The sequence below is a fragment of the Scomber japonicus genome, chromosome 12 (assembly GCF_027409825.1).
Source record: "Scomber japonicus isolate fScoJap1 chromosome 12, fScoJap1.pri, whole genome shotgun sequence".
NCBI lineage: Eukaryota > Metazoa > Chordata > Actinopteri > Scombriformes > Scombridae > Scomber > Scomber japonicus.
In genome coordinates, this window is record NC_070589.1 from 13629809 (window position 1) to 13772619 (window position 142811).

Consider the following 142811-nt stretch of genomic DNA (forward strand, 5'->3'; position numbering starts at 1 on the left):
TCTCACTAGTTCAGATGTTTTGAAATAAAAGTTGGTTATCAAGATGATATTGTAGAGTCCTGTGTTTATTGTGCTGTTGTAAAGTGATTGGGTTTTATTCTCACCATAATGACAACATAACAGAAGGCTGGCAGTCAGTTTACACTGAACAAATCCTGGCAATTCATCTTTTTTCTAAGTGATGAAGGTATAGCAGTAATGCTTACATAAATTAGTTTGCACATATGTTAACACACTGAATAGGAAAATGCACTTGAAAAAATTAAGACAATGGTATTCAGTGACCCTAAATATTCTAGATTTCAGATTTTATCAAGTGACTGCTACATGACATCAGAGGCTGTAGCAGTAAATGTTGAGGATGCCTGCAAAATTGAATCTTGAATAATGTAGTTTAGTTTCCCTAAACTACATTACAACTACTACTACAAAATAAACTGCTTTAATTTTGCTGCACTGTTGAAAGTAAACATTTACTTTAGGTGGCCAAATGTCAGAGAACCAGTTCAAATAAAGGTTGTGGTCAAGAAACACAGGAGCATCGCTGTGGTTGCACATTAGATTAGTTTAATAATCCCTGTTGATTAAACTTCAAATGTGGTTCAGTAGTTATTCATTAGAAGTGCCATATACAGCTGCAGTGGTGAAACATTTGTCACACAATAACAAAATGTCCAACATTACATTGCAAAGAACTTTATCTGCTGTACCTAAGCTTTACAAATAAAATCTGCCACACAAAAGGCTCCCTACCTGAAACACATCCCAAGTGTTATCTTCATCCAGAGGAAAAGTCATCAGAAAGGAAGGACATTTTAATTAATAGTGCAGTCTTTAAATCCTAATATAAAAGAAATAAAAATAAAATGGACCTCATCTTCAGTCTCACTGAAAGCAGTCAAACTGTATTTCTATATGTAAATATTTTTAAGAGCAGGTTCAAGTTATGTATTTCCCATCATGTCCAGCAGAGGGCAGCATCACTCAGCTGATGTTAGGATCTCTGCATGTAAAAACTCATTTTATGGTCTTGTGTGTAAGCAGTAGTGATGAGTTATTTCAAGACCAGCTGCTCATCCTAAAATAACTCACCACTTAAGAGCCATTTTACAAAATAATTGTATTCATTTATAACCAAATCTGTGTAGAGGAAAATGTTCTGTTTTTAATTTTAGCGTGCAAATATGGACATTGGTCTGTTTACATCAGACATACTTAATATTATGTATTGTCATTTTTAACCAACAATTTGCAAAGCCAAATACACACTCTCTCACATCTCTCATATTTGTGGACAATAAAGATCCCTTTAATGAAAGTCATAATTGCCTCTGTGGATGAATTTCTTCATATTGTTTTGATTTTGTTTGAAGCTGTGGTGATGCTAAAGAAACAAGGCCCAATTCCAAGCACCAACATGTCAGCTATTATTTCAAGGCTTTTATTATAACCATACCATATCTGAGAACTTCTGTTTCTCTGTATTTCAAAGTATGCCTAAAATATAAAATGGCTCTGGTACAGAGTTTGTAAAAACACCCCACAGGGAAAAAATAGAAATCATAATAAAATGCTTTCTACACATTTGGACATTTAAACATTTCAGGTTGCTTGGTAGGAAGGTGGTTGTTTTTCCACATGAAGGTATTTGGCTGGTTTCCAGCTTGAGGTTCATAGAGGAGCCCTGTTTAAACAGGAAAGCAGGTCAGTTTGAATTATGTGTTATGTGTGTATGTGCACAAGCTCTTTGACTTCTTTGATTTGAATGGCCTTACATTTTCCATCTTACGTTGACCCACTTTGCACAAAGCTGTGAATTGACCTGCTAATATAAAGGAGAGAATTTATTCTGGTTGTAAAATGCTTCAGACAGACACAGCAATTCTATGGCATTCTTTAGAATTAGTACTAACAGTGCTGGGATAGCAGTGGGAAGCATTTTGCAGTTGTAAATAAGTTGATCAATTATAACTTTGGAAAATATTATCATTGGTGTCATAATCTTACAAATCATCAGCCAAAGTTAAAATGGACATTTAGGTTTGATTTTCAGTTGCTAAGCACTACTTGCTTTGGCTTGCAGACAGCAACACCAATGTCACACCCCATGATACATACAACTGTTAATTCCTTCTTCTCCCACTGGTATGAAAAAGGATCAGACTATGTAAATCCTCTATTACACGTAAAGCTATCACACAGACATGCAGTAATAGAAGAACACACAGGAGCAGTAAAAGACTGAATTGGCAACTGTTGTGCTTTAATCTGCAGGTGTATCACTGTTGGTTAATAACTGTGCACATGAACCAGGAAGGCAACAACAAGTAACATGAAACCCAGTGGGAAACTGACACCAACGTACAAATTAATTCTTGGCAGCTATTAAAGTTAAAGTAAGACACGCAAGACCAACAATGGCATGCCGGCACTTGACACCCGAAATCAGAGGATCAGAGAAAACAAGACAGTAAGGCAGTAAGGCAAAAGTGTGACAGAGGCTTGGTTAATTTTTAAAACTTAAAATCTGGTTAGGGATATTTTTAGCTCCAAAACCCAGTCAGAAAGTGAAATTAGATCTCATGCTATCATTCATCTACAGTATGCCCGAGTGCATCTCCGGTGCCCCATGAGAGCATAAACAAGTGCACATGTTACCCAGCAGTTTGTGTTTGTCACACTACACCCAGAGCAAAGGTCAGAAAATAGATATACAGATCTCATAAACCTAGATCTGATTGTTCATTAAGAAAGCAAAAAAAAAAAAAAGTTCACAAAAAAACCCCGCACCAGCATTATTATCTGACTGTATTTGGATTTAAAAGTTTTAAATTTTAAATTGAAAAGTAAGAGGGAACAATAGGAAAAGTATAAGCATGGAGAGGGTGATTAAAAAAGCCTCACAGTCAACAACATCTCTACTCGAAAACAACTCGGTGTCACCTAACCCTCCTGTCATCACGATTCCACACTTCTCCATCTCGCTGCCTCACCCACCCATTCAAACCTGTGGCATGTGTTTACCATATCTCCATCTCCCCCTCTTCTCCCCCGCTCCTCCACCTCCCTCTGCCACTCTGAAGCAGAAAAATACTGGGTCAGAAACACATTTACTCCAAGGCCACTCCTTGTTTGTCTGCCTGCCACCAAGGTCTGACCCAGCTGGGAGAAAACACCAGCAGTGGACATGTTTGTCTGCCTGCTTGCCTGTCTGTCTGCCTGCCTGCCTGCCTGTCTGTCTGCCTGCCTGCCTGCCTGCCTGTCTGCCTGCCTGCCTGCCTGTCTGCCTGCCTGCCTGCCTGCCTGACTGACTGCCTGACTGCCTGCCTCTTTATATGTCTGTCTGTCTGTCTACCTGCCTGCCTGCCTGCCTGCCTACCTGTCTGTCTGTCTGCCTCTTTATATGTCTGTCTGTCTGTCTACCTGTCTGTCTGCCTCTTTATATGTCTGTCTGTCTGTCTACCTGCCTGCCTGCCTGGCTGCCTGCCTGCCTGCCTGTCTGCCAGCCTGACTCTTTATCTGTCTGTCTGTCTGTCTGTCTGTCTGTCTGCCTGCCTGCCTGCCTGCCTTTAGGCAGGATCTGCAACATTATACCAGACGTGCAAAACACCAATGGGAACAAGGACATTGTGCTGCTATTATAACACTGTTGATAGAGAATGCTGTTTACTGCTTTCCAAAATTAGACCTAATCTACACGTGACACATCATCTGTTTCAATTTGTTTTGTCCCTGTCAGTTTAATCATAGCATACTAACTGGACAACACTTAGACTTTAGACTAGAATTTGGGCTGAAAGACTCTTTTTTTCTCAATTGCAAGTTCAACTGATTCATTATGAAGTGTAACTTAAAACAATGATTTTCTTTAGCTTAGTAATGAAAATCTTTTTAAAGTAGTAAAACAGTGAGCCCCAAATTTGTGTTGTATGTATTTGTCACTGCATTCAAGTCACAGGGCTAAGCATTTAACTTTCAAACAATATACCTAATGATGTTTGAAAAATGCAGACAGTCTTTGAACAGTGCTTGCTGCTCAAGTATCTCCAGAGTACTCAAAGACTCTTCAAATCATCTGGGGGAAAAAACAATTCTATCTTTTAAATCTGCTTCTCAAATTGTGACCGGGATTTCAATTTCCCCTCCAGACATGTTTTTTAAGATATATATTAAATATTCAAATATATTTTAATAATATTCTGTGCCTAGCATGGTTTTCCTTTAAAAGAAGTTCAAATAGCTTGTTAAAATCCTGGAAAATGGCAACTACTCCTTCTACTCCAGAATCTATAAGTATGGAAATATCTTTCATTTCAAAAGCTGAACTCTTTAACACAAGATGTCTCCCACATCAATGTAAAGTCGGTTCTCAGTTTTTGTGCACTGGAGGCTTCAAGTTTCCACATCATACTTGTGTAAGTTGCGTACTGGAGCACGACTGGTTCAAAACTAGCTGTGATGTCACAAATGATGCTCACAGCTGCATGTGTTAAAACTGAGATTTAAGGTGAGCACAGAGACCCTTTCCTCCTTCAACAGGTGAATGTAAAGACAGCCTTCTAGTGTCAAACTTTGCACATTAAAAGAGACACAAGCTGCATTTATAATACAGCAATCCCCTTACAACACCGAAAACTTCCATCACACGTCGAAGTCAAAGTCTTAATGTATGATGTACATACGTATAAACAGCAAAACATACTCATAATGCATGCAATATGCTATCTTTTACTGTTATATTATGGTGTATTATTGTATTGGACTGCCAATGCTAATGTTTAATGTTTTATATAATGTTAGGTAGTGTAATGTGTAACAATGCTTTATATCTTGCATGTGAAGTAGTAATCAGTAACTATAACTGTTAAATAAATGCAAGTTAAAAAAAAGCAGTGAATTAAGTAAAAGTACCCCAAAACTGTTCTTAGGTACGTTACTTAAGTAAACATACTGAGTTAGGACTACTTTCGGGCACAGAATGAGAGCTCTGACAAATGTTAGAATTTACCTTTGACCAAGCTGACTTTTTCTGTGATAAATGACTGGAGATTATCTTGTTATGCGGGTATAAGCAGGCTCGTTGGGACTGGAAGAACTTGGCGGGAGGCTAAGGGCTTTGTTTCTCCCATGCTGGGGAACAGGATGTACAGCAAGGAGGTCATGAAACCTCAAGAGGCCTCTGATTTACACACTCTGAACCCGACTACGACCTGGGTCACGGACCTCAAATTTACACATGGGGCCCTCAGGACACAGAGGGGATGCCAAGAAGACAATCACTCCAGAGGTAACTAGAAGACATCCCTGCCCCTTTCTTTCTGCTGAGGTCTCTGCCTCTCTTTCTCACAGTCTCTTTGCCACAGCCTTTTTTTACACCCTCTCTGTCCCCCCTCCAGTCCTTCTGATTGTTGAACTTTAGTACACCCTGCCTCGTTACAGATTATCCTAGTTTCTTACTATTAATTGCAGAAGGTACGGCTGGTTTAATTAGGCTCCAGGAGGACAAGCCAAGTTTTCACAGTTCAAATGAGGAGAGCTTTAGAAATGAAAAAAAAAGGTTGAAATGAAAGATTAGGAACTTGGCGCTCTCTCTCCCTTGCTCTCTCAAAACACGCTAATTATGTTTACCTGTTCGAGAAAAGCACAGGGCTTTAATTCACTACTGTCCAGGAATTAACAGTACATCAGGATGCTCAAATAACACACAGCATCTTGAAAGAGGAACACATAGCTTTGGATATAAGCATATAAAGAGACCTTTGTATATCTGTGTGAGAGAGAGAGAGAGAGAGAGAGCAACGTACTGCGGTAGGAAAAAAATTAATAAAAGACGAAAGAGAGAAAAAGAAGAGAACTTGAAGGGTGACAAACGAATAACCAAACACAGCTTGGACAGTCTTGGTTCACTTTATGTAAGCAAAAGTGCAAAAGGGGGGACTTCATAGAGCGAAGGTCACAAAAACAAGCCAGACATTTATTTTTTGAAGGCTCCATCCCCTGCAATGCATACCACTTATAAAATATCTTTCCCCACAATTCCCTTCACAACAATGTTATAGCACAAACAGCAGGTGCACAGACAGATAGAAAAAGTGACAGGATGAAACATAGGGTCAGGTGCTTGGTTGTTGATAATAAAGCCTGTTGTGCAGGGATGGCCACACGGAGGCTGAGTTAAGAAAGAGCTGTTTTTAAGCTCTGTAGCACACTGCTTTTTGTAAACACTGTGAAAACAAAGCTTTGTGGACTCTGTCCCCTGACCTGACATGAGTAGTGGCACAGTATACTGGCTACACAGTCAGGTATTGTTCCAGAGGTTGAGATGTTTGTGGCACTGAGGGCAAACTGATACGATGAGGCATGTTTACACGAGTGCTATCAATCTTACCTTCTGACTCTCACCATGAATGTATTGCTTCAACACTTTATCAACATGTCTATCTCTGCTGCTTATTTTCTGATAATAATCATGCACCAATAGGTCAGTTTGTAGTAGAGACAGTGAGTCACTTATTAACTGTAAATTCCAGTGTAGTGTTTGCAGAACATTAATTATATGCTCAACCGGCCCCTCATGACTGCTCGTGGAATATTACATTGCTGCCACTCTCCTTGTTATTTAATGTTATTTAATCATATATTAGTCAACTTACTTCAACAGGTCCAAACCTGCATGAGGAAATGATTATGTGGGTGAAAGGTTCTGTTGTTCCAGGCTGTTTTCTTTCTCTAGTGATTTTTCAGGTTTGTTCTCTTTGCTGAAGAAAAGGTACAGGTTGTGTCAGTTTGAATACAAGCTCAAAATAAGATATAGCAGTCAGTACCATGCCAAGATCTTGAAGAATTCACCACAGAGTTGAATGTCAGCAGCATTGCATTCTGGTTTGTATTATGTCCTGGGAGAATCTGGCACACCTTAAGTGTGGAAAAGCAGCAGTAAATCCCTGAGCTGTTGACATTTCTAATGAGAGATCAGGACACCCAGCTGGGTCAATATTTCACAGGAACAAACTTTAGTGGAATTTGACAAGTTAAAATCCAGGATGAGGGAATATATTTGCCAAAATTTTACCATGAAAGTTTACTCTAACCTTATTTCTACAATGTGAAAGTTTGCTTTGACCTGTCATTGATGCTTTTGTTTAAATATGGTTGGGAAGACAAACCAGGGAAATGTGCCATTAACCCATCTGTTTTACATTTTTAATCTTGGCATAAACAGCATCCATCACATTATGTAATCAGCACAGGCATATTGTAACATTTGCTGATTTGTGTTGGTTACTTTTGACTGTTTGATATAGTGAAAACTTTTGTGCCATAATCTGTTGCTGACAGCTGTATTGTCTTTTAAGCAAAGTGTGTCTTTTGATATCGTAAACTGTGGTTTCAAATGTTTTAAGATCAGAATCAAATATTGGATAAATCACTGCTGGAATACTTATAAACATGAGTCAAAAATAAAACTCTCCATTTTTAAACAAATATCATCAGGGTCCAGAAGGCTCCAGAGTGAAATAACATAACACAAAATACACTTTTTGTTAGACTTCAATTGATGCACATGTTAAAGTAATAACTGCAATTACAGGGCCACTTCTGGTATTTACATCCTGAGACTGCTGAGTCCCACAAAATAAGTCCTGCCAGACTCCCTGTAAACAACTTGTATAACTGGTACTCAGAAATTCAGAAAAATACAAAGCTGAAACCACTCAATAACAATTAGGATTCAGGATTTGAGATTAACATGGATCAGGGCAGTCATTAGAGATTATTGGGGTTTTAATGAAGTGAATCAACAGATGGTCAGAGGTCATGGACTTACTGTAACATGATCATTCTTGAAGTGTGTGTAGGTGGATTTTAGATTAAATGTTGAATGTGTTTTATTCAAATGTTAAAGGTTGAATGAAACAATCTTGTTTCTACTCGTTTCTACAAGTCTTGTTTGTACATGTTCTTGCCTCATGCAACAGTCTATACCACAGCAACCAAACAAATGGCATCAACATTCACTGAAAGTAACATAAAGGAACAGTGATAGGAATAAAGAAAATGGAAAAAGAAAACACTTATTTGTCTATTCTTTTCTTTTTTCACTGAGTTAGATGAGAGGGTCAATTCCACTGTCATGTCTGTGCAGTAAATATGAAGCTACTGCCACCAGCCAATTAGTTTAGTTTAACATAAAGGCTGGAAACTCAGGAATCTCGTCTAGCTTTGTCCAAGGTAAATCAGCCTACCAGCACTTCTAAAGAATGCAAATAAACACACAAATAATCAACATTTGTTTCTCAAAATGTCAAACTATTCTATTATATAGCAAAATAAACCAAAGAAATAAGAGGTATGACTTAGAACTGCATCCGTACAAAAGCTTTGATGTCACACTACATGACTTCCTTAATGTTGGTGATTTCCAAACAAATGTTCTGTATATTGTTCTTAACTACAGAAATAAGTAAGTCATTTCTGTAGGAGTATCAGCACTAAAGAGTTCACAGCTGCTGTGGTACACTTATAGGTCAGGACTCCTACTGTTCTGGAAGAACACTCTGTAACTCAAGCTTTCTTTCTTTTTTATTCTCTAAACCACCAGCTGCTCCGCACTTGACAGTAAGAGGTTGCCTGCCAGTTACCACATCTTTCTCAAAACAGGCCTCATTCACATTTAGATCCTTCTTCAGTTCAAGAGTCTCCTCCAACCTCCTGCTTCCACCTCCACTCCTATTGATTAAAATTAGTGAGGCAATGAATTGGTGTCATTGTGATCAGTAACCCACACCCAGCGACCTCAAGTGCTCTTTACTCTGTAGTAAGCACAGTATGCATGCTGGAATGTCTCAAAGGAGGCCAATTAGTTCATGGGAATCAATGCTTGATAACTAGGGCAAAAACCAAAGGCCTGGTTTCTGGGATGAACAGGAAACAAAGATGTGTCCTGTGAGACTCTAGGGAGACTAAATAGCTTGTGCTGATCACGTCTAAGGATTTGGATCCAAGAAAAGTAAAATATATGTTCTGGAAAGCTCGTTTAGCACCCACAGCTGCCCCATTTCAACAGAATCCCCTGACAATGTAAATATGCATTTAAGTTATTTATAGCCACTGCATGTGTACATTTTAGTATGGGATTTAAAAAAAACTGACCTTGGTAACATGTTTTCTTTTGTATTTTGAGCAAGGCAGTATATCACTGGAGGATTCCTCATTATATACACAAGCACGTTATTACAGTTTTTTCTCAGTCGCTTTGGTACATTTCTCAGATCATCAATGTGTCACTTGTGCACATCAAAAAATCAGTTTCTCATTTCTTTAAACAAGTTGCAAATGCTTTGGTACATCCATGCAAATGATTATGTACAATTCTCTGTTCTTTCCTACATTATCAAATGCTTATGTCATGTTGATCAAAATGTATTATAATGGGTCTCTGTTGAATAGTCTCACCCCCCACAACATTTAGGCATTAGTTCATTGCATAAGTCTTTACATGCAAAATGCTTGAAGAAGTTGTCATAATATGTCAAGCATATTTCTATACATTTCCATCAGACCTTTTTTCTAAATCTGTCCTGAATTGGTAAATTGCCTCAATCATGGGCTTACAATGGCTGAGGCTGGTCAAAGGGTGCATCCAAATGTTGGACACAACTGTGTCCTCAATCATTCAGACTTTTCGTCGACAGAACAGGTATGTAATCTAACAATAGGCACTGTACTGTATACTTTCTGTAATGCAGAATACAATATTACAGTATTCCATTGGCATTTTACAATATACAGTAAGTATACTTTATATAGTGACATTATAACTAATAATAATAATATAAGACATATTACTCAATTTTGAGTTTTGCATTACTATATTTTTTCCACATAGGACTGCAAGAAAACTTCACAGGGGTGGCAGAGGGCCCCTTTTCACACCTGAACAGGAAGAGGCTATTTGCACCATGGTTGTAGAAAACAATGCCATAAGACTAAGGGAGATAAAGAGTGCCATTATAGAAGACAACAACGTCTTTGAAAAAACAAACAGTCAGCATCTCAACCATTGACAAGGTGCTGAAAAGACACCAAATATGAAGCAGTTGTATAATGTTCCATTTGAGTGAAGGAGCTGCGCTGCCAGTATGTACAGGTAAAACATGTGTGAGCATACAGTCACTGGACCTCACAGTAAACAGTACAAAATCGTATAGTGATGTACAGTACAGTAAGTGTGACCCTTTACACATTTGCTATGGCTGTAGAAAAGAAGATGCAATATGTGCTGTATACATTTGATGTAACTGTATCTTGTCCTAAATGAAAATGCATGTAATTCATAAAACTAATTTTGTGTCTTCTGGATATAGTGTGTAATGGAACTGGTGAGCACCACTGCACAACTTCATCTACATGGATGAGGCTGGCTTCAACCTTACGAAACACAGAAGGCGTGGTTGAAATATCATCGGCCAGACGGCCACAGAGCTAGATGTGCCAGGCCAACGGCGTGGGAGAATAACTATAGGTGCTGCTATCTCTCAGAATGGTGTGCTAACGCATATTCCCATTATTGGGCCATACAATACAGAGGGTCTTGTCACCTTTTTAGACACTCTCTAAAGGGAGCTCATCCCTGAACCAGAGAGGGGTCAGATTGGAGATGACTTGCCAAAGTACGGGGACAATGTCAGTTTCCTCTCACCCTACTCCCCATTCCTTAACCCCATTGAGGATTTTTTTCTCAGCATGGAGATGGAAAGTATATGATCGCCAGCCACATACACAGATGACCCTTCTGGCTGCCATGGATGCAGCGTGTGATGACGTCACAGCAGATGCCTGCAGAGGTTGGTTAAGACACTCTTAAATATTCTTTCCACACTGCATTGCAAGAGAAGATATTCGTTGTGATGTGGATGAGAATTTGTGGGCCAACATACAGGAACGCCAGGAGGTGTAGGAAGACTGTAGTGCCATTATAGAAGACAACAACGTCTTTGAAAACATCCAAACAGTCAGCATCTCAACCATTGACAGGGTGCTGAAAAGACACCAAATATGAAGCAGTTGTATAATGTTCCATTTGAGTGAAGGAGCTGCGCTGCCAGTATGTACAGGTAAAACATGTATGAGCATACAGTCACTGGACCTCACAGTAAACAGTACAACATCGTATAGTGCATGTACAGTTTTCCTTAAAGAGATTGTCCTATGTTCACATTTCTACTTCTGTTTTTTTCTTTGTGCTATGCAGTGCTGTCTTTTCCTTTCTGTATCGCAATGACATGGTCTGCCAACAAATTACAGTACAAACAGTAAATGTGTATCTTCCAGTCTCTTGCAATCAATCTCCCACATACACTAAGGTGTAACTTACAATTTACAATAATTGTCTTCCAAACTTCAGCCATAGTTTAAATCAGAACATCCCTCCAGTTATATTGACAACATGACTAAGCAATTTGACTGTCTTATCTGTACACAATGACACAAGGACTTGTCATTCTGATGGTACTGACATGTTCATTGACACAGATATTTACTTTTGAGAGATGAACTAAGGATTTTGAACAAGAGACTGGCTTTTGCCAGTAATCCATAGTGTTTTGCTATTTGTACGAATTATTTTGAGAAATGCACTTACTGTTTTGCAAATGTCGAGGATGATTCGAGAGATGTACCATAGCGGCCGAGAAAAACTGTAATATTAAGTCACACAGTCCAATTCTTTAGTATACATATACAAAACATGAACAGTAACAGTTTCGCATTTTGGGATCTACCCTTATTTACTATACACATATTAGTATTGTAATAATCTCAAATAAGATATATGTGTATATTAAATATGAAGCCACAGGTGGTTAGGTGATGGTTAGGTTTTTTAGCTAACTATAAAAGACAGGAAACAGGGGAAAACAGCTAGCCTGGCTCTGTCCAAAGGTAAAAATCCACCTACTAGCACTGATTAGATATTTTTGCAAGACTTTACCCCAGAATACTCTCTTTAGTTGCTCTTTCAAACTTTTTTTACTTTTCACTAGAGCAATAAAATAAATATTCCAATGAGAAATGGCTCTGGACTGGCCACTTACCGACCCTATAACCCCGAATGTCTGTCCATCACTGACCGACTAACCGACCAACTGACTCACTGAATGATGAAGTTACACCATTGGTTGCATGGCTGAGTGTTGAACTTCCCAAATTAGTTGATCTTCAAAAAGAATGCAAACTGTTTCCATTACGTCCTCGAGGAGCGTTTAAAGTGGAGCCCTGAACACAGCCTACTCTCAGCTGTACTCAGACTAACGTGGCAACCAACCCCTTTTTTGGAATATACATGCATGGTGTGATATATCTAGTCGTTTCTTTCTTTTTTGATCTATAAAAGGGCCGGAATATTGTCAGGAAGACAAACTAGGGCCAGACTCCGCCAGATGTAATGCTCAGTGCAGTCAGATAGGTGAAGCTGCACCACAAAACAGTCAGGAAACACTGCCAATGACTTTCAGATTAACTGTCGAACACTGGCAAGATACTGCAGTGGCATAAGTCCATCAAAATTGCTGTAGATGGAATTTGCCCATCCATGCCAATAGATTTTATTAAAAACACACTGGGCAGAGAAGGAGATAGCAGGGGAAGACTGGTTCTATGGTTTTCTAAAGAGACTCTCACTCTCAATCAGTACTACAGTATGGAGGTCACCGGCCTTGTTGGCTCTGAAGGGGGGTGTATAATCTCCAGATTTACCCATTGTATCATTTAGCGTTTTCCACAGTTTAATGTTTAAATTTTCATATTCTGATAATACATGCTTTTATTAATTAAAAGTAAAAGAGTAAAGTACTCAGTTTGCCCAACAGTAATTCAACAGTTTGCTAACCAGCTAGCATGGTTAGTAGTCTAGAAAGTTGATTGTAGGAAAACAAAAAGATAGATAGATAGATAGATAGATAGATAGATAGATAGATAGATAGATAGATAGATAGATAGATAGATAGATAGATAGATAGATACTTTATTCAACCCAAAGGAAATTAAGGACTCTACAAACTCACAAATCAACAATCACAAAACAGCTGTAATAAAAGGGTTCATACACGGAAATTGTGGAGTTGATAAAAGAAGCTAGTCAGTATTTGCCTGGACACAGACAATATAACTCAGACAAAATGGTGGATGTCAGGTAAGCTGCAGCTGCTGTGTAGGTGTGCCAGCAGGAGCTGCTACAAGCAAACGAATGTTCAACTGAGACCAACTGGAAACTGCTGCCAGTGATCGATCTTTACATCTAATTCCTGGCAAGGAACGTAGTCCCCAAAATGACTATTCCTTTCAGTAAGTCTATTTTCTGCCATCAGCTTCAACAGTGTCTCGCACAAAAAAACAGACTGTGAGGCAAGTCGGTGTTTTACATGGTGTCACATTGTGTAATTCTGGATTTCCCAGCTGGAAGTGAAGTAAGATCAAGGCAAGAAGGCAAAATGCAGTCTGTGACCTAGTTGAATGTCAGTGTGCTACTTCTTTAATTTAATTACTGCTGAGTCTGAGGATCAAGTCTAATATTGTTTGCAATCTTATGAGGTATATTTGTTTACTCTGTGGAAAAAGGGGCAGGGCCTTACCTGAAAATATTGTTAATCACTGTAGATTTCCAGAACTATAAGGAACTGAAAGCATACACTGCTGCTCAAGTCAACCGCAGTCTATATGTATTTACATTTTCCAAATTAGGATATGTGTACACTCTGTACTTTTCTGCTTCCTGCCAGCTGGGAGGCTCATTTAGCCCATGAGCAATGAGGGAACTGGGGGGAAAGCATGCAGCATCTGTGTAAGTGTACATGTAAGCCTATATGGGTTGTTCATGGGAGCTTGATCCTTATGACCAATCTGAGAAGTAAAAGTATCTCATGGCAAACAAATAACAAGCCAGTCAAGAAGAAGCAATAACACAATCTCATTCATTTGTATCATATGGCACATGCCTGTGCATGTGTGAGCTGAACAGGAGATGTTAGGAATGTAAAAGGAGATGACTGTGTGTGTGTGTGTGTGTGTGTGTGTGTGTGTGTGTGTGTGTGTGTGTGTGTGTGTGTGTGTGTGTGTGTTCATCTAAGCATGCAAGAAAGACACATGCATGAATCAAGTGTGTATATGTTTTGAATAAAGTGTATGCAGTCAGCTGCACAACCAGGGCACTGCAGCATATGGATAGTAATTATGCATTCATCTTACATAACTTTTTAAGTTTTTTACTTTGGAGAGCAAAAACTGCAATGTTTCTACAGCTCATGCAACCTTGAAGGGATGTTCAAAAGGGTAATCACAAGCAGATATGGGTGTAACTGCCTGTAAAAAAATTAAGCCTTTTTAGAGAAATAGCAAATCGACAGAGACATTTCTGCAGATTGCAAAATGGGGACCCTTTCAATTCAAGGACAACATGTCAGATTGCTTACAGGAAATCTGTCATATCCTCTTAGCTTGTTCTCCCTGCCCAGGCCTGCAGAGCTGTTCACACTGAACCAAACCAGAGGTGAAACAAATCATACCTCATCTCCCAGGATTGCTGGAGGCTAAAACATTTATTTATGTATTTTTTTATTTAAAAAAAACCCAACCCTGCAGGTCTTCGTTTGCTTCAGTCGTATGTCTCATTCAGTTTGCCGTTCTAGGGGTAATAGAACATTCACCATAGGGGCCCAGCTGGATAAATGAGCAGGGGTCAAAGCTGGACAAATATGAATGCTATGCTCCTGCTTTGCACCACTGGGAGGCAGTAGTGTGCATTATCAGGCTGTGTGCTGTTCTCACAGAATGAGTATAGGCTTTTCATAAAAGACATTTCAGATGTCATGAGTGTACATTTTGAAGTAAATGATGGCTTAAGTCCATTAATTGCTTTTCTTTCAGGGTTCACATTATATTTGTAATGCTAAACATCTCTGTACATTCTTAGATCTGTTAAGACATGTATATTCTGAGATAGGACAAAAGTGAAATAGTCTTATACAGACATGGTTAACCTGCAGGTGTTTTCATCTAATCTACCTGTTAATTAGATCTCCACCCTGCACTGTGTGGGTGTGTACAGACTGCCCTTGATGAACAACTCCCTCACTCTCCTGTTAGTTTTGTTTATCATTCTAATTGGTGCATGGGGTTTGTTGACCTCATGTGATTCCCAGCATTGCTAGTCAAATGTCAACCTCTGCAGAGGTCTAATCAGACACAAAAAAAAAAAAACACAAGTGAGTGTTCATTTAAAATGTGAAATACATTCTGCAATGAGGCCGTCACTTTCTGAGTTAATCAGTTAATCAATTACATGTTATAACAGGAAAAGCACAGGTGTAACTAATATCGCTAGTTACAGCTGCATTTGATTGAGGTACCATTTCCACAGAGCTGGTATTGTCATTGCTGACTCACTGACATTACGGACTGGGACACTCATTCCCAGTCATTAATGTTGTCAGTTACACCTGTGACTTTAAAAATTACACTAACATGCTGTTAACACCTGCCCACACACCCAACACACAAAAAACACCCATAAATTATAATTATGACACACCTACCAAGCAGCACCCTTTCTGGGAAGACACACTTCTCTGCTGCTCTTAATTACCACTCCAATCCATCCTGAGTGACTTTTCTGCTCAACCAAATGACAGTCATGAATTCCTTTCACTAATATTGAAACCTCAGTGGCTATGTAATCACATAACTCATGATATCAGAAATGAGGAACATATGGACAGATTGCATTCATTTGGGAAGCCAGTTGAGGTAACACATCCCATGGCATGGTTTCCAGTGTGTGTGTGTGTGAAATTGACTGTGTTATCTGACGATGGCAGGTGGGCAGGTTGTAATTATTAAATCTATCTTTTATATGCATGTGCTGAGAGACCTTATAGGTCTTATATAAAAAGAATGCAGTGAACATGTATGATGAAAAATCATGTTTCTGTTCCTCCTTGTTTGTCCCTGCCTTTAGTTGTCAGTTTTCCTCTTCCAAATTGGTCAAAATCCCTGTTCAACATTATCCACTATATTCAAAAAACATTGCATTGTGGATTCCTGGCAAACAGAAGTGGAAAAAAATCATGTAAAATATTCCCAAATGGAAAAGATCACAGATCACCCTCTATCCATGGGAACCAGAGGTTTACTGTCTAATAGGCTCCAGCACCTGCTTTTTTCTCTTTCCTCCCTCTTTCCATCCTCTTGTACATGACTTCGTCTGGGGGCTGCACTGGGATTTACAGATGTGTTTGGAATCTGGGTAAAAGGTCAGCATGCCGGCTAAAATGGGAGCGGCCATCTTGGGAAATTAAATAAGCAGCTGTGGTGAGGTGTAGATCCAGCGGTGATCAGTAACATGCAACCGCCCGGCAGGATGCAGAAGACATGAATTCCAACAACCCTTGTACGTTATCACAGACATTGTATAAATAATAAGTATGTTTATTTCATCCACTTGTTTAGTCTGTCCTAAAGTAAATATTATACTGTCTGCAGATGGACTAGTACATAAGACCTTCTTGGTTGAGCTGATCTCATTCATCTCCTCACCAAGATGGAATCCAGAGGCGGAAAGTAACTAATTATATTTAGTCAATACTTAATTAAATAGAATGCTGAGATCCTTTTTTTTTTTTTAACAAGGATTTCCATTTAATGCGTCTTTACACTTTTACTACACTACATTTTGGGAAAGTAATAATGTACTTCAATGTATCTATTGCAATTATCATTTTTGGACCTACTTCACTATTCTGCACAATGAGTACCAAACTTTTACTTTTAATGACATTTTGTGATAATACCTCTGTAGTTTTACTTGTTATGGAGTATGTTTTCACTGTTATATTGCTACTTTTTTTCTTAAATAAAAGATCAGAATACCTCTTCCACCACTGGCACAAAGGTGAAACACATGGCAATATCACGTTGGATTATTATGCAAGTCTGTAAGAGTTATGACAGAAACAACCATGACTCATCCTATCATTACAATGTAGTGACCTTATCAAGAAAAACTGGAATTCTCACAGACAGTTTGTATCATGTACACTTCAACCTGCAGTACAATTATCTGCAGAAAAATGACTCTGTATGCCGGAGATGATGCAGACATCACCAAAAATGAAGGCGTGCAATTCCTCTTTCACACCTTTACTGTGAACCACACTCACATCCCTGCTAAGTTCTTCAATGTCCCACAAGAATGCAACAAGGCATGTACATTCTTTGCATGTAAGATCATGACGATTGTGTACCAGACATTTATCAAGTTCAACTTCTGTAATTGTTGGCTGATGCAGGTCTCTGTTTGGCGTCATCCATTCAATGATAATCCTGCAGTAGCTGAAAGGATATGAATTATTATCACTGGTGATACAGTAGCCTGCCAGTTAAAAAATAAATAGCAAATCTGTCTGCTTCAACCTCAATGCTTCCTTTAGGAGGAAAAGAAGAAAACCCTATTTTTAACTGGAACAGAGCAGTCATTGGTCTTCCCAGTGGAAAGCCCTTCCTGCCAAGGCTTTAATGAATATAATGCATGTTTGTTACATTCCAGACGCACAAGCGAGGGCCCTGTAATTCCTTTGCACTGAGTTTCCCCTCTCAGCACTGTCATCAGTCTCCCAGTTACCTTTCACCTACTTAGTCTGGGCTGCAGACAGGAGAGGGTTAAACCAGCTCCTTCTTTGTGGTCTGGCCACGCATCACGTATGGCCCGCGAGCTCCCTGACGGAGGTTGTTAAAAACCCCTTCAGCCGGTAATGTGGGCATTCTCTGTGTTGTGAACTTTCCCCTAATTCTCACAGTCGGCCAGCCTCCCAGTAGCAGGTCTTTGCCGAGGATCACCTCAGGCCAAACTGCATGCATTTTCCTGACATGCTCGACGGTGTCACCGACTTCATTCATTCCTCACAATTTCACAGGAAAAATGATTAAGATATCCTGCTTGCACAATTGCTATTTCTTGCTGCTTTGAGGCATTTTTTGTAATTCTGAGCCAATATCTGTATGAGTTAATTTCATACATTCATTCTCACTTTATTTTTGTGTGTTTTTTAGTAGTCGTTGATCACCTAGTATTCTGTTTCCATGATCATAAAATTTAAATTACTGCTTTTATCATACCCCTGAAACTAAAACTCATGCTCTAAATAATCTAAGAAAGGTATATTTATTTATTTATAGAAAATACACTTATAGCAAGATCGACAGTGCTGAATTTACTCATAGAGGACTCACTGCAATGACTGTGAATTAATGACATGAAGAAGAGGCTCACATTTTCTCCTCAGATGGTGTGTTCAGTCCACTCTGTAAAAGTCTGGGCTTCATCTTTCATGGGCATCCGTGTGGGTGGTCCACTTATGACCCATAATGGCATTTGATGCTTTCTCTTTCCTAATACAGCTGATTATATTTGCTTTTACGCTTCGGTTGAAATCAGACCGATTACCACTAAATGATGTTAGCTAATATTTTAAAATCCCTCTTCAACAGCGGCTGCACAGTACAGGTTGTTTTCTTAACATCTTATTGTGATATTGAATGACCTCCTCAAACACATTTCCACATTCTGTTTCATGAGCTCTAAACGGGCTTCTGATATCATTATTAACTTATCTCAGGATGTTTCTCTGCTGTTGAAGGGATTAGCTCATCTATTCAGAATGATGATATGGATCATAAGTATCGTTTAACATTAAATTCCAATTTGCACTTGTAAAAGTTTGACATTTCCAGTATTTCAATGCAGGGCATATCAAATGTTTAGCTCCATCCTGTAGATAATGTAGTCCCTGTCTCCCACTGTGCAGAGATGAAAGCCCATCTTTTTGTTATATCATTTCCCTCCTCCGCCTCTGACATGAATAGTTAACAGAGAAAGAGGTGGAGGAGGGACAGAAACCTGAGAGTAACTGCACCCCTCCCTCTACTCGGCTGGCCAATGGCAGGCAGCTTTCAGCTCAGAGTTGAGGGCTGTTAAACTATATAACACTTGTGCTGTAGGCTGTTCTGCCAGGAGCCTGAGCTCTTAAATCCAACTCAAGAAGACAGGACAGGACGTTTCTGCAACAAGACAACACACCATTTAAAGCAAGATTTCAACAGTTAAGCAAGTCTGCAGCAATGAAGACTACACTGGCAACTCTGACTCTGTGCCTGGTGGCGCTAATGGCTACAGGTTTCCCATTCGAGAGGAAAGGGGGATCAACCTCTGGCGGTGCTACCAAGGAAAAGCGTGTACAGTATGCAGCATGGGATGATGTAAATGTCATTGCCCATGGCCTGCTGCAACTGGGCCAAGGGCTGAAGGAGCATGTGGACAAAACCAAAGTCCAGATGAGGGACATTTCCACCAAGCTGAAGGTGTTCAATCGCACAGTGACCGAGCTGGGGAAGGAAAGCCAGAGGCTGCGAGTGGAGGGGGAGACCCTGAAGGCTCGAGCCCAGGGACTGGAGGACAGAGAGGGGCAGGTGCTGAATGTCACAGCCGAGCTGAGAGAGAAGGCAGACGAGATGCAGCAGGAGAGAAAGGTGATGGGTGACAGGATGAGTCGGCTGGAGGAGAAGGTGGACAGCATGCTGCAGGGAGACGCGGCACTGCCTGACTTGAATACTGGCAACAGTGCCGCCAAGAACAACAGTGATGCTCGCAGTGTCCAGGTAAGAATGAGAAGAGTGTCTATATTTGGGTTTTGCTGATAATTTGTTTGGGATGGTAGAAGCAAGTTAGGATAAGAGGAGTGATACTGGAGAGTGAATTAGCTGGAGAGGATAATGGAAGTCATTCATTGTCCAAAGGGGTTTTCCACTGTATGCAAAACATAAAATCTACACTTGTTTAATCAAAATACAATTAAATACAACCAATCCAAATTTCAAAATGTTGTTGCATGGCAGCATACAGTTTAAAGGACTCTTTGTTAGTGAATGTACAGTATATATGGACAGTTGGGTTTTATGATCAGGTTTTTCTGTGAGCTCAAAAGCACTAAATCAAGAAGCAGTGGGTGGTGGATGTGAGTGGGGGGGGGGTTGGTTAACAAGCATCCATGGCTCAGAGGAAGAGCGTGCAATACGTGCAGAGAAACACTACAGGCCGAAAGACAAAGGGGGCTGAATGTATCAGCTGCAGGAATGTGTGGGTCTTTTTTTACAGCTGTCAAACTTTACAACCTGGAAAGTGTTGGGCCATATGACATAGTTGAAGGAGGCTTACAAGAGCACTTATTTTTTTCTTTTTCCCTCCCTTTTCGTTGCTGTCCATTTACAAAGCATTATGTGAACCTGAAAGGCTTTATAGTGGGATGGAAAATCCCGCGCTAAGGGGGAGTTATGTAACCATTCCACAGCCGGCTGGAAATGAGAACTGTTAGTCATTGAGGGGTGGAAATGTGTCTGGGTCTATTGTTCCCGACTTTTTAATGAAAACCAGCAGGTGGCCTGTTTGTTGTGTTCATTCTGATGCTTCTTAAGCGCTGTCCTCTTAAGTGAGCATACTTTCCGCACAGGCACGGCGTGGAATAAAACTGATAAACGCTAAATGTGTGGTACCCTTGTGTTGTGTCTTCTCTCAGCTGATGCTGGAAGCTCAGAACAAACGCATTGATGATCTGATGGAGCGGATGAGGCTGCAGCAGGAGAAGCTCGACAAGCAGAATGTGCGCATCAGAACCCTGCAGAGTCAGGTGAGGAAGCACTGCAATTACGCAGTTTTGTAATCACACACTTTGCATTTTCTCGTGGTAGTAATTGTACGTTTAGTTTCTTTTTTAAAAAGCAATCTCATCTTTTATTCGAAACATTTTCCAGATCCAGCAGTCAAAACAGAGAGCATCCCCGCGGAGCAGCACCGTTGACAGCTCCGTGCAGAGTGGCGTCGCAGAGCAGCGCGACTCACCAGTTGGTAAGTAGCCTAAAGCTAGAAAGCGTCCAAAATCCCCTTTGACAGCGTCTTAAGCCGACTGGACACATTCAGACGCCAAGTTTGGCGGGCCATCTGTTTAGCAAGGTCATTAAGAAGCTTAAATCACCAGCAATTAAAATCAAGGAATCTAATCAATTTAGGACACGCTTCTCTGCTCAGTGTGACTCCAGAAACATCAACTGGTGGACTTCAGACTAATGTCATGCATCTTAATGACATTATTCTAACTGATTACATTAGCACTATTACATGAGTAAAGTTATTATGTTTATTTATATATGTTTATTTTTAAAATACATAAATTAGACCTCGTGCTTTCAAGCCCATAAACTATGAAATATATCATTCAGTGTTATTTCATTCAGCACAGGAGACTCATCCATTGGGACAAATACAAGAGAAAAGGGGAAATTAACATTGTCAGTTGAGTTACTGCCCCTCATACTGTGGCTTACAGTAATTGTAACTGTCAGTAAATGATGCCCTTAGTCTGCAATCATGCCAGGCAGCTGCTGTTCCCATCTGAACTGAATCATGACTGGACCAGCAGCTATAATGCCTGCTTTCATCTAGGCTGGATACAGACCCACACTTTCAGCTTTCTTAGCCGACTACATTTTAGTCTGACTTTAGTAGCGTTCAGGGTTAGGGTTATCAATATACATATTAACCAAACATAGGCTGTTTTTAGAAAATGTATAAGCAAGTTAGATAGTTAAATATGAAATCTGGGATAAATTGTAACAAATTGGAGCTCCCATCTTATTTCTGATGGCCATAGATGAGAAGTAGGTGAAAGGTGAACATGGCTGAGGCAATAGTTGAGTTCAGTCAGCCAGTACAAATCACAATAACACTTCACAGCTCTGACATCAGCAGGATTTAAGGAACAAGGGAAAAAAATGAAACAAGTTTCTCTGGCAAGGTTTCAACTGGGAGAAAGTTCGCTGGTTTCTGAGAGCGTTCAGTCAGGGTCACACAACAGGATTACTCACACAGATCATTTCTGAGGCGGTGGTGGTGGTGGTGATGGAGGGGGAACCTAGAAAGGAGAGGGGAGGCTTTGTACAAATCCAGCAAGCAATGTTGCTCAGATTACTGTCCTTGTGCCAAAAAAAAAAAAAAAAAAAACGAAGGGAAAATGAGGAGGAAAAAAGGAAGAGGCTGTCTAAATTTATCTGTGAACTTTGTACAGATATCCTCCACTGTTTTGAAGACGTTCGTCTCCTCCCTTGTTTTTTGTAAGACGTCCCACCTTTGGTGTACAACAAACATTTGTACATCCCTCAAGAATGAGCAACCTTTCCCCTAGATCTGTCAAGGAGTCAGACATCCTCCTCCTCCTCCTCCTCCTCAGTCATCCTCTCCTCTCCTCCCCCATCACTTCACACAAACACCCCACCTCCATCTCCTTCTTCTCTCCCATTGTAATGAATAAGAAGTGTGCCAAAGTTCAGGAGAACCCCTGAACCTGAGACAGCCACAAATGGCCACCAAGAGTTCATGCCTCTAGAGTAAAGGTCATTTCACACTAATGAGGTTTTGTGGTTCTGTGGTTACCTGGCATGCGTCCAGTCAAACAATGAGAAGGACAATAGCCCCAAAAACGCAAATATTTGTAATTTTTTATCATTTTTTGTTGTGTTAAAGATGCTAAATTGTCTCACGTGATGATGTCATCCTTTAAAAAAAAAGAAAAGAAGGGGTTTTATTAGTCTCGTGCCTCTTGAAGCACATGACAGCTCCATTTGTCTCCTGCTTTGTGTTGCTGCCTTCTCCAATGTCCCTTTACAGCAGCAACAGCCCCTAACCCCCTCACCACCCTTTGATCATGCACCATGCATGCACCAGCCATGCACGCCTACGTCACTAACTGGCTGCTTTGCACGTGAGGGAGGTGTGACAAGCCATAGTGGTGGTGGGGGGGTGGGGTGGGGTTAGGGACTTGGAAGAGGCAAGGGGGAGAAAGGGGGTTGAGGATTGTAAGGGTAGTAGTGTGTAAGTCAATACCCTGGAAGGCCAGGCGGCAGTAAAGAGGCAAGTCTGCTTGGGAACTGGGAGAAGGGTTATATTTATAACTGGGAAGGAAGCTCTCCCTTGTTAGGGCTAGGTTACACATGTATATCTCCAGACTTACTGATAAGCACACTTATAAAGATAGTCTTATTTGCAAACACTGTGCTCTCACTGCGCGGAGAAAGCTGCCACTGAGAGGTTCCCTAACTGCGAGCGACCTACTAAAACTAGATAGAGTAGAGAAAAGTTCAGAATCAAAAATGCATCTTTAAAATAAATAAATTGGCTCAAAACAAGAAAAAAATATTTTAAAAAGAGACAAAACAAGGGTTAAACTTCTAACTGTGATTCCTACAAAACAGGTACACTTGGAATACCCCAGCAAGCTTTCACTCATTTTAAGAAAAAAAACAGTGTAAAGTTCGCGGGTGGGGGTTGGGGGGGGGGGGGGGGGGGGGCGGGGGGTTAAAGATAAAAAGAAAAACACATCAGTTAAATGTGTCATGTATAAATAGCATGGCCAGCAGTGCGGTGGGAAAGTGATAGTGCTGTTTGGACTGTGGGGCCTTGCAGTGATACGGAGCAGTTTGTCTCAATATTGTTGTGTTTTTTTTTTTTGTTCTTCTAGAAATTGCATCAGACTGTCATGAGCTGTTCCTGAGAGGAGAGACCACCAGCGGGGTCTATACCATCCAGCCAATAAATGCAGAGCCATTTAAAGTCTTCTGTGAGATGACAGCAGGTACGCAGAGTAAATATTTTTCTCTAGCCAACAATTGCTAACTACTCAGACAATGACTTACCAACGTCTCTAAACTGTACAAGAAGCTGTTGTTTTTGCTTTTTCTGATCAACTCTTTTTCTCTCTTGCTGTCCAGATGGTGGATGGACAGTGATCCAAAAGCGTCAGGACGGCTCAGTAGACTTTGACCAGCTGTGGCAGGCCTACGAGAAAGGCTTTGGCAACCTGAATGGTAAGTGCTCTTTTGACTTTAATGTCAATCTCGCTAACTCGAGCGCTGTACCAGACAGGTGTTAGCATGTCAGATTAGTGATTAGTTCACACAGCTTTACTGTGTTTATAACTACTCCATCAGTGAGTAAGAGCTGGCCTCCAAAAGCATCTTATCACTGATAAGCTTGAAATGGATTTACCTGCTTTGATTGATTTCAGTGATTAAAATTCAGTTTGAGGATAAGTGGATATTTTTCTCACAGTTTCTTTTCCTCTTCTTATCTTCTCCAGGAGAGTTCTGGTTGGGTCTAGAAAAGATCCATTCTATCGCCAAAGCTGGAGACTACAACCTCAAAATCAAGCTCTCGGACTGGGGTGATGACTTAACATCTGTCCGCCTCCCCTTCAAACTGGGTGGACAGGAAACCAAGTATTCACTTCAGATTCAGGAGGCTGGCACTTTCAGCACTCTGGAGAGTTCCCTGGGGACTGATGCCACCTCTGGCTTACCTTTCTCCACCCGCGACCAGGATAATGACCAGAAGAATGACACCAACTGCGCCAAGCACCTCTCTGGTAAGTGGCTCTAGTGTCAGTTCTCCAGAGACAGACTTGTTATAAAGCTCAAGCATGGACTGTTAAAAAATCAGCATCTAACCTGGTATTAACTTGTGTCCTTGCAGGTGGCTGGTGGTTTAGTAACTGTGGTCGCTCCAACCTAAATGGAAGATACTTCCAGAGCCCTCCTCCCAAGCAGCGGCACCAGAGGAAGCAGGGTATCTTCTGGAAGACCTGGAGGGGCCGCTACTACCCCTTGAAGTCCAGCGTGATGATGATTGCTCCTGCTGCAGTTGAGAACAAGTCATAAAGAATAAAGACCGACAGAATGAAACAGTTAAGACAAAGAGAGGGAGAGAAAAAAGTAGATGTTGGACTATTCTTTCTTTTCTTGGTGCTTGGTTGATGAGGTAGTGGTTTCCATTTCCCTGGTTTTCTCCCTGTGAAGAAGACTTCATCCCACAGCCAAAGCCTAAAGGCTCAAAAAATAGAAGCACAAAGAACTCACATCAAATGAGTTCCATGTTTCCACTGCTCTGTTCTCTGAGAGACGAGCAGTTTCCTTCCCTGCACGTAGAGCCACAGATGGAAGAAGAGACAAAAAATAAAACGTGCAGTGGAAATTTCTTTACATGCTGTACCATTAAAGTAATTTCCTTCTGTTGGCGTGAAGCAGGGGGCCCACGGCCAGGACAACCTCACAGAGCAAGTCCTGGCCCGTCCGCTGTGCTGTAAGCCACAAAGAATTCACAGCAAGTCAAGACTCATCACCAGACATGTGGTGTCATCTGTGTATGTGAGCTATTGTTGAGTTTGAATGTGGTTTTGTAGCAAGTAAACAGCACAGTCAGCGCAAAAACTGCTCATTTGGTAAAAGATGCATGTAGGAGTAAAGCTTAGGCCAATTAAGCGAGCCTTTTAAAATCAATGGTGCGGACCAAATGGTGACTTAATTAAAACAAAGAGTCATTTTCCACATGAACATGATGAGATTAGTGTTCAAAAGCATTATGTAAATTTATAAATCACTGTAAACTAGGATTACGATGCACAAACTGTGTTGAGACTGAAAGCAGTTCTTTCTCAGAACTTTGTCGGGCACTGAAAACCATTCCAGCCTTTGTACAATATATTTCCTGCCTGAAATTTAAAACATATACTTCACTGATTTTAATTTTTATGTGGAGATTTGAATGATTTTAAGTCATATTGACTTATTTTAAGATGAGAGACATCAGGTTGTATATAGTGTATGAAGGAATGTCATGTGTCTTTACAGAAACATAACTGTTACCCATTTGTTGTGGCGTTATCTTTGTCCTTGTGACTTGAGAGTTTTTTATTGTAGATGTTCCCTTTTCTTATTTAAATGCTGTAAAGAATCAATATATATATATATATTTCTGGTGCTGTCTGTTTGTAATTTATATTGTGTATGTTGTGTTTTACCAGATGTCCAGTGAAATTGTTTTTTAAGAGAAAATAACCATGTTTTGGCCATAAGGAGCCAATAAAATTGATTTAAACTAATATGTCCTACTGTCTGTATATCATTGCCATTTAAAAAGTGCACGTTTGACACAAATACAGCTTAACATACACTAACATACATAATCAACTGAAAATAAGATGAATTCACAAACATTAAAAAAAAATCACGTAATATTATGAAATATATGACCACAACCGAAGTCAAGATAAGTGGATATGAAAGCTGATTTTAGTATATATTTTATTATCAAATGCAAGTTAATTCACTTGAATGGAATATTTCCTTCTTTCATTCCTTTGTTTTTGATTAGTGGAAGAAAAATATTAATTTAGTTCAATTTATGGTTTAACTGAGAGGACATTTCTAATCGTTAATTGCACATATATTGTTCTTTTTCATGTCAAACAATTAAGGTTTCTCTTTGATTTCATTTATTCCGTCCTTTCAAAATTCAGTGACTAATAGAAGAATTTTTAGATTTGTAAAATAAACCACTGATTTGAAGTGAGCACCACACTAATCTAACCTGCATGGATGATTTTTTTGTAAACCAACTATAGGTCCAAACACATGAACAGAGTTTAAACAATTTCATTAGGCCACAAACTGTACACGTGGCAGAACTCTTGTATCTTAACCTTTAAGACTTTAGCAGCTTAGTCGTATTACCTGGAAGCAAACTTCAGTAACTTCTAGGTGTCACCTTTAATTTTTCAGAGCACCTCTTTCCCCATGTCCTTGTTGGGCTTACTGTTAATGTGATTCAACTGGTTCAGGATCAACCTCTGTTACAGCCCATCTGAAGACAGTGTAGTCTGAAATGACCTCTACCATCAGACACTACAGATGGAGAGTTGATTAAAGACTGAGGGACAGCTCTAGATACATGTTTGGTTCTTGTTAAAATTGCTTGGTGGAGCAGTCACAGTATTCAGTAGTTCCATATAAAATCTTTTCTTATGAATGAAAATATATATCTTACATTTCCTAATTTTATAAATTAAGAATGCATATTAACCTACTTGTCAAGAAATGAAATTCTTGTTTGTATTGAACATGTAGCAGGGGGTTGAAGTCAGTTAGTTTAGCTTAGCAAAGACTAGACAGGAGGAAATGGCTAATTTAGGTTTATTAAAAGAAAACACACACACTAAGCTCAATAATTTACACTTAATTTATCACTTCTGTAAAGTCCACACCAAAACCCAAGGGAAAAAATATTAAGTTGTGTTTTTTTCCAGTTGCGGAATATTGCCAGAATATTTTGTTGCTCTGCCAAAACTACACGTAACACATAAATGGTTATTTGTTACAATTGTTTTACCTTCAGACAGAGCTAGGCTAGCCGTTTCCTCTTGCTTTCAATGTTATGCTAAGGTAAACTAACTGGCATCTGGCTGTGGGCTCATATTTGCCTTACAGACATGACACATGAATGGTATCAAGCTCCTTATCCTTAACTGTCAGCCAGAGAGCAAATAGGTCTAAGATTTATAATGCCAGTTTCTAACAGTAACCTGCTTGCTGACGGTTCATACTGAGAGGTTGAGCAGCATGCCCCTGAGCTGAGGTGGTGACAACAAATAAGGGCAGCAGATTCCCTCATATCTATCTCTGACATCAAGGTTGGGTATCAACCACCTATGACGAGTACCCTATTATTAAAATAGTTTCTATGTCAACTGTGCTATTCACAAAGGAGGAAGGAGGTGGAATCTCATCTGCTACTTGTTGTTGTAGCAGAGGCAGAGGTTTTGGTCAGGTGCAGCTCTCATGTGGATAGCAGGAGACTTGAGGCTGAGGGTATAATTAAAGGGTCAGAGTGGAATTTCAATACAGGTAAAATTCACTTGAGATAAGTGCTCTGGAGAGTAACACAGCCTGGTTGCACTAAACACATGCTGCAACACAGAGTAGATAAGCTCGACCACGTTGAATGAATAACTCCAGGGGAAGACGGCATGTGATTGATTCATACATTTATTCATTATCATGTACAAATTGTATTCCGGTGGTACAAAGCTGTTGTAAGACTCCAGTGCTCACCCTCCTGTTGTCTTTATTGCAGTAAAAAAAGGAAATACCAGCATGATCAAGAGTCAAGAGGTACTTTGGCAAATATAAATTATGTGTTAAGAAGGCAAGCAGACATTTCAAGCAATGTAATGTAAGGGGAGAAAAAACGGCGCAAAAATGAGCAGCTTGTGTCAGCACTCATTAAAAAAAAAATGAATAAAAATCCATAAAAATATTTTATTTTAAACAACACACACTTAAAACAAGAGTCTTCCTTTCTTCATCATTACACAAACTGCAAGGTACAGTCTCACAGTATGTCTGGATATTGCATTTCTGTGTGAGTGTGTGACAGTGTTCATGTATGAAATAATCTTTATTTTACATATGTAGTATATATGAGCTCATGTCTGCAAATATGTGTATAGGTTCCATTTCATATCCATGAACTGTAACCCCCGTTCCTACCACTGACTCAAGTGAATAAAACAGGCGGGGCTGGGGTGGGTTGGGGTTGGGTTGGGGGGGGGTGAACAATACGATAACGTTTGGCAAAAAAAAACAAAAAACCATCATGGTTGCAGAGATGAGGACATGGGTGAGCGATGAGTCAATGTGACACAGCCTGCAAATATTTCTCCATATGTCCTTGTCTTTGTTCAGCTTTCAGGGTGAGACACCAAATCTCTGTGCTCAGTAAACCATACCCCAGACTGTACACGGGGGGTGGGGGGGTGGGGAGGGCGGGCATGGAGGAGACAGAGTAAGCACGCAAATAATAGAACAAGAGACAGAGAGTGAAAGAGGGAAGTATAATAGAGAAGAGAGAGAAGACTAGCTCATAAGAGAGAGTGGCTTTGTGGCTGATAGTCTCTCGATGATAGGGCGAACAGTCAGAGACGCAGTTGGGAAGGTCAGGGTGAGTATAGACGAGGGGTGAGCTGGAGGGGTAAAGGAGGACTGAGGGGAAACTAGACGTCACTTCTCCCATTTCGTCTCATTTCAGAGGTATTGTTGTAGAAAGTGCAGCAGCATTATCTCGTAGTGCTCTCCAGACTCAGGGCAGCGAATACTGTGTCGCTCGTTGGGATAGACCTAGAGGATTAAAAACACAGCAACCAATTAGCAGACATGACTTATTTACACATCTCGGCTATATGTTTTTTATCCAGTACAATGACTTCCTGATTCAAATTACACTTGAAAACACTAAAACTGCACATTTACTGTGGGTTTTTGTACATTTTTGGAAAACAGACTCATACATCAGACGTTATTAGTCATTTACACTGAGAAGTTATGCAAATAATGTTAACATAACAAGGTGAGATTTCACTATAACATCAGAAAGACATGTTAGTGGGATGAAGAAGACTTGAGAGACTAACCTGAAGCTGGTAGGGCTTCCCAGCACGGATTATCTGTGACACTAGGAAATTTGTGTGGAAAAAGTGCACATTCTCATCTAGAAATCCATGGAGAATCAGCAAACGGTTGGGCCTGGAATGACAAGAATTACATGGTTTCAGTATGATACATTACGATAAGACAGGCTTCAATACACTCGTGAGACATAAAGTTTCATTCTTGAAATAACACATGTTGAACAGTGAAACACTCCCCTTTCCTTCATGATTTAAACAGGAGTATTCACTGACACAAAGAAATGTACAGTAAACTGAAACACTGCAGCTACAGAGCGTCAGCGTGTCTAGTTTCACTTCAGCATCCAAGGGCAGTGCTCTAACATGCCATTTGCCAAGCCCTCAGGCTGTCCTCGGTCCCTAAGACACTGAGGCTTGATTTAGCCTGCCACTTCAAATCTAGCGTGTTGATTTGGCAAGGCAATATTTTAGTCTTTCAGGATGGTCACAATGTCAAATTAGGCAATCATAGTGCCATAGATTCTTGTCGTGTCAGGAGACTGGGAACACTACAAGTATGACACCATTCAATCACTGTTCACGACCTTGGTTGAGTTCATTGGTCATCAGGGAGAAGGGTCAAGACATTTTCAATCATGGCTACAGAGGCACTTTATGTGATGTTGCTAGTCTTCTGTTCCGAGAAGAAAAATAACCTGATTGTGGACTCATTCCTGGGTGTCAAGAGGATCTGAGATACTCAATGTGTTAACAAGTCAAGAACATTGCATAAATGTAGTTTGCTGTATATAAACAGAAGATCTAATGGAGGGGGAAATTATTGGGGTTTGGGGATTGTATACTCTGGTAAAAGATAAGAAGATATGTTTTAATTTTTCAGCTAATAATTCAGCTTGGCCTGACAGCTGCTGGAGATCAGCTTTGACTTTCTGCGTCATCCCAGCATAAGATTAGTAGCCCAAAGGCACAGAGGCATGCTTACATACTTGTAAAGCATTGCCTCCTATTGAAGAGATTTGTGGTTTTAAATCAGGTGCAATAATACAGGTACTATTAGCCAGTCATAGAGGTGCATGTACTGTATCCTTCCTTTCTCTCCTCTCATCCCCAACCGGTCGAGGCAGATGGCCGCCCACTCTGAGTCTGGTTCTGAGGGTTCTTCCTGTTAAAAGGGAGTTTTTTCTTGCCACTGTTGCTCATGTGGGAATGTTGGGTCTCTTTAAAGTTAAAACCTGAAGAGTTTAGAACCTGCTCTATGTGTAAAGTGCCTTGAGATAACTTTGTTGTGATTTGCGCTATACAAATAAAGATTGATTAATTGATTGATTGATGGTACTGACTCGCTGGGCAGCTTGTCCACATGCAGCGCCACAGAGCCTTCCTCATAGCCCTGCTGGTTGTTCTCAGGCACATCCATGTAACGCTCTGTGTAGCCTGTGTCATAGGCCATCCACACAGTCACTGGAGCACCTGCAATAGCCAACTGACAGAGGCACAATGTGGTCAGATGAAGAAGAAAGTAAAAGAAAGACCAGTGTAAGAGTAACTCAACAAATATGGTACAGAAGGGAGGTAGTTGTTCAAGCTGACTGTGCTGCTGAAAAATGTTCAAATGTTTTAATAACTCTACAGTATATTCTGATGTTATGGCTTAGGTGGGGGAAAAAAGTATTGGTAAAAAATTTAAATTTGAAATCCATCTAAAAGGGGGATTTATTTGCAAATACCTTTACTGAATAAAGACTGTTGGCACTACAGGATTGTCCAACACAGACCCCATGTGGATGTATGTGGTAACTACATCATAAGCTCAGCTTTGAGTCGGGGTACTTTTAGAATTAAGCAATTAATGCTGTTTAAAGTGATACTAGATACAAACTGTAGTATGCTTTCCTGTTTCTGGTTAAAGATGAGAATGTTAACTGAAAGTGATTGTACAGTTTTAGGATAAAAAAGGGGGTGAAGGACAAAAAGGCCTCCTAACCTTGAAGACGTTGGGCCGCTGGATGAGGCCCATAAGAGAGAGGAAGCCGCCGTAGGACCAGCCGTGGATGGCGACACGGCTCAGGTCCACAAAGTTAAACTTCTCTGCTACATATTGAAGTCCCTCAACCTGGTCTTCAATCTCCACCTGACCCTGAGGACACAAAGGCACATGAGAGTTGTTATTCAAACTGCAATCATTGTCCTTTAACCCTCTTATGTTTCTTCACTAACTCTTACTTTACCATTTTGTTTTTAAGTGCTCCTTCAAATTCAAGGCCCCTCTGACAGGAACCCCTCCCATCGATGACGACCACAGCATAGCCCAGAGAGGCCAGTGTGTTCAGACGGAGGTACTTCATCCCCTTGAAGGAGTTGTTAACCAGCTGCACCTGAAAACACAAACATGCACAAAGAGTCGTTGTAAATTCCAAACCCAAGATTTTGTAATTTAGAAAGCAACACATTTAGTGAACATAAAATGATGGCAGCCACAATGTGATTTCCTTTGTCGAGATACCAAAAGACTACATCAGACCCAACAAAGACGTGACAGTGCCACTAACCTGTGGGCCTCCATACACAAAGAGAACTGTCGGGTGTTTCCTGCCTGGCTGCAGGTTGTGTGGTTTGTACACCATCCCATAAAGCTGGAAGCCTGACTTCCCCGGAAAGTCAAAAATCTCAGGTGGATTGTAATCTCCCGGGCAACCTGGGAGACACATTAACACATGGTCATTAATTTAGCAACGGGTAAAACTGTCAGGGTAACAAGGTCAGTGCAGAGCATATGCTAAAACTCTGAAATGATTCATATGCAAAGTCTTTGGAAAAACCAAACACTGAAGCACAAAAGATATGTTGGAAGTGCAGCATGAATTTAGTGTATGAAAAACATCTTTAAAATACATTGGTGTTACACATAAATACTACACATCCAAATAAGTCTTGCGAAAGGGAACCAGGGAATACTGCTCTTTCACTCGTGGTTGAGTCAATGAATCATAATCGACAATAAACTCTGACACAAAGTGCTCAGGATGACATAGACGGGCGAGCACCACATTATCTGATTGCGGTCAGGATTGTCTGGAGGACGCGATTGTAGATCGACTGACTGTCCAACTGTCCTTGATCTAATCAAAGCCAAACCTCAACTTTCTCCTACAGACTCAGCTCTATTGATTGTTCCAAAAATAAATCCACAGATGGGTTGGGCAACCTTCACACTTGGCTAGACTCCTCTCTAAATAATACACTAACTAAATACTCACAGAATTCAATTAAGTAAATACAAACTCAGCATAGTGGAACGTGTGCATGGTTTGGTTTGTTTGGTTCATGAGATGCGTAACGTAAGCCTTGCCAGTAACCCAGTGAAGATTTTTTTTTCATTTGGCACGACGCGGAGGCATTACATTATTATACGTAGGATCTATGGAGGGTGGAGGCTTTTGCTCCATGCCAAGCTTTCCAACAGGACGAGCACCAGCAGCTACTGACCTGAGAGAGCCTCACCATCTCCAGATGCAGGTTGATTAAAGCAAAGCAGCCAAACTACACAATAACACAAAAGGTAGGATACCCAAAATATCTCTACAAAGTAAATATCTATATACTTTTATTATTAGCACGGCGGTTGATCTGTTATGAATAAATCATCCCATTTTATGTTGACGTGTGATCTTGATCTCCTAAGATTATTATTATTATTGTTATTATTATTATTATTATTAATCCATGTGCCACAGGCGGATTTGCGAAGCATCAATGAAACAGTTTCCTTCTGTGTTTTTCTCTTTTATCCTGCAATGTGCTTATTGAAATGGGATATATAATGTAGCCTGTGATAAGTTACACCTTTTATTTTAGAGTTGGCTTGTTGTATTTTAGCATTGTGAGACAAATTGGTCAGTTTGATCAGGAGACGGCTGAGAGCAGCGGCTGTAAATAAATTAATGTGCATATTAAAAAAATAACTGATGCAGAAAAACAGAGCAGCATGGGACATTTCTAGTAACTTCATCAAACTAATGAATGTATTATGGAGCATGCATGCACAATATTCTTCTTGTGACAGCTCTTTATATTATTATGATCTTTTCCTTCGTCAGTTAGGGCCGGTCAGGTGGGAATCCCTGCTGATGACGTGTTTCTCCAGGGGGAATCCCAGACCCCCGCCTGTGTTCACACTGTCAGTGTGTGTAAAATAATGTTAATTCATCTGAGGCACTAATTTAAAAGTTTCCTTGATACATGACTATTGTTAAACTACTATGGATTATTTTATTAATCTGTATTGGGCTCTTGCCTTGATGACGTCTTCCAGTCGAAAAATATGAGAAATGAAGTGTAAAAACCCCCCAGAAAAGAAGGACATAAACCGAACCAAACCGAAAACGAACTATTAGGGTTAATAATCTCATTTACCTGGTGATTCCATCATGCTGGCCCAAAACTCAGGCACCATGTGTAATGTGTCATCTTCTGAACCGGTCAGTTTGTAGACATGAACACAGGGAGGTGTACTCACATTACTGTAGTGGCTGACAAAAAAGTCAAAGTTCTGCATGGAGAGAGACAGAGACAGAGAGGGAGACCAAAACATCAAGGAAAAGTCCAGAGAGGAGCACCACACCCTACACAGCTCTACGTCAGTGAGCTAAACATGAGCTATTGTCAATGTTTTGTTTCTACTCCTGCCAGATAAGATCACATAATGCTAATTTATGACCTCAAAATAAATGGGTGTCGGGTTTGACATTTCCACGCTGGATGAATGCATATTGCGCATGCTGTATGGACAGAGCATGCTCACTAGACTTCTGCTGGTCTGCTGTATAACTTCCACTTAGCTCTCTGCTATCTAGAATGACATACATACAATTACATAATCATGCAGCTCTTCTAGACTTTCCAAATGTTATCGGACTGAATGGACCATAGTCATTTCATCATCATTATCGTTATCCCCCATTTTACAGGTGCAGCGGTATTGATGGAGTAGGCTGCAGTAGAACCTATAACATAAGCGAGTGTTGACAGTGTTTTTGTAATTCCTGTAACTGTCAGAACAGGGAGACAAAAGTCCCACAGTTCAGCTTCAGTCTGAATAATTTTAGGAAATGCTTTAAAAACACCTGCAGGAAACGACAGCTGGGCAGTTAAAGAGGATTTCCACCCACAGACAGTCACAGACAAAGAGATTTCCTCGAGCATGTCTTTGCTGCTGTTAGTTGTTAAAGCTAAAACTGTCTCGATCAGCATATATTTGAAAAAATGAGTGTGGTCTGGCTTGGCGGTTTCACATACTCTCACACCCATGGGTGGGGCCTGGGGAATGTGGCCGTTAACATTCTACCATTTCAATAAATTTCATGACATAGCAAACTCCCAAACCTCAAAATTGGCCTTTTCAGGATTGAATTTAAACAACAAATGACTGCTGATTTTTAAATAGTTGATGTCAGTTTTAACCACAGTACAGTTATCTATTTAGACATCTCTTTAACTTACAGCTCAAAAAAACACGAACTACTCAACAAAGCAATATCTGTATGTTGAACATGGATAGATATGTATATATAAAGTATGTATTTGTGGATAAGTATGACTTTTTTCAAGTTTTACCTGACTAACAGAGCAGCTATGAGAGAAGCCAGGCTTAGTTAGTCTGACCACATCTCCAGGTGAGTCATAGCTGACCACATACAGGTGATGCTCCAGAGGAGTGTCTCTGGTTCCCTGGAAGTACACCATCTTGGCTACCTCATTCACCCAGATCTAGCGAGAGAGAGAAAGAGAAAGAGGTCAAACTATTTCAGCAAACAGCAATAACTTCCCAGAATAAAACGGCAACTTGCAATGGATGCAGTTATTGATTTGTTGATGCCTTTCTCCTCCAGCAGGATTTTTTGTAATGCTAAGCACTCCTGTTTCAGCAGCTCAGTGATGGACTCTATGGAATAGTGCTGTTCAGTCCATCAGATGCAGGTGTAAAAACCCTCTAATTAAATGTAGGTTTCCATTTCAAAGTCAATGTGCTAAAGTGCAGTCAAAATAACAAAAGATATGGAACTGTCTAAATACTAAGACTGCACTATAGTTACCTGTGTGTCATTTATAGGTATAATTGAGTATATGCAACACTGACGGACTGTGTCTAACCTTGGAACCATGTCTTGCCAGCACTTCCCATTCTCCACTGGTCAATGTAACCTCCTCCTTGATTGCACATTTGAAGTCTCCTGAAAAAAGCAGATAACAGAATCAACAAGCTCCTTGATATATCGAAAACTGTGACGTAAACCCTGACAGATAAAATAACATTTGCTTTTAAAAAGACACGCAGAGACATCTACTCTTTATCACTTACCCTCTAGGTGCTCGTACTCCTCTGTCCAAACGAAGCTGGCCGGTTGTAACAGGGAAGTGATTTTATACAGATGGCTGAAACCGGTTTTCGACTCATTTACCCAAATGAAACTAAACTCATCCTCTGTCGTTTGAATAAAGGGATAGAATATGTCATGAACCTGTTGAAAGAGAAGAGCGGTTAGATCAGTGACAGTACAGATGAACTACTTGTTAACCTTCTCAAGCTAAAACTAGGACTGTACCAGCTTTATAATGCCATATCTGATAATGATGTTTGAGTGCTTTACAAAACTAAATTTTATTAAATAAATATAATAATAAAAAAAAATTCATTCACAACATAACAGAAAATAGCTTTGAGACAAACCAACAGCTAACCAAGAGGCTAATCTTCATGTGCCATGTGAAGTGACCTACATTAATCCAGACGTCGGTGGTCTCCTCATAGATTATGTATGGCTGCGTGTGTTTGGGCACGGCCTTTAGACTGGCCTGCCTCTGAGCTGGGTCATCTGTGACAGGGATGAAGAGGGCTGGAGGTAGCAGGACCAGCTGTAGTTTCCTCTGACTTCGGTCCAGCAGCACTGCCCAGCCACTAGAGGGACACAGAGAAGACAAAACTTTACAAGACTGCTTGAAAATGAAAACATCTAATCTATTAGAAACAAAAGCTAAAAAATCTAATCTTGCCCAGCAACATAACATTCCCTAAAAACGCTACAGAGAACATTATGTATGTCCATGTGTTCCCCCCCCAAAAAAAACCCACACAATATCACAAAGTCCCAATAGCAGACTTTTCTTATTGTGAGGATGATGACATCGTCTTACAATTTGCCGTCACTCGTCCATCCTACTCTGGCGATGTATTCCGTCCCTGGAAACAAGGAGGTGAAGGGGGCGGCCAGTTCTTTATCGTGTGTGCTCACAATCTGTAGATATGTATAAAAAACCACACACACACAATTAGAAAACACCTTATGATGACAGTGGAGATGAAATAAAGACAAGCCAAGAGTGAAAAAAGACTCACTCTTCCTTGATGGTCTGTCTTGATCTCTGCAAGTTTAAGTGTAGCTTGTGGATTTTTGCTACCTGTACATAAAAACAAGAAATAAAATGTGAAGTTATATCAACAGCAAATAAAACAATTCACTGTTCCAAACCTGTGTGTGTGTGTGTGTGTGTGCTGTGTATAGGGCTGCACTAACCTGTACGAGGATATCTGTACGCGTCTGCTTTCCGCTCCTCCAGTGCTGGAGATGGAACATGAATAATCTCTACTTCTGTCTCATCCACCTCTTCATACAGCAGGTACACTGTTTTACCTCCATCAGGGTCTGACAGGGGGAGAAAAATAATGAATCTACAGAGTTTACACAGAAAACAGTGAATGTACATTCAAAAAGAAGTAATCTTACTGATAGAGAGATACAATTATAATGTTAAAAAAAAATCTGCATGTTTAAAGATGAAGTTTCTGACCTTCCACTGCTGTGGGACTCCACCAGTAACCAGTAAAACGGTCAAACTCCTCCTGGATGACGAATGTTGCTACACCTGCAGACTTGGGGTCCTCCTTAACATTATCCACACCTGGGAAAACAGTGAGAAAAGGGCTTATTTTCATGTACTGGTAATACGTATAATGGTTAAAAAAATCTAAATGATCATGTAATTGTCCCATTGGGAGGCCCTTTATCAACTATTCAAATAATTAAAGTCAGACCTTTGTGACAGTAAGTGAGTCTCCGTTCCTCGCCAGTCTTAATGTTGGCTATCCACAAGTCATTATTGTTGATAAAGGCGAAGAAGTCAGGGTCTCCTGGGCAGATCTTGGGGTCCATGCGGGTCCCTGAGCACTGGGTCTTGATCTCCACTGGCTTTACAGGAGCAGACTGCTAAAACCAACAGATGCAATATTAGCCAAAGGCAAAGAAAAACAAGCAAACATCTGGATGCAAAGATAAATGGATCTTTTCAGAAAGTTTCACAGACATGAAGATGAAGATACACAGAGCACAGTGAAGTGCACCTTGCTCTATAATGAGGTTTTCTATAAAAGGTCAACAAATATAAGTAACAGTATTTTCTATAAGGCTAAATGTACAATGCACCTTGTATAATGCTTCAAAAGTGCAACAATGTTTTTTTCTAATAATCACCACCAAAACCAAAGAGACAAGCCCGACAATAACCAACAGAAAAAAGTGATATGGTCCTAGGATCATCTTTCTCTCTATTATATCTCTTGCAATGCATAGTGAGCACGGTGCCAGATCTGTAGTAGGACTGTAATAAAATACATTTGATTGAGATTAATTATAAACAACAGCACTAAAATGATTATGAACACAAAAAAAGTAAATCTATTTTGTAATGAGACTGCAACAAACAGATAATCGCTGGAACTCTACAGAGCAGACGCTTGTTGACATACTTCCTCTTTTTTATATTGCTGTCAAGTACGTCATCAGTCCCAGCACAGGCCACACAGTTGTATTGTGGATTTCTGACTGTACAAATGTTTAACCTTTCTCTGAATAACATCTGTCCAGAGTATCTAAGAAGTCCAAATTGAAGAAAAAACAAAAAACAAACAAAAAAATAGCAGTACACTCACGATGAAGCCATTGTTGCCTCCGTCCTGGCAATAAAAGAGACTATTGCTGGCCTGGAAGAGGAACAGGCCTGTCTGAGCATGGTAGTCATAAGAGGTGATCCCAAACGCTCCGAGACGTTTACGCTCTCTCAGCAACTCCTCCTCTCGAGAGTAGGCCCCCTGGTGTGGAGTAGCCTTAAAGAAACAACAGATGTACACAGTAGTATCAATTGAAAATGATACCTATGCAAATATTTATTGGTGTACTTATATCAACTGTATCATTACTGAGACATATATGACGTGACATACGAAACTGACAGCCAACCAGATTAAAAAAACAAAACATATAATGGTAGTTCAGTTGAGGCATTCCTCTCATAGTTTCTAACGTGGTTGCTCAATCTTAAGGTCAAGTTTCGGAGCATATCTCAGGTCCGTGATGCCACTACTACAGGGATTGCTTATCTCAAAATGAAACGTGCTTCAAAGTGAAACTCAATAAAAAGCTGCAATCTATGAAGAATTCTTAAAGGGGATTTCTCAAAAACATCTATTTGTGACACACATTTCACTGTGCCGTTTGGCACTGGTGCTGCACGAGCTGGAAGGAGGGGAATTCACCTGGAAGTGATCCAGCATCTGTTTCCATGACAACACTAAAAGGGCCTCTTTCCGGATCTTCTTGGGGATTTCGGAGTAGAGTAACGAGTTCTCTCTGCTTCCATAAGGCATTCCTGATACGCATGCAGAGGAGAAACGAAGGCAACTTCAATAACAGCAGACACATAAACAGGAGAATTTTCACACAGTGATTTGTTTAAATGTCATGAGGTGATCATATTCTGCTGCCTCGAGCAAGAAAACATGGCTGAGGGTCAAGTGAAAAGAGCACAAGGGAGTAGTGTATAGCTAATACAAATCACAAGCCACTGTGCAACATCACAAACTAATAACTGGCTTACCAAGGTAGTATAACCGATGGGAGTGGGGACCATTCTCATCCTTCTTCTGCACAAACTGGAAGTCATGGGGAGCCTTGTTGGCGATCATGCCCGAGTACTTCCTGCTACAATGGATGATGTCACGGAGACCCTCCCAAGAGTGTTTCTCCACAAAGTACTGAGATGGTACATCCTCCATCTCCACTACCTCTGTGCTGTCTGAAAGGCCGTCCACAGCCGTCATGCTCACTGTCACACAGCTGGATGTTGCAAAACAAACAAAAAGACATGACAGGCATGACTTCAGCTTCACTTCCCTTAATTGCATCAATTAAAACATGTAGATCCGTGTTCCTGAGTAGTGATAAGAGAAATAGCATGGACCCCACATGTCATACTGTACCTTTTCCAGATACCTTCTTTATTGTCACAAAGTTTGACCTTCTTGACTCTATGCATTCACTGGTCAACACGCCTCACTCTGATTCTGCAACCTATGGACAAAGTACAGTACCAAGATCATTCAAATTTCCTACACAGAGTTAACAAATAGAACTACACATATTGATAATAAACATGATAGGGTGACAGCAACTGCTCACAATAACAGCAAAGTATTGACAGTCTTGGGGATAGTGTAGTTTGAAAAAAAAAAAAAAATGTTACTTAAGAATCATCAGACCACAACAAAAATGATCAAAATGTGCCTCAAGCAGAAGTGGAAAATGATAAATCAACTATGAAGATTTTATACTAACTCAGAAATATGACGCCATTGATCTTAAAAATGGACTGGTGACAAGTCATGGTTTATAATTTCTGCTGGCAGCACAGATATGCCTCTGACTCTGTTGCAGGTGAAGTACAGGGTTTAAAGCAATACCACACATTCTTTACTTTATAATCTGTACTGGGTGGAGGGATTAGTATGACGCAAATAGCAGTGGGAAAAACAGTATATTATCAACAACTTAAGTGCCTTTTTCTTACGTTATTGTAAGGGAGATGTGCCAGGCTGGTCTGATACTGTGGTGGGCCACCTTAAATCTGTGTATAAGAAACACTGAACTCAGAAAACAAACACACACCAACTAGTACCTTCAGTTAAACCGCAGGCCACAAGTGCCATTAAGAGTGAAAGCAACAATCACCAGTATCATATGTTTAGCTGTCAGCTAGAGATGTGTATGAGGAGTGGACTAATGGGAGTGTATCTATGAATGGAGATTAGATGAAATGTATATGTGATCAGTTATCTGCCTGTACAAGAGGAAGTACATCTATATTTTAAAAAAAACAACAACCCACAACTGAACATTAAATTTGAACCAAACAGGGCCTTTGTTTTATTGTATAAAATGTGTTACAATAGAAAGGAATTACACTGCACCCCGCAGACATGGAAAGGCCCAATTTGGCTCAGCCGGTTACTTGATAGCCGTCAGCAGGCTAACTTTAAGGGTGGGGAACAAGCTGGGTGAAATAGTAAAACAACCGTAAGTTAATGTTAATGTTTAGGTTAAGGTTAGCTAGCCTACAACACATCTTTGTTCTCCGGTTTGGACTCATCCACAGAGAGAGGATCACCGGTAAATTCATTACACTGTTAACACGGAAAACGGCACAACGGTTGGCTACATTTGGCACTACATGACGAAGCTCAAAGTCCTTAGAAAATGGCAGCTATTAAAACAGTATTGATGTTATGAAAGGAGACATAGCCGGGCTAAATTGTGAAATCACAGCTCTCTTCTGTCATTTTCCATCTGAAGAAGCTAACCTGCTAAGCTAGCGCTAGCTGCCGGAGCTCAAAGCTAGCGGTTTGGGTTTTGTTTAAAAAAAATAAAAATAAAAAACATCCCTACGAAACAAACTGGAATTAAAGGAAACACTTACCAATCTGGCCACTGTTTCTTTAACCAAGTTCTGGACTGTATTAGCTTGGTGTCAATAAACAGATTTTGCAGTCACTAAAGGTTGAATCCATGGCCCAGACTGGCCACACACACATACACAATTTAGCTTGCTTTCACACCGGAAAGAAGAGGAACCTTTGCCCCGGTGAGTGCTCACACACGGTGCTCTTTCAGGGCCGCACCGCCACTCGGAGGAAGAGGTGTCAGCGCAGCGCGGTGTTTGCTCGTCTTCTAGAAACTGGCGCCTGTACTTTAATGATCCGCCTGCTGTCTTCTGGTAGACGTGTTTGAGCTCAGACAATGTCAGCAGAACAGCTCAACTCACACCAGCAGTTTGATTTAATGAGCTCTACAGCCACGACAAATAGAAGCTGCTTTAATATGTACCACACCTGGGTTTCCAAATGTTTTTGTAAAATTGACTTTGATTTTAATCTAAATAGATCACCATCACATCATTTACATGTTGCATGCAACTATCCAGTTCTTCCAGTATTAAATCACCACTTATGTTTCCAACAGAGTAGGAAACATTGTTCATCTTGAAGCTGCCCACAGTTTACCAATGTCAAACACCAAGCTTGTATGAAAACACCCAGTACACAAACATTTTCATTTTGAGGCATCAAGAAAGCAAAGCAGACGTTTTGTGGAGCACCCAGTTCTTTTTATTTATACAAAGAATACAGCCATTCTACTTCAGAGGGATGAAACGGGAAGAGTGTGTGGCTCCGATACCGGGGCGACCGTGCTTGACTGGCTTGTAGGTGATGGAGAACTCGCCCAAATAGTGACCACACATCTCAGGCTGCGGAGAGGACAAACAGCTTTATGTTAGTGACAAGATAAATGCTTTGTACATGGTGGAGGAAGCAGATAACCAAATAAGTATAATTGGGTAAATTTGCAGAATACTGGGTCATACCAGGCGCATGATACAATAATTAAATATCAGTAATGTTACATTTTTTACCAAAAACTATTTTTTTTAAACAGCTGTATCAACTCAAATACCACAAGAATTGCCATGTCTGTAGCTGTGCATCAATGATACATCTAATTTTTCACTTTTCAATGCAAATCTTACCATTCACCTGTGGTTGTGTATATACACAGAAAATTATTCTTAGTTTAACATACATTACTTAGGTCTTTCCAGTGTAATCATCCATTTAAAATCCAAAAGGGTGGTTAGACAAATTTTCCCCATACTATGTCTCTGAAGCTCTGACATTAGTGGGAAATGATGTCTCCTGTTACCGGTCAGCTATAGGAAATGATTACAATGGCTTCACAACTGAATGTGACTGCAAACATTGTAGCTTTGACTGTCCTCTGCCTGGAAACAAGCTTTGGATACACAAACTACTGTTACCCTGACCTGACCTTTGTATAAGGTTTTTTTTTTTTTTTTTTAAACACACCTCATTAACATTTTCAATCTCCCCTTCATCATTTTTGGAACCCAAGCGACATCCATCACTCAGTGATGGATGTGGTTGTCTCAACAAGCTGAACATTTCAGAGTTTACATACATGTTTATCCTCCCTTCTCACCTTGATTTCAACCTGGTTGAAAGTCTTGCCGTTGTACACTCCAACCATGGACCCGACCATTTCAGGCAGGATAACCATGTCCCTCAGATGGGTCTTCACCACCTCTGGTTTCTCCATGGGGGGAGCTTCTTTCTTTGCCTTGCGCAGGCGTTTCAGGAGAGACTGCTGCTTGCGGCGCAGACCACGGTTCAGCCTCCTCCTCTGGCGGGCACAGTACAGCTGCATCAGCTGCTCACTAAGAGAAAGACAAGGACAGTCAGGTCAGTAAAGCCCATAGCATCTTTAAAATCTGAATTTAATTTTTGAGTATTGTGAACCATCAGCAAACCATAGTGACAGCTAGGAATGCAATTTTAATATTTTCGTAAGAATCAATTGGCTGATTAACCATTGTAGAAAATGTCAGAAAATTGTGAAAAATGAGGATCACCGTTTCCCAGGTGCAACCTCTAATTTCTCACAGCCCACAACCCAAACACAATCAACTTACAGTCATCAAAGGCTACATTCACACCGCAGATAAGTGACCTGAATCCGATTTGTTCGCTCAAATGTGACCCATATCTGATTTGTTTCTGACAATGTGAACAGCACAAGTCACACTGAATCTGACATTTCCAAATCCGATTCAGGCCACTTTCAAATGTGGTACCGAATCAGATACATAGATTTTTTTAATGCGACCGCAATCTGAACAGTCAGAACTTTGACATTATTCTGGAGCAACACGCACCTAATGCTCTGCATCAAGACATCATTAAAGTATTAATTTTCTTTCTCCTCTTCCTCCTTTTTAACATCACCCGCTCACAAATTTGTCGGCTGTCGCCACACTGTTTTTAACATTAGACCATAAATGAGACTACCAGTAACTTCACCGGTTGTTGCCATGTTCGCTTCCGTAAACATTGTTCTGTGCGTGATGTCATTAATGATCAACTGAGCACGCGGGTCACTTCAGGAGTGTGTTCACATTGCAGTCCGCAGACAGGCCACATTTAAAAAGTGTAATATGAACACACAAACAAGACAAACACAATAAATCGGAATGAACATTAAGGCCTGCGGTGTAAACGTAGCCTAAGACCAAAGAACTAAAAAAAGATTTTGTCCATAAAAATTACTCAAAAACATACATCAAAATAATTGATCAATTTTCTGGCACTTGAAACTGTTGTATTTCTAGTATTAGTTATTGACTATCATTTAAATGCTCTGTAAGCGACTTTTAAACATTGAGCTACACTGAAATATAAAAATTTTAAAATAGTGACACATGACTAACAAGATGCAATCACACTACCATCATCTCCAGACAGCTCTGGACTTCATTAAATCAGTCATACTATCAGATTATGCTCTCATGAGTTCCAGCAACAACATTTAGTCAGGGTACCACTGATCTGTCGCATGCTCGTTGGCTTAATAAAGTTACCCTAGTCACTCATGTTCAGGTAATGTCACTGCTGTTAGGATGACAAACGAGAGACCTGAGCTGGATGACCCTCACATGATGCTGATTGGGCACAATACTATTGTTAAAATGTGTTGTTATTGAAGCTATTTGGAACAACTATACACATTAAATATGTGACATGGTCAGACAAAAGCATAAATCAGCAGTGTACAGGTGTTCTGACTCCATGCAAGACAAAGGTTGTTTAATTTTCCAATTTCAGTAGAACTGAACTGTTTGACAGTTTAGCCCAATGAGCCAATTGTATGCTTACATTATTCTGAGTGAGGAGCAAAATATTGTTTTCTCTCAGTGTACTAACATACCATACTTTAACCCAGGAACCGACTGAACTGTGATTTTTATGCACCATTAGGCACACCCCTAAGACTTACTTAAAAATGACTGACAAGAGTTAAATTCTAGATAGACCTACTGGACTTGACATCAAAGACAAAGGCATACACAAATGTTTCCCAGGTATAGGTAAAGTGAATTTGACTCTGAACCATGGTGAAACTCAGATTTTCATTTAGTTAGCCCCAGCTGACCACCAGCAGGGTTTTACTTACTAGGACATGTCCAGAAGCTGGTCCAGGTCCACACCCCTGTAGGTGAACTTCCTGAAGGTACGCTTCTTCTTGATCTCAGTATCCGCCTGAAACACAGACATCATCACTGATTAGCATTTAGCTTCCAGTTAGCTTTCACATCACAGCACTCATGTTTATAACTCAAATTAATCTAAAATTTCCGTCTAACATCTATAGGGCAGTTGGTTTATAAATAAAGAGGACACGTTTTATTCAAGTTTGAACGCCGAGCTGGTGTTAGCTTAGCACAGTCGACTATCGCTCCGGCTACTCCAGAGCTAATAAATATGACTTTTCTGACATTCTTCTCTAAGATTTACAACAATTAAGTTGGTGGACGTGTGTAACAGTCGGATCATGTCGTCAGGTATCATAAAACATTTCTGCAGACTTCAGATGCATGTAGATTATGTTTTCAAACGCTTCACCATAAGTTAGGCACCTACCATCTTGCCTGATGATCCGGTTGGAAAAGAACGGGCAGAAGTCTCGTTGGGCCTGATATCGCGCGATTTCAGTCAAACATCCGGTTGTAGTCTTCCGGCGGTAGTTCCCCCTGTGAACAGCAGGTGGCGCAGTCTGTGTTCAGTGTTTTCTTTTATACAGTCTATGGTACAGTGTCAAGTTTCCTTCCAACGTGTCCCTTTTTTATTATCGTTTCTAACTGCACATTAAACTATAGCACGGTTAGTTCTGCACCTCAAAAGGAGGAAAAAAGATCAGTTATAGAGAAAAAACAGTATATGGATCATGATCAGAGCTGGAAAACACCAGCACATTTGAAATATTTTATTGTACTTTTAACACATTTATCACCATTTACCAATAAAACTAGTAAAACTGTGCAAATTACATTCAGACTCAAAAGAGAACCAAGGGGATAGGATGCTTTATAGACATAGATACATAAATACATAAGATACCTCATTGTTGTATTATCGACTGTGGTTTATTCTTGGTGTATAGAGGTCAGGGGTGAAAAGTCCCACATTTTTTTTTAACATTTTTGGGGCCAATCATGATAAGGACCTTTGTTATTTTTTTTAGATTTTTATTTCTTATTTTTTAATTCTACATTTATTGATTGATTGATTGATTGTATTAATTTATTTATTATTGTTGCCACATCCATGTAGCTTTGGAGAGACATGGTTATGATTTGAAGAGACTTGGACTTTCATCTATGATTAGGTTTTTCCATTGTGGCTACTATTACTTAACTTAAGGGTTTAAATATTTTACTTTTTGCTTTTGGATCTCCTGCATCAGCCACCCTGAGGTGCCCTTGAGCTATCAACCAGACTGAATGTCTTTTCAGCCTGTTGCTGGTGAGAACTGGCCTTTCTTTTTAAACACAACTATGAAGAAGTTTGGTCAAAGAGTTTGTTGGCTAATGTGAATATAAAGGAACTTAAAAGAGCCTGCCACAAAAACAGTATTTTCTCACTTCCTCTGTTCAAATCTAATCTTCCAAATAGTTTTGGTTGTATTTACCAAAGTTTCGATATAACTATCTGCCTCTGGACACAATGCAAAGGTGAAAGGCAAGACGGACTTTTTACTTTTTATCTGTATCTTCTTTATCATCTTTACCGTACAAATGAAGGTCTAAAATCTGATTGTGGAGATTATTTAAATCGGTTTTATTTGATTTGCTGACTTATACTAATTCATCCATGTGGACCCAGCACAGTTGTATGTATGGCATGATCATTTGTTTAATTTCACGTTTTTTTCTTTTGTGTTGCTGTAGATTTTTAAAATTTAAACCTTCAGCACTCTGAGTAGCAAAAATGAAATTCCATTCACCCCGTTTTCAACAGAATAAACAAAACCAAAACAATCTGTATGACTGGATGAAATGGAGGGTAGGGTTATTGTTAAGGACTTATTGTAGAGTGATATAGTAATAGTGCAACTTGTGCACTGCACTCTGCACTAACAGCTTCTGTTTCATAACCCTTCCTGTGGTGTTTATCTCTGATCATCTGGTTTGTCATCTCAGTCATTACTTTTATGCCCTGAAGCTTCCTTCCAGCTACTCAGTCAACACCCAAACAATGCTACATTATTACAGATAATACATTATTTAAACAAACAATACCAGATAAGGAATACACAACTTTATTACACGAACACATAATTCTCAATTCATTTATATTTTCCACTGTCACAAAGATTATTCCAGAGGAAAAATTTATAGTTCAATACGAAATGTTACACAGAGTCAATGTAGAAAAAAACCAGGCCCTATTCAAATCACAAATATGCATAAATAAAAATCTTAAAAGATCAAATATAATCGTAAGACTGGTTTGCATATCAACCAATATTGAGGAATGATTCACTTAAACATTATTCACTGACAAAAAGAATCCAGTATTCTTGCTTGGAATGTTCAAAACTTCACTTGAGTATTTTTTTAATCCACTTCCCCCACTGTCTTTACTCCAAAGAAAACAAGTTTATCTCCAGTTGGACTGGTTATGAAAACAAAGGAAATATTTCTTCCATTAAAAAGAACACACACAAAAAAAAGGAATGGTGAGAGACAGAATATAAAAGCTAAATCTGGTTTGTTCTCGCAAATCCGTTTTGTTCCCTCATCTGTCTGAACAACCAAAACTGTTAACTATATGTCAATGATCAATACTGAAGAAGTAAAAAAAACTCTAACAGATGTACATTCTCATTCACAGGACTTAAAACGGAGATTGTTTCCACAGATGATTCAGGTAATAAAAGATACACACATGGAATTTTTTTTTCTTCCTCAAAATAACATGTGTTTTCTAAAAAACTCCCTAAAGTTTCACTTTTACTTTAATGTTGCCCTTACCTAGGGATCTCCCTTAATGCGATATGAGTCAGCAAAAACCACTGAAAAAAAATAGTGGGGATTTGGCACATTAAAAAAATCCCTGGGATATTAAAAGGACAAAAAGAGCTTTAAATATTTAAACATTTAAAATAAAAAAAATCATCACAGAAATACAGTTCATGATATGTGTAACAATGGTTTCGCACAAATAGGGGTAAGAAAACATTTTCATACAATACTACAAGGATGTGACCCAAAAAAAAAGGCGGAACATCCTATTGGATATAAAAAATAAACTGCCCGCCTTGAGGTTGTCTTGCCCTCCTTTACACAATCTCCCTCTCCCATCCTCAGCTCCCTTCTTCCCCTTAGTAATCTGTCCCATCTTCTTGGTACACCTGTTCCTCTTCCTGGTAACCTTGGTAACCCTCGTCTTGGTAATCTGGGAGGTAGTCGCGGACGCCGCCTGCTCCGTTTTGCTCATCTGGAACCTCTCCAGCTTTAGGACAGTACTTAGCGTCGTAGATCTGCCGACCCAGGCCGAAGTTCTGGCCGCTCTGGTTTGCTCCCTGGCTGTATCCCATCTGCAGGGACATGGTGGTGTTGTCGCACTTGTCCGTGCCCAGCTTCTGATCGTAAATGGCACGCCTTGTTCCCGGGGCAGTCATCCCAGCCTGTGGTGAGACGCAGACAGAGGAATAAGATGGCTAGAAACACATTCGGTTTTACTTTTTTCTTAAGTGCGATCATGTTGCAAACAGATCCAGTGTCAGTTTTTCCTTCCAAGGTTTTACAGCTGTCTACAAGACTAAACATGACAGCACTGAAAGGACAGAGAACAACTGATGCTCAACGCCCTGGGGCTGATTTCCACAGCAGGCCTATTATACTGAAATCATAACAAGTTAAACATATGTTGCAGTACCTGGCTTGCTCCCTTGTTGGTTCCCATTTGCAGACTAATGGTTGTGTTGTCCATGGGTGGCTGGATTTGAACTTTGGGGTCATATAAGTGCCTCCTGGTGCCATAAGCATTCATACCTGCCTGACTAGCACACTTGTTGGTACCCATCTAAACAGAAAAAGCAAAAAAAAAAAAAAAAATCAGTCTGCCATTAATTATCATTGAAGACCAAACATTTGCTTTAAAATGATTTACAACCAGAAGTTACATGTTCCTAATTATGCAAGTTAAATATTCATAAAATCTTAATAATAAGTACACAATCAACATTTCAGTGAGCGGTTTGTCATAACTACACCACATTCAACTGAAGCAATAAGACAGTAAGTTATACTGTTTCCCTCTATTTCAGTAGCACTCATATCCATTTTACATCTTCCTTGCCAACGGCAACAATAACAAAAACAGAGAGGCTTAAGAAGGAGAACAATGAACAGCTCTTATGCAGAAGTATGCTATGATTGACATGGGATCATGACAAACTCGGATTTCGCAATAGCTTCGCCACATGTTGTATAGCGTGCTCAGCTTTCTTAGTATGTGAGGAGAATCACTTCTGTCAGATCCAGCCACACACACACACATCACATTTATAAGCTGTGTGGGTTTCTGTGGGGTTCTGTTTTACAGTCGTATCAAATACTTCATTTCAGTGAAGATATGATGACCTGGGATTTTTTTTCCTTTCCTGTCACGGTGGATGGATTACATTGTCTACCACAACTGTGAGTATCACTGTCAGACACTTGCCAAAATAAACTTGATGTGTAAATAAAGGGTGTTTTCTTATTTTGTAAATGCAACTAACCGAGAAGTGGTTAGAGTCACACCGGCCGGCGAGATTAAAATCTGCCAGGTGAGGAGATTTTAGACAGAAGTGTACACAGTGTTCAGTTTTTGTTTGAGTAAAGTTATGAGACAGTGGCAGTTGGGGGAAGGCAAGAAAGGAGAGGAGAGATACATTTTAAATTGTGCTGTACCTGTAGGCCAATGACACACTGTCCAGCCTTCATCTTCTCCTCATCAAACATCCTCTCCTGCTTGTCTGCGTACTTAACCCCGATGTCCACCCGGGACTGGCAGCCTTTGGTCTTAGCCTGAAGAGAACAAAGTGTAGAAGGGTCGTCATGGTAGAGATCCAAAAATCCAAATCATTCATAACAGTAGCTGCAGTTCATTAAGCACATGTAGCCTGAGGAAACGCACATCAGGTATTGATGTAAAAACTTTATGGGGATATAATTAGCTTGTGACAGTTTGAGACTCACCATGCTAGCGAGCGCGAGCAGTGTTGTCTGGACCTGCGTCATGTTGCCGTTCTCGAACAGGTCATTGGCTTCAAAGATATCATGAGGCTTCAGGCCATATGTTGTGGTGCATTTGATAAAGTTGGTCAGGTTCTCCAGCTAAAAAAAAAAAAAAAAAAAACCACACCAATTCAAACTATTTAGACGTGAACAATACTGTTTGTGCAGGATGTGAAATGAAGGAGGTGAGATCATTCCTCTGTTTGCATAGCATCTTAAATCGTCTCATTAAGAAAACACAATCATTGATCTGTAAAAACATGTCTGCGCCCTTCAGTCAATCATTGTGTTTACTGGGTCTGGTTACACCTCAGTGAAGAAACCAGTTTAAGAAAATGCTCTAAGCAATGGCTGCAAAAGCACAACAAAAAAGGGGCTTACAACACTTCCAAAATGCAAGTATAACCATGACTTAGCATGGAAAATGTTGAAAGCACAAACATGACAGCACAAGAAAGTGTTTGGTAACAATAACACATCTTTATCTGTGTGCACCATCATCACTGGTGTCAATGAACCGATGCCACAAAACATTTAATCCCACAACAGTGATGTCACCACCGTGCAATAACCATGATTTCACCGCACCCTCCATTTAGCTGAAAAGCAAACTCACCTGATGCCAGTTCAGAGCTGACTTGTTGATCTTCTTCACGGAGCCCGGCTGAAGCTTGTTGATAAGTCTGAGAGAGAGAGAGAGAGAGAGAGAGAGAGAGAGAGAGAGAGAGAGAGAGAGAGAGAGAGAGAGAGAGAGAGAGAGAGAGAGAGAGAGAGAGAGAGAGAGAGAGAGAGAGAGAGAGAGAGAGAGAGAGAGAGAGAGAGAAAAGGAAAATATTTCAAATTTCCAAACATATTAAAAACAGATGATCAAGGCCCACACGCCACAGCAGCAATTTTTTTTTTGTAATCTCTACTTACTCGCACAGGATGACTCCATTCTTCAGGCCTTTCTGGAAGTCAGGGCCAATGGAGGCACCGGTGATGTCTTCGATCCAGACCCTCAGCTCCTCTTCCTTTTGAGGGTCATACTTCTGTGCGATCTGTAACAGGCAGAGTGATCAAAGTTCACTAGGGAGCTTTTTTTGTAAATTGCATTAAGTTATTTGCAGTCTTTTTGCACCACTTTGACCCCAACCAACCACCCACATAAGCCACTAAAGAATCTTTAAGAGTAGAAGGAAACTATACAGACCACCTATAACCGAGCCGCGTGTATAATGACAGAACTGTGGATAATTATATGTCACGAAACCAGTCCGTCCTCAAAAGTTTATTATGACTGCATGCAATCATGTTTCACGGTCAGCCCTGTTTTTCACTTTGCTTCAACATAGATTGCTCTGTCTACACAAGGTTTCTTGGTCTTTTTTAACCCTCATAAACAAGAAGGTGACATTGGCATAACTACACACACACACAAACACACACACGGATATCCTGTTTTGTTAACTGTTAAATTCTCCCCTGTAGTGCAGGAAGGAACTTGCTGTATAGGGGAGGGTGTGTTTAAAGGGGCTTAACGTGACACAAAGATTGACTTTCTGGTCAGGGTGTCAATGCGGAGGTGCTACTTAGATTTAAAAGCTTTTCTCTATTGATGACTGAAGTGTGAGGAACTCTGAAAGAGGCCATTCAGAACGGGCATTATAACCACGTCTACAGCTCAGTCACTTGAGGGACTGACGAGAAAGCAGAAATGAAAGGACACACAATTTCTTAAAAACAGAAACAGGTATATGTTTCTTCTTGAAGGTGTTGAATGAGCTTTGTGCAAAGTCACAGCTGAGGGCAATGAGAAACTGAATCTACTACATGCATAAAGGTTGGCTGCACTTGGGCTCACAGCTGGTGTTGAGGAATGTCTGTCTTCTAATTACATTTCCTTTATTCAGTTATCCCCATATTAAAAAACAACACTGGTCTATTTTAATTGCCCACAAAGAGTCCTACAAATCTAAATTTAAAGAGACAAGTTAAACACAAGGAATTTACCCCACAGTGCTGCTGGCATAAAAGAGCTGAATGAAGCAACAAGGGTGTGCAACTGTGCGTGTTGATCTAATGAATGAATACAGAGTGGCAAAAATATAACATATTCCAGCCGGCTTATGAAGCAAAAGAAAGGTGGTGGTTTGGACAGTAGGGGGGATTTGAGGGTGGTGGTGGTGTTGGTGGTAGTGGGGTATAAATCCTAAAATGCCTCACATTTCACGGTGGAGGCTACTACGTCACTGATAGCAGGAAATACCACTCACTCAAGTCAGCATCTCTCCAGCCCTCCCTCCAAGGCCATCCCTGCCAACAGACAGAGGAAATCTACGTGTTTTCTTTACGACCGGCACATGTTGTTCTGCCGAGATTTGGGGAGGGGACACCCCTTTCTCTCCCATACAAGGGCACGGCCAAGGAATGCAGATCAAAAATAAATTAATCAGCTGAAGGTGAGGGAGGTGAAGAAACGGTGGGTGGTGGGTGGGTGTGTGTGTGTGTGTGCCTGTGTGTGTGAAGGCAGAAGAAGCAAAAACCAAAAGATCTCTGCAACTTAAACTACTATTTTTTTTTACTTTTTTTTTTTAAGTGTGCGAGAAAATGGAAGAGGGTTAAAGAAGTGGGCATCTTTTTGACATATATAAGTCTTACTAATAATACATGAACAGTGAGTTATTACACAGCTTTTACTTTAAAAAAAAAGAAAAAGAAAAGGGGGAGCGTTCCCAAGGTCATGCAGTTCAGTGTGATGCACAATAACGGTTAAGATAAAGTCATTTCCAGCATGAACACTGGTATTATAAAAAGAGATCCGGATGTGCAGATGTGTGTGCAGGCAGGTCCATATTAACATGGTGCTTTCCTCTTCAAGGCCGCAACTCACTAAAAGTTACACATTATAGTAGATAAGACACTCTGGAGCGTCGGCTTGATTTGTATAACTTCAGTCAAACACATTGATTTATTTCTACAGAATAAACAATGGAAAACTTTCCTCCCTGCATTGATCCGGCATGATTTGAGCGAATAAAAACTTTTTAACCACCGCGACACCTTGCCGCAAGGGGGTGGGGGGGTTTCTATTCCGCGAAAGCAATAGCCTACAAAAAAAAAAAAAAATCTGGGACGGACAATAACGAGGATGGACGGCATCCAAGCCTGGGACTAATAGGAGAATTGCATTATCTGCTAATGCGGGTCACAACGCCGGGCAATAAGCTGGCCAGAGGATGGAAAACAGCTGGAAACGGGGATCACAGTTTTGCCACAACGACATACTTCTCTGCCAGGAGGGACAACGCCCATGGCCTTTTTTTTTTCTTTTTCTTTTTTTCTAAAGTGTGTCTCCTGCGTGAGGAAAATATATATATATATACTTTGTGCTTGTCAAAATGTAAAACTTGAAGATGAATACTTTGCAATGTTGTTATACTTCAAATAAAGTTTCGTGAAAATTGACAATGTATTTATCTTTTAATAAGAAAAAACGTATTAACTCTATTTTCTATTAACTTCAGACTAACTTGTGAAACTGAGCACGCGCCTCAAAATGGAGGCCAGGTGACTCCTGTACAAAAAAAAGCAAAATGACTGGATGATGTTTGATACAACTTTATGTGATTAATAGGCTAAAGTTAAATAAGCGTAGGCTACGTACCTTGTTTTTCACCTCCGCAGACAGTCCGTAGGCAGGACCTTTGTTAAAGCAGGCCATTGTCAGAGAGTTGAGATGTTTCTGTGTGGAGTGGATAAAAAGATAGATACCTAACTTGAGAATAAAAACTGCGCTAAATTATCTTGGACTTTCTCTTCCAATGAAACCTCGGAGTGAACTAAATACTTCCTTTCTGTTTTACGGCCGCCAATTAGAGCGCTCCCACGGTTTCGGTCAAAGAGTGCGGCCTGAAGATTCAAGATAATGCACCGCTGTGGTTCACCTGTGTATGTGTGGGTGGTCTGTTCCATTCAAATCAAGTCTTATTAAATGGGGGTCCGTGGTCTAATTTGTGTCAGTTATGTTATGTTATGTTATGTTATGTTATGTTATGTTATGTTATGTTATGTTATGTTACATTTGGTTATGTCACTCTGTTAGTACCTAGTAACTTTTTTTGGGCCCTTATCTGACGTGGGACCCACAAGTCGTGTGTCATTTTAAAAAACAAAGTTAGGGGGAGGGTCAAAATTCTCACAGGATCAAAAAACATCAGTGATGTCATATGTAGTGTTGTTATTGAATTTTTATGTATTTATTGTGACTGTGGGAGTTTTATCAGCCTGGGGGAGTTAACATAGGCTACTACAATTAACACTTACACTGACATATGATATGTATTTAGAATAAAGCGATTATAAGCCTATATAATATTTCAGGCCAACAGAATAATAAATCAATGAAAGACTTCATTCAGCATTTCCCTCCTGAGATTTTTTTTTTCTTCATGTTGGGAAATACAATTCATTCAGCAGGTAACTGAATAAATAACATATAACAAATCATTCCAAAAAATGTAGTGTAACACATAGGGCATTGTTTGAAAGACGCATACTGGACACATTATACAGAATGTACAGTCTCAATGTACAGTGGCTGGTATTAGGGACAAATGTGATCAATTTGCTGGTTTTCTCCCGGCACATCAAGGCTGGGAAATAGGGCAGTTTATCGTAACAAGATGACACTAACAAACACACAATAACATGAGTTGGGACACCACCAAGATAGTGGGTGTGAACCGTGATTTCCTCAGTTTGAGTCTGGTCAATGACCTTTGTTGTATCTTGTTCCCTATTGCTCTTTCTTCTCATATCCTATCATCTCTCTACAGTTGTATTTAGGACAAAAACTTTGGAGCAGGTGTGTTGCCTTATAGAAAGCCTCTTTTTGGCTTCTGATTAAAACTGGGGGACTACCACCTTCAGTAGCTATCTTCATAAATCTGACACACAGCACAGTACACTGGTTACTATGATTTTAATGTGAACATGCATTTTTACAGCATGTAGGCTACATGAGCTGCTTCTTGAAGCTGCCAATTGATCTATTTGTCATCACAAATTAGCTTAGTTTAGTTGATAATATAGGTTTGTTGCACGTGTTTTGAATTAAATGGACCTTTCCAGGCTCTTAATGTAGCCCCATTCATAGAGATTTGTGAAACAGCTTTCACTTCTTTAAAACATCTGGCAGATGCTGGGTGAGCTATTAGCTTAAAATATACACAAATGTAATACTGGAAGGCATAGGACATGTCATAAAGACTAGACTATATTATTGACTATATGCCTGCACTCAGAACAACAGACTTCATATGAAAACCCAATCATTCATTCCCACTGTACAATTCTGAGAGTTGCAGCGACTGCGGAAGTGCGCAGACGGGAGTCCTCTTGATATCCTGTGTACTCTTTGGCCATACGCTTCGTTAATCGATCCTAGGCTCCACCTTTCCCCTTCTCTTCCTTAGATCGCAATTGATATCAAAAACTCCTTATATGGAAGGAAACTTCCCAAATTCCTGAATGGTGGGAGTGATCCACAGGTCCCACCCTGCATACCAGACGAGCAGCGGAGCAGACAAATTGTCGCACTTTCTTGAGTCACTGTGAAGAGGGGGTGGGGGGAAGTTTGGAGAATCTAAACTAAGCACAACGAGCTACTGAGCTGACGTAATGTCGCAACTATGGACTTTAGATAACAAATAGCGTACTACTTCTTCTCCCATGCCAGCAGTAGTAAAGCTTATCAGTGATGTCTGAAGATTACAACTGAAAAGTTTACCCAGTTCAGCGCCGGCCGGCTCCCTTCTTTACATAATAAAGACATACTAGTTTATAAAATCAATGCACAGGAGTATTTTCTTACTTTTCTTTGTGTCTTTAAATCTCACACTGGAACAGCAAGTCCAACTCTAACTCTTATGTTGCTATCCTGGAATTAAAAAGCAATCATGTCCAAATAGAAAGCCATCATTATACTTAAATATGGGCTCCAAATGCCAGGTGGTACAACTTTTTAACAGTAGAAATGTTTCAACATTAGTGTTAAAATGTAAAGAGATTAGTTGCAACAGTCTCACCATCAACGTCTGGCTGTAAAAACCTGAATAATAATAATAATATGATTCAATGAACTTTATTGATTTTTCATCCAGACATCAACATCTGGAGAAATAACCATAAATCATTTGATAGCTGTAGCCTAGTTTTTTGGGGCCCTTAAAGTAATGTGTATATTTTCTAAAAAAGGAGAACTTCTCGCTGACACACACCCAACTGTTTTTCCAGACCAGCCCTAATCTTATTATGGACCACAGTGTTACCAGTCAGGATGGGAGCTATTGGCTATTGACACTAAGGGCAGTGAAATGGTCATAATGGACATTTGTTTCGCCTAGTCTGGTTCCACAGTGTATTTAATGAATACTTAAACACCTGAATACCTGATTTGTATTGCTGGGTGCCAAAGTCATGAGTATGTTGGAGGTTCTGTTTTAGTGGTGTGAAGTGCCTGAAGAGGTACTTTCATGAACTGAACCAAGAAAGCAGCTTCAGAAAGCTTTTTTTTTTGGTGGTTTTATCTATGTGCAAGCAAGTATGTGTGTATGTGTGTGTGTGTGTGTGCCACTTTTTAAAATCAATCATTAAATCAATCCATCAACAGATTTCAATTATCTGCACAACGTCAGGCTGACATCATTTTTGGCACAGCTGGAACTCTGAACAGTCAGGAGAGGAATAATGCCTGAAGTCCAGGTGTCTCTTCTTTCTCAGTCTCTGACATTGTGTCTGGTCCTAAATACAGCTGTACTTCTGAGTGTACATGTAGCAGGTAATTGCGTCATACAGGTGTGTGTTGGACTGATTCAGAGTCTGGGAGTCAACTATCGTCAGGGAAGAACAGTTACTCATCCTGGTATCTGTAATGAGGTGACATGAGCTCCACTGAGTCACAGCAGGGGTGACGTAGTTGGGATCAAACCTTTAGGGGCCTGTGTACAATCTCTGGCCATATTTTACTATCACAAATCAGTGTCCACAGATGGAGAATGATCTAGGACTTGAGTAGGAGTGTTTTATTATAACAAAATATGGGGCCTAATATTATTATATGGAATTAGAAAAAGGACAAGCCTGATCAGACAATTTCCATTGAACTGCAATTACTCTCAACATCCGAAGCTTACGTAACACACTTTATGCAGACAAAGGAGGCATATGGACAATGTGCACCCCCATATGGATGAACTGGGTAAGTACAACAAATGGCAACATAATGCAACTTAGTACAGTGAAGCTTAAAATATAAGAAGCCAAAGTGTACAAAGCTCAGACTGACCCTTCTGAGGACGTTCACAATTGTTAAACACATCAATTCCCAGAACACTAAAAGATGCACAAGTCTGAGCTGAAGAATTAGATCATTTTATTTTTCAAACAATTGAGAGATGTTAAACACTGAACAAATAAAGATGCCCCCAGTCAAAACTCCAGAAAACAGATTCTTATCAACCAGTTGTAGCACTTTCCTTTATTGCCAGCTGTTGTTGTTGTTGTTGTTGTGCAGTTTCTCATTGTCTGCAGCATCACCCTCACTAAATCAGTGTGTACAAAAAAAGTAACAGAAATGGTGCATATACCAGCGTCATACTGATAGTTAGGGATTTGGAGTTCTCGCATGTAAAGCCAGCTCCAAGGATAGGCGTGTTTTTAATGCGGAAGCAAATCCAGATTTACCGTTTTTTTTTACCAAGGCACATTGGTAGGGATGAATGACCAAAAGAATGAATGAGTAGAGAGGCTGAGCAGAAGCCAATCTTAAAACAGGTCATGTGAGAAAAACGTGGTAGTGACCGGTGAGTATAAAGGGAAATCAAAATCAAGAATTTGTTTGTAATGTGGAAAATGGCAAGAATCGGATGCACACAGCTTTCTCTCTCTCTCTCTCTCTCTCTTTTTTTTTTGTTGTACTTAAAAATGGAAGCAACCAAAATGCTGCTAAATATTTTCACAACTATCAAAATGCAGCTGCAAGAGAACATGAATTTTGTCTGAAACTGAACAAACTATATATGGGCACATAATTGCAACTTTGTGGGAACATCAGTCACTATTATCACACTTTAATCAAGTCAAGGATGAAATGACCAACAAGTTGTCAACTTACAAACAAGTGCAAAGAGGTCTCAATCCTGTACATTCACTAAGGCGGTTTTAACTTGTAGAAAAATCTTGAAGGAATTCCAAAAAGGCAAAAAAGATTTAAAGGAATGGAGACAAAGTGAATTCCAGCATTTAAACATTTCCTTGTTTTTGTCTCAATGTAATTATTGATCAGCACCACCTAAATTGACATTCTTTGATATTTTAGGCTTGGAGAGAGAACTTGTGGGTGGCGGGATGTTCTCAAATTTCCAATCAGCACACCACTGTGTTTGAAACCAAAATTCCAGGATAAATTTCTTCTTGAGTTGAGATGGCATGGACATGTGAGCTGTGTGATGAGACGGAGAGAGCGAAAGGGTGTGAAGGGTGGAGTATGGAATGTTAATGACCGAATGGACTGGTCAATCTTAAAGAAAGACCACGCAATAACATTTGTATGCCCCCCCTTTTACACTATAGATCTGGCTGACAACATAGTGATGCAGAAAAGAGAAAAAATAAAAGGAGATCTATACGTTTTTGAACATCTGGTTTGGATGAACGTCCCATAAATGAACTGGTCAAAATAAATAGATGTATACATGATAAGAAATTTATAATTTACTCTTTATATCTCACATAAAGCTTCTTGTAACTGCCAAATATGCTCCAGTATTTCACACTCTGGACATGTTCAGCTCTACCTGTGCTAGATGAACTCTATCAACACCTTTCTGGGTACCAACAAGGCAGCCTGGACAGGACAGCTAAACCCCAGCCTTCCCTCAAATTTAATCCTAGATTGTAATTCCTCATTAGAAACTAAAAGGTAAAAAAATACGGACAGTATTATCAGTGAGCCTGAAATAGTGGTACAATTCAGAACATTGAAAATTCACATCGAAACATTGTTTCTGGTTGCCATGGATAATTCTGTCCTTTCTTTTTTGTCTTCTGTGTTAGTAGCAGCACTCTGCAACTAGGGCCTCGTCATTCCTGTGGCTTTCAGTTTGAAAAATAAAACAGAAACAGCCCTTGGTATCACAAACTCAACTATTCTTTTAATCTTTACTCTTTTTATACCAAAATCTCAATAGATTATCACAGAAAGAGGAAGAGGCATGGGGGGCAGAGGGGGAGTTTAGCAGGCCTGGCTTTTGCCAAACTCACAGTGGACAAACAAAATCACAAAGTATGTTGTCTCTGTGGGAGACGAACACAGGAGTGGAAAAGGACATCAGCCTTCCCAAACCTGTCAGTCTAGGCAAACATATGGCAGGATGTTCAATTTGCTTTCATCCCCATGAGGGTCCAATGATATGCACTCTGTCCAATCAAACCAGGTGCCGTTGGTGTCATAACAACCGTTCACCCCCGGCCAGTGCTGTGTGTGTATCCTGTCCAGGTCCTCATCCGTCACCTCCCGACTCATGCCCGGTAACTCCCCTACTAAGTTGTCCGTCTGCAGAACATGCATCTTCCTCGACTCCTTGGTTTCCTGTTCTTCCCTTTTCAGATACTGGGACATGAAAAAGTGTGCACTAGGGGCCTGGACCCCTGAGGAGGTGAGCACATTGCTCTGAAGGTTCAAGTAGGACTGGATGATTTCATTTCTGGACAGCTCCTTCCAGTTTGTCTGGTGAAAAGGGTTAGGGCTGGGACCTGGAGCTGTGGCAGTGGGCTGTTGTATAGTGCTTTCAGTTCTCTGCTTAGACTCAGCAGGGTCAGGAGTGGGGGCTTCCTCTGTTTGAGAAGGTTCTTTATGTACCAGGGGTTTTATCTGACCTGTGACAGGGTCAAATGTCAGCCTGCGTTCTTTTAACCGTACTGGTTTAGTCGTGTCCTCTATTTTCTGGCCATCTAAGTTGACAGCGTAGTCTCTAGACCTGTACTTCCTTCTTTTATGCTCTGAGTTGGGGATTGTTGCCCCGTCTGCATCATCCGACACAACCTGTCCCTCAGGTGTCGGCCTAAGTAGTTCTGAGTTGTGTTGGGGGTGAGAGGGCGAGGGGGAAACTGATGGGGATTCCAGTGTTGCAGATATGTCTTGTGGTGGGCAATGAGAAGAGACCTCTGACGAACTGGCCCAGTGCATTGAAGACCTATGAGAAGAGTGTGGCAGCTTGTCAGCGTACGATGCTTGAGCTGGGGAGGACACAGACTGGGACAAAGGCAAGGGAGAATCTCTAGGGGATGGGCTTGGGATAGATGTTCCTTTAGGTGTGAATGCCGCAGAGCGCTTGGTCACGGTGTCTTGCTTCGTGCTCCTTGGACTGGTAGTGAGGCCGCGGGGACTTTTGGCTTGATAATAACCCCCTCCTGCTGCTCCTCCTCCATCATCCATTCTAGCTTGCTGCATCACTGCAACCTTGATTAAAGAGGAAGTGCTAGGTAGTTTGGCCACTCCAGGGGAGCTGGGGCGAGGCTTGACAGCGTTTACTGGAATTCTGTTGATTTTATCATTGTCAAGGTGCTCTATGCGAGATCTGTCAGGGGACGGGACGACCTCCTGGTCAGGCAGGGTATCAGGGCTTCCTGCAATCCCATTGGTGGGTGGTGGTGAAACAGAGTTATCATATGAAGACAGCTTAGAGATTTTTTCTGGTAAGTGCACTCCACTGTCTCTGTTCTCTGCTCGGCGCTTGCGACTGCCTGATTTCTCAGCTTTTGGTGAGTATGTGTTGTGGACATCATTTCTGGCTTTAAGTTCAGGGACCCCCTTCCCTGACACAGAGATGTCAGGTGGGGAGGCTTCAGTTCTGCAGGGATGAGAACTGCCATTTGTAGACCCAGGGACACTTGGAGCCACAGCAGGCCCAGGCTCAATCAGCTTTCGCCAGTTTCGTAAGAGTTTCTTAGCACGCTTGGCAAGGTCTTCATCCTTGGTCTTCTTTCGTACATCATTGATCAGTTTTCCTAGTCGAGTCTCCTAATAAATAATGTGTGTGAGAGTTAGAGCAAAATCAGGCAACCCCATTTTTACATGAAAAAGTAGTTCACATAATCAATTGTCTTACCTCAAGTGCTTCTTTGGTGATAGGATACTTTTCAAGACCAGAAATAACCTCTAATACGACCACCATATTGCATATCTGCAGGGGGGACAAACAAACAATTTGCATTGTTTCAACCTGCTCTTTATAAGCAAAAAATGACTTTTGACCACAATTCACAGAGTTTGACAGTAGGAGACAGTTTAATAAGAATTTGAATCACAATATAGACACAGTAAGGAAAATAGTGGAAGTGAGTAATGGCCACACGACTACTAAGTGTCATAATTGAATGTGATTGATTAAAAAAAACACAAAATAATTGAATCGTGTCTGCAACGTGTAGAGTATGGGGGGCAAGTTAGCTTACGACAAGCTAGGAAACATTAGCTTGCCTCTCTGCTACACAGCGGCGTTGAAAAGTAAAGATGGCAAAGTGTCAGCTCAAAAATCCTTCATCATTGCATGTGTTAGGACAAACGTGTGACATTTGAGCAAAAAATTGGCTTAAACATTGACTAATTTTTATTTAAAACACGTTTATTATCATGTCGACAAAGTCCTCTGTCGTTTAAGTGTCGCCAGACTTACCTATGGTAGCTGGTTTGGCTGTCGCTAGCATTTAACTAACTTGAGTAGGAAGGGTCTGACTATTTCCTAAAACGTAGCTTCAGCTATCCAAGCTACGAGTTAGCTAACTACCTCCCACACTTCGTTAACAGGGGTTGTTAACGTGGAACGCTCAACGTCGAAACCCTGGCGCCTTTGCAGAACATAAAGATGATATTATAGTTCAATAAGTATTCACAGGAAGCGTGTTTGTTGTGTTTCTTGCATCAAGTTACCGTTAAATACGATGTAACGGCTAGGCTAACAGCTAGCATGCTACATAAACCAGCTAACGCAAGACTGCTGTCTAACCAAGCTAAAGCTGCTGCTAAGTTAGCTTTGTGAACTGTCACCTCCACAGATTCAGCGTCTTTCCTGTCATTCGCAGACATTCGCCAGCTACAACGGTGCCGACCCAAAACGTGAAGCATTTTTTTAGCACGATAAATCTGTAGCTGTCGGTATATGGAGCCTGGTTGAGTTTACCAGAGGGCAGGTAAACAAGCTAAAGCTAACCAGCTAGCCTCACTCACATTGCTCTGACTGTCCACGGCCCGCAGCAGCTGGTCCCTCATCTGCTGCGGGGTTGCCGGGGCCGTTGTCATCGCCTGTTCGGTGCGATCCGGAGGATGGAGGGAGGAATCCTCCAAAATGAAAACCGGGTGACAATGGTGTCTCAGAAGCCGCTGTGGTGATTCCTCAGGCGTCCGTACAGCATATTTCTGTGTGTCTCCTGTAAGGTAGACGGCTCAGTTTACCTCACATGGAGCATGAAGTGTGTGAATGTGCGCTGTGGTGGCCGTTAGCTGCTGCCTGCTCGGCGCTGTGGTATCTCACTACCAGCTGCTGGATCTCTCCACGGCCTCCTGCTGCATGATGGGATACGATGTAGTTTGACGTCCGCACGTAAAAGCAAGTAAACATCCCTCTGCCGGTGTTCGGTTTAATAACGAATGACCGTGTTAACTGGTGACAAGTTAATTAATGACGTTATGAACTGTACAAAACAATTTCGTAGGTAACGGTAACGGTAGGTTACAAAATCCCAAGGTAGGTTACAGGTTTGTTCAACACAATATAAGAAACGTTCAGCGGATAATTATTGAGCGCAATTTAATTTACTTAAATTGTCAGATAATAAACACAGATAAGTAGGCTTGTCTTCATTTAACTTACTTAAATTGTCAGATAATAAACACAGATAAGTAAGCACATTTTAATTAAGACTGATTAAACTAAAATTGGAGGCTGTTTTTTAACGGCTTCATCACCATGACAACCACGATGCATTCGACTGAGAGTCATAGTTAACGCGGCCATTCTTTAAACACCGTCCACCTGCACTCCTGGGCATGGCCGGATCCAGCACACGGGCAATCTCGGCTAAATGCCCAGGGGCCCTGAGCATAAAGGGTCCCTCAATAATGGGAGGCCGAGGCTCCACAGAAATATGGCAAACGGCTTGACCCATTCTTTTGATGTAAATAGTAATCATTGCTGTCAGAAACCTAATATGTTCTAAACAAAATATGGAGTTGAAAGTTCTATTTTGTTAATTTGATAAATGGGCAAGTAATGGTTGGTTTGCAAGCCACAATACATTATGGTTAGTTTGTATCAACGAGTTTGTGGGGAAAATGATCAACTAGCAGAATGAGCATGACTTTCAGTGCCCAGGGGCCCCAGCCTTGCTCCTGGGAGTTCAGTTATTGTAAAATAAAGGATAAATGTTAACCCTCTTTGTTCCCTCTGCCACCACACACTTGAAACATCATCTTTTTGTGGGGCAGGAGCTGTACAGTAGTTTGACTTTATTGGTATGGCCATAACCTTGTTTTGAAATAGAAAATTTAGATGTTCAACATGGATGCATCAAACTAAACATTGAAAAGATTTTGTTTGTTTCTTGCTGATTAAATGTCTGTCGAGAAAATGTATGTTGTTAATCTTATTTCCTTATTAGCAAAATTCTATGCGCATGCCAACAAATTTACCAAACAGGAAGCTTACTGTATCTTCATGTCCTACTTAAAATCTTATCTGGACGCACTAGGAAAGGAAATTTAATGTTTGTTTTCTATTTATTTATTTATTTATTATTATTTAATCTTTTAACCTTTTCCCTGTTACTTTGTTTAGTTCAAATCAGAAGTGAAGCCATGTCATTTATGTTATTGTTATTTCATTATGATGCCTAATTGTTCTTTGTTATTGTCATACTATAATGTCACACATGTTGTAAGTGATGCTTTCTATAAATAAAGTGATAGGGATATAATAGGGGTCACTTTTACAGAATCTTAAACTATCTTAATTATGTAACCTAGAGTAGATCAGTGTTGTGTAACTGAATCTGAAACATCATATGAAATTACCCTAAAATTAATATATGATGATAATTTGAAGAATATTTCATGGAGTACTGCCACTAACAATTAACTAACAAAATACCAAAACCCTTCCAGAGGGCAAGGTGAACTTCAAATTATTTGTTTTATCTGACAAAAATCCTCAAATTTGATAAACTGCAGTTATGGAACCCCTTAATCTGACAAAATGACAAATTATTACTTATGTTGTCAATTTTTGCCTTTTGCAACATTTTGTTATTGGACCAAACAACTCAGGGCATTTCTGCTTGATAATGACTCCAATAATTAGTATATAAACTAAATTCATGTTCTGTCATTAATTTAATGATTTATAAATACTGTCAAAATAAAACATTAAGCCACATGACAAACTTACATGAAACAAGACTTTTTCATGTTAGATATACCAGTCTTCATTTGAACTCTTCATAGAGGAAAGAATCACATCCAAATATGCTGAAAATCTTATCCATTTTTAAAATTAAATTAATTGCTATTATATCACTCCCTAAACACATATACCCACAGAAAGATGTATTACATTTACTACATGAACCATGGTGATTTAAAAGGCTAATATTCAAAAACATTTTTAATCATGTGCTTATAACAATTTGTAAGTAATCATGTATGAGCATTGATGGCTTTACTGTGTATTACAGGATTTTACCAGCAGATGGAGTCCTAAAAAGAATACAACCCAAACAGCAGAGCCTGTCCATAGTGCAAGAGGTCAAGCATGAAGCAACATGCAGGATGCTGCATCAGTGAACCAAACTGGTTGTATGACACACTTCAGCCATTTGAGGGCATCAGTGATGGTGAAGCCCGGAGCAGCTGAACCAGAAGGAGCTTTCTCAGGCTGGATTGGGTCTTTGTGGATGTATAGCAAAACAGGGAGGTATATTTTAGGATATTTCTCTTGCAATTGGATACAATGAGTTAAGTTCATGGGTGAACACTCATACTTTATCCAGTTTAGTCTTTAGAAACGGTGCAAATGTTGTCCATCTGGTTTTGTTTAAGGATTATTTTTCTGTTTTGCTTTTCCTGTGTATCTACTCCTCCTCTCTTAAATATTTTCTCAACCACTTTTGCATGCCATAAGGTTTGTCTCCAAGTTAACATGTTGTGCTGTCAAGAGCCTTTAATAACACTTGGAGTCTCAAACCCTAACCCTAATAATCATGACCTTTACATAGTTTAGAAAACACTAAATCTTTCCACCTCGTCTTGTCAATAACTTCAGTCATGTTGCACAAATGTAATACAGGTTTCAGCTCAGCATTTTGTGATATATTTCCATTCCGGTTTTTAAGAGTTGTGACTTGTGATGTAACAGCAGATTGTCTGTTTAATCAGTGGTAGTGGCAACAGGTTTGCATCATTAGCTGCACTCAGTAGTGAATTACTGGGCTTGGTCAAATTGAGGTTGGAAGGATAAAACCGTTCTGTATTCAATGACATTCTGTATAATTTGGTGTACTCATTGCTCTATGTGGGTATGTGTAATAAGAGGAAATAGTGATTGTCAGCAGTAACAGAAATTGTAAGTCAGTGTTATGTGTTGAAAGTGCTGTATCAGTTTAGCTCACCCCGTGGTAACCTGAGATGGTATGTTCCAGTTAGGTGTGGCCGAGAAGGTAAAAGGACAGTCGCTGGTTTATTGAGGGGACTAGGGAAGAGAGTAGGTGGCAGCGTGTTGTGAGGCTCCACATTTTTTCTTTTGCTATGGTTTAAATTATTTTTGTTGAATTTCTCGAGGGTTCATTTTTGCCTCTGCTTCATTAAAAAATAGTTAGTAAACCTCACTGTTTTGTGCTTGTACTGTAGCCTGCTTTATTACATAATCTCTTTAAAGGTTTCCAGTGTCCAAATACCATCCTCTGTCTTTAATTTGAGGTGGTGGCACTACACTATCCCATGTGCAAAATATCCACTGTCAGCTCTTTAAAAGTTAGTGTGGACATAGTGGCAGAGGGAAGGGCAAATGCTGGATGTGATGCTGCTTTAATGCCAGTGATGGGGGCAGAGACAGTACAACTAATGCTCCAGTTCATTGTTTTCTAGTGTTGTTTGTAGTCTACTTAATGACAAAAAATAAGATTACAATATCTCAGCGTATTCATATATATTTATTTTCATTTCATTTACAAATAATAATGCAAAGATACAAAGACAGAAGCCTTCACACAAGAAAAATACATCAGGTACAGTTCCAACAGAAGCGTATCTTATCTTTAGTATAGCACACATTTACAGCCAACTTGGGTTCTTTTGGTCCGATTTGACAGTTAAAATAGAAAATACACAAATTGAAGAACAAAGTCTGAACCAGTCATTTTTAAAGGGTTAGCTCAAAAAAGTACCAACTTGCCAAGCTGTGCTGCAGAATGCTAGATTTTGCATATTCTATGAGCATATGTTTCCTGTTGCTGCGAGTGCACATGAGTAGCACAGTGCACCCCTTCACGGCAGTAAAATGCATGTGCAGTGTTTGGAGTAGTATCACTGTACTCAAAAACAAAATACATTATATAACAATTTAGCTGCCATTGTATGAGGCTTTAACCAGCAGGGATGTCCTCAAAATGCACACAAAGGATTCATAGATGTGGGTAGCCCACTGAGTGACCATACATGACTATCACTCCTCCTGATTCAGTTTGTTTTTATATGTTGTGTCACAAAGTCAGTCTACACACACACATATGTATATATATATATATAGCCTGACTTTACAGTATTTGTTTTTGCTATGTCTTACATTATTTCTTACTGTATGTCTATATTATTTCTCAGACAAGATGTGTATAGTAATATTCACTACAAAATAGTGTTTGACAGCAGGTTTATAAAACATAGGCAGAACTGAGTAATTTAAAGCAAAAATATAACATGTCAAGGTATTTTCTGAGATATTGTGAAATTCACTATCATGCAAAAAAACAAACAAAAGCAAAAAAAAAAAAAAAAAGTCCCAGGGACGGAGCAGGAAATATCAGTCACATCTCTTTGCTGCAAGAATTTCAGCAATTATGGTCACTGTAAACAATTCATTGAGAAGTTCAAATATTAATAATAATAATTTGTATCCCAATAAAATAAAATGTAATAAAAAAAGAGAAAAAAGGAGAGGATATATTTAGGAGGACAGGTTGAAATGTCTCAGTATTGTTGCATGTATTTTGAGCTTTGGCTTTTTGGTACACCTGTTGACTTTAGTTTCATTTAAACATTGAAAGAAGAAGAGGGATATTTACTGTAAAACTATATCCATAAAATCTCTATAGTGCCTATTCTCTTCTGAGGGCATGTAGCTACTAATAGCAAGTACAGGAAGGGGAATTTCTAGAGAATACAAATTTAAATTAAAAGTGCTTTCAGGGCCTTGAAATGCAGACAGATGAAGTACAAAGGAAATCTAATTAATTCATACAACTTTAAAACCTCATTAAAGAGACTATATTATTTTATGGTCGTAATATTGACATTATCATAGCGCTGAAATTGCATTACTGTTTCACTGTTAAATTTGATTATTAAAAGGACCGAATCATTTAGCTAATCTACACTGCGAGTGGTTCATATGTTGTTTTGTCGATCAAGTATTGGAAACATTTTGTGGAGAGAAAAACACACATCATTGCTCTGTTGTAAACTCTTGTCTCTGTAAACACTGGTGTAATACCAATGAATACCTGAACATTGATGCATAACAGGCGAAAAAAAAAAAGTTGGGGGAAATACCAAAAACCAGAAAATGGACCTACAAAAGATGTCAGGCTCACGACAAAGTCTGAGGTCCAGCAGAGAATTTAGAGCCACAATGACATATTGCAGCACAGTATTTCTCAGTGCATTTTTCTCACTTTGACATCATATTACATAAAGCACGAAAAACACGGTTCCTACCATACAGCAATATACAAAGCTAGTCTATAGATTCACCATGACATAATACAAGCTCTGTGGGTGTTGCACAAAAAAATAAGCACATACTGTATATTGCAGTGTAAAACATAGTACCAAACAAACAGCTTCCTACATGTGCATAAAAAGGCTGATTACCATATTTCTGATACTTTTTAGGCTTCACTTACTGTAGCAGTTACATAGCCTACACATGACGTAGAATTAAAAAAGAGACAGTTTTTTTACCAAACAAGAAAAAACGACACACTTAAACGAACAAAGCTCACCCTGCCCTTCAAAAGCAAATAAAACCCCCCAAAAAAGGGCAAACAAGGTCAAGAGATTCATGCAATCACAAAAGTACTAAAATAGAAAAAAAACAAACCAAAAACACTGCATCATAATTCCAAAACATAATGCATCCATAACATTAAAGTGTTGGGGGAAAGGGAGGGGGGGGGGGGGGCATCTTCAAGCTCAACTGACTGGATCACATTTGTCAGAACATTTTTGATTTAAATTGTGTGAGAGTAATGGTGAAATATGCTGGCACAGGGGGACCTTGACATACATTAACAAAACAAACATACTGTCGCAGCTACAGACAAGTGTTTTTCATAGTGTGGAATATTGATGGAAAATGACTTTACAGTGTCTTAGAAAATAGACTATTCTCCTTTTATGGGTGTTTTAATAATTATTGTTCCTGCACTGAATTACAATAAGAATGCCATAAAATATGCCCTGCAAATTTCAAATGTTGTAATCTAAGAAATTGCACTATTTTAAACTATTTTAATCATACATTTTAGTTAGGTTTTAGTTTAGGTTAATTAGTGATTGATTAAAACATTTTTTAAATTTAATTTATTGACTCAAACCTGCTATCGCTAGCAGAAAGAGCTGCGACAGAGGGGGCTAACAAAATATTCACTGATTAAGTAAAAATGTGGCTCTTTTAAATAGACTTTTAAATCGATGTATGACTTTTCAAAAATAGCTATAATTTAATTTTTCTTCCCTCCATATTTGTTTCTTTTTTTGTTTTGTTTTTTGTTGTTTTGTTTTTTTTACAAGAAGGCATGTATGATCAAAGACAGGGCAAACAGGTCCAGTGCACATAACAGTCACAGGGGATTTGGTATATAAATTCTCATAAATAAGTGTTTTAAATAAATGCATAAAGTGCATATGGGATATCGATACTGGACTTTGCATGGGGATTCTTCTTTTTAAAGAGCAAACGCAAGAAGCCACAATAAAGAAAGACCAAAAACACATGAAACAAATAGATAAAGGGCACAGACAACATGAGCATGATGAAGAAACAGTGTCACTGTAGTGCCAACAAAACAGACAAAGTCATCTGTACAATTTAAATCAATACGACAATAACAGTCTCCTTTCTGGGGAGAAAAAGTAACGGGTGATAAGATATTTGGTCCTACAGTACAGTACATAAAAGGCTAGATATGAGACAGGCAATGAGAATGACAAGATGGCAACAACACGACTGTACAGATGTGACCTAAATACATTCTCATTGCATCAACAATGCTGTTCTAGTATAGAGGCAGTTCAATTGTCTGGAAAAATATATATATATATTTCAACTACACTGAGGTCACATCTTTGGGAGTAATCCAGGAAAGATTCAGTTTCTACTCTATGACACGCTCACTGAGCCGTTTTTTGTCTACACCTTAATAGTTTTGAAATAAAAATGTTTAAAAAGTATCAAAAGAAATATAACATGGCACCATCGCTGTGCATTCTATAAGAATCGTGCACATTGGCTTTCTCTATAGAAGGGTTCATTTTATGTGTTTTATTTTACAGTTTTAAATCAATCACTGTAGTTTTGCATAGATTCCGTTACGCAAAATCTAATCACATTCTGTACATGTAAAATAGAAAACAAAACAAACCTGTAAACATCTATTTCATAACAAATAACTCATTTATCCATTTTGATTTGACTGATAAATGAATATGAAAAATGACACGGTAGTGACAATAGATAAACGACGGATGGATAAAGATCAGCACGCCTTACAAGTACGACTAGAGTAATGCAACTGTGAATGATGGAGGCCAAACCACCTGTAAAAACAGTAAACTCGACCATTAAAAGGTTGTTTTTTTTTCTCATTTACATAATAGTCATCTTTGCATGAAAACCAAAATGTCAAGCTATTAAGGCAAAACAAGTATGCACAGTGATTTGTGATTTCATGCATAACTGATGACCGCTATTTACTATGGTGAAATCAAAACTTCAGCGTTTTCTAAAAATAACTTAGGTGACAAAATGACTCATTGTCACTCAAGACTTGTGAGCAAATTTGGGATAAAATAAAACCAGGCGTGACTTTGGCTTCTACAACAAATCAAACAGGGATTGGCGCTTGAAATCCAAACCAAATGTGGGACTGAGAAAGACCAGTTTGGCACAGAGGGAGGTTAAAACTTCACAGACCAAACCAGGTGTTTCCTCTGAGTCATTAAGCTACGCTACGGTGACAGGTGTGTGGTGTACTGTAGTTAGTTTAGGGTTTGCTCTGCAGATATTATTTTGTCAATCATTGATAGAGAATAAAAGCCCAGGCTCCTTCTGCCCACATGATATTTTTGTCAAGTTTCCACAAATCAATATTCATAAAAACTAGGCATATAATATATAATAAATCAAAAATGGATGTGTCATTAGCAAAAAGAAGTGGATTACAGGATTCATACCGTAACTCAATGTCATAAGTCATAAACCATCCTCAGGTTCTGAAGAGAAGGGAGGCTGGCAACAGTCAACGCATTTTCCTGCAGTGATGTTTCTTTAAAAAGCTCTCTTGTGGGGTTTGATTGTGTCGGTTGGTGTCGAACTGACGCTCTGTCCGGATGGGGTCTCGACCGACGCACTGCACAAATCTGCATCCCGCCCAAAGCAGCAGCGTTCGCACACCTGTGCATGAGCATGTAGAGGCGTTAGAGTCGGTCAAGGCGAAACGCGTCCTCTGTGGCGGGGTCAGTAAGGACCATGTCCGGGTCATTGAGCATGTGCAGGCCGTCAAGCGTCAGCGGGTCGATTTTCAGATCGTCCAGCGGGAACTGGGAGTCGACATCAAAGCTGACGTCTGTCGACAGTGAGCCAGTCAGGTCCTTGGGCAGGCTGGGGGGAGACTCTCCACTCACTGAACAGAAGCAAGACAGAAAAACATTAGTAAGCATTATTAAACAGGTATTCGGTTATTAGAAGTTTTAAGGAGAGGGACGGCTTTGTTTCTAGCCCAAATTAGAGAACAAATCAAGGACAGGAAGATAAAAAGAACATTGAGGAGTCTGGCTTATGATTGGATACCTTAGGAAGCCTGACATCCTAACATCTTAATTATACATTTCAGTAGGAGGCAGTTTACAACAGACAACTCATTTTCAGACAGAATGGAAAACTCAGCAAGGGTGTAAAATCCTGTTGAATACTATTTCAATGGCTTTATCCAGGGATGGGCAAAGGCACTGGTTATCATTGTTAGTGTTTTTTGTTTGTTTGTTACTGCCACTCATACATTTGGCAGTCCCTAAATACATACAATTTGATTGGGTGGACTCCCCATCAAGATTTACCTCTACCAAAATGATTTTTACACTGTATCCAATACGCTTAAGTGTGAATGGCAGATTAAAAACAATGCAAGGCGATTGAAAGCCAGTTTACTGTGTATACCATTACAATCTAACCCATTATAACAGTCCTGCAGTCCTGAGTCATATCTTTTTAAAGCTTACCATGCTTACATTTTGTTTTCACAGTGTCACAAAAACTATATCAAAACATGCAAATAGCAAGCTTCATTCTAGTCTGGGCTTTGAGATACTTCACAAAAGTATTGTATCATGTAGGTTTACAACACAAGCAGCAGCGTGCCGAGGTTCTTCAGATTAAAAAGCCACTTGCTGTGTGAGACTTAAGTGAGGCACCTGTGAGAATGATGTTGGGGATGTTGCCATGGCTACTGTAGCCCAGCTGCTGCGAGTCCTGAAGGTTGCAGTGGCCACCAGTCAAACCCATCATAAGTGCCTGGGAGTAGTTGAGGGTAGACGTCTGGTTGTACAGGCTGTCGGAGCTGATGGGGGTTTCAATCATGTTGAACTGCTCCAACTGCCAGTCACAACAGAGAGAAACATCACAACATTTTCTGCTGCTGCTTTATTTACGCAACATATGACTGCACCAAAATAAAAAAAGCAGAACTAAATATGGACATTTAGATTTTTGTCAAACACAGACGGCGCTTGTACCTGTTGAGAGAGAGCACTGGCCTGAATGGATGGGAGCTGCTGGTCGTAGAAGTCTGCAAACACGCTACCCAGAATGGAGTTATGCTGTAACAAACAACAAGCCAAATCAATTCATTGAGTATCAGATAAAGACTCCTTGTGCGACTATGTATGCTCTTTATCCAGGCTGCAGAAGATAAACATTTAACATAAATATGTGGAATATGAAAAGGAGACAGTAAAAGCAACAAGTGGACAGCTGATTCAAATCAACTCACAACATCTGCAAATTTAAGCCTTTGGAGTTTGCTAATTCAGAGCCAACTTGCCTATATCAAACCTTTGTGTTCTGTATCTTTATGATACCATATTTGGGCATTTATTACAGAAAAGAGGAAGGCTGCTGTGAACTAGGCAACTCAAACAACAAGGTACACAAGGTAGTGGTAGGGTAAGTTGTGGTGGTATATATCTATACACATTCATATTTTTTTAAATATAAGTCCATCCTTGGTTTGCTCCCGTCTTACCTTTGTGTATATCTCACTTAAAACTGGTAATTACGGACTGTGCTCAGATGACACCCCTGATGCACTGAATTTGGGAAATGGGCCAGTATGTTTTCCGCCCCTGCAGTCTGGAACCACTTGTACTGAAGGATTTAGAGTCAAATTCAACTGGGATTTATATTTTTTTCTAGGGCCCAACTGATATGGAGGTTTTTTGGGCTGATACCAATACTGGGGAGTAAAAAAATCTGATATCAACATATACTGTATATAGGCCGATAATCTTCTGGATACATAATATTATATGCAAACACACTTTTCTTTTCAAATGTGGTTATCAAACACTTGTGACAATAATATGTAATGCAGTTTAAGGATAAACCTGTTAAACAAAGGCATGTGTGCAATAAGTTACCAACAATGACTAATAAATAATGAAACTACCTCATTTACATGTGTAGGAAGCATTCCATCATAATCTCAAAATACTGTTGGACAGAAACGCACCAAATGTCAAAAAATCACTCAGCCAAAGATAACGATGGGGACGCTTACTTTCAAAAGACTCTGAATGAGCTTCCTCTACTGCCTTCTGGCCTTGGTGTTTTAATTAACACCAACCAAATGGAATAAAATTCACATGAAATAAAGGGAATCATTGAAAATATAATCCCCTTTGAGACTTTATTCTCCCTCCACTGAGTCATCCAGTGCAAGCTCTTGAAGATTCCCATTTGAACGTCCTCATTAAACCAGCAACAGAAATTCTCCTGTTTCATCGTGGCCTCTTAATGTATAAGTAATTGGATCATATTCTCAGCCCGTGCTCCTCCTAGTTCGAAACCAAATTATCTGTGTGCGCTGCAGATGTCCCCACAGGGCAGAGCAGGATAATAGAACACAGCCTGTCAGTTGTGGTTTAGCCCAGGGATAACCTCAGGACTATGAGTGAGCCGCTTCAGCACAGGAGAGAAGTGAGACAGAGGAAGCAAAGAGCAAACATGTTCAAATGCACACACGTCGCTGTCACCTTTCAAATGTATCTTTCTCAACATCTCAAAACACACAAAGTCATGACGACTAAGTAAAAGCAGAGCACAAAATTAGCACCAACCACAAGCCAAATTCTGGTAAAATATGCAAGTGGCCGGTAGATTTGCTTCACTCACCAGCCAAAAAAACAAATGGTAACCTCTCGAGTGGCTGATAAAATTATTTATACCCGGAGTAGAAGCAAATACTTATTTAAAATGATTCTCTGGTTACGTAAAGGTTTTCTGAAAACATATTAGCAATGATTTACAATACAACCTATTCACAAGAGTTTTGACACACATTAACAACCCTGATCCATGTTTACCTTGGGTGTGTTTAGTTTATCTTAAAAGCACCACCCTGCAAGCAAGGCTCAGTATACTGAAGATCCAACCCTGAGAATGCTCCTCAAAAATACTTTGTGAGGGGGATTAAGATCTCCTGTAAGGTTCCCTCAAATCCCTGTGTTTGTGCAAAACCACAATGAACACATCTGATCTGATGAACATAGAAAAAACTCCAGTATAGACTCTGCAATATAGCAAGACTGGGGAGGAAAACAGGAGATGCAACGCAAATAGCACAAAAGCAGTAGAGAAGGAAGGTCAAGGACACAGCTACATCACAACACATAAATGACACTGAGTGTGTAAAGAGACTGGTGGTCAGATCTGGGCAAAACAGGAACTACACAGGCTTCACAATGTATCAGTGTTTCATGTCATATCATGCATTACTTTCATATTGAAAACTGTGACACTTTTCTTGTGTGAACTAACACATTAATTACTTGACAAAGCTAGATGTCCTGGAATACTTATTTAAAATGTTTAGTCTGGCTTCCCATTATCATGCCAGGGCATGACAAGCACACTTGTAATCACATTAATTAAGGTCATTAATGTCATGTGTCTAAGCAGGTACGATAGTGATTTTCGTGCTATTACATGTGCAAATGTCAGCTGTGAAAAAGGTCAAATGTGTTGCATATTGATTTTTTTTTTTTTTAAAGTCTTCTTGTTACTATGAGTTTTGTTTCTTTTCTCTCTCACATAAATACAGAAAAAGAGCATGGAACAAACTAAATAAAAAACTACAAGTCTGTTTTGATGTGATTCCTATTGTTGTGACATACTTTACAATTTACTGTGGAACTGATGTGCAGACTCCAAAACAAATTTCCCCATGAGGACAAATAAATCTTGATCTTGATCTTTTTTGCCCAGATCTGCTGATGTCGACACAAGAAAGCAGCTGTAGGGCGCAGCCACAGAGTCCTACTCGGCAACGATCACCACAGAACTACGATGCAAGGGACGGTGACGTTTATACAGAGCGAGCCAGCGACTCGTTGGTTCACACGCCCTTACTTGAGGCGAGCCGCCAGGTGAGAAGCCTTGATTGGAGACAGGGGAGGTTGGAGACTGATTGGCAGAGGATCCGACCCTACTGCGGTACTGTTGGAGGGGGGCCTGATACAAGAGGATATGAGTTATTCACATTGGACGAGGTTTGTCGTTGGCGTCTGTGTGAATGTGAATATGGAGTTTTGTTCCATCTGTAATGCTTGTCTTAATGTGAGCTGCTGTGTGTTGTGTAGAGGGTTATGAGAATCATAAACAGCAGGCTGAGGAGTTACTGCAATACTGACGGATCTCTCCACAGTCTGTTGTGGTCACAACCCTGCATAACTGAGTGAGGATAGTAATGAATGCCAAGGATAATAGAATGAAGGGAAGTAAAGACCATGTACTACAGTATATGCCACATCAATATTTAAAATCTACAGCAGATTAATTAGAAGAAATAAACTGAACATCTCTTCTGTTCTCTCTTCTTTTTTCACGCTTCTCATCCCACAAAAAATTAAAAACCACTGCATTATTTCCATTATCAAATAAACTGACCATTATTTCCCCCCAATTATCTATTAATTGTTTATTCTATAAAATGTCAGATAATGGTGAACAAATGTCCTACAGCCCAAGGTGATGTCTTCAAATGTTATTTTGTCCAACCAACAGTCAAAAACCCAAAGATTTTCACTGTACAGTTATATAAAACAGAGAAAAGTAGGAATTTGTATTTGAGAAGATGAAACTTTCTGTTTAAAAAAATAACCAAAATAATTAACTGATTCTCCAAATAGCTACCGATAAATCTTTGTGGATCCACTAATCAACTAACCATGGAATTGTTGCGGCTCTAAAACAAAGAATATTTGCACAAATCAACAAAAATAAAGACAAGATTCTCATGAAATTAAAGTCTGATCACCAAATCAATTTGACTTGCCATAAAGCAATGCACTCCCATAACTGTGGAGAGAAAAATATGAGAGCTACTATGATATCAAATAATAGATAAACTATCAAGTCATTCAGATTTAGAGGTGTAGGTGTAGATAAGCTATCAAAATATTGGTAGCATGAGATAGAGAAGTGATAACGCAGTTCAAGGTTTCTTGATACTGACAAGTATGATGAGAATTGTTGTGTTAGTCCAGTTTGAACGCTCCGGAAACAGAAAGAAAATTGCTATAACAGTATCACAGCTAAAATGCACATCTTAGAAATAGAGGCAAATACATCCAAAATCCTCTCTGAAAACAAAACAGCACATAATATAAACTAGATATGAGTCTCTTATTCATGGTTAAATTAACAGAACATTGGGACTAAGCTGCAACCCTGCTGTGTTTCCTCACAATGTTTCCTTTGACCCCACACTGCAAAGTCTGTCACTGAGATGAAGTGAATGTAGGCCACTTCATTTCTGCACTAATCCAAACACATTCCCACTGCAACAGAAGCAAAGCGGCGAGAGCCAAGATCTGAAGGACTTACAGTGCCTTGCAGATGTATTTCCATTCCTTGATGTGTTGCACATTTTGCTGTGCTTCTACTTCTTACAATCATTTCAATCTTTTTGTGTAAGTTCTGTGCAAAGCATGCCTAATAAAAAAACTCAATTCCAGGACTGTAAACAGAAATGTTTACATATAAATTTTAACAAATGGACAAGTACAGTTTTCTTTTCTTTTTGATGTAAATGACAACTATTCATAGAACCAATGCAATCTAGAGCAACCTATCAAGTACTGACAAAATGCATCACTAAGATCAACACACTAATAGCATTTGAAAACTTAATTTCAGGAGGAACAGGGAACCGGCTGTCGCTGTGTTGCTGTCATAATATGACACTGTGTGATATGTGTCCTCCACTCACTGTGTTCATGTCGATGGTCATGTTGGTTTGTGAGGAGGTCTGGTTGTCTGACGTGGAGCAGGAGTTCACAGAGGACGGCAGCTGGACCAGGCCTGTCTGCTGCAAATTCAAGAGAGATGAACAAATATTCAGTCATAAAAAGTTACAGCCATCATGAAGCCATCACAAAGCAGTTTATAGATAGAACTGGTGATAATGGCTTATCACAGATAGGCTATATTAGGATCTGCCTGTGTTTCATTTGCAGGGTATAAATGGCTACAGGCTACATTTTTATGTCTATCTCATTTTTAAATTCAAGTTTTAAACTAGTTGTGTTTATTTATGTATGGTCATTATAACACTAATTTAATTCTCAGTGGTTTTATAATCATGTACATGCTGTATATTTGTAACAACTCATTAATAAACAGATTTAAAGCATCCCTCTGAGAAGAGACATTTGCTTAATACTGTATGTTTACATCAAAACAAATATCATTATTAATTTTTAACTGTCAAATATCAAGAAAACATAACTTCAGTCAGAATAGCACATCATAGAGCCCTTATATTTCACTCATGACCAAGTCCACAAATCATGGTCACATTATTCATTCATGAACTGCTACAACTGAGAAAATCTCCATCAAAGGGTTTTACTTGAGGATGTGAAGTGTTGATCCAAGGACAGAAAGGAGTGTCGACGGTGCAGGGGCATGTCGATCAAATTAGGTGCTACCTTATCATTAACAAAATCCCTAATTACACAAATGTTTAAGGATTTTTCAGGCCTGTGGGAACACTTTGTACAATATAAGTAAGAGAGACTGTAAAACAGAGTAGCGTCTGTTCAGAATTAACTGCAATTCAGCAATACACCTCTCAACAAGCAGCTGGGGTGACAGATAACATGACAGAGGTCTGTGCGCTGCTGGTAATTTGAGACTTATTTTCAGCACAACAAAATGTGTCCCTTTTGTTAATTATGGACAAATCAAATTAGGAAAATTATTCCAACGGAAAACATGGTCATACCAATGTGTCCTATTGTGATCTCAGATATGAATTTATTCGCAATCTGCCTAGACGTGGATGCTGCCATTCAATGCATGTCATGTATCACAAGAACTGGATGACAGAACAGAAACTGCCATTAAAGAAGGTAATCTGAAATCTGAGTTTGTTTTTCATTTTTGCTATTTTGCAACAAATTACGTTTATATTGAATAGTCAACAAAAATATATGAAGAAATTGTTTGTCCTAATTAGTTTAATTAATAATAGGCAATTGATTCTCAAAAGTCTTAGTGTAACAGGTTATATTATGGTGGTTACAAAACTGGAGTTGAGATTTTGGCAGAACTGTAGGTTGAGATTACTGTATTTTAGATGGTGGAGTTGATAATGATACATCTTAGAAATAAGCACTGCTTACAAGAGCTGACATTTGAGTAAGTAAAATCCTTCAGGCATGAACTTGTTTGCAAACAAGCACATTTGTTGAGAGATTCAGATTTGATTTGATTTGACATGGAATTACGAGAGTTGAACCTATGCATCAGAAGACCAATAACTGCATTCTTCCAATGTGATTTTCTCATAAATAAAGCACATATTAGACTTAATGATGAACTCTTGCATTCATGAATTAGCTGAATTTGTATTCATTGCGATTACAAGATTGCACAAATTTAAAAAAAATGTAAAAACAGGCATTGATGTCAGTTTACAAAGACTGAAAAACGATCTTGAAAATTAAGCAAACAAATCTGTAAAGGACATATCAGCCAACTTCATCTGCAAAGGTTACCAATCTTGTTAATACATTCAGTGAAGTTTGGTGGTTTATGTATTCATGTGTTTAATGTGTAAAGTGACACCTGTGATTCAGATTTCAAAAACCACAACTTACACTGTGGATAAATCCTGATATTTCTCTCTCCTAAGATAAAAATCTATCTCAGCTGGGTATGCTTTGGGTTTTTGAAGGTAAAGTTGCTGGGGAGAAACTCACCTGCTGGCTCTGGTGGGTCTGGGACGACGGCTGCTGGTTGAAGAAGGCATACTGGGACAGCTGCTGCTCGAGGTTCATGGCATTGATGGCCGCCTGGCAGAGAGCAGAGCAACAGATAAAAATGCATCACATTCATTATTTGTGGGCTATTCAGTTGAATGATTCATGCATACAATTTGTAAATCAATCTCTCGTATTTTGTACCTACATAATGAGAACAAAATTGTATCTTTTGTATTTTAGACACCACACACAGAGCCTCATAACTGTAATATAAAAAAGTCAATGTGAACCACTGGGAATTGAAATCAACAATCAATTAAGATTTACATCATTGATTTTCTAGGGAAAGGGGTCAGGGCAGAGAATTTGGTGTACCTGAGATAGAGTGAGAGGTGGAGATGACGGGGAGAGCTGCAGGTTCTGGTGCTGGTCTCCTGCGTTCAGGATGAGAGGAACCATGTTGTCCTGCCCAGACTGTATCTCCATGGTTACTGTGGGCTCAGAGCTGTTCACTCCTACCCAGCACACAAAGAATGGCATAAGGAAGGAGTTTTTTTTAAAAGCACACATATTCTGAAATCAGCACCAAAATTTGGTAAATGTTGAGATGAAAAGTCATTGACGTACTGCAAATTTTTTTTACACATTAAATGTGAACAGATGACTGTTTGCGGTGTTTACCTTGTGCGTTCGCCAGTGTGCTGTTGGAGGAGGTGAACGAGGCGGCTGCAGTATCATCTGAGTCCAGAGGGGTGGGCAGCGGAGGAGGGAACTGGATGTTGGTCAGGTCAGGCAGTGAACCGCCAGTGTTGTGGGCAGCTGGTTTTAGTGAAGTGGTCAACTGCTGGTCCGGAGATGGGAATATGCTGCAGGAAACAGACGGGTGTAGTGAACTTGTCAGCGATGACAAGATTAACACACTGTAAAATGTCAATAATGAGATGAAGGAACAGACACATAAACACTGAATAGCTTATGTAGATTACTGGGTAAGTCTTAAAAATGATTTCCAATACAATCAACTCAGAAATATTTGCCTAGTGGGACTTTTCCTACTGCTTCTGGCTACACACTCCATTACTTTGGAAGTTGGGCGAGTAAATGAAAATTATGTTGAATTACAGTCAGATGGCTTCAATTTAAAGCTATGTTTTATTCATACTTGTTCAGATGTGTAAATATGCACTCATTTGAAGCAGATTGTGACACAATAATTACTTCCAATGATGTCCGACATTGTAACAGTGCAGCTAGAGCTAAAACATTCTCATCGACATTATGTTAATCAGACTTTAGAAAATGTAACCTCAGACTAGCTCTGAAGAAAAAAAAAACTGTAAAATGCTCACTGGATTCCTGGAACTTTGCAGGGCTTGGACCTTGAAATGTTCTGAAAGGGGAAAATTTAATTTATAGCAAGAGTATTGTGGAGATCACAGATAAAAAGAGATAGAAACATATGCATGTGAGTTTAGATGTTACACCTTTTTGCAGTCCCAATTCTGTTCTTGCCCATCTTCATCAACATCCTGTTCAATTGCTTCAGACCCTGGTACAGTTAACAGGAGAACTGGAGAGATGGAGAAAAAAAATATGTCTTCAGTCTCTTGGGTCTACAGATGTCCAGCCTGTTTGAGCGTATAATAATCACAGCCAACATGTCCTCATTTATTACAATCAAGGCATATTTAACCACAAAATGTAACACAAAGAAGAGAAGGGAGGAATATAACAGAAAGCAGGAAGAAAGAAAGACTGAAAGTCTGACAGGAAAGTAAAAGATAAGGCTTATACTTAATGTGAAAATACAAAAATGTCTCCAAGGAGATTCATACAAAATGAATCAAAGTGCTCCTGACATTAAAATCATCTGCCTCACGCTGCCATTAACGCTAAAATTCATTGGACACTTGAATGCAGCCTGTCTTCTCAGCAGCAATTTTCCTCCTCTGCCTTCAAAGCCACATTCAAACCCTTTCATCATACACTGGAGGGCCCTCGACTGAACGTCAAGAGAAAAGCAGCAAAATAGCACACAAATAAACAAGCTTACAACAAAACAAGCCCAACATCCATCACCACCCACTGCAGATCATCTAAAAATCACCTGAACAGTCTGGTCTGGTTAAGAAAGGACTCATTTGCAGTAGAGCTTCACAACATCTCAGATATGTGATAACAGCTTATCGCATTAGTTTTACTCTTAAACTCTTGCCTGCCCTTTAATGTTTGGTAGCTCAATGAAAAAAAAACTACTCTGAGATCATTTGTACCTCGTTTTGGCTGGAGCTCCTGTGATCCTCCAGTGAAGGAGGCCTGCTGGGCAGGAGTTAGTGTGCTCTGGTGCAGTGCTGAGTCAGAGTTTGTCCTGCAGTGCAAGAATTTCCACAATCACACAATGCAAAGTATAGTAAAATCAGAGAATCCCAATACAGTATTTTTAGAAGCAGGGAAACACATATCATTCAACTCCTATAAAAGAAAACAGTGTTTAGCAGCAGCTGCAAACACTTTTTACACAAAGTTCAACTGGCATAAACCATAATAATTAACACAATGTAGCTATTATGACTGATTTTCCAACTCATTGAGAGTCTGCACTGGTCTACAAGAACCACTCAGTTGGCACATCATGCTGTGTGCAAAAGTTTAAAATCATGTCTCTTTATGACCAAACTGAGTTCAGAAGTTACAATTACATCAAATATGTTGTGACCTTTAAAACAAAGATCTAGTACAATGTGATCCTTTGTTATGGTTTATGAATAAAAAATATAAATGCAGCATGTTCATTTATGATAGTCTACTGTAAAAGTAATTCATGACATGTGTGATGTTGCAATATATGTTATTGATCGATATCATTTGTATGTTCTCATCATTAATGTAAATATGTCTTATATTGCTGATTTGACAGGGCAGCGAGTCATAATTCTGAGGCTATGTTAAGATCATTACAAAAAGAGTAAACAGTAACACACACAGTCACGCAAAGACAGTGTTTTATCATTTGATGCTGTCTTACCTCCTCCAGCTGGTATCAGGTGGCGGCGACAGATATACTGAGCCATATGGACAGCTGTCGATGTGAAATCGCAGGTTAAGAAAATACAGCTGGCCCAACTCAGTGCATGCATTCCTTTGAATTCTTTTAACTAAGACAGTCATAATAAAAAAGTGAAAAGTAAATAAACCAGAACATGATTAAAGTGAGAAATAATGAGCTGTGAGCTTCACGTCACGGTTTGATGTTTTTCAGGGCTTGGTTTGAAATACTGACTGGCTCACTGTACATGCTCCTTATTACAGACCTTCCTGCCAAATATATTCATAATTTGACTTTGATGACACGCTGATGTACAAAAACAAGTTTGTTCTGACCCGTTTTTTTTACCCCGTTTTACCCAAATAATCCCATATAGGAAAAGCATAGGTAGGGCGTTAATGTTGAACTGCACTTCAATATGTGTTAATGGGTATAAAACAATACCATTCACTGGTTCACAGTTTAGATACTTATATTGACTGATCACCCAGCTCTACTGCAGAGTGATGACACACAGGTACTTTCACTTACTTTGTCTGAGTAGTAAGTAACAGAAAGTTTTAAAGGATATCTGGCGCCCATGTTTGTCAACAGACAGGGGCTTTCGGTGGGGCGATGTGATGCGGGTCCGGTCTCGGTAGACCCTGTCCACCAACCCGTGGTGTCGCGTCGATCTGTTGGTGTCCAATCCTGAATTCTAACAGAGAGAGAAAAAAGGAAAAAAAATCTGAATCACCTGATCAAATTGTGAACGTTTCCTTCCATTTCCAAGCTAACAATAATAATAATAATAATAATAATAATAATAATAATAATAATAACTTTATTTATACAGCACCTTTCATACACAAAAAGCAGCTCAAAGTGCCTTACAGGAGAAAATAAAATCAAAGACACAGGTATTAAAAAGAAAAAGACATGAGGGGTAATTCTATACATAGCAGAGAACAATAAAACCATTTTTAAAAAAACATAATGAGGGTATGAAGGTATTTAAGAATATCAGGAATAATATGAATGTCAAATAAAAACAGTGATGTGAAAAAAAATTAAATTAATTCAAATCAAGATCATAAAAATAGATCTTGAGCTTTTGAGATCTTGTTTCTTAAAACTATCAACATAAGTTACTTTTCTAATTTGTGATGGGAGTATGTCCCAAACCTTTGATGCATAAAAACTGCTTCACCGCACTTTTTTGTAGTTCATTTTTGGAACATTTAACACTACATGACCTACGGGGACAGTTTAGAACATACTTGAATAAGCAATCAGTAATGTATGAAGGTGCTGAACCATTAAGAGCCTTATAAATGTATTAAAAGAATTTTAAAATCAATCCTCAGTGACACAGCAAGCCTGTGTAATGATGCTAAAACTGGACTAACATGATTTCTTTTCTGGTTCTTGTTGCTGAATTCTGTATGAGCTGCAACCTATCAGTGTTTAGGTAATCTTGAATGAAGTGCATTACAATCATCCAGGTGAGAAAATACAAAAAGCATGAGTCATCCTTCTGGCATCTTCCAGTGTAAGGTAGGGTCAAACTCTATTATGTATTGATAATATGTGGATTAAAATGTAACTCAGAGTCAAGAATAACACCCAGGGTTTTTTTTGTTTTGTTTTTTTACTTCCGCCTTGTTCTGGGTGCCAGACCAGAAACCTTTTTTTCTCTGTTCACTTGTTCGAATTATGAGAATATCTGTTTTGCTAATCCGCTGTTCCACATTGGAGAGGCACTTTATAAAGGGATTCAATGCATTAGAGTCATCTGGTGCTACAGATAAAGACAACTGAGTGTCATCAGCATAATAACAATAATTCACACCATGATCACCAACTATTTTACCAAGTGGTAGCATATAGAAACAAAATAATACCAAGACCAAGAACTGAACCCTCCACAGTACTTAAAAAGCTATCATGCTTTCCAGAGACATGGTCGCCATCTTCTACCAGTAAGGTATGTGTTCAAACTTTTGGACAAATCCAATTTTCGAGTCAGTCTAGAAGAATTTTAGGATCTACTATGTCAAATGCAGAAGTCAAGAAGTAACAGAATACATCCTTTTTTGTTATCTGCGCTGACTCAAAGATCAGGGGTCACATTACAACAAGTATAATGCCTATGAAAGACTGGTACATGCCTGTAATATTAACATTGAGGGTCTGAAAGTTGCCCATGATGATAAGCATCCTGTTTGTGTTGTGTTTCATAATAGTTTGTTAGACTAGTGTCATACAGATTTTTTAATACAATCTTATCAAGCTATTGGTGTCATTAAAATACATTGTTTTTTTACTAAATTCAAAGACTCTATACATAGGGTGCTTTCACTTATTATTCCTGATTCCTGAACTCTTCCACACTGTCCCATTAGCTTTTTGCGCTTGTTGGTGTGCGATAAATAAAACCTTAATCATTCTTACTGGTACAAAGACTTTAGTGACCTCATGTAACTAAAAGGCCAAATTCAACTTGAGCAGAGGTCTCATTAGCCAGAATTTGACTGCACACCTGTGGAGGAGACCTGGGCACGTAACTTGGATTAAGTGTTTGCCTGTATTCAAATGTATGTTTTGATGCATCAGATATAATACAATTGCATTTTCTATGACGTAAATGGAAGACGTTAAAGCAGATACACTAGACAAAGCTTGTAGCACTCGACAAACATTTCTGAAAACATCCAAATGGAGCAGCTTTTTTCTTTGTCATACTGTACATACAGACCAACACAGTAGACAGCAGAACAATAAAAACCATAAATATAGTAAAACCATGAGTGTAGCTAGTGTAATTTCCAGCAATTATTTACTATTATTTTGGGGCAGAACTCTGATAGTGACATAGAGCTCTATAGAGGTGATTGTGTAAACATTTTAAGTGGCCACAAGCTGAATCTGTATTACAGGATATTATTCAGCCACAGAGATGTACATAAGGGATAGTTATTTATATAAACAGCTGTGGATGATTACAGTAAAACACGTCTAAGCTAAATGTTAATTTAATTAGTTCACCAAATTAATCACGTTCTGTGCAAACAGTATAACCTTGATTAAGCCAGGACTGTTGTATTACACTGCATTAGTTTCAGCTGGATGCAACAAATAAACTGGCAACTGAATGTATCCATACTATCTCAATATTTGCCTTAAAAAAAGCAAAACAGTGAAGAAGAAAGCATAAATAATCTATTACCTGAAAAGACACATCGACCATGCTGCTTCCAATCTGATTGACGTTTGGCAAAGATCCTCCATAGTACTGCCCACGGTTCGGTCCCAGCTGTAAATACTGAGTCTTCTGCAACTGTAACTGGAAGTAAAACAACACAAAGTAAGACCTTACAAAAGACATATATGTCATAGCAAGTTCATGCTCCAGAGAAAGAAAAAAAAACAAACACAATTGTTCTTGAAAAGTTGATATAGGCTACTCTATTTCCTGTTGTCAGCATGACAGCAAAGTATGACTTGACTTTAGCATGTAAAGAGATGATAAGAAACTTTAGGTGGAAGAACAGCACTTTAGAGAGTGTTCAATATCACTTCCAAATGCAAGCTCCCCAAACTCCCTCCTGGCAGTGTTTATTTCAAAACAGCCTCCAGTTCCATTTCCCATCAGAGAGACCATAACCGGTCAATTAAATTTTCTCATGCAAGCCCACTGCTCACTGTTGGCAGGGCAGAAAATCTAATAATAACAATTACTAAGCCTGCATAGCTGGTGTAGTTTGATATGTCTCCAACCTGAGAGTTTATTTCTTTAAATATGTTTTTTTTAAAACAAAGGACAGATACTGTCACATCTCTGGATCAAAAAGACAATCCTTTCAACCGCAGCAAGACAGGTGCAGAAAAGCTGAGAGAGAGAGGCAGACAGAGGCTGAAGGGGAGAGGGATGGGGTGGAAAGGGTGAAACTCTAAACCTGACGCCTGCTTCACAAAGGTCTAACTTTGACTCAGACAAGAGCTTCCTACCACTTGTCCATGCATTAATGCAAAAAGAAAAAAAGAAACCCACAAGAAATGAACTCGAGGACCTTCATCTGGGTGAATAAAATATATTTTCTGACCAACCTGTGTAAACACACACAGCAAAAACCACACTGTACTGCTGATAGAAGTACACAGGTGTTACTAATAACATTAACGATGGACTCTGTTCAGTCAAGTGTCCCAAGTGAGCCATCACAATGAGCCCGCATGCACCAGACCCTGAAACTACAACAGCAGACATGTCACAGCGGGACAACTATTACCCGCTGTGACATGTCAAAATGTCTTGTCTGAAAAATGCACATAGTAATGATTTGGTTTTGTTGCTGTTTTTTGGCTGTTGCTCAGATCACATTTACATTTTCTAAGACTAAATCTGTGCTTAGCATTTGTCTTATATTCCTGACACACAGACTAAATAAAACACTGATTTCTTTAAATAATAGCTTTGATTGCTATAATGGAAAATAATCCAATAGCGTCTCCATAACAGCAAGAATACATTGTGATATTCAGTTGTTATTTTTTTCACATGCACAGGTCCTCCTCTGTATGTTGACCCGTACACAAAACAATGTTTCCTGTGTATAGTTTTGTTTAAAGTCTATCTGCCCACCATGTATCCACTCAACAACAGTCAAAACTGAAGCCCAGCCTCTATAGGATTTATTTTGGAGGCCTGTGCTGTATGTGGCTTAAATTCCACATAATCTGCTGGCCTTCATCTTTGGTGTGTGGATGTCAGTCATTTTGCAGAGTGCACACAGGCCTAAGGACCTGTCAGACAAGTTTACTAAGCCACGGCGCGCACACACCTCAACATATAGCCACTCCTACCAAAATTATTGTATATGAAAGATATACGTCTGGTTTAGTAGATAACGTCGTTTTGTCTAATCACCCCCTCTGTGAGAGCACGAGACGAGGAAAAAAATCATGCAGTTGGGCGCGCGCTGTCAAATACGCATGCACGCCCCTTTGCTTCACTTGCGTGGGACAAAAATTGAAATAACTTTTTTGAACGAGGGTCCCTGACATCCATCTGTACATTACAGGACCAGTCACGTCCTACCAGCTCTGGTCGTGGTGGTCCACAGGAGAGAAAAGGCTCCAGCTGGCAGGAAGCGTCGTTTGTTATTGTTTACCTATCCTGCTGGCTGCGTGCAGCCGCCGCGATACTAATGCATATTTGACAGCTCGCACTGAAAACAAACGCAGAAGAGGTGGCAGGTTAGGGGGGGAAAGGCAGAAACCGATTTCGTTACCCTCGCTGCCCGGGTAATGCTGAGGTCTTTCATCACTTCTTCAAATGCCGCCGTCTCCTCCGCCTGCTTCTGGTTATGTAAAGCGATTTTCTCGCTGAATTTCCGCGGATTGTTCGAAGTCGCCATGTTTCGCTCTTCTGCTCCGTTTTCCTTCAGTGGTCAGTGTCAAGTCACATAGAGTGAGGACACGGTGCTTCCGGTGAGATGTATAACAAAATACAAGGGTAATTTAAAGGACCAGTGTGCATTATGCATAGGCACCATGGCTCTGTTTACACCTGGCATTAACATGCGTCTCCGGTGATCCGATCACAGCTGGACAGCTGAGACATATCGCCGATCACAAATGTTTTTTATTATGTGTCTTGAGCTGACCACAAAAAATATGTCACATCACTACAATGTAAAGTGTATGGGCAGAGTAGTAACTCGCAGGCGGGGCCAGCCGTGGAAACCCTACTGTGCATATTCAGTGGGCCACATACCCCTGGAAGTCAACCCTGAACCTAGAAACTTTTTTGGCATATGAACCAGCTGAGCTATTCTTACGAGACTGAATAGATGCCATTTTCAGTCCAGTATCCAGCTATTATAATGCATCCATGAAGAAGAGCCTCTCCCTCTGTAGATATAAAGGGCTTGTTGTAAGGTAACAAAAACACAATGATTATTATTTCCAGGTGATTAGAAACATGCTTGTAAATATTATTTTCCGTTTCTGTCAAATCTGTCCAACTAGATGCCACTAAATTCTACAGATCACTCCTTTTACTCAACTATTTAGTTGCAACAAACCTATAGTTTTATTTTGAAGCCAGAGTTGTCTGTTTTCCGGTATCTTCCCGATTGTTTCTCGCGGGCTTCACGCAGCTGCTTTGGTGATGTTTGCGTGCTCACGTCGTTGCGCGGGGGTGTAGTGGAGGCGCACCGCACATCTGGACTGCGGTACAACCGCAAAATTCACTTTTTGAGGAAATACGACAGTGCGCGTGTTACTCCTTTATATACACATTATAATAAGTATAATGTATAATTTGTATTATTATTATTATTATTATTATTATTATTATTATTATTATTATTATTATTATCATCATCAGTAATATTATCAATATAATTCATAGAGATATTTTTAGGCATTCATGATGTTCTCACTCAGTGTGACTTCCAGGTATGATGACACATGGTTGTTAGTGGCACCAGATGGAGACTTTTTTTTTCTTTTTACACCTGACTGTGATATTGTGAGGAAATCAGATGTGTTTAAAAAACACATCTTATTTCACTTTACTCACCTTTTAATATGTGGCAAAGAGTGTATCTTCCTGTCCATTGAGGCCCACATTTTTATGACATGACATATCAGGCCAGAGAGTGGCGGTCTCTGTCTTCCTCCTGTGGAGCTGTGTGCCTGCACTCCTGCTGACTGAGCTTAAGTACTGTCACAACAGTGTCTCCACCTGCTTTTCAGCTGAATAAATACACAAGGTGAATGGACCCCTGTGAGGGATTTACTCACATGGAAATAAATGAGCTCTTAGGAGAGATGCAATCATGGGATATTTCTGTCACATGTTTGTTAAGGCCTTTCATATTTCCCTCAGTGAATGAGATGATAAGTGCACCAATAGGAAGAGAATGATCTCTTCATGTCCACTCTTGTCTCTTAGCTGCAGTGGGAGTTTTACTTTCACAGTTCCTGCAGCAGCTGCCATGAAAACAGATGCATGCATACAACCATGGGGACAATGAGTTTGATATATGATAGTATCAGACTCACTAAAAGCACTTAAGATGTAAATTCATACAAAACAAACAATGTCTCATTTGTTTTCCACCTACAGATACAAAAAAATGATTGCTTCTGGTGTAGTTTTTCACTGAAGGCGCAGTGAAACAGTGGAGCAGTTTCACCTGCCATTCAGTAGAGTGTAATTTGGTTGTAAAGTAACCATGGTAACGTAGAAAAAGAGGCGACTCCAGGGCAGGTGGAGGGAAGGAGTCTGTTCACAGGATTACGCTTGCTGAATAAGCCTTCAGGGGTGGGGTGGGGGGGCTTGTAGTCGAGCCTGTTAGTAATGGCCTGGTGAGAATAGGGAGAGCCACATGTTGCTGAGGATTCCTGTATCCAGCTGTCCCCAGCCAGATATTGTTAATGTTTATCTTATGCAAACATGCAGGAACGTTAACAGCATAGCAAGCAGCAAGATCACAGAGACACAAGCACACAGCAGTGGGAAAGTTTCACTTCACTTTAGAACTTGTTTTTGTCATGTTCTGTTTTTTTCTATTAATAATATTTGTGGTTAACTGTAAGTTGTCTGCACAGTAGCAGATATAGGCCTACGTGATACAGTATGAAAGTCTTTTGACATTTGACATGTTAGGCTATTTTCTGTCATGAGTCCATAGTGTTGTGTTTTCTATTTGCACATTTTTTTCATTTTTGGCTAAGCTTTTCTCCTGAACAAACAACAACTGACTTTGGCAAAGCATAACATTCATCCAGTTATACATCCAGTCACTTATACTGCAGCCAAATATTAATTAAATTGTCTAAAAAAAAAGTTCATCACAACTTCTTCTTGGCATAATAGGCTAATCAACACCCAAGAATCAAGTCAAGTTTATTCCAAACTCACAAGCTTGCCTGTATTTTTAGAGCCTGCATTTGGATTAGGAAAACTCAGACAGACGTGAGAAGGAGGAGCAACTGAGTAGGGATCTCTCTTCCTGTTTTGGCAGGCGCCAAATAGGAGCTGCAGAATAGGCAGGAGTAGAATCAGTGGAATAGTAGTCATCAGAATCACAGATATGATACTTGTTTCTGTAATAAAATATGCAGACACTAGCGCCTGGGTGTCTATATCAGTACTTGGTATGAGACACAGTTTAATAGTGGTTTATTTTATTTTACAGTCCTTTCATATTTGTACTAATTTCCTGAAAATGTTCTGAACAATCTGCAGGTTTTTGATGGTTTATTGTTTGGACATTTTACAGAAAGTGTGGTGCAATTTTCTACAAATGATTGAAAAACAAAACAAAATGAAAACAAGTGTTAAGGTGGTTTAGTTGGTAAGTGCACACTCATGACATTTTTCAGTTTTATAACACAATATACATGCAGTCATTCAGTTACATTGGATGATATACTTACTGTAAGGGTGCACTCACATTCATGTTTATGTGTCACAGTTGCAAGTTTAACTCAGTTTGAGAACCACTGCTTTAATTGAATGAAATAACTTTGTTTTCAGTGTGTAGTTTTGTGTGTAAAGCTACATATTAGTATATTAGATTTCCTTAGTTTAGTTTAGTTTAGTTTAGTTTAAAAAGGGACAGTGTACATTCATGAACATTTCAAATTAAAATGTAAATGTTTTCATCCGTTGTCCCTTGACAGGTCAGGACAGAGAGAAAAAAAGAGTAATAAATAAAAATAAAAGTAAAAAAAACAACAAACAAACAAACAAAAAAAAAAAAAAAAAAAAAAGAAAAGAAAAGAAAAGAAAAAAAACCCCGAATGGACAACAGAGTGACAAATCAGCACAATTAAAACAATGGATTGTTAAAAACAGACAGACATACAAGGCGTTAGACATACAGATAAATTACAGTGCAGGTTAGTTATGGTTACAGTTTTGGTTATTTTAAATCCATCTCTTGAGTTTATTTTGAAAGGATAGATAGCTGTTGCAATCTCTTATATCAGTAGGGAGAGTATTCCAGTAGTTTGAGGCGCGTACTGAGAAGACTGTCTGTCCAAACGTACTGCACCTTTAAAAAATAAAACACTTTCTATTTCTATTTTGCAGCATAACAGTTAAACTGACTATACAGTGTCTTGTAAATAAATAAAGCTATTGCTAAAAAAGAGACAATATAATAAGAAAAAAATTCAGACATAGATCATAAAAACAAAAAAAAGTTTACAGCTTATCTCACAGTCTTTCATAAATGGAATATATATACATGCTGCTAAAGTTTTAAATAAAGAATATTCTTCTGTATCATTTGACACAAAAATGCACATAAAAAACTTCTGTCTTTTAAAGAATTGATAAAAATCTAATTACCAACTGAACTCACTGAACACTATTTTTTCTCACCATTTACACCACCCTGTCTGTATTAATATCCCAAATGACTGATGTTGAGAATAATAACAACATGTCCACTTAGTGTATTTTGCATGTGGGAAGTGAAACTGACAGCAGAGGGAGGTAAAGGTCTTGTTCATGTCTCTTTGTCACTCTCACTTCAACAGGTTCATGCCAGTATGATCTTATCAGGTATTGATACATATGAATTTGCTAGATACAATTATTTAATTAACACTATTGCAAATACATTTTCTGTCTTTGCAAAACCTTTAAATGTTTTATAATTCTTCAGTCTCCTATGAATTCAAATTTGACTCTGTCAGCAGAAAACCTTTACAAGCATTATGACTTGTAACTCCTTAAAAACTCCTTTTTCTTTGGTTACATTTGAGACTTTCCAGCTATAGAAAGTGAGAAATGTCATTTGAACCCAAATGTTCTTTTCAGAATCAATGATTTAAATATGACCACAATATTAGCATCCGGATTGGAAATTCTTTTACTGACACACAGTTTAATATACCGCTACTTCATGTCAGCAGTTTTGAACTTTTACAGGAAATCTTCTGTTTTCGTTTTTTTCACTGTGCACTTCCATGATTTCAGAAAAAAGGAACTTCTCTTTTGTAAGTGTGAGGTATAAAAGACAGACTACATGACTTCACTCATGACTCAGACCGCGACCCAGATCATTAGAGCCCTGTACGGTAAGAACATGGTTTTTATTGACCCACACCTTGATAGAAAACTGTTAGACTTGGCATACAATGCTTACACCATGTTCTGAAATGTATTGTGAATTATACTACCTTTACAAGCATTATGACTTGTAACTCCTTAAAAACTCCTTTTTCTTTGGTTACATTTGAGACTTTTCAGCTGTAGAAAGTGAGAAATATCATTTGAACCCAAATGTTCTTTTCAGAATCAATGATTTAAATATGACCACAATATTAGCATCCGGATTGGATAATGCTTTCAATTTATTTAATTACTCATTCATTTGAACATAATTTTAAACGAGTAGTGTTATTTTTTTTATTTTATTTTTAAATATTGAGGCCTTTTTGAATGAGAATAAGCATGACAAAAAGTTCTAGCTATATGTTCTGTTTGTGTGTATAATATAATGAGACTACAAATGAGTGATACCTCGCCGTCACTCACTTTAACTGTGTTACTGTCATACATCATCAGATCATGAACGGCAATGACACCTGCATCCCTGGAAATAGCACCTCATGTTTGCCCCCCAGCTCCAATGCAGGCCTAGCAGTGGGCCTGACTTTCTTCTTTCTACTGCTTGCGATCATCATTGGACTGATCGTATACAAGTACAACAGTGAAATCAGGAATATGCTGCAGCGTGGACACAGAGAAACCCAGGTGAAGGAGGGTTATATAGAGACACCACCAGCTGATTCCCATATATACACCACTATGATAAGAGACCAGTCAGATGGGCAGGCCTCCATCTATGAAAACCTGTCAACCCACAAAAGGCCTGTAGAAAAGCAGAGAAGGTAAGTCATTCTCCAAGTTTTTAATTGTAGTTCTTAATAGCTGTTTTTTCTCCAAGACTGGAATCATTACAACTTTTTCAGACCTATTTAGAGGAAATGTTCCAACGACTGAAATATAATTGCTAAAACCAAGATCAGGAAGGAAACACATGTCTGTGAGGTGTGAAGTTCCCCATTTTACACAATCGTGTTGTAATACTGCATGCACACCATTTTGTGGTCGTACTAAGGTGACCTCCTCATCTGTTTTTTTATACAATTTAAAATCTATTAGTCAAACTCTGCTAGCTGATGACTCAATGCTGGAGTTTTTCCTCTGGACAAAAATAGCATGTTAACAACCGGGGAAAGGAAATCCACACAGTTTACATAATATCTGTCTTTGTGTCATTGAGATAGGACTTTCTGATATGACATATTATCCACAATGCTTACTGTGTTTTTCCGCAGATCACCTGTTGAACCTGAAGAGGACTTGTACGTGCAGTGTGATTTAGAAGATGATGCAATATACGGCAATGATCTGGCATGTAGCCTCTCTATTCACCACGACTCCCAAGAAGAAGTGTATGTCATACCAGATTCATATAAATAAGACACGTCAGTATTGTGGATATTCAGAATATTTCCATTTACTGCATAGTATACGCTTTGTTGAGTGTGGGTATAAATGTATTGTTACATGGCAAAACGATGTTGCTGTTCTTTGACACAGCTGACCTGTAAAAAAAAAAGAAAAAAAAGAAAAGAGAGAATAAACTCTGGTGTAAAGATAGTCAGTGCAACTGTACAAATGTAAACATGCAGCATATCTAAGATATATTTTATTATTGTACATCACATCTTGGAGCTACAGTTATATGTATGTTGTCAATGTGCAGAGGGAATGAAGGAGCACCGTGATCTTTTAGAGCACAATAAGTATAAAATGCATTTCTCCAACTCCAGATTTTGTTTATAATAGTGTTTGTGACAAGCACCACCATTGTTAACTGTGTTGTTTTTAATCCTTCTTTGATTGCTACAGCTCTGTTTTTGGCATTTAATTTTGCACTGACTGCACTGTGCTAATTAGCACATCTGATCAACTTGCAGATTAGATTAGGTTTTTTTTTTTAATGGCTTTCTCACGGTGTGTCTGGACTTGCAGATGAATCACTTCCATTGTGACCTTTAAGAAGAAGTGTAGGCAGTCTGTTCACACTTGTTAGGAAAAGTCATGCACATGTTCTGTTCCGTTTAAATCTCTTTCTGTATGCAATTCACAAAGAGAAGTGAAATAAATGTTTAACACCAGTTATTTGAATACACTGAAAACCACCAGAATGAGTATCCGTATATATGTAAAAATGCGTGTGTATGTGTGCTAATGAGGACACTTAGATGAATGGATGGATGTAGTGTTCATCATGTTTTTAGGAAAAGTTCTAAAGCAATAATTTATAATTCTGTATTATGTGATCAATTAATTTCTGCCATCTCTCCACATGTTCATAACTATTATTTAACTGTTTAAGTGTCATATCATTCAATGTTATGTATTGCAGATGGAGATTAAGAGGATGAGGAGAGGACATTTAAACTTATGAAAACATGTTCTACAAATTGTTTTAGCAGCCACAATTTATAATTGTAACAATGCACAATGTTATTGATGATTAGTTTATAAGCTCTGACACAAAAACACAATATTAATAAAAAACAAGTGAAAGCTGGTATACAATATAAACTGTCTCTATGGACTTTTTTTTACATTTGTAGATACATTTGGATTCTGCTGTTCCCTTACAGCCAACAGAAATAAAGCATTTACCTGTTTACCTGTTTATAATATGTCAACTACTGTAAATGCAGACAAGGTGTGCACTGCAAAAACTGTGTGCATTATGTGCATTAAAAACATAGGAGAACGTAGTATTTATACACAAACATTTTTAAGTACTCCGTCAAATCTTGCAAAAAAAGAAAAAAGCATGACTTTACATGATGAAGTAATTTCTGCTTGTTTTGCAAAGATGAAATCCAGGAGAGAGACAGAAAGAGAGAGCGAGAGCTTGATGCTTCTGTTTCTCTGGACTGGAGATGAGCAGGGCCGTTTATACTGTGATTTTTACTTTTTCTTTAATTCATCCTGGAATTCATGAATAGATTTCAGGATTAAAAACAGGGGACAGTCAAATATTACAGGCTACAGAGTTCACGCTGTCCAACTTCGATTGCATATGAAAGGGGTTGATAAATACTGTCCCTAATTCTTTTAAGCTTGTATACTTTGGGTGGTACTGAAACTCAGGACCTTTCAGAATCTAAGATTGAAGCGTTTTACATCCACCCACAGTTGTGTGATAAGGAGGTCATCCTTAAAACAAAGAGTAACCCATGACAAAAGCAAAGAAATGAATGAGTGGTTACTGGGCACAGGTGTAATTTTACCGTAAGAAAAACATTATTACAGTTAGCATTTGTGCCTGCACCTCTGATTAATCTCCTGTTCATTTGTCTGCATATTTATTCAGTCTCCCCGGGCCATTCATGCCCCACCCTTTAATACACCCTCTTAATTAATTGTAAAACAAAATATGCTCATATTTGAATGACCTTTACGCTAGTCAAACACAAAACCCATAAATTACTCATCAGGGGTGGTGGTGTCACTTCTTGGAATATTTCAACTGTAAACTGTTTCTCAGAGTTTGTTGCTGATTTCTGTTTCATTTCAGTTCACTCACAGAGATCACTATGCTCTGTTCATTATTTTCCAACTGTAAATCCTTAAACTGCACTTTGGATTCCTTTAAGTCTCCTCTGTGAGCTATTTTCCTAAAGTTATTTTTTCTTGTCTTGACTTATCACTGGATATCTGGCATTATTATTTGTTCTTCTTCTAATAACTTATCTCAACAGCACTTTTAAGCAAACATTACAGACACAACCTTTTGATAATCTGTAATGAAAATGCATTTATAGTATTGTCATTGATATGTAATCTGAACAGAACAGAGTTTACACAGCAGGCAGCTTTTTCCTTTTTCATAGTGATTCATACTTTCCCTGCAAACTCGTCATTTTGTCTGTCAAGGCCGCTGTTAAATGACTTTCAAGGTCATTAACGAGAGATAGAAGTTATCATATCTGTACGTACTGTTTTCTCTGGCACACCCTGACCTTCAAAATCTACAGTGGTTGATGGTAACTCTTTGGATAAATAAAAAGTGTGAGAAAATGCCATGAATGTGTGTTTATTGTGAAATGTACATGTGGATATATTCAAGTACAACAGCAGTTCAGTTTGAATAAATCAGAATATTTATTTAGGGTGTTCATATAATTATTGAAATGCATAAGACAATGAGCACCTCAAAAAACAATACAGTGCTTTATAGTATTAAATGACACTCACATTAAATAGTAATAATATGCTGTAACATTAAAAAACAAAAACAAAAAAAAACACAAACACAAATATAAGTTTAGGACCATAAATAAAATAAACAATAAATAACTGTATTCTTAAAGGAAAAGCTATGACTGGGTTAGAGTTCAGATCCAATGTTTAATCCACAGAGTAAAACAAAACAGCAGCTCTGTGTTGCAGTAACATGTTTTTTCATTTTCAAAATTAAGTAATTGTAGATTTCTAATTTAATTCAGTTAAGCAGTGACAGTATGTATAAAAATGCATGTTTGCATTGTGTAACATGTATTAACAAGTGGCAATGCTTTCCCAAAGGTTAAAGTTAAAAACTCTCTTATAATTAGTATTTTTCATGTGGTCTTGTCTCAAGCACAGTGACATTTACTGACAATCAAGTCGTCAAAAGGTGTCAACTTCAAATTTTCTCTGCTGTCATAGTGCATGAGGACCATGGGCTCGTAGGCCGCTGGCACACAGCAGGGGCGAGGTGTCTCGCCTTTGGTAAGCTGGTGCAGCCGGGACTTGACCTGGGTGTGCATGCTGGCTGGCTTGTAATTGTGGGGACAGGTGCCTTCACAATAATGCATTGTGTATTCAACTGGGGCCACCACCCAATCTGCCCAGCCGATGTCTTTGAAGGACACAGTGACAGACTTGCGGCAGCACCATCCTCGTTCATCACAGTCATCCTCCTTGTTGTTGGAGCGAGGCTGCCTCCTGCTCCGTGCTGGTTTGGGCTGTGTTAGGCCTAACTCCAGAGAAATGGTTAGCTTTGCCTTCAGGGCATCTCTTTCACCCACAACCATTCCCACGTCCACAGCCAATGACTCATCATCAGCCCTCATCCACTTTTCCACCTCAGGACTGATGTCCAACATCACATCCTGAGTGCTTGAGACATTGCCGTGGACAAGAGAGTCTATGTGTGTCCAAGCAGCAGAGTTCACTGGCCTCATCCCACTGACTTTAACTTGAATCTCTTGACTTACTTCAGGCTGAACTAATGTGGGCTTGTTTAAGATCTGCCTGGAAATCTTCAGTTCAGCCCGCGCTAGTGTCAGTTCAGTCTGGATGTTTGGGTTCTTATGGAAAACAGCTTTGTGCCACTGCATGTGTTGATCTGACTGTGGGTGTCCTGCCCTCCGAGGCACTTTCACTGGTTCCACTGAAATAACAGAAGAAACAAGAAGAGGAAAGAAGTCAAAAAGAGAACAAAAGTGGGCAATAGGTGCCCTTAGGCAATATAATGACATTGCCCAACTGAAAATGAGAAACAGAAAGCAAGAAAGCATTTTGAAAAATCCTAAATTTCTGATGTAAATTCCAAAGCTGCCTTGGCATCGGTTACCTTATTGATGACATTAATGGGGCAGGGGGGGTGATGTTGTTTATAGCGTATATTCATGTACAAGGTGTGTCTGTCACGCAATGATTTCTAAAAGCTTGTAGGAATGTGTTTTCTTTGTTTACAGAACAGTTTGATGGCTTCAGGCTCTACCATTCACATATGTTTAAACTGTACACACACTATTTCCAGGAAGTCAAAGAACTATAGGGACAGTAGTATTCAGAACCACACCAGTACAGTAGCTTTTGTCCACAGGTAAACTCAAACTGCAAGATTTCTTTCGGACTTTCAAAATGACTCTTCACATCAGCCCTGTAAGTGTGACAATAACTACATTAGGCCTGAGTATCTACTTGGTTCCTCCCTCCCTGACAAATATCTCACCTGTGGCTGGAAAGAGCACAGTGGACATGGTGGATTGCCAGGTTTCCCTCATCGGCTGGCTTGAATTTCCTCTAATCTCTCTAAGTTTTTCCCTGTAGAGCCGATGCATCTTCCTCAACTCTTGCTCCGAGGCCCTTTTGGCTGGACGAGGCTCCCTGTCCATACCCAGTGAGCCCAGGATCCCCATCTTCACCGCCTCCAACAGCAGGACCCTCTGACTGTCTGTTCCTCCCACATCAGGTGCGTCTTCTTGGGCTATGTGAGGCCGGCTCTCCCCTGAGCTGGAGAGAGAGATGAGGAGCATCATGATGAGTTGGCAGAATGTGTGTGATCGGAGCATGGTGAGCCTGCCAGGTGCTGAAGGTTTGGTGTGTGAGTGTTGCAGCTCAGTGGATCGGGTTTGTCCATGTTGTAAATGAAATTCTTGACATGCTTTTATTCACAGAGCTTCTGTGTTGCCACACCCCTTGGTCAGGTGAGCCGCTGATGGGCTCAGTTAGGGCCATATGTCATTATGTGGCAACACTGTACAGCATTATGTTAGGTGTTAACAACGTGCAAACTATGAAATAAAGAACTGTGAAAATAATGTTTAACTATTTTAACCTTTTTTCAGTTTCACCAGATAATAGTAAGAAGTGAAAGCAGAGAAGAAGAAGCTGACATAAAAAAAGGGATTGGTGGATAAGATTTGGTTATGTCACAGGTACACAGTGTGTATCTCAGCATGCTACTTCAACAGGATTGCCCAGTTATGAGTCACTTAATCAAATAAATGACCATATGTCTTACAGTGACCAGTATTAAGGAGAGGGGTAATGGGCAATTACATTAGCTCCTCTGGGGTTAACAATAATAATAAAACGATAGTTTATTGATCTCTATAAGGCTGTGTCCCTGTTCCCTTTGAGCCCTGCTCTGTACAGTCAGAGGCCAGGATCAGCTACAGAGCAGAGAGCGATTCAGTGTCTTGCTCTTTTGCAAACATAAAGCTCAACTGTGGTAAATCCAGTAAATGGATAGTATATTAAATGTTAGGTATCTCTGTCAAAGAGTACAAGCAGCTGTATGAACAGTTCAACCTTTTCTAACAGCTTTAAGTGACAACAAACCATAAACAAAGACACAAAAGTTAGGAGAGATTCACTGATATGTGTCACCACTCCCTCTCTAACGTAGCCCAAAGTGGAAATGTCTCAAGGGTAAAAGCAGAGATAAACAAACAAAGAACTTATCTTAGTCTATTATTACATTATCACATCATCACACAGCTCATGTAAGCCACTGTCTTAAGATAATACAGTGCACTATGTGGACGTGTTCTATTTCATAATTATTAAAATAGGCTGAAAACATACCTGATCTCAGCCTCCAGAGTTGCAATAAAATAGCAGCATTCCTGCTCTTTCAGCAGTAATTGTTGGGACACACTAAAAGGCTACAACTATATCTGCACTGTGGACTGTCGCCAAGCAGTTATCAGCATATTATGTGGAAAATCATCACTTCTATCAGTAAGTAGGGTCACCTATTACGTGACTGTCTATGTCATTGACCCTATTTTTCTCACTTGATGGCTTTCCCAGTCACAGAGGCTGCTGACTGATTAAGGAACGTCTTTTTTAATGTATTGATGGTGTCTATAATGTGATATCTGTGGCTGCTCAATTGCCAAATTATGTGCTTGGATGAATAAAATTCAGCCTTTAACAGATTTAACAGTAGACAATATAAATCTAAAGTCCTGGGATGGTCATTAAAAATGAAATGAAATGCCAATATGCATGAAAGTAATAAAATAATAAAATAAAAACACAACCATGATAACTGACTTTAGATGTTAATATAATATGATATATTAAGAATATACAGTTCATGTGATAAGTTGTAAATTGAAGGGTTTTCAGAGATGAACACCTGGTTGTTGTGAGATGACCAACAAAAAAGGGTTAATACACTTTTTTCTGATTATTTCTTTATCTTTGTGAAATGTTGAAACTTTTACCACATTAATAATTACTTATGTGAAACAATACAGGAAAGGAACATCACTGGTGGTTAAACATAGCTCAAAACGTGCCGCTGTGGTGAGATGTCACAAGAGCTAGAAGAAAAATGGTCAGAAGCGTAGTGTGTGAATTTCTGAGCAGTGAGTCACTGAGGTGATGAAGCAGTCATGTGCCCTGCCAAAGAGTCCTACCTTACAAGTTGAAAGTGTGCGAAAGGTGTAAAGTGACTCACGCAAACTGGCTATGTTGTTGTGGATTGTCATGTGATACTCTTACTGTCTCTGGCTGATTTCACCTTTTCATCATGTGAAGCAATAGAGCCGGAAAGTGGAATAAAAGGCCCACATTTTTTTCATTGTGAGAAAGAGAAGTGATGGAGGTGAATTTCATCTACACATTTCTAACAGGCAGACATCTTGGCTGACACAAACACTACAGATAAGAATGAAAAAGACAACACATTGTATAATCCCTATTCACAGAGCATAGTGCAGTGGCTCCTAACCTGAGGGACGGGGCCCCTACAAGGGGTCGTGAGATGGATCTAACAGATCACCAAATTGTTTTAAAACATTTTTAAAAGTTTGCTTCATCAAACTATGTCCATTTTTGGGGCTTTTCTTTATTATTTGCTTTTTTCTTGTACAGTTCTCTCTTCAGGCCTCTAAAACTTTTTAAATGAAAGTGTTCAGTGTGAGAATTTAAGATCCATTTTCTGATTGAACTGATCACACTATTGAAGGGCCACAACCAAAAACATGAAATCAATAACATCAGTTTAATGGTATAACTTCTATTTTTTTTAAATCAAGATTTTGTTCCTTTATAGACGGATATGTTGTAAATATGTTTGTAAACATGTGTATTGGTGTCTTTTCATTTTATTACACCTGTGACTATACCATTGATTGATTGATTGATTGATTCATTTATTCATTTATTTTATTTTAACATTTCTCTACTTTTAAATTTAAATTCAGATTAAGGGGAAGCAGGAACCCTTCCCAGGATTCACTGAGTGGATGAGAGGATAACTGGTTATCGGGTTAACATGACAACACATGTGGCCTAATGGTGTCCTCTAGTGGCCACAAAGGTACATTACAGAGATTATTTATTGATCCCATTTTCAAATGGAAATGACCAACTGTTCGACTAAGAAAGAGTGAGTTTAACCAGTTATCTTTTAAAGATAATACTTGTACTGTTGAGTTGTTGTTTTTTTTAAAAACTTAACTCATTTGTGTTTTATTTTTTGTTACAGTGTATTTGTTTGAATTATTCTTCATTTCCTGCTCACTGAACAAAAAAACCCCCAAAAAATCCAAAACAAAAACTAGGAAACTGACCTGGAGGTGGGTTTTATTATTACTTTTCAGCCTTGCAGTGGAATAAGGCAAGTGAGGATCAGAGCAAAGATAAAGTCTGTAGGAGGAAACAAAAAATACTGGAAAAAAAGAGGGCAGTAAAAAGAGGACGAGTGACTTTCATGCCTGATTGGTTCCACTAATGAGAACGAATCATTTAAAGTTGACCTGTACTGGATCAAATGAAGGACGCTGAGAGTTTAAATCTGTGCCCTCCATCCTCAGTCCAGTGAAGAACTAAACCTATACTGAACCGAATAAGAAAAATACACCGATAGAGATTTTGAGGTGGACGTTTCAGTGGAAGAATTTTATTACAGTTTGTGATAATATTCTCAAACAGTTACAAAGCAGTTACCCATCACCTGAACTCTTGAACTATTCCTTGTTAGATCATTTCCTCTTAAGTAGCTTACTAGAACTCAGATCTTGGGTTTTAATCTTGTTTGTTGTCTTGTTGGAGAAAAGATGGGTCAAGAGAAATACACTGTGGTCTATAACTGACTGTGGATTTGAATGCAGTGAGAAACAGAAGTCAAGGTAGATATGCACAGATTATGTTAACACTTGGACCACACACAGTTGTTTGGTTGTCTCTGTGATTCCTGCCATTCTGATTGTTACTCCAACTGAGCAGTTTCAGCAAACAGATTATAAACCAAGGCTTGTGAAGAACTGAAGTGTTTTTGGTGTGGAGAATACTTTCTTTTACTGGAATTTCAACTGAGTAAATAAGGAATCTTCATTTTCCAAGATTCAGTCATTGAAATTGCTATCTACACAACTTTACACCACAGATAAAGCTGAAAAGTATGTCATAGAATATTGTTTATTTAATATTTCCACAGTGGAGTGATCTTACCAATCCAAAACCAGGAAAAACAAGCAATGCTGTAAATGAAACAACACTGAAACAAATCTTGAAAACCCCACTTACAAGCGTATCTAACCTTATAGATGTTGATTCATGACACTCACAGCCTTTCTTTTTAAGCTCTTTCTAATGAACACTGAGCTTTCACAAGAGAACAAGGAAGGATTCACATCCCTCCGACTCACATAAATGGACATGTGACATCACAGGGCAAGAGATGAACCATTGTTGGTGGGGGAGGGGGGGGGGGGCACACAACATCATGGTACCAGTGGATGACAGGCGCAGATCAATCAGCTGGACTTCAGAGCAACAATTGTTCTACATCCTATCTGTTTTATCCCACCAGACAATGTGTAATTTTACATGATGGGTGAACTTCAAACACTGAAAGGTTTGTGGAGGGTTTTGTACACTATGGTTCTGTAAGCTATGCCTAATATAGGTTTGCCAAGAAGCCCCATGACCCTATCTAATAAACTAAGGGGAACCAAAACTGGGGCACAGGAACCTCCAGTGATGAAAAATGATTAGCAGAGGATAAGAAGGCTTAGTTGAAGAAGAGACAGGATCTTTGTGTTTGTGTATGTGTTTGCATCTTATCTCAGGACCTTAAAGAGCTTTGGCACATTATCATAGGATATCAATAAGAGGGTGGGGCCAACACGACTGTCACTTCATTAGTAGGTTAACTACCCCCACCACCTTCCTCTCCTCCCGATCAGGTGATCAACTGGCTGAACTGATCACCCTTTTGGAGCCGGTCGTGAAGTCTGTGGAGGAAGAGGAGGAGGAGGAGGTTGTGGTGGTGGTGGTGGTGGTGCAGCAGCAACAGCGAGGAGGACTCTATCCATGCTCCCAGGGAGGGAAGGGAGCGCAGTATGGGCTGACTGAACCGCTTTGTGTTGTTTTTTTTATTGTCTTCAGTGATGGATGAGCCGAATATCCTGAGACGGCGCGGTCTTCAGGTAAATGGAGAGTGTCATGTTTCCAGGCAAACGGGATCATATGATGATGACAATGATGATGATGATGATGATGAGAATGATGAGCCATTGGCGACGATGCGAGGGATTTCTCCACGATCTGCTTTGGTTGTATAGCAAATGATCCGCTCTCGTTTTCTTTGTCAAAGCAAATAATATCAATTCTTTATTCCTCTTCATATTAATGTGACATCGTCTGGAAATACCTCTATTGATCATCACTGGTGTTCATTAGTAGCTACAGGCGGCAGCACTATCGTGAGTAGCAATTAGGACATGACTGAGATGCAATTAATGAATGTTAAGTCTGTAAACCAGAACCAATCTCACTACAGTCAGTGTTTCTTATGCATCTCATAGGTGCTTTGGTAAATGTGGTTGCCTTGGTGATAGGAGCACAAAACCCAAGGGTTCTTGGATGATTGGCAGAAACATCCCTTTAATCTTGGCTGCCATATTTATTACTCAGGAATGTCCAGAATGGGAATAATGAAGTGATTTTTTACTCTCTCTCTCTCTCTCTCCACTTGTTCATTCATGTGTATATTTCCTGCATAAATGAAGCTGTAAAAGCTGTTTTATTTCTACCTCTGGTCTTTGATGCAAGAGGTGATGTTGAAAGACTCAGATGTTCTGGCTGGGTGTTCCCATTCATTTAGAGTAATTGGCTTCTTTTCTGCTTTACATTCATCTGCAATTTAGATTCAAGTGCAGTCATGTTATTGTTAGTGATGAATATGATGGTTATGGTAAAATTATTCAGGTTTGCTTTCAGGCTCCAGCAAAAAAAGGCACTTATAAATTCATAGAGTGTCCCACATATGGATATCTTTTTTTTTTCCTGTTTTACATTAAACATGTTTCAGGCAGCTCTTGCTAAATTAATTCAATAATAAATTAAAGATTTCCTTGCTTAGTGTTTACTCACTTTGTTTAGCTATAATATTGATCACTTTTTGAGATAAACTGTTAAAAAATATATTAGTATATCAGGGCCAAAGCTTTGAAATGATTTTTTTGTTTTTTTGTATCATATCAGGCAGTCTACAGTAGCAGAATCATTCACTGTTCTGTGAACCCTGATTGGAAGGGGCAGTTTTTCAGTTGCCTGAGCTCAAATGCAGTAGCCATGGGGCTGGCGAGGATTTGTATCCTCACCATTAAATAACTGGAAGACCCATTTGTCCCGCAAGAAAGTAGGCCACACTGCAGCTAATGATATTTACACTGCATTGAGCGGAAGAGAAGTGCTAGTGACAGAGAAGAGGCATTTATGAAGATTCATCTGTACATTTTCTTTAAATTTTAAAACAACAGCCTAGCCCATATGTCCCCTCTGGTTCATTATGAGGAATCGGTTTGTATTTGTAAAATACAAAAATGCTCAAAATGAAAACTCCCCCTGAGAACATCAGTGTTGGTACTGTGATCAGCATACCAAAGCAATGTTCTTGTTACTATAAAAACAGGAACAATAATATATATTTTTTTCTTTTACAAATGATTCATTTCTAATCTTTTCCATTTCTTCCTTTGTAGAAAGAACTGAGTCTTCCACGTAGAGGAAATGTGTAAGTATTGCCACTATCTGTCTGTCTGTCTGTCTCTTTCTTGTTTTGCTAGTCTGTGTCCTTCTCATACCAGGCCAGCCAGGTGCCTGTCACTTATCAGCTTTATTGTTAGTGTGGATGCGTGCAGTATTTCACAGCAGTATACGTTTACTTGACCCTCTCCTGAGAGCAGTTTCATGAGGATTGCCTGAGAGACAGAGCAGTCTAACTGCTCAGACAGGTTTTACATCAATTTAGAAAGCAGGCCAGAGATAAAGATGAAGTGGAAACACCTTTGATGAAATAATATAGGGTGGATGAGCCACTGTATGCAGGCAATGTCCTCATTAGTAGGTCACCCCTCCCTTATTGCAAAAGAAGCCTTGCTCTTCATGAATGCTCATTGATATTAGTTGTATATCTCACACAATTTATCTCATTATGCTACAACAGAATTAATAGTCTGGTGTCTGGATTAAGTAATCTGGATTAAAAGGATTTTTACTCAGTTCGTATCAAATTTTATAAATTAAGATACACATGAGAATAGTTTGAAGGAAGTTTGCTGCTCTGCCCCACTCAGAATGACATCAATCTCTTTACTGTAAGTGGGGGAGATGTTTATTTCCTATGATCATTTCCTTGTCCAGGTTTGAACAGAAACTGGTTGATGATTAAAAGGAATGTAACTCAGTTCATATCAAGTTTGATAAATTAAGACATGAGAACAGTATGAAGGAAGTTTGCTGCTCAAACATGAGGCGCCCCACTCAGAACAACATCAGTCTCTTTATTGTAACCTGTTCGGGGACTTTCCCCTGTCTTTAGAGGAGCAATTAAGCTGGGTTAGTTTCACTGAGTCTGTGAGTAAGAGGCAAAGTCAGATAAGATTAATTTTAACTGCAGAACAAAAGATGATTTATTTTACAAATTGTACGGAGATTTAAAAGGTTTTTGTCACTCACCCCACAGACTTCCTACAGTCAAGGTGTATGAAACAAACAATGAAAAATATTTAATTTATATTAACTGGCTTTACAAAGTCTCTGGAGACAAATTACTATCTTTTTGTTATGAACCTGTAGTGTGTCTGTGGTAAAGTTTTTGCAATCTCATTGTTTTACTGGTATTTCTCTGTGGTGCATTTTAAATAGTATAATAGCCTGCCAGTGCTGGATTAACTCACTAGGGACAAAATGAGCCCTGGGGCTAAACAAAAAGGAATGTGCATAATGCACATTTTAACACAAGCAGACATTAACAAACAAATGAGCATAGCCTAATATTGCCTACACATTGAGCTTAATATTAGGGCATTGGGATAGCCTGTTAAGCATTTTACATGTAAACAATTATACACCATAACCTTGTTTAATGAAACTGTTCATCTCAGTGTTGTCACAGTGGTTACTTTGTACATGCACTATTACACCTACATCTTAATTATACATCTACTGTGTAGTAGGCTATGTACTGTACAGTCCTTGAAACGCATGAAAATCACGAGGAGTTTAATATTCCGATGACAAAATGCAACCTCACAGACGACTCGAAAACCCCCAAACTGAAAGATACGACTGTCTTTTCACATTTTAATTTTCATTGTTTTAAATACATTAATCTACAGACATAGCCTATGTCTGATATTTGAATCTAGATATGAAAATACGTAATTCTTCAGTCTTTTTTTTCAGTGTTTTTTTTGTCTTCCACTCGGTACCTCAATATTTCCGACAGTGCTCGAAGGCAGCATTGGTTTCTCCTCCCTTCGGCGCGGGCTACTGCAGCTGCGCAGTAGGTCGGTGCAGTAGCTGGAAAGTTTGTATCACTCTGTAATATTTTGGCGAAGCTATCACTCGGTAATGTCGCATCCAGCGGAGGACAGACTGCTTCTGGAATATTGCTGGTAGCAGGCAGAGGAAGCCGAGCGGACATGGCCGTAGCAGTCGCTCATCTCCACCGAGCTGCCGTGCCGCGGGTCCGGGGTCAGTTTGTACCGAAGCTTAGCGGAGTTTCTGCTGTTGGACACCGCGTACTGGCCTAGCTAACCTCCGCCAGTAAAAACAGCCCCGCCGGAGAGACGGTTTAACATGATGTTCAACATGGTGCCCTCACTGTAGAGGACATTTCTTTTCGTATCGGGGTTGGCTTTATCGGTCGCTACCATGTCTGACCAAAACTACTATTGGACCGTGTTGCCGAGCTACAAAACTAGTTTTGTGACTGGTGCCATGATGAAAAGGTCAAAAAGGTAAAGCCAGTTTTTACATTTTTAACCAAAGGCTAGCTGTGTGGAGGTATAGACATATACAGCGATACGGATGACATAATTGCAGCAAATCGAAAACGTCTGGTCTGCTGGTAGTTGTCATCTGCTCCCCGCTGAGCTGTGCCATTCACGGTGTGACAAACATCAATTTGTTGAGCGTTTATGTTCAGCTATTTATTTCATCAGCAAGCAAACGCAACTCCACACGTGTGCTTGCTAACATTATCAGTGTACGGCTGAGATTGATAATGCCATTGTGTTGTCTGTGATAGCCTACAGTACGACACTGCATATGTCGGTTATATCCGCCCTAGTTTTTGCTTCCGACAGAGAAACGTGGCCATTGTAGACTGTTGTGTGTGTGTGTGAGTGTCTGTGTTTGTGTGTGAGGGCAGACTGCATTGTCTGCTGCCAGCTGTCGCATAAAGCGACACAAAGTCCCAGTGCTGATCGATTCACTGATGTGGTTATAGGGACTGTCTTGTTGTAGACGTACTTTATATCCGTGAGATAAATGTAATCACAAAGCAGAGCAATCAATGTTGCCTTTCATGCCCTGTTTCATTGCCACTCAGGTAGTGCATAGTCATCTTATCATAGTTTGACATTTTTTATCTCCCTTGTCATAACCCCAATATTTATATAATGAAATGTAGTTTTATTGGTGCTGTATGCATTTGTTAAAGCAGTTTTTAGTCAAGGGCATATATTACATCCTTCATTACTGATGAGTGGAGCCCTGGAAGAAAGCCCATGCCCTCATCTTATAAATCCATATAATCCAGTTTTCTCAGCTACCACAGGCACATTTTCTATATAGGTTAGGATCATGCACCAGTAATGTTACCCACTTAACACAGTGTTGCTTTGAATGGAGCTCAGTGGAGAAAAGCAGCAGTTGACCATCAGCAGACCTGTGAAACATGCAGTCCTGCATGGCTGTGGTCCTTATTCATCATTCTACATAGCTGCCTGCAAGGTCCTTGTAAGCCACTATTGTTAGTCCAAAATATGAGTAGCCTTATCACTGCTAACTGTTGATAAAGCCCTCACATGGTCATGGTGTGATACAGCAGTGCTTTCATGTCATTATTTTTTCCCTCCTCTGAGAAAAGGGTGTCTGTTTGTTTATTTTTCTGATAAGAGTAAAATGGTGCGTGCACAAGAATGTCTTTATGTAGTCGGAGCAGTTTCATAGATGTTTTCAGGCCAAATTCAAGAACGTATTGGCTCTCTCTTCTCTCTGTTGCTGTGCTGTCTCTGTCAGTTGTTGGACTGGGGGCCATACAACTGTGTAAATCTGCCTCAGCATCGACCCAGAAACGTCAGGTTCTGTTGTCATCTCAGCCTGACAATTATTTTAGGTCACTGCCAGAGAGAAAGGGAGATGCCAATGACATCTCCAGGAGGAAACCAAGAGTTTATGGGATTACACAGAGCTTCTCTTGAGAATGCAAAAACAAACCAAACAGGAGCCCTAATTCTGTTATAGAGTGAGCACCAGGTATTCAGACGCACCATACAAACATCCAGGAAGTGGACAAAATAACATGTGAACCTGAAAGTATAAACATCACAGTTACACCGTCATCACCGGGTGTGTCATGCTAAGAGAAGTCATATGATATGTTTCCTTAAAGGAGTTTAAAATAAGGGGAAAGGCTTGTGGTTAACTGTTTTTGCATTAATCTAAAAATGCTGCATCATTACAGTCATGTAACAATACTTTGAACAATACTGTCAAACAAAACAAAACTTGTGTTCAAAGTTGGATGCACAAAAACCAGAAGCTCTGACTCTGATTGAGTTTCTTACTTATGGATAAGTTTGTGTTAGTTATGTGTGCATAAAGGTCTCGTTTGTCTTCGATGATGGATCCGTAACGGTATACCAGACTGTGTGTTATGGTATGCACAGTTATGTCATAGGAGTCATTGGGTTCAATTAATTCTCTGAATCACTGTATATGCTTTAGGCTATTTTAGAGGATCAGGTGCTCTCAGGGGTACAAGAAGCCTTTCACATGTTTCTTATAGTCTCATACAGGAAATACTCCCAGATTCAAGAGATATCACAAAAAATATACCTCACAGTTCACACAGCTCATAAACTGATGTGGAAATAGAAGACATCACACATTACACTAACATCAGCTCAAAGTCATACACAGTACCGTCTTTCAGTGTGAGTGTGTCCTTTTATATTTACATACACACACGTTTGTATCCATGCATGTATGCGTATGTATAAACACCATTACCACTATTTATTGGTTCACCTGCATTTGTCTTTTTACCCTACTGTTTACTGTGCTGATAAAACATTGATAGTGTTTGTAATTGTGTTGCATAAGCAAATGTCTTTTTCCCTCCTCTCACAGTTCCCGTAACAACAAGAGAAGGAGTTTGGCGGTCGGGACCCCGTCGCCCACACTCTCACGACCGCTTTCGCCTCTCCCGCTGGCCACAGGTACTTGTATGTTGTTTTTAGTTGAGTGTTTGGCAGCTGGACTGGGGGCTCATTAGACATACTGCACAAAGCCATGATCACATGAAAAAAAGACAAGTGGGTAATGATGGACTGATGAAGATGTTTCGTCCATGGCAGCAGACCACCACTTCAGCTCTCTGTCTGGTATATGTGCCCTCAGAGTTGTTTGTTTTGATGTTGTGAATCACAAGACTTGCAGTGGTTTCCCTCTGGTGTTACCATTAAGTTTTTTTTTCTTACTGTTGGAACATAATGTGCCCACAGTATAGTGAAGAATATTTGTCCTCCCCAGTGTTTGTTTTTTAAGATATTTTCCATGTTGCTTCCTTTAGGCTACCCATTCCTGCCCGAGTTGCCATATGGAGACTCATTCATTCTCTCAACCCATTTTTTTAAGTGGCTCAGGATGTGGCAGTGCCTTGCCCTCAGGGCCTGGCATAGAAACCCTTTAGTGAACCTTTCATGAGTGTGTGGCGTGTTGTGATCAACAACAGGAGCCCCTGCTGTCTGCAGGACTGAGATTCTTTGATTAGGCAGAAACCAGGGCTAGTTATCCTTTTGTATGCAATTTACTATTATTAAAAGTGTTTACAGTGAATCCTTGAGCTTTTTTAAACTGATCAAGTAGAACAAGGAAACGCATAAATAGTAATATAGGTTCAGTAGTTTCTTAATTTTTTTGTTGTTTGTAACTGATTGCGTGTCTCTACAGCTGGCAGCAGCCCTTCAGAAAGCCCCAGAAATGTCTCTGCCAGCACCTCTGCCAACTTCCAGTTTGCCCGCAGGTAAGAATTAACTCAGATTTTTTTAATAAGAATGTGCTCTAAAGTAGCCTCGGTGTTCAGCATTACTACAGAAGTATTTCCCCTGATAATTAAACTGGAAAAAAGTATAACTGATTAACTCTAACTCTGGAAGATTATGTATACATCTTAACTTTAAAGTAGTTTGTCTTTCTTCCTGAAAATATGTGATCTGACAAAACATATTGCAATTCAAAACGTGAAGAAATAAAAGCTAGTTAAAATGCAAATAGACTTTCCCATTCATGATTGATTCAACAGTAACAGGAACCTGCAGTAAGAGGTAGAGAGAGCCAAGCTGCTTCATTAGTGAGTTTTTTTTCCCAGCATGGCTACTTAATGCCCGACCAAGCCAAAACAAACTCATATGGAATTAAACAGACCATCACCTTTTGTCAACTTTTTTAAGCTGCAGCCTTCCAAAAAAAAATCATGCATAATAAGTTAAGAAAAACTGATTAGCATGAATAATGAGAATGCCCTGACTTGTTCCTTTTTGCCCCTGTAGTGGAAATGAGGCAATGGAGAAGCAAGTCCAACTAGCTGAAAGGCCCCACGGCCACTTGCTGGACACGGGTCTTGCTGCTTGACAAGCCAATTACGGCGGCGAGTTGGTGCACATACTCATTATTCAGGGTTGCTGTGATTATAGGCAAAATTGCAGAGCTTGCCCTCTTATCACGCTCCTCGCAACTTGCTGGGATTTAAGAAAACTGGCATCCTTGTCCAGTAGCAAAAAACTGTGTATTATAGACTGGCTGGAAAGTAGATATTAGACAAAACAGCATGCATCCTGAGTTAGAGTGTGCTGCTTTTGTTTTTACAGAATATAATTCAAATTTAAATTCTGCTTATCTCTAAATATGTGTTGTGAATTAGCATTTTATGTTGCAGTGCAATGCAGCATATTGCACCACAAGCTCAAGGATAGAGAGGGGACGACTCCTGATAGAATCACCTCGCACAAGCCTGCATGACTCATCTAAATTTATTGAGAGTTTTTAAGCTGCCAGCGTGGAGACAGATGCTGCGACTGCACTTTGGAGAGCTCCACTGGGTTTATTTGTGTTTCACACAAGCTGTATAGTCCTGCTGTTTGTGCAATTATTTTGTCATGTAAACACGGAATAGCCACACATGCAGTAGCTGGCGTTCAGGAAAAGGTATAAAAATCTAAATGTTTTTAAAGTGCAAATGAGGGAATAACATGATAAGGAGCCATGCCCAAGAGATGGGCATAATTGTTTGGCGGCAGCTCACCGTTGTAGATACTTGTTTTTAACCTTGGGGTGTGAGTGCTGCCAATGCACTGGTCCCTAATAGATTTTTTCCCCCATTATATCCAGGGTATTAATTTTAACACAGATCTAAAACCTTGTTTTTAATCTCAGTTTCTATCCCCTTAAGCCCTCCAGGACCTTAATACAATAGCCCAGTATCAGTTTAATAACAGAGAGCGTGGCATACATATCCAAAACCAGATGAAAAACACACACATATAATACACCTCACTAATCCTCAGGTCCCACTCAGAACAGAGCCATCACATTTCTTTGTGTCACCTCTGATTTGACCATGTTCCCAATAGCTGATTTCACTGAGCAAACATTTGACCATTGTTTTTCATCATGGATCGAATTAGTGAAAAAAAATTGGACCATGTCCTCAGAGCGCCATTGGGAACGCGGGAGCATAAAGGGAAGTGAAATATTATGCGTAAAGTTTGAGGTTTCTGTATGTAGTGGCGGTCTGGGTGGGTATTCCGTAGTGTGTGTGTGTAAGTGCTGTGTATGTGTCTTCTATTTGTGGGTGTGAGTGAGTGTAATGAGTCACGAACTGAGTGTCTGTGTGTCTCAGTGCTGCAGTATGATAGCAGCTTGGCAGGTGTTCAGCAGCAGACCGCCCCTGGCTACGTGCTGTGACAGACAAACAGGACTGTGACTATGACAGCCAGACTTTGTCTGTCACCATCATTAAACAGTGTTTATTTCCTTTCTCACTCTGTGTCTCCGCCTGGCCGTCTTCCTCCTCTTCATCTCCATCCTGCTCCGTTTGCGTCTTCCCCTCTTTGCATCTGGGTAGCCAACTGGCCCGCACTGAAAGGTAAGAAAATGAGGAAATGGTGTTTTTTATCTTTTCATCAGCACAGTTTCAATCAGATCTGTCCTAAAATTACGTGGCAAGATCTCTTATTGCATTGAGAGTCATAGCTGTAAGAATATTAAACTTTCAAACACTGGAGTGAGTAAACAGGATGTGTAGGTGGCGTCAATGATGAGGAGATAACCACTGACAAGTCTGTAACTATTTTGTTTTTGCAGAGCGGACGGCCGAAGGTGGTCTGTGGCGTCTGTTCCCTCTTCTGGATACTGCACCAATGCACCTAGTTCTTCAGTATCTGTAAGCTAAGGCTATTTCTATGTTTCTCTCCGTGTCTTTCTTCTCATCTCCCTGCAGTCATCAAGATCAGTGACATCTCTCTGTCTCTTTCTCTGTCAGTCAGTCAGTCAGTCTGTATCCTGTATCAGATATTTAACCTCTCTAAACCACTGGCATGGGACCATTTACTGTGCTGCTCCCTGTGTTACTTATACTCCTAGTATTAATCTGTTTACAGGGCATTGGTGTCTCGTTAATTTATGGAGCTGACTGACTGAACTGTAAATCCCATCAGGTTATACACAGTGAAGGTGTTACAGGGCAATACCTAAACTCCCTGTAAATAGTTGTTGATTTACAGTGTACCCCGTTTTAAAATGACTTCCTGTATGGAAGGGTGCTGCACCTGGACCATATTTTAGATGAACAGACGGAGCGCTTTTTGCAGGTTGTAAAAACACAGGTTGCTTGCTTCGTCTTTTTTTTTTTTTTAATTGTTACTAGGCAACCACCAAATCACCTGTCCTTAGATGTTAACTGTTATTTTGCTGTGAAGTGAACTCACAGATCTTTACCTTTTTTATTTTTTCTAGATAGTTATGAATCATGTTAACTATGGTTGCAAAGGTCATATAGCTTTGCATATCTGGCCATAGCCACCATGTGTTTGTCCTACATCATTGTTGTCTCTTCATCTGATTGGACAGTGAGGAAAAAAGTGCAAATTACGTCGGGCGCTTTTCTGCTCTGAATTCAGGACGCTCCTGCAAAAAAGACGAGGCTCTCAGCAACGAGCAGCAAACAAAAAGCTTCTCCCTCATTGAAAACAATTACAAAAAGCTCAGGCTGCTGAAAAGCACTCTGTCTGATCCAAGCCAAAGTGTGTATTATACTACCTGACAAACAGCTCATGGTGAAAGGCCCTGCGCATATTGTTCTTATAAAGTCTAAAGTCTACTTAACCATATTCTGGCATAAATATGTGTGCTTTTAACATACTGGGCAAACAGCAGACAACAGAGAAATGGATTATGCTGCAAGATGGTTTTGAGAAATGTCTTTTGCTTTCTGCCATAAAAACTGGCCTGTGTTGAAATCAATTGTAAATGTTACGAATCCAAGATCGGCCTCTGTTTTCAGTGAAGAAACAATCTGCAAACATTTTTGAAGCTGCTTCTCAAAGTCTACCGCTCATGACAGATTTATACTCAAAAGACAGATTTGGAGCCGAGTATCACTTCGCTCTGATCTGTGGCATGTGTAGAGTATGTAAACCTAAATATGTCAGTACTGTTGAAATCATTTATGTAACCAGTACAGCTAAAGACATTGTAAGTACTTTGTCAGAGGCTGGCAAAGAGCTTTACACCATCTCAACGCTTTAATATGACCATAGAGTTGACTTATACTGTTCTGAGTAGCAAGTTGCTTTATACAAAACAGCTGACAGGAGATGGATTTTATATCATTGATGACTCAGTGATAATAACAGGATGTGTCCAATGATGATGCATCCCTCCATCATTGGCTTTTTATCACGCTTTCCACTGCAGAGAGGAAATGGGAATCAATCCTCAAATGTCTTCCCTGAGTTTTCTTGGAAGGATTTTTTTACAGTAATAGTTATGATTGAAGACGGGGAGTTTTATACATACAGTTCAAAACAGTTCAGATACACAAAGCTTAACTCCTCACGGATGTGTTTCAAATGCAGCATCGTGTTTTTAGTGGAAACCAAAAGAGAAAGAAATCTTGCTTAAACTTGGAGTTAATGTTTTACTATGAGACCATCCTTATTAAATGAATGACATCGTAATACAAAGAGCTGAGCTACATTCTGTTGACCAAGGGGAAAGTACAGGAATAATACAGCTAATCGCTAAAATAACATGGGTATCGTTGAAATGCATGGTTTCGTTTTCCTGGATGACATCATAAATGAACGGGGACTTTTCACATTTCTTCAATCAACGTTTCCGTGAAGGAAAAGCTAAACCAAGAGATTTGCCCTACACTGGCCAGCTACACTCGTCGGCTCTTTGTTGACCGTTTCTGTAGTGATTATCTTGAGATTTTGTCTTGAGACTCGTTACTGAAACTGCAGTTGGCCGTAAAAACAATACCCGGGTAGTCTGTCACGGCTGTAATTTTGTATGGCCAACCACATGGCTCGGAGATGGTGAGGTCAGCCCTCGCTACACAATGCCCCTTTCAGTGTTGCTGTCAGTGAGGTCTTTATGCTGCTCTTGCTCGGTTCTGACACGTCTCCAGTTTCCTCCTCAGGGTGTCTTGCTCCCCCTCTCTCTATCACTTATTTCCTTGCTCTTCCTCCCTGCCTCCTCCCGTCTGTCTCTTTTCCTCTTGTGTCTTTCTGTTTCTTTTTCTTCTCTGTGCTTTCCTTTCACTTTTTCTCTCTTCTTCCTCTCGTGAGATGAGCCACTCTTCCCTTTGCTCTTCCTCCAGTGAAACACAAGATCCTGGGCCGGTTGGGAGTTCTCAGAGATTCCAGGCTTTGTGTCACACATTTTGGCCCATAAAGAGAAAAAACAAATGCATGCATAGCCAGCACAACAGCCGTGCTGCCGGCCTCGGGGCAAGCTGCAGCAGGAAAGACAAAAATTCTGCTTCAGGAGAGGAGAAAACTAAAACTGGGATTTATGATGTTTGGTTTATTGCAGCTTTTCTCAGCATGTCCTTGTTAAGTGTTAAATCTAATTCGGATTTATAGTGGAACATGAAAGCATGAGTATTAACTGGGTAATGAGTGAATCTGAAAGAGCAGTGGTGTGACTTTCTTATCAGAGGAAGCCTTTTATCACAGGATGTTATATCATCAAAGCTAGATACAAATGTGAAAATGAAAAAAGACAAAAGTAGGAAATTGAGGATTCATGAATTTATTGTTTCTTACATATTTACAATTTTATTTCAGAGCACTGACCTCTGTGCAATATCTTTCCCACTTCCTCCTCCTCTCTTTATCCCTGCTTTTCTTTCCCAGTCCTCCTCTTCCCAGGAATTATTGCACCAGTTGCCCTTAAAGCCCACGCAAGATGATCTCCACTTCCTGTTCAAACATTTCCGGAGCACGGAGAGTGTGGCGGACGAAGAAGGATCACATACCTCACCGCCTGTCAGGCTCCGCTCACGCAGTCTCAGGTATCCTTTTCAATCATACAGTACTCAGAAACATTTCTGCAGCATTACACTTGGAGAAGAGATGATCTCATCGGTTTTTGTATTCTATTCAACTTAATTTAAAGCTGCAAAGGCAAGTGTGTGTAGAAACGCGCCACCAAGGTCAACACACACACACGCACAATGAATAGCAGAAGAAAGCTGAAACAATTCAAGGCTTTGGAATTGGTAGTAAATGCACTACTGAATCACACTAATAATGTGAAATATCTAAAAATATACAAGGACATGAAAGCAGTACAAAAGGATGAAAAAAGACATTTGACAAACTGAGTAGATGCAGAGCAAAGGCGATCAAGGACTTGGAAAAGCAAATTAAATGACTTTCACAGGCAGGTAGAGCATAGTGGAGTCGTAAATGCAGAATGGAGAATGTGTCAGTACTTGCCAAGATGTGGTCAAGTAGTTTCTGAATGCTCGATTTTCTGATGATTTTTTGGTCACAAGCACTCAGATCTGTCAGTTCCACTCCAGTCCAAAAAAATACTGCTGAGCCTGTGATCTGTCCTTCCCTCATGAAACCTGAAGCCCACCACTGCCAACATTATTAATGTTACTTTCTGAATCTAAATTGTTTCCCATAGAACATCCTAATTGCAACCGTTTTTGTAAGGCAAGGCAAGTTTATTTGTAACTCAAGGGCAATTTAAGGAGCTTTACATCATGCATTATGTGGTAAAAGGGGATACTTAAAGTATGCATGCAAAGTGTTTTCTTTCTTTCTTAGTTGTGGTGTTCATGGACACTTTCCCACAATGCACTGCACAATAGTAATGGAGCAACTGGTAAAATTAAAATTTCAACCTCACGCTAGTGTGGCTAAAATATAGCCGAATCCTACCTTTGTAAGCTAGTTAGCAAAACTAACCTTCCAAGTTTAAACTCACTAAGCCTTCAGTTCAGTAGGTAACTGAATCTCGGATCTGCTGAACCATCAGAGCCATAACTATGAAACAAAAAAAAGACATGACTGCCATTTGTATTTTTAGTTAATTGTTCTCTTCCATTGGACTTTTTTAGCTAATATTTACTTGTCTTTTTTTGGCCCTATGTCTAACTAAAATGGCAATTTAATGCTAAACTGTTGTTGGAAAAATCTGCTGCACTATCAATTAGAAGCTAAATTGGAGTTCATATAAAGCTAACCACATCCAGGAGTTGAAGCCATACAATAAGCAGAAGTGACAGGTTCCTGAAAACTTTCTCTCTGTTGCAGCTGCTTACCTAAACATAATCCATTTGAAACTAAACATCAATATAAAATGATTGTATGACAGAATAAATGAACATTTACTAGTATTACCAACCATTTAAAACACATCTACGCACATCTGCAAACAGAAATGCAAGCAACTAGTGTTGCATTTGGTGAGATTGTTGTTGAGCTGTGAAGGGTGTGAGCAGCGTCTTGATGTGGTTATTCTTTCTGTGACGTGCCCCTACATGTGCCAATTATACATGCACGGCCTTCCTGTGGTTGGTAGAAAAGTGTCGAGATCTGTGCTACGTGTTCTCGGTATGCAGAAGAGATTGTTTTCTACTTGAGGGAGACAGACCACAGTCAAGACTTGTAGACAACAAGTTCACAATCATTTTTGGATGTAAATAATTCAGTACTTAATGTTTTTAATGTGAAGTTGGAAATGTTCCATATGACTGACTTTGCTATGATGTAGGATTGCTATCATTACATGCTACAAAAAAAGATATGATTGTACTCTTGTCATGGCGAATTTGTACCTCAAGTTAAGCCACATTGTGTTTCATATGGTTTGCAAATCAGCTGATTTGATGACCATGATGCTTGTGCATTAGTGTGATATGTGAGGAAAACACAGGAGCAACTCTTTCTCAGGTAGCTGAGAATGTCAATGCATGACATGATCACACTGTGTCAGGAAGAACCATCGACAATTACATACAGAGGGATAGTGATATGGTCAGATGAGTCATCTTTCACCTTATTCCTAGCAACACCAAGAGAACAGTACAGGCCTGGATGCTTGACCCCTACAGTGAGAGGATGTGGTGGCTCTGTTATGCTGTTGATGAAAATGATGTGAATGGCTTGCTATGGCCTTCACAGTCACCAGATGTCAACCCATCTTAACATCTATGGGACATTTTGAACTGAATGAGATAATGTCTTTTAGAGGAATGGTGTTCATCCCTTCAGTAGAGTTCAGAGATGTATAGAATTAATGTCAATGCACATTCTGCTATTCAGGCAGCACATGGTGGTTTTTCCTTTAATTTGTCACCCGTCTACATTAAAAGAAAACACTACCAGTGATTTGGTCATCTTTGGTCATCTAAACTATTGAATAGACTTACAAGTGTCGATGTTGCTCTAAAATAGCTCAAGGGGGTGTGTAAACATTTCTTATTGCCCTCAAATTAAACCACACTGCATGTGCAACAGTTGTTACCCAGAAATAGTCAAGTGCATATCACATGTTATTGTTATTTGTAGTATGTGATGTATAGGGTCACCCGGGTTTGCTATTTTTAGTGTTGTCGATGACAGTACATTGATTTGTAACGTGTATGGACAGTTTGAAAGGTGCCCTCTTGTAACTGAATCCATTTGGAGACAACAGATGTGGTCACGGATACTGCAGATGAGAAACTGATCTGAATCACATTAGTGTCATTTTCAAACATGCTGTGTTTATGACCTGCCATTGCAGTAAACGTTTTCAGTCAAGCATTTGCTATGAAGTTTTACCCACAAGAAATGTACAGAATATTTTCGTATCTTAACTTAAACAGTGATTGACACTGATTTATAGGCTGGTTTGTTGAAAGACAGTCAGTTCATATAGAAGAAAAAGAGTTAACTAAAGGTTTATGTAATGTAAGCCTCTCATCCATCAGTTGTCAAATCATTTTGATTGTTTTCTTTTACTTACTCAGATTTGGCATCTGTAAATGTTTAATTTTATCTCTGCTAAAATACCATAGATATTTGTCATCTAGTATTTCATAGCTGTTCCAACATTTTTCTTTTTCTCGTTTCTCATCCAGCCCTGGACGGACATGTGGAACATTTGACAATGAGATTGTCATGATGAATCATGTCTACAAGGAACGCTTTCCCAAGGTACAGTGAATACATCTTGACTTCCTTCTCTCTGAGCTTTATTAACTTACCATCATAAGTAAGTGATTATTTGGAATATGTTAAAAGAAGAAAAGACTGCTGATCTACAAACCAGTGTGCACAAACTTTTTTACACATGGAAACCAAGACAGGAGATTTTAACGCTCCTGGCAAAGTCAAAATCTGGAGCACAAGTATAAAGACATTGTTAATGCTGCTGTCAGAGTTATAAATTAAGCCTTCCATCTTGGTTGGTTCCCAGGCGACAGCCCAGATGGAGGGTCGGCTGTTGGACATCATTGCAGAGTGTTCCCCAGGCACCGCTCTGCCCCTGGCTGACGGTGTGCTGGGATTCATTCAGCACCAGCTGGTGGAACTCGCCAGAGACTGTCTGGACAAGTCCCAGAAAGCTTTGGTCACCTCCAGGTACTTTGTGGAGCTGCAGGAGAAACTGGAGAAGCTGCTACATGAGGTGGGTGCTTCCCAGCTTCAACAAATGTTTTTCCATCTAACTCTAAGAAAACACACTTTTCTTAATTGTTTCCTCTTTTTAGTTCATTATTCAGCCATTCAACAGTTCAGCCAGTGTTTGTTCTTGTGAGACACAGCCAGGGGATTTCTGATGGTTGGTAGCTCAGATTGCCTCTGGGACATTGCATGCTGTACTGCAGCGCCACTGTGAACATTGAATTGGAATTGCCTGTTTGATCGGTTCTCGTTCTGTGCTGATTCCAGTTCACTGCTCAGTAATGGTGTTGTCATTTTATATTATTACATAGATTTGGGAAGTGTTCAAGTGTTTGATTATGTAATGATTTATTACATAACCTTTCCAGTATCATTTTTGCCACAGCAAATACTGCCTTCTGCAAAATGGATTACAGGAAATGCTGCTGAATGCCTTTTTTTTTTTACTCAGAAAGTTGGATAATTTAATATTGTGTTCATTTATAAAGGTGCCATAGATAGCACAGTTCATGTAGCGTGTTCATCATCTTTGAGTAGCTAAGTTTATGCTACAGCACAACAGGAATAGCCATTATTTTGTCTACAATTTCCACTAAAACCACATTTCTGGGATTTATATTTTCATCTCAGCCACAAAAATAATTTTCCAGCTTAGAAAGACTTTATTTTAGGGTAAATAGTTCCTTCTGTCACATGTCAGATTTGTCAGATTTTTCCTTGTGCTTGCTAGTACTTCTCTAGAATTATAGCTTCTGTTTTGCACAGTAGTCCTGTCGTCGCTTTGACGTGGGTAATACTTAAAAAAGTGATATGAGCAGCTTATTGTCAGTGCAGTTGTTGGAAGATGACACATTTAAACACATTTGTAACAGATTGGAAAGGGTAAGAGACAGAACTTTTTATCAGCTGACTAACCTGAACTCTGACAGACATCACTCTTTGACTACCTCTGAAATACAGACTCTGAACTTGCTGTTTGATCAAGGCAAGGCAATGTTGGACTAAGATATGGAAACAATGAGAATGAATAAAAACACATTTGAAAACTGACAAGGCAGAACACAGAAATAAGGTACTGCTTTGCTGCAATTGGGTGCAAGATGTTGAAATACCTGCCACAATCCCTTAAATCACAGACAGATAATGTAAGAAGATGAAATGGATGCTAAAAATACGCGCCAGAGCAAAGTGCAGACAACATCTGTGGGAGAACTGTGCTGCTTCATGGCTTGCACCAATTGGATTACATCACAATAATAATCCGTCATCCTCTGTCCTTCTCTGATCAGGCGTACGAGCGTTCAGAGAGTGAGGATGTGACCATCATCATCAAACTGGTGAAGAAGATTCTCATCATCATCTCCAGACCTGCCAGGCTCCTGGAGTGTCTGGTAAGACTCACTGGCAGTTGCAGTAGACGATCACAGGTCCAGGAGTGAAATGATATTAACATGATGCTCGCCAGCTTAGAGCTTTGAACAAAGTGTCTACGTCTAAATATGTCACAGGTGACTCACACGCATGAATGATATGCAGTAATGATAGTCTCTGCGGTAATAATCATACAGTTGGCTGTTGTTATAAGCCACCAACAAGTTTACCTCCCTGGACAGGATTATGTTTTAAATTGCAGTCTTTCACAAGTTCTTCAAAATTGGCAGTAGGTGTGTAGTAAGTCTTGAAATCAGCTGAGCTATTCGTCCCATTCTTACCAGCTCTGTCATGGGAACTGTTTATCTGTTACAGAAACATTGACACTACATGGTGCCTGTCATTTTGTTAGTTTTATTAAACATTGTTTCCGACATTGCAATATGAGTTTACTATTTTTTTCCTGGTGTTTGTAGCTTTTCTATCAAAGTATTTCTCTTGCAACACTTTTCAGCGTTCTTTTTTTTTTTTATATATTCAAAAATCAAAAGTCATATTTTCTTTCTTTCTTTCTTTCAGGAGTTTGATCCAGAGGAGTTTTACCAGCGCTTGGAGGCTGCAGAGGGTCATGCCAAGGTGGGCCAGGGCATCAAGACTGATATTCCCAAATATATCATCAGCCAGCTCGGCCTCACCAGGGATCCCCTTGAAGGTGCATCATTGATTCCTTATTTCGACTTTTATCATTTTGTACACTTTTCAATGTATGATGTTACAATAATTACTTTATTCATGTATGGAAAATGCCATGTTAAAGTGTTAATAATCTGTGGATTCCCTTGAATTAAATGTATTTTCATTATTGTACCCAATCAAAATTATGTATAATTGTTCTTTTTTGTGCATTTGTGTCTTTATTGCAGGCAAACCTTCTTTTCGTACTACATTTTTTAATAATATCTTGCAGAAGAGTAGTAGTCATTCTGAATTTGAAACCCAAAATAATTAAACTTAACTGACTCCCTCTTAGTTAATCACATAACAAAATGTTCTGTTGAATTAGTTTTATTAAACATCATTAGTCAGACAGTTTATATAAGCACTAATTGTCCTCGCTGGTGTTCATTTAAGCTGAATTGAGTTTGATCTGGTGTGTCCGCTGCTGTTACAGAGATGGTCCATCTGGAACAAACAAGCCCAAGTCACAGAGCGACCAGCAGAGAGTCTGATGACACTGGAGAAGCAACACATATACAGGTAGAAACAGCTATGAAGTAGATAAGAGGAATTGTAGTTTCACTCAAAGGCGGAGTGAAAAACCAGCCATCACAGAGAGGGGAGGGGGAAGGGGGTACAATATGGTTTAAACATGGGGATAACGGTGCCTATTTTAAGACAGTCTCTCCTGGAAGGCTGTCATAGTGTTGCACTCGGCTGTTCACATCAAAAGTGACATACATACTTGTGTCATGAATGAAAAAGATGAGCTAGAGAGAGTAGTTCAAACCCTGACTCCTTTCTCACCTCCGCCCAGCTAGCCAATCACTGAGTGAAGTGGGTCATATTGTCTGTTTCGGGAAGGTTACAGAAATGACCCTACACAACCCCCCCACCCCCTGTCAGCTGTTGGAAGGGTATGGCGGGAGGGGGTTTAATGGGCACTTTCGCTCTCCGACAAGCATGTCTGAAGGAGTATACAGCCACCTTGAGCATAATGGAGTGAACAGTTGTAGGTGAAATAAGGTGTCGAGCTAAACAACACTGTTCAACATAACTGATGGGTTGCCTTCAAAAAAAAGAGATAGTATAAGGGTTACATGGAGCTGTTGTTTATTTGAAGTGCACAAATAATTGCTTTTTAAAAGCAACTAAGTTCCTGTTATTTTCCTTCTCTCTTTTTGCTGTGTGCGTATGTGTATGATTCAGAGCCGCGCAGCCTGCACCCCTCCACGTAGGAAACCACTGGAGAGTGACTTTGAGACTACCAAGCTCATTAGTAATGGTGCCTATGGGTGAGTAATACAGACTTCTGTGTTTGTGCTTGAGTGACTCGGTCTCTTTGCGGACACCACAGAGAGCCCAATAAAAGCGGAAAAGAAACTAAAATGAAGATGTGCTGTTGTTGTATTTTTGTCTTTAATGCCACACATTTGTCCGGGAAATTTCATTTAAAGTCTGAGCTGATGTTTTCTGGTCTTTTTTCCCGCCTTATTTTTCTTCCTTGTTTTTAACTCTCCTGTTCCCCTGTCTTGTAATTCTCCCTCTTTCTCTACTTTTTTCCCCATTCACCCCTCTTTACTGCCATGCAGGGCTGTGTTTCTTGTGCGCCACAAGGAAACCCGTCAGCGCTTTGCCATGAAGAAGATAAACCGGCAAAACCTGATTTTAAGAAATCAGATCCAGCAGGTGTTTGTGGAGCGAGACATCCTCACCTTTGCTGAAAACCCATTTGTGGTTTCTATGTTCTGTTCTTTTGAGACACGGAGGCACCTCTGCATGGTGATGGAGTATGTGGAAGGTGAGATTGGTTTGGACTGTACATGTATACATTTAGGTCTGCGTATACATTCTGGTTTATTTCAGCCTTTAGAAGTCTGTCCACTGAACGCACACCAGCTAAGAAAGCCAAACAAAGATTCTGATCTGATTCCTCTATATTTAAAGGTGGAGATTGTGCCAACCTGTTAAAGAACATTGGTCCTCTGCCTGTGGACATGGCCCGGATGTATTTTGCAGAGACAGTCCTGGCTTTAGAGTACCTTCACAACTATGGCATTGTACACAGAGACCTCAAACCAGACAAGTAAGTCCTCAACCAGCTGGATAAAGAGAATATTCCCACATATTTCAAATTTTTCAATTTTCTTATCTCTGCTTTCAGGCAGCATCTAATTACTTTTAAAGCTTTCATCATTTATAGACTAGCCATCATCTTTGAAAAACTTTTTGAAGTTCGAGCAGAATCGTTTGAAATGTTCAGCCTTTGATATTTCTGACTTAATCTGAGATTCGATGTTTTGGCTTTGGTTTTTGATGTAATATAAAACATTCCTGTGTTTCGTTCCTTTTGCAGTTTGTTAATTACCTCCTTGGGACACATTAAACTGACAGACTTTGGGCTGTCAAAGATCGGTCTAATGAACATGACTACCAACTTGTATGAAGGTCACATTGAGAAAGACACCAGAGAGTTCATCGACAAACAGGTTCGTCCTCTCTTCATTTCGTCCATTTACGACTTCAGCTAACGTCAGCGTTATCTCATTTACATTTGGTTCCTCTCTTCAGGTGTGTGGTACTCCAGAGTACATTGCTCCAGAGGTGATCCTGAGGCAGGGCTATGGGAAGCCTGTAGACTGGTGGGCCATGGGCGTCATCCTTTATGAGTTCCTAGTGGGTTGTGTGCCTTTCTTTGGAGACACACCAGAGGAGCTCTTTGGTCAGGTGGTCAATGGTAAGAGATCCTTACTAAGTATGAGTATGAAAACCGAGACATCCTTCTTCCTGGCAACTCCCTTCAGTTCCTCTTGGGGAATCCCTGGGCTGGAAAGGCTTTGGGGTCCCCAAGGAGGAGCTGGCAGGCGTTGCCAGGGAGAGGGATGTCTGGGTTTCTTTAACTTTTTAATGTGTTGTTGTAATACATACAACTTCAATTTAATCTTTTTTTATTTTTTTCAATTTCTTTAAGTTTTAGAATTTGAATTTAGAATTAAGTTTTCCTAGTATTTCTGTGTTATTATGTCAGTCACCTGTAGATACATTTGAATTCCTACCATTCGGACACTGATCTGTACTTCTTTGTTCAGATGACATCATCTGGCCAGAGGGGGAGGATGCTCTGCCTGCTGACGCCCAGGACCTTATCACCAGACTGCTGAGACAGAGTCCTCTGGAGCGCCTAGGGACAGGTTGGTGGCACAGTGGCTTATGATGGATGAGTGTATTGATGCATGCTGTGGCCCCAGGTACACAGCTGTGATCATGTGTTGGCCGAGAATAGGCACAAACAGATTCTTGTCACCTGTACCCTGTCAGTTTTGTGGCCAGCCAAAACTCGTCTCACAAGAGGGGAATAGTCACATTTCTTAAGGCTTTGACTATTGAATTATGCACAGACAGTAGACCTGTCACCTGAGCTGAGGGGGTGTATTAGTGTTCTCAAACAGGCAGCAGAGTAGCTGTACACCAGACCCTAGATAATATACAAACCCATGTATGATTGTCTTCTCCAGGTGGAACCACTGAGGTGAAGATGCACATGTTCTTCCTGGGTCTGGACTGGAATGGACTCCTGAGGCAGAAAGCTGAATTCATACCTCAACTAGAGACTGAGGAGGACACCAGTTATTTTGACAGTAGGTGGATTTACTGATAGATACACATACAGTACCATTTATGAGGTAGTACAAATTCAACTAACTACAATGCAAATCTAAATCTGTCCACATGCTGATAGACAAACCTATACACACCTCTGTTAGAACCACAGGACACACTCCTGTTAGAAGCGGTTGTTGGAATTTTGATGTTAGTTTGTGGGGCAAAAAAACCTAATTTCACACAAAGTCTGGTGGTTATTTCAATTAGGGTAAAAAAACAGTTTTTCATTTTTGATGCATGTTCCCCACAGCCCGATCAGAGCGCTACTGTCATATGGACTCAGATGATGATGATGAAACCAATGATGATGAATCTTCTCTGGAGCTGCGACAGTTTTCCTCTGTGGCCCATCGCTTCAGCAAGGTACTTGTTCCAGTTCTGCTAACATCACACAACCCCCGTCAATGGTCACAAATGGCGTTTTAGATTTCTTAGTAAAAAAAACAACAACACATCTAAATACTCACTCTCATTAAACCATAGGTGTACAGCAGTACAGAGCACCTGTCCACCTCCACGCCGTCCAACCAGAGCTTGTCGTCATCAGAGCGAAGCCACAGTGAGGAGAAGGAGGAGCGATGGGAGGGCAGAGGAATCCTCTCCCCCAGCGACGGACACAAACACTTGGCTAGTGGTGACAAAAGGGCAGATGGACACAGGGGGAGGTGAGAAACTAGAGAGACAGTTAGTAAGTGATGTATTTAGTGTACGAAAGGAAAACATTAAATGCCTTGTTAATGAGAGATTTGATGAAAAATGGGAGATTGAAATATAATATTCTCTCTTTTTAATGAGACACCGATGAAACGTGTGTGTTAATGTGGGTTTCCTCAGTATGATCTGGCATTCATCCACACAGACTGATCAGGTGGATGCATTTTTTCATAGGTGTGAATGAAGTGTGTTACCCTGAATATAGTTAACTGTTAAGACAGGAATAATTGACTTGGCTTTTACCTAAAAGTTATGATGAAATCATTATTTCAAAAATTACCATAAGCTCATGTTTTTCCACAAAATTAATGTAATCAAATCACTCCTGACTAAGACACAGCATACCAGAGCACATTTACTTGCACATGTGGAAATGAAATGCCAACAGAGAAATTTTGAATATTTTTTTTGTGTTTTTTCTCCTTATGTACTTTTTCACTGATCACCCAAATTTGAAAAGAGACTCTCATTTGAGGATTAACTCCTGAAAATCTTGTGTATTTATGGTGTCTCTGCATGTTCCCTTGCAGTCTGCGCCCTCGTGCTTCTTCCAGCTCCTCCCAGTCAGAGCGCAGCGCCAGCCCGCTAGTGATGAACAGCACCCAGAGCCTTGATGTCATGCCTCGCTTTGCCATCTCTGCCGAGGAGGAGGGTGAGACTGACAAACTCAGACCTCTTTGCACTCTCCTCTTTTATAATTTAGCATTTGTGAAAGACCAGTGGTCTCACTGTTTGCTTCCCTTATCCTAGATGGGATGGTCTCCAACCTGCGGCGCATTCGTCTCCGGAGCAACAGCACAGGCACAAGGCCGTCATTCCGGAGGGGGGCGTCCCGTCGCATCGCCCACCAGCTGGAGACCCCAGAGAAACCCAGATCAACAGCTGGCAAAGTCCCAAAATCCGCCTCAGTCTCCGGCTTGTCCCTCATTATTACCCCAGGTACACAGATAATAATATTAATAATAATAATAATAATGTCTACATAATGTGACCAAAACATCCTAATTAAAACTGGAGGGTGAGGCAAATATTGTGAATAAAAGAATAAAATGGAATAATATGAATGAATAAGTACATTTCATTATCACTCCATTGAATCTGGTATAAACACATTTTCATAAGCATGTTTTTTAACATAATCTTTTAGGAGTGTGACTATTATCTCTTTCTATATTTGCACAGACTGTTCATGTGTTTACAGTGCCCTCTACAGCCCAAACACAAACCATAAATATTTACATACTGTCGTCAAGATGAGAATAATGTTGCTTGAGCTCTTTGCTTATGGTGTTTTTTTCTTTTCACTCATTTAACTGAGAATCATACACAGATTATTAACCTCCATTTTAAAGATATCCTCATTTTGGTGTTTGATTTGGTGTTGTAGAAACAGTTTTTATCAAATAATTTTATGAAGTGCACAAAATGTTTAAAAATAAAAGTAGCAGTTGGATGTACCTATTATCCATAATGTCTCTGCCTTGACTTTGCTGATCATGTTCTTCTCCTCATCCAGACGACTCGGCATGTCCTCCAACCAGCCCCAAATCATCTTTGTCCCTTTCATCCAACCCCTCGTCCAGAGACTCGTCCCCCAGCCGGGACCTCTCAGTCAGTGTCAGCTGCCTCAGGCCTCCTGTGGTCATCCACAGCTCTGGGAAGAGGTTTGGATTTGCTCTGCGAGCTATCAGAGTCTACATGGGAGACAGTGACGTGTACACTGTACACCACATGGTCTGGGTACGTGTCCCTACCTAATGAGTAACTTGTGCTGAGGGAATAATTATGTGTGAGCATCTCCACAGATTTAGAGTTGTGTTGTGAGATCTGCACATTTAATTCTAGAAAAAATCTTATAAACTTTAAGCTTTTGCAGTTTTTGACTCCTCTAAGGAGTTGCATTAATGTGTCAGAACTCAAATGTGTCTGTTTTTTGTCTGTGAAAACATTGGTTATAATAATTGCATAGCTGAAATATTGGTTTTGGTAAGAGCTGATTAGATTGTTGCCTGACCACAAATTTTGATCTGAGGTTGTGTGTGTGTTTGTGTCCACAGTGTGTTGAGGAGGGCAGTCCAGCACACGAGGCAGGATTGAGGGCCGGTGACCTCATCACTCACGTTAACGGGGAGTCTGTTCAGGGACTCGTTCACACTGAGGTGGTGGAGCTCCTGCTCAAGGTGAGTGAATAATTCAAATATGATTTTATTTTTCTGTACACACTTTACTCTGATGATCCCCAGAGCAGCCAAATGTACTGCTGAGTTTTCTTTTCTTGAACAAACATTTTGTGATTCCTCTCTTAACTCTGCAATGATCTGTTTCCAACAGAGTGGCAATAGGGTGACCCTGCAGACGACTCCACTGGAGAACACCTCGATTAAAGTGGGCCCTGCTAGGAAGGCAAGCTACAAGGCCAAGATGGCTCGGCGCAGCAAAAAGAGCAAGAGGAAGGATGGACAGGACAGGTACATGAGAGGAGGATCAAGTCACAGCGTCTCTGTTTGACATGTTATTCCTTGCTTTTGGATTAATATCACTGGAAATCTTGTTAGACATTCATGACACAAAATAGAGTGAAGCAAATTTCAGTAAGAATCTAACTGACATTAGTTTATAGAAGTTGTCTTTTTCTTTGGGCCCTGTTTCATCACATTATTTAATTTCAATATTTCTTTAGTAAGCATTGCAAAAGTTCAACTAAAGACGCATCTGGCACCTTATTTTTTCTTTTGCAGCAGACGACGTAGCATCTTGAAGAAACTGTCCAAGCACACGCCTCCTCCGCCCATGCAGAGCAGTCGCAGCTTCTCTTCAGGTTTCCACCAGTCATCTAGTGACAGCCTCTCTGGATCCCCCACACAGTCACTCTCTCCTGGCCCTTCCACACCCTGCCGCTCCCCTGCCCCTGACCACTCCGGAGGTGAGATGGGTTGCCTTGTACCACTTGCATCCCAAAAAAGTATACAGGTGCTTTTCTGAGGAAAAATATCTAAGCTGAAATTGTTTCTGTCTACACAGATTCGAGTTCTTCACCTTGCTCCAGCTCCCCTAACTCGCCTGTACCTCAGGCCCGGCCCAGCTCCCTTCACGTTTTGGGTCGCTACTCCAAGGCTGGCCGCTGCAAGTCCACCACCAGTATACCCCCTTCTCCGCTAGCCTGCATCCCTCCTCCTCAGCCCCTCTCTCCTCAGTGCTCTCCATCTTGTCTTCCCAGTCACCCCAAGTCCCTACATGGTTTCCATGGCAAGACATTGTCCCCTCCCACCATCGCCCGCCATTCTGTGCGTCCCCGCAGTGCAGAACCACCACGCTCACCACTCCTCAAGAGAGTCCAGTCAGCAGAGAAGCTGACTGGAGACAAGATGACAGGCGGTTACCATGCAGAGAGAAAGGCCTATAGCACCCGTCGCCACACCATGGAGGTGCCTCTGTCTGAGGGTGAGGGGCTAGAGGACATGGAAGGGGACACCGCCACCGGGTTTGTCTGTGTTGGTGAGCATGGCCGTCAAGGGCTGTACATAGGTGGGCAAAGAGGCCACCAGGACTTGATTGGCGGAGGCAGTGAGCACCACCGCTCCTCCAACGCATCACCGCAACACCGTGGCGGAAACCACCACTCCAAAGAGGTGGTGGTGATGAGGAAGCTGGCTCTGTCAGAGCGGAGGGACTCCTTCAAGAAACAGGAAGCGGTGCAGGAAGTGAGTTTTGACGATTTGGAGGAGAGAGAGGCGACGCCGAGCCCCACCCATCCCATCACGCAGCCGAAGTCGTTCAAGGCGTCCTGGGTCAACTCGGCCCAGTCAGAATCCAGTGTGAAGCTGGGAGGAAGAGGGTCACAGAGTACAACAGCACAGCAGAGAGCCAAGTCAAAAGAGAAAGAAGGGTTTTAGTTCTTCCACTTTGCCCGGGATAATAATGGAGAGAAGTCTCTGACCTGCCACTGTACTTACATTCAAAGGCCTTGCATGTGTGTCCAGGAAACTGTGACCAAGTCCCAAATCATCACAAGCAACTGCTAAAAGACGGAAGAACAAATCAAATCGATGTTTCTCAGTAATATATGCATCCTGCTACACTGTTAACAGAATAATGACTACCCAAACGTTTACTTCCTAGTTGCTTGTTTTCTCTCTTGGTTCTCAAATCACTGTGGCACCTGTGACCGATGTATTTTGTAAATATCTTTTTTTTTTTGTTTTGTTTTAAATGAAGAAACTTATTTATGACTTTTTACGCTCATCTTATTTTTGGTTGCTGAAAATGCCTTGGATGCTTTAGCAGTTCTTATTTTAGGAATTGCACAGACTGTATGCAGCTGCCAGAAAGCCACGCGTGGTTTTACAGTAGGTGCAGAAAAAGGGGAGGTAACATCAGTAGATATCGTTCCATACTTCATTTTTTTACAATGCGATGCCTGTCTAGAATTGGGTGTTGTTTCCTGTTCAGACTGGGTCTTGGTAACATACTCAGTGTTGGTCCTGCGTTAATGTATTAAAAACATTTCCAAAAAAACATTCTGTGCTGCCTCTCAAGAGATTGTGGTGGTGACAATTTGGATTCAACGTTCCTGAACATAGCCCTGTATAAAATTTTTAATGGACAAATATTTCAACATCCCAATACTTTGAGGCCTAGTGCTGGTGCCAAAGCATGGTTTAGCCATATGAACCATTTCAAAGAGGTACTGTAGTTGTACATAAGAAGCTTCATGCATGCGCAGTTCGACCACCACTCGCTGTCTCCTGTAGAAACGTGCGTATGCGCTGACACTCCTCCAGCAGTGGTTTAAATCACAGTGTTATCACCTTTGGAAACCAGGCTGTTGTCTCTGTCTTCTAAATACCTTAAATACTGTCGATCCTCCGTCCAACTCCTCACAAACGTAGTCTAGCTGAAAGTGTTTGCACAAGTCGTAGTAGCCGTGTAACAGTTAGAGCACTCTCATGTTTCAGGTGGATTTCTGTCTTTGGGATTTAACAGCTGTACAGTGAATGCAACAAACAAATTGGCTCCCTTGGCTGTTTTTTTTTTTTTAATAAATGTGTATTATGAATGAATGTTTACATTTTAGTGCAAATATGTGTACATGTGTGGACTTGTCATAGTTTTTGTTAAATTATTATGAAAAAAATTGAATGACAGGGAATGGCAGAATTCAACCAGAAGCCCTGAATGGATGAAGGAATGAGTTGAAGGTGATCCTGTTTTGTATATTTTGATATGGAAACAGTCGTGTTGCAGTACTAATAACCTATGCTGTTGATGTATACTGTATAAACAATGGTGGACCTTATCACAGCTGTTGGTGGTGTTTTTTGAAAGTGACCTTGTAAGGGTAGTTGGACTCCAAAATAATGTGTAAAGCCACTTTAGTGGCAGGGTCTTAATCTCCTGTTTCCATCAACCTCAAAGGATTGTGCATGCGTCACATCCTAGTATAATATTCCCACTGGTTTTATTGGGTTTTTTTCTGCATATTTGGAGATTTTTTTTAACTTTAAAATGAGTTTTGTGAGGAGATGTGAACATATGGGATTTATTTTTCAGATATGTATTCTTTCATTTGTATTTTTGTTCCCAGTGTGTTTTTTTTCTTTTCATTCAGGAACTGTTTGGATCAGATTCTCAGTTCAGATGAATTGTTACACAGCAGAAAATCTCCCGTGTGTTGTTAGTGTTACGGAGGCACACGTTTCTGCTCTGCAGATTTGAGTGAACTGTTAATGTGGGATTTTATAATGGACGTTTAGCATATACCAAGCCTTGAGCAGTGGTTGTAGATTGTGGGGGTTCAATTTAGAAGTTACACGTTTGTTCATTGTTCATTGTCTGTGGGGACAAATGTGTGTGTTGGGAATTGTCACTGGATTTCTGATGCAATATACATACACCTGGGTATGTTTTTAGGATCTGATTGTGTACCCTTACCAAACCATTATAGTATCTCTTGTAAGTTGTCATGTTATACTTTTTTTTTTTTTTTTTAAATGAAGGCTTCATATGTCAGCAACAGTTCAGAGTGGCTGTTTGGCATCACATGTTATCATGGCATCATAAAAGCTCCTCATCTCTGTTTTTGTCTGTGTGTGTGTGTGATACACTCCATATTTTCACACGGGTGCTCAACTGTCATTCTCCATATTTTCCACACTTGTTTGATTGTGTTGGTGTGTTCAAGTTGTTGCTCCCCACTCCCCCTAAAATGACAAACTGGCCTTTGTGAAATTCCTACCGTGTGGGTATCTGGTGCAGACTGGTGTGACATTGTCTGTTTTTCTATTGTCTTAACAGTGCTTGAAATAAATGAATTGCAAATGGACTACAAAGTCCAGGACTACAAGCGTCTGTGTTTGTCATCTGTTCCTGCAATGGGAATATTTGCTATTATTCACCTGGTTAGATCAGAATAAGATTTTTTGTCCATATAGAGTAATAATCTACAGTGTAGCAAGTATAGCAGTTTGTACACAAATCAATATTAGTAATCAATAGCCTACTGTATTGATTCAATACTACAGTATTGATTACTGTGTAAAGATAATATGCACATATAACACTGATAAAACTCAGTTCATCACGACACAACTAAAGCTGAACCGGTCACAAATCTAGAAATGAAGGTGGGAGTTAAAAGGAATTTGATTTTTGAGAAAAATTAGATTATGTAAAAAGTGACTTGAATTGAGTGTGGAGATGTCCCAGTGAAACCCAGCACGGGATTAGACACGGACTCCATGTGGTTGAGCGCGTTTCCTTTTCCATACGAACAGAAGTCTTTGCAATAAAAGACAGCTTCAAATTTTTGGACGGAAAAAGCTTCGCAGTTTAAGATTGTACGTTTCAAATTTCTATTATGAGCCGAGGCCATTCGGTGACACCCGCCCCCCAACCCCCAGCTCTCCCTCAAAGCGTTCGGGCTCTTCCGGCCAGCTTCGTTACTTTCCGCTCTCTTCATATTAGTTCCCACGCACTCTCTTTCCCTGCGCCGTGCTGAGCTGGAAAATGGCTGTGTAGGGGGAGCAGGGAGTTAGTTATGAACGGGAAAAGAAGGACGGAGCGAGAGAAAGAAGCCGAAGCAAGACGTGAACGGAGGGTTTTGTAGAAGTTATACTGCACATTAAGAAGCTGTCGTCCGCGGAGAAAGCACCACACGGACTCTGCCTGCCACTTGGAAGCGTTGGAAGCGCCGCAGTCAAAAGTGAGAAGAGTCAAGAAATATCCGCGGGTGAGTTTTTCCAAGTTATTGCACATTTCCAGTACAGCAGGGCAGTCACTGTACTGGAAAATGGTGGAAGCGCTGCAAGTGTGCTGTACGCATTCAGGTCCACGCTGCTGACTTGTGTTACTTTTAAACTTTCAGCACGCGATACTTTTCGTGTTTGTTTGTTGTTGTTTTTTTTAACTTATTGCACTAAAATCTGGTGTTTATTCACTGTGCCTGTTGCTGCGTCCACAGTTGACGTGTATCAAATGCTGGCTGAGCCCGTTATTGAAACATTTGTTGCACAAGTTGTTGCAGGACTTTGTTGTTGTCGAGGTTTTTTTTTTTTTTGTTTGTTTATTCTTGGTGTGTGTAAATCATGGAAAGTGTTTGTAAGAAATAACCCCTTCAGATTCAGTACCATCGCGTTTACAAGGGAATCCTGCAATGTAAACTCAATGAGACAGACATTTAACAAAAAACAAAAATATAACAAGATCATTTAACCAAATGTGACAAAAGACAAATGATAGGTATTCAAAAATAAGACCTATAAAATCAGGAGATAATACTCCAATCAGTGCATGGAAATGGATCATTCATTCATAGATTGTAGAAAAGTATTAATGTGAGTCATAGCATTCAGAAATGAAGTTGAAATGAAACATAATGGTAAAAGTGTTATTCTGGACATGTACAACTGATCCTGTAATAAGAAGACACAACATTTAAAGAGTTTAAAACAAGAAGCTCCTAATGTTGTCAGTTTATGCTGAAAAGTGAGCTCAGAATGGTTGTTTTTAGCTCATTTAAGTGCTTAAAGTCAAATGCCTTTTAATTTAAATGTGAGCAACACTTAAACAGCAACAAACAAACTTTGCAGTAGATTCTCTATCACATTAACAGTATATGCTTCACTGTAATTAAGCCTTTACATTGACTGCAGACTATAGGAGGCCATGTAGTGTGGAGGCCTGACATGATGTGTGTGTTACATCCCTGGTTTGAGGAGTTGGCATGCATCAAGGATTTAATGGAAATTGTGCCACTTGCATAATAAGACAAGCCACTCAACTGTGTGGAGAACCCCCCCTACCCCCCCTCTCTGTCTTGTAATTACTGAATCCAGCATTATGCAACCAAATGTCAATCCTCCATTATACTGCTTTATCAATGTGAAGCATGACTTGTGGCAAGGCCCTCATTCTTCTTCTAAATGTCTTAAAATGCTCTGAATGACTCGCAGGGCTTGTTTCATTAAAACTTCCAAAAGATGTGAAGCTTCTCAAAAATGCCAAGTGTCACTCATCAGAGGGGTGGTGGAATAAAACGTGAGCTAACAAGTTTCACCCAGACGCAGTACAGCTGTGTGTTCTTTTTGTTATATGTCCTTCAGCTGGGGGACCCAGTTAAACTGAAATGGTGTTATTTGATCAAAATAGCAACAGAATACAGCTTTAAAGCCAGCTCAGGCACAGCGTCGCTGGAAGTGCTGCAGACTCTGGATTGGGTTTCGTACCAAAACATCTGTTAGTTAGCCAAAGTGTGTGTTTTTTAACTTAAAAATGGGAGATAAATGTGTTTTATATGAGGGAGGGTCTCAACATCCAGTAGCTTAGATTTATGTTCAGCATTAAAATCCTTCCAACAAAACATTTTTATCACATTGTTATGTAATGTGATACTAGCGCACCCGTTAATTGACTAGTTGAATTGCCGTAGGTGCCACAATTTTGTCACCAACCAAGTGAAACCAGTTCCTTATTAATCTCAGTGTATCACAATGGGATTAGTATTGCTGTCATTGCTGTGTGTTGAAATGGACACCCATGTACCCTGGATATGTTCATGTTTAGGTTATATATAAATAGTTATGATTTGGCTGGAGAGCAGGAAATGTGTGTTTTTATCTATAATCAAGAGAAGTGGTATCGTTTGAGTGGGTGTTGCTACTCCTTTAATCGTGGAATAGAGCAACAAGTCGGGAGGCTGACTAGCCACTTACTACATGCTAACTACGCAGAAAAAAAAGGCTTGTGGTATTTTCAACTGTTGCATACTCGCTTTATCAGATTTTCTGTTTGCGTTGCTTTGAAAATGTTGAGATTTAACGATGTGGTCGCGTGGATTTCAGACGGAGCTTTGAAATAACTGAGGCACGAGCCGCCTGCATCTTATATTTTCTGATAAATACAGCAAGACCTCTTTAACTGTAGAGCCTTGTGACACAGTTGACTTTTCAGAACAGTGCCGTCTCAGTGCTGCATAATCTTCAGAGCAGATGTTTCTATTTAGCAAAGTAAGCTTTTCAGCTTCATTAAGGACAGATAGAATTCAGGTGAACTGAACTTCAATCATAAAAATGCCAAAGCCCCCATTTTAGACTGAAGAATAAGTCCTCACAGGCTCCTGTGTTGTTGGCCTGTCCTCCCTGCCTGTGGCGCAGTAGATTTTTCAGTTCCATGTGGACAGATGGCCCGAGGCCAGGCTGCATGCGTGGTAGCTCTGTAGTCAGGCTCCTCACCAGCAGGGCCGTAAAGGGCCAACACATACACAAACTTTAAAGGAATAACTGTGTGTCTATTTAAGTGTCAATGTTTAACACAATGCATTTATTTGTCCAAATGGAAGTTACTTCAGGATAACTGAATACTGTGTTTTATCTTTTTTCAAGCATGAGTCAACAATCTTTGAGTCATAGAGCAATGTGTAGCGTCACTTTTTGCGCATTTTTACCTTTTGACCAAGTCCACATGAGCCAGTACCCCATTATCTTACCCATCTTTTACTCATCTCTTTTTAACAATCACTACAAACTATCTTGCGGTCAACTGCTGCTGATATTTGGATTCAATGTGCTGAGGCTCGTTTATCTTGAAAATATGGTAGTAATTGTGGGTTCGCCTAATTTTACAATGACCTACATAGATGTGAGTGTTGATGAAACAAAAAAAGTCACTATTAATGATGTGGTGTGCTGAAAAGGTCTCAGGTTTACAGGAGATAGATTGACAGGAGACATGAAGTGGTACATACATTCAGGTGTTTTTATGTAGGTGTTTTACAGCATATATAGGTCTGTGACAGTTATCTTCAACATTGATTCATCTGGCCATTATTTTATTGATGGTATCTATAAAAGCTTCCCATCAGCATTCCCGTGAAGCCCAGAATGATGTCATCAAGTTGCTTGCTTTGTCCGACTAATTCGTCAAAACCTGAAAATGTCCAGATTACTTTCAAATAAGACAATGAAAAGTCACAAATCCTTGCAGCATAAAGGCTGAAACAAGGACATGTTTAACATTTCTGCTTAGAAATTAATGAATGGTTATTCAAGGATCAAAATAATTACACATTGTTTAATGAAGTTTTAGCTCTAATATTATATAATAATTAGGTCTGTTAAAGTTAATAACGCTTGTTCTGTTCTGTTTGACCCTTGGCCTGGCTTGTAGTTTTGGAAATAAGGAAGCAGTGCAGAAGTAACATTTTGGATAACAAGCAGAAATGGAGGAAGAAAAGGGTTTTATGATTGGCAAATTCAGCATCTTGTTTTGTGGACAAGACCAAAATGATTTGTATTTATTGTGAATTGAGTTACCATCGGAGTACCACCTGCTGACCAATCATACAGCTGATACAGAGAGCCCTCCTCCCGCTTGACAAAGGCAGACCCTTGTCCTCCACAATGTTAACCGGCCTACATGCTGTAGCCACCAATTTAGCTATCGCTGTTGAAAGTTTGTTGCTTGTAGAGTTGTTCATGCGTCACTGTTGCAAACTATCTAGTGTGGTGTGTGTTTGGCGAGCGGGAGGAGGGCTCTCTGTATCAGCTGTATGCTTCGCCAGCAAGTGGTTTATCATGTTGTGCTTCCAGCATATTTTTAAGCATGCAGCACAGTATGTCATTGTTCTGGATTGTTTCAATAATAATATACACACATTTGCATAAGCATATGTGTCCTCTCCCATGTTGATAAAAGTATTAAAATCTTGAAAAATACCCTTTAAAAAAAAAAGTATTTAATTAATTTGCGATTAATCGTGAGATAACTCAAGACAATCGTGATTAAATATTTGAGTTGATTGATGGCCCTAATAATAATAATAATAATAATAATACTACTAATAATAATGATAATGATAATGATATGTTGTAGGGTTGGGCAGTATGGCCACACTGTCAGCTGATACATTTGTTTACCTTTTATAGATGTTCCTGTTTATACTGTTGTAACCATCACTTAAATATCAGGTTTTATCAGGCTTTAGTGGGCACGGGTTTTTAAATCAGTGGACACTGGGCATGCAGGTGGTTGAGTGGTTGAAGCGCATGCCATATACACAGCCAACCCCGGTTCGAATTCCTATTGGAAGTCCTTTACTGCATCTCTCGCTCTCTTCCATGTTTCCTGTCAGTCTACTGATAAATAAAGGCGATTATGCCAACAAAATAAATAAATAAATCAGTGGACACAACTGATTAATGTGTCAGATGAATGATGATTTTTTGCTCCTTGCATCAATGTAGGGCTGGACAACATATCGATATTTTGATATGAGACTAGATATCATCTAAGATTTTTGACATCGTAATATTGTGATATGGTGTAAGTGTTGTCTTTTCCTAGTTTTAAAGGCTGCGTTACAGTAAAGTCATGGAATTATCAGACTGTTCCAGTTGTCCTATTATTAGTCTTTACCCTCTTACTCATTATATCCTCATTACTGATGATTATTTATCTAAAACCTTATTGTGTCAATATTTTGTGGGAGAGCACTGATAGTCATTCCTACAATGGTTATCATTATCTATGTTATACAAAGATCCCCAATCTCTAGTCAAACAGTCATACTTAAACTGGTAGCCGTGGCTGACACATAAAGTTACAGAGTGCTCTGTCAACCTAAGAAGATTCGACCTTTGCAGTTAATTGGTACAGCAGTTTCCCCTTTTTTCATTACTTGTCAGTTTTTCTCTCCTGGAGGAGTCCTGCCTCCACATCTATCTGCTGAGAAGTGGAAGTTGAAGGTCGAGTCATAGGGCTTCCTTTCTGATGACATTTCTACACCTGCAGGGAACTGGAGGTTGAACACTTTGTAACACAAGGATTATACAAGTGAATCAAAGTTTCACACACGGGTACATAATCATCAAACCATATATCATGAGTGTATACATTTCCATTAGAGTTAGGTATTGAATTTGCTGAATTAGCCAAAATATATTAGATATCATGATATAAATAGTGGGGCTGCAACCAACACTTATTTTTATTGTATTATGTTCTCAGTTAATCTTCTGGCATATAAAATAGTGGAAGATGCACGTCACAGATTTTTAAAGCACTAGCTAACGATGTCTTCTTGTGTCTTTGATGAATACTCCAAGGATACTCAGTTTGTAATGATAATAAACAAAGAAACACATTACATTCTCAAAATTCCAAAAATCTGCTTATTGTTTTCTCAATTGATAGATTAACCGTTTTTCTCTATAAAATCTTAAAAATTGTGAACAATTCCTCCGAAGTCCAAAGAAATTTAGTTTCTATCATATATGACACAGAAAAAGTTCAGATCAACACATTTGGGAAGCTGCTACCATCTAAAGTTCAGCATTGTTTTCTAAATAAATTACTAAAATGATTATTGGTTGACCAAACTGATTAATTTTCTGTTGAACAACTAATCAATTAATTGACTAATCGTTCCAGCTCCAAATATAATTATTGATACATTTTCTTTTGTTTATTTGTTACGGCTCAAATTGCTGCTAATATTGCCTGCTCCTAATCTGTAATAACATACAAACAATACATACAGTACAGATCTCATTTTATATGAATGTTTAATCATCTACAGTAAAAAAATATTCAGTTGAAATAAGGGCAGGGCCAATATATCGATATATCGTTATCGTGATATGAGACTCCATATTGTAATATCGTGATACCGCAGAACTGTTGTCTTTTCCTGGTTTTAAAGGGGCATGACAGTAAAATGATGTAGTTTTCTGAACTTACAAGATACTTACCCACTTTGTCATTATATCCACATTACTGATTATCTATCAAATATCTCATTGTGCAAAGAGTTATTTGGTACAAAATATTACATGCAGTTACACCAACATACATGCAGTTACACCAACATGAAAAATAAATATATAGAAATGGTATATTGGTCTTTAAGCATAGGCTCTTAGGTCACTTGAATGTGTTAGTATTGCTCTGAATATCTTATTTTCCATTTTATATTATGCATACTGGTGTATAATGAACAGGTCAGAGCTTCACTGGCTGACTAAACATGTCAAGAATCATTTGATGTCTGCAGAGTTAAATCTAGATGCCATTTTGAGTTCAGTCAAGGTCTCGCCTTCCCTCCACAGTCAAACAAAATGTCTGTGAAACAAATAACATGAAAACACTTCAAACAGCTTTCATTGACTGTGCAAATAGGCTCCCATCTCACATATTTTTACATTACTGTTATATTATGATGCACATTTGTTTATATTTTCTGGCATTACTTCACTAATATCCCAGCAGTTTGTCACAGTGTTCGTGTTTTGTAAAAGCTTGAATATATTTTTATTCTTTTTGTGCATGTAATCACAATATTAATCATCCCTTGTTTACCGTACCCTCTCTTTTCATCCCATTGCACGACTTAAGCATGACTCATGGAAATCTCTCCAATCACACGCAGCCTCCAGTTTTTCCATGTTATGTTCTTCATCATCTTCCTCTGGCAGTTTCATTTAATCTAAATCACCTTTTCATCAGAGATGATGAGCAGTCATCGAGGATGCAAAGATGAAAAAAGTCAAGAGTGCGGGAAAAGGTGGAGTTGTTTGGGTCAGATGTTTGATCACTGCCTAGATACATTTTCTAATATTAGAACATTTCCTTGATTTGCCCGGCTTCTCTGGTGACTGGGTAGCACATGGCCAGAGCTGCAGCCAATCAGAGCACAGGATTAGCTTTCCCTCTCTCTAGCAACAGTGAGTTACTTGCTGCCTATTCATTAATTATTTTCCTGTGGTCTCCCTCAGCCGTTTGGACTCTGCTGATAGCAAAGTGCTCCGTCTCTCTGTTTCACTCTGAGGTTTTTTTTTCACTGCTTTCTGCCGCTCTCTCCTCTGACTGAATAAAAAGTCTTAAAAAAAGGGACGGATCCAGTGACGGTGAGCTCGCCAGCTGCTGCTGCTGCTGCCCTTAACTGTGAGCTACTACAACACTATCAGACCAGGACTGTAACAGAGATGACTCCTCTCTCACCTCGTACGAGTTGCACCACTTTTTCAGCTCTGGAACTAAATAATAAAAAAGGATTACTGAATGAGGGCGCTCTCGCTGCGCAACTGCTTCTTTTTTTTTGTACTTCGTCTTCAACTTGTTTTGGCTTCTTTTCTGCAGCAGTGCTCTGACTGTAAACAAATAAAACATGGCAACTGGAAAAAACGACTGGACTTTTTCGCTGGCTGAGGATGGGGGGGGTTGTCAGTTGGAGGCAGGACTCTGTGTGTGTTTGGGGGGGGGGTGAAGAGCAGGTGGAGAAAGGACGGAGGGGCGGGGGGGTGGTTAGGGTGGGGGGGTATGGTGGTGTGAGGATTGCGGGCTGTGGTTGGGTATGCCAGTGCCACGTGTCTAGCCTGGCACCTCTTGCTTCTCGACTGGAAGGATGTTGGACCGAGAGTCTGGCTGAGCCTGTCCGGCTTCTCTCTGAACCAAAAGTGGGGTGAGTGTTGCACTCTGCTGCATCCTGCTATCACGATTACTCTTAAAGCTTTTTTAAAAAGATGATATTCTAACGCACAAAGGTTTGCAGTGAATGTACGTTAGCTTTCCGAATGTCGTGGGGGAGAGAGGATAATCTAGAATAAGGTTTCGAATAAAGCATGCAATTCGGTATTCAAAGAAGCAAACCGGAGGTTTATTTTTTTTTTTCAGCTCTCACCTACTTTAATTTCGGTGTCTGCATTGCATCAATCAAAACATTGTCCATTCATGAACGTTTATGAAATGATTGCACAACATTGGGCCTCGCAAACCAGGCCTATGGTTATTTGGATTTGGACGTTTTGGGAAATCGCCCCAAATAGCTCATTACTTCTGGCATTAAAGAACTTCCTTCCTTCCTCTCTACCTCTGTCACCTTCCCTCTCTACCTTCTTCATTTCCTCACTGACATCCTTTCATCCTGTCCAGAGAGGTTAACAGGACCATTGTCCTTGGTTGGTCCACAGACCACAGATGTCGTACTTAATCTGGAAACCCTAATCTCTCTCTTCTTCGCTCTCTATCTCATCTCTTTGTATAGTTGCCATTTTGAAATTGAACTTTCAAGCATTTCTATCCCCCCCCCCTCACCCCCCCGCTGAAATCTCAGAAGAATTTTTCCATATTTTGTATATATTTTTATATATTTTTAAGTGTTTCCAACAGTTTCATTTTCAAATAGAGTGTCTGATGGATTCGGTTACATTATTTGTTTACAAGAACATTTTATATTGATAAAATCTGGCCTTTTGAAGATGTTAAATTGCGGTAATAATTAGGCACTTGTGTGGATTTTATTGGGCCTTGCAATCATTTCAATCTAAGAATATTTGTTCTGGATCCATGAATTGACCTTTTCTTTTTACATAGACACCATGATATGATTGAGGGAAGGAGTGTTATGTGCATGAAAACATTTTCTTTTAAGTGGTGTTTTATGATATTGTGCCAGGCTTTGGGTTTTTCAGTTGACTGTTCATTCGGTATTCTCATCTATTCTCTCAGGCGTAGACTTCGTACAGTATGATTTAGCTATTTTGACAGAATGAAGCCGAAAATATTTCTAAGGCAACACAGAGCTGCCTTTTTTCTTTCCTGCGGAGAGGGAACTGTTGCAAGGGGTTCTGCATGTTTCAGAAAATTCTAGTTGCTGTTCAGTGGTGGTGCAGGTCTTAGTTTCCTTCGTATGCTCATTCTGCGAAAAACCTTTTTCACCATTTTGCATGGATTTCGGATATTGCTAATCGTACGTGTTGTGTAAGTTGAAGGGACGATTTTTTCAGAGTGAAAGTTCTTGCTCCTGTGGAAACTGTGATGCATCAGTTCAGGCTGCGAGTGTGTGAATGTAGAGTGGAGGGAATGGAGGCTCCTGTCCAGGGACCTAGTCTGCTGTTGGTTATGACGCAGCAGCATCATCCGATCTCTCTGTCCTGACCGAAGACTGCACAAATGCATGGAGCTGCTGCAGTTCGCCATTTTCATGCGCCACTTTAAGCCTCAATTCACATAGATATGTGCCGCTTTACTTCTGAGTGTTTATCGAAAAGAGGCTACATTTAAAGACGTTCGCTTTTTATTTTTCACAATTAAAAAAAAAAATCTTTGTTATTTTTGAGACTAATTTTGAATCTCTTTTTCCTCTTTTCCCCCATTTTTGGGTTTTTTTGTGTCATGCAGGTGGGTCATAATCCCTGTCCAGAACATGTGGGCGCATGAGAGAACCGAAGAGGATTAAAGACCTTCCCACACCGCCGCTCGTCCTCCAATCAGACCACTT

At 39.7% G+C, this 142811-nt stretch overlaps 9 protein-coding genes across 13 annotated transcripts in view; 3 read left to right on the forward strand and 6 right to left on the reverse strand.

Moving 5' to 3' along the window:
- rps28 (ribosomal protein S28) overlaps positions 1-47 on the forward strand; it is a 2929-nt gene extending 2882 nt beyond the window's left edge. Inside the window, exon 4 of the mRNA XM_053330575.1 lies at positions 1-47. This exon is cut by the window's left edge and continues 77 nt beyond it. The gene's annotated coding sequence lies outside the window, so the exon portion shown is untranslated.
- Positions 48-19108: 19061 nt separating this feature from the next.
- On the forward strand, positions 19109-26030 carry angptl4 (angiopoietin-like 4). The gene is made up of 7 exons (XM_053329727.1): positions 19109-19707; positions 20622-20732; positions 20857-20950; positions 23616-23729; positions 23866-23961; positions 24234-24518; positions 24626-26030. Exons 1-7 carry the CDS (start codon positions 19171-19173, stop codon positions 24808-24810), a joined length of 1422 nt encoding a protein of 473 aa, XP_053185702.1. The 5' UTR covers positions 19109-19170; the 3' UTR covers positions 24811-26030.
- Positions 26031-27958: 1928 nt separating this feature from the next.
- On the reverse strand, positions 27959-41322 carry LOC128369028 (dipeptidyl peptidase 9-like). Of its 5 annotated transcripts, none has more exons than XM_053329979.1 (22): positions 41196-41322; positions 40290-40346; positions 39703-39793; positions 39321-39559; positions 38980-39092; positions 38377-38550; positions 37483-37654; positions 37239-37349; positions 36965-37093; positions 36787-36848; positions 36585-36685; positions 36171-36348; positions 35752-35911; positions 35544-35623; positions 35007-35159; positions 33807-33942; positions 31943-32088; positions 31622-31768; positions 31378-31530; positions 30734-30876; positions 29397-29508; positions 27959-29103 (listed from the first exon to the last, which is right to left on the reverse strand). In XM_053329979.1, exons 3-22 carry the CDS (start codon positions 39756-39758, stop codon positions 29011-29013), a joined length of 2658 nt encoding a protein of 885 aa, XP_053185954.1. In that variant the 5' UTR covers positions 39759-39793; positions 40290-40346; positions 41196-41322; the 3' UTR covers positions 27959-29010. The 5 variants fall into 5 exon arrangements, with proteins under 5 accessions (XP_053185954.1, XP_053185955.1, XP_053185956.1 ...); XM_053329980.1 differs by lacking the exon at positions 41196-41322 and adding an exon at positions 40690-40913; XM_053329981.1 differs by lacking the exon at positions 41196-41322 and adding an exon at positions 40451-40514.
- Positions 41323-41860: 538 nt separating this feature from the next.
- rps15 (ribosomal protein S15) lies at positions 41861-45323 on the reverse strand. The gene is made up of 4 exons (XM_053329471.1): positions 45268-45323; positions 44801-44886; positions 42773-43007; positions 41861-42023 (listed from the first exon to the last, which is right to left on the reverse strand). Exons 1-4 carry the CDS (start codon positions 45268-45270, stop codon positions 41910-41912), a joined length of 438 nt encoding a protein of 145 aa, XP_053185446.1. The 5' UTR covers positions 45271-45323; the 3' UTR covers positions 41861-41909.
- Positions 45324-47137: 1814 nt separating this feature from the next.
- Positions 47138-53721, reverse strand: cnn2 (calponin 2). Its single transcript, XM_053329967.1, has 7 exons — positions 53560-53721; positions 50832-50953; positions 50530-50596; positions 49875-50012; positions 49587-49703; positions 48568-48714; positions 47138-48316 (listed from the first exon to the last, which is right to left on the reverse strand). The coding sequence occupies exons 1-7, from the start codon at positions 53614-53616 to the stop codon at positions 48011-48013; spliced, it is 954 nt and encodes a 317-aa protein (XP_053185942.1). The 5' UTR covers positions 53617-53721; the 3' UTR covers positions 47138-48010.
- A 3693-nt stretch (positions 53722-57414) lies between these two features.
- On the reverse strand, positions 57415-62473 carry crsp7 (cofactor required for Sp1 transcriptional activation, subunit 7). The gene is made up of 3 exons (XM_053330294.1): positions 62182-62473; positions 61064-61138; positions 57415-60975 (listed from the first exon to the last, which is right to left on the reverse strand). Exons 1-3 carry the CDS (start codon positions 62251-62253, stop codon positions 59302-59304), a joined length of 1821 nt encoding a protein of 606 aa, XP_053186269.1. The 5' UTR covers positions 62254-62473; the 3' UTR covers positions 57415-59301.
- Positions 62474-68275: 5802 nt separating this feature from the next.
- Positions 68276-87557, reverse strand: crtc1a (CREB regulated transcription coactivator 1a). Its single transcript, XM_053330291.1, has 15 exons — positions 87304-87557; positions 85239-85355; positions 82602-82727; positions 82010-82071; positions 81258-81352; positions 80469-80554; positions 80334-80374; positions 79666-79850; positions 79360-79499; positions 78982-79074; positions 76986-77084; positions 75125-75226; positions 72232-72315; positions 71911-72091; positions 68276-71123 (listed from the first exon to the last, which is right to left on the reverse strand). The coding sequence occupies exons 1-15, from the start codon at positions 87427-87429 to the stop codon at positions 70918-70920; spliced, it is 1743 nt and encodes a 580-aa protein (XP_053186266.1). The 5' UTR covers positions 87430-87557; the 3' UTR covers positions 68276-70917.
- A 9155-nt stretch (positions 87558-96712) lies between these two features.
- LOC128369282 (growth/differentiation factor 8) lies at positions 96713-98463 on the reverse strand. Its single transcript, XM_053330288.1, has 2 exons — positions 98080-98463; positions 96713-97512 (listed from the first exon to the last, which is right to left on the reverse strand). The coding sequence occupies exons 1-2, from the start codon at positions 98417-98419 to the stop codon at positions 96713-96715; spliced, it is 1140 nt and encodes a 379-aa protein (XP_053186263.1). The 5' UTR covers positions 98420-98463.
- Positions 98464-106708: 8245 nt separating this feature from the next.
- mast3a (microtubule associated serine/threonine kinase 3a) lies at positions 106709-129940 on the forward strand. The gene is made up of 27 exons (XM_053330283.1): positions 106709-107116; positions 109515-109603; positions 110337-110409; positions 112510-112530; positions 112749-112827; positions 115808-115965; positions 119032-119107; positions 119370-119579; positions 120865-120966; positions 121526-121658; positions 122118-122203; positions 122873-122958; positions 123256-123464; positions 123611-123749; positions 124020-124152; positions 124235-124400; positions 124753-124854; positions 125179-125301; positions 125577-125689; positions 125810-125991; positions 126571-126692; positions 126791-126979; positions 127557-127780; positions 128098-128220; positions 128372-128508; positions 128779-128963; positions 129062-129940. Exons 1-27 carry the CDS (start codon positions 107031-107033, stop codon positions 129931-129933), a joined length of 4218 nt encoding a protein of 1405 aa, XP_053186258.1. The 5' UTR covers positions 106709-107030; the 3' UTR covers positions 129934-129940.
- The last annotated feature ends 12871 nt before the right edge of the window (positions 129941-142811 follow it).

What these genes read in the sequence shown, in the direction of transcription:
- angptl4 (XM_053329727.1), top strand. Translation starts at nt 19,171, where the DNA reads ATGAAGACTACACTGGCAACTCTGACTCTGTGCCTGGTGGCGCTAATG. An exon ending in GTGATGCTCGCAGTGTCCAG is followed by an intron (nt 19,708 to 20,621) that starts GTAAGAATGAGA and finishes GTCTTCTCTCAG; the next exon opens with CTGATGCTGGAAGCTCAGAA. An exon ending in GCAGCGCGACTCACCAGTTG is followed by an intron (nt 20,951 to 23,615) that starts GTAAGTAGCCTA and finishes TTGTTCTTCTAG; the next exon opens with AAATTGCATCAGACTGTCAT.
- LOC128369028 (XM_053329979.1), bottom strand. Translation starts at nt 39,758, where the DNA reads ATGCATAGAGTCAAGAAGGTCAAACTTTGTGACAATAAAGAAGGTATC. An exon ending in ACTCACTTACTGTCACAAAG is followed by an intron (nt 37,350 to 37,482) that starts GTCTGACTTTAA and finishes CTGTTTTCCCAG; the next exon opens with GTGTGGATAATGTTAAGGAG. An exon ending in GGAGTACGAGCACCTAGAGG is followed by an intron (nt 35,624 to 35,751) that starts GTAAGTGATAAA and finishes TGCTTTTTTCAG; the next exon opens with GAGACTTCAAATGTGCAATC.
- rps15 (XM_053329471.1), bottom strand. An exon ending in CAGCTTCTGGACATGTCCTA is followed by an intron (nt 43,008 to 44,800) that starts GTAAGTAAAACC and finishes TCTTTCTCTTAG; the next exon opens with TGAGCAGCTGATGCAGCTGT. An exon ending in TCAACCAGGTTGAAATCAAG is followed by an intron (nt 42,024 to 42,772) that starts GTGAGAAGGGAG and finishes TCCTCTCCGCAG; the next exon opens with CCTGAGATGTGTGGTCACTA.
- cnn2 (XM_053329967.1), bottom strand. Translation starts at nt 53,616, where the DNA reads ATGGCCTGCTTTAACAAAGGTCCTGCCTACGGACTGTCTGCGGAGGTG. An exon ending in CTGCGGAGGTGAAAAACAAG is followed by an intron (nt 50,954 to 53,559) that starts GTACGTAGCCTA and finishes TGCCTGTTACAG; the next exon opens with ATCGCACAGAAGTATGACCC. An exon ending in CCAACAAGGGAGCAAGCCAG is followed by an intron (nt 48,317 to 48,567) that starts GTACTGCAACAT and finishes GTCTCACCACAG; the next exon opens with GCTGGGATGACTGCCCCGGG.
- crsp7 (XM_053330294.1), bottom strand. Translation starts at nt 62,253, where the DNA reads ATGACAACGGCCCCGGCAACCCCGCAGCAGATGAGGGACCAGCTGCTG. An exon ending in CCGTGGACAGTCAGAGCAAT is followed by an intron (nt 61,139 to 62,181) that starts GTGAGTGAGGCT and finishes TCCCCCCTGCAG; the next exon opens with ATATGCAATATGGTGGTCGT. An exon ending in TCACCAAAGAAGCACTTGAG is followed by an intron (nt 60,976 to 61,063) that starts GTAAGACAATTG and finishes ATTATTTATTAG; the next exon opens with GAGACTCGACTAGGAAAACT.
- crtc1a (XM_053330291.1), bottom strand. Translation starts at nt 87,429, where the DNA reads ATGGCGACTTCGAACAATCCGCGGAAATTCAGCGAGAAAATCGCTTTA. An exon ending in GCATTACCCGGGCAGCGAGG is followed by an intron (nt 85,356 to 87,303) that starts GTAACGAAATCG and finishes TTTTACTTCCAG; the next exon opens with TTACAGTTGCAGAAGACTCA. An exon ending in TGCAAAGTTCCAGGAATCCA is followed by an intron (nt 79,851 to 80,333) that starts GTGAGCATTTTA and finishes TGTTTCCTGCAG; the next exon opens with CATATTCCCATCTCCGGACC.
- LOC128369282 (XM_053330288.1), bottom strand. Translation starts at nt 98,419, where the DNA reads ATGCTCCGATCACACACATTCTGCCAACTCATCATGATGCTCCTCATC. An exon ending in TGTGCTCTTTCCAGCCACAG is followed by an intron (nt 97,513 to 98,079) that starts GTGAGATATTTG and finishes CTGTTATTTCAG; the next exon opens with TGGAACCAGTGAAAGTGCCT.
- mast3a (XM_053330283.1), top strand. Translation starts at nt 107,031, where the DNA reads ATGTCTGACCAAAACTACTATTGGACCGTGTTGCCGAGCTACAAAACT. An exon ending in CAACTGGCCCGCACTGAAAG is followed by an intron (nt 112,531 to 112,748) that starts GTAAGAAAATGA and finishes TTGTTTTTGCAG; the next exon opens with AGCGGACGGCCGAAGGTGGT. An exon ending in GAGAGTTCATCGACAAACAG is followed by an intron (nt 124,153 to 124,234) that starts GTTCGTCCTCTC and finishes TCCTCTCTTCAG; the next exon opens with GTGTGTGGTACTCCAGAGTA.